The sequence below is a fragment of the Triplophysa rosa genome, unplaced genomic scaffold, assembly GCF_024868665.1.
Source record: "Triplophysa rosa unplaced genomic scaffold, Trosa_1v2 scaffold36_ERROPOS532353, whole genome shotgun sequence".
Classification (NCBI taxonomy): domain Eukaryota; kingdom Metazoa; phylum Chordata; class Actinopteri; order Cypriniformes; family Nemacheilidae; genus Triplophysa; species Triplophysa rosa.
In genome coordinates this window covers 1,617-110,054 of record NW_026634375.1, presented here as the reverse complement: position 1 = coordinate 110,054, position 108,438 = coordinate 1,617, and the positions used below count along the sequence as shown (strand labels likewise).

Here is a 108,438-nt window from a genome sequence, read left to right as displayed (position 1 = left end):
AGCTTTAAGTAATCTTTTCCCGTTTCTTGGATTTAATTCACGGATATTTCACACTTGGACATAAGGTAAGTTGTAAAGTTGCTTGTTAGTACAGCTGATACAGTTGCTAGCTAAATCAGACGTGCTTGAATTGTCAAACTCGTGTCTCGGTTTTTATCGTTTTATTTATTGGTACTGTAAAACGGGCATTTTGTTTTTCCTTGACGTTTTCTTGCTTTTGCTCGTATTACTTTTCTTGAGAGCTAATCGCCCTGTCAGTTTTCTATATGCTGTTAACGATCGAGTATTTATTACATTTAAGTTCGTCTAAAACCACCCGAACTCCAGATGAAACGAAACGGCGACTGGGATTTTTTAAGAATCCTTGGCTTAATGTATAACGTGTCAGAGGCACGTTGTGCTGTGACGTCATCAGCGTTGCCTTCAGTTCAACGCTGCTAGAGGCTGATCTGGGTTCAGTGTATGCAGGTGTTTGGTATGCACTGGATTTCAGAGTGAGAGGTCCTGTAAAATATGGCAGTTGCTTTATTGGCCCTTAAAAAGTTGAACAGGAAATTCCTATAAAGGCTGCTTTTATTAAACTGCAGGTTATACAATAATGAATTACCCTCATACCGGTTATGACCTCTTGTTAGAGGACTGTTGATATTTCTCAAAAATGAAAAGAAATGGCACTCGATGGAGCAGCCATTGATGAGGTCACAGCTGGCAGGTGTCCCTTGCCACGTTCACTGTGGATTCTGTGTCCGAATAATCACATATTTTTGAAATCACTGTGGAGTTCAATGTGTAAACGCAGCACATTTTTACATTTCAACTTTTTACTAACCATTTTACTCAACCTCCTTCAAATTCCTTCACACACGCTCACACATATAAACACAAACACAGATGGAAAAGTGTGCATTTCAGAAATTCCAGCAGCAGTTGTGATAGCTCTAACATTGTTTCTGGCAACAGAATGTTTGCGCATTGTACAGCCCCAATATGCAAACAGTTTTTTTGTATTCATGTTTTTATGAGGAATATTCTAGGGAAACCTCTCTTTTGGTGCTTTTGTAGTTTCTGGTCAAGTCCTTGATATATTTCTAAGTTGTTTTGCTCTACTTTTCTTCTTTGACCTCCAAGAATGTATCATGCTAATTCAAGGCCAGGTGGCTGGTTTCCTTTAAGCATGGCTGTTGCTGTCAGTGCCTAATGTCAGCACAAGCTGCTCGGGAGTCCAAACAGCTTGAGATGTCCTTCCTGCTTCTTGGCCTCCTTCAAAAATCAAACAAATGAGAAAAGTGTACTTTCTTTAAAAAGACTTTCACATATGTTGTGAATTACCCACCAATTGTGTTTTTCCCAGAGCTGAGCCTCTGAGCTGCAACTTGTGTGTTTGTAATTTATTGTTCAGGCACTATTGTATTAGACCTGGCTACTTTATAACCGTTTCATTGATTCACAGAGTGTAAGTATTATACAGGATGTACAGGCACCCAAAGAATATTGTTGGAGTAAAAGGGAATTTTTGGATGAATGCAGTTGTTCTGCTCGGCTGACGAAACATTATTTTATGATCTAGGTTGTCCTCTCACAATGAAGGATTGGCAAATTTCAAAAGTAAAGGAACAAAGTTAAGGCTTAAGCCGTTATTCTCAGTGGCACCAACCTGCGCTATGAAGCTGATTTGGTTCACTTATTGTTGCACTCTTTGATTTCAGGATGCGGTGTCACTTTCCTTACATGAAAAATGACTACTGTTAATATAACCCTCACATTTTTTATCTTTATCTTTTAGTGTCCAAGAAACACGGGAAACTGATCACGTTCCTGCGCACATTCATGAAGTCCAGGCCAACCAAGCAGAAGCTGAAGCAGAGAGGAATCCTCAGGGAGAGGGTGTTCGGTTGTGACCTGGGAGAGCATCTTCTCAACTCGGGCCATGATGGTGAGCTTGCCCCCTTCTGACCTTTCTCAGAAAAACTGTATCAGTTTGTCAATTAGTGCTGCAACGACGCGTCGACGTCGTCGATTACGACGACGACTACTAAAATACTAAAGTGCGTGAAATGCGTCGACGCTTCGTATTATTTACGTTTATCTGCTGTAATAGCAGTTTCTGTTCCCGGGCGTGTGTAAATTAATCAGCAGAACAAGAGAAAGTATAATTCACTCGACAAAAAGCGATCGAGAGCCTCGGACGCAGTAAGTTAGTGAATGGACGGAGGAATTCCCCCTAACGTTACCCCCGGAATGCGATCATCACAGCATGGACACGCAATCACAAACGGACGGAGAGGGGCACGTAGATGTAGACTTTCATAATAAATGACTATTTTGTAATTTACTTTTTTGTAATGTAAAACTACGCTTTACATGAATGATTTACATTAACGCTATTAAGTTCTAGTGTACTAGTGTAAGTTAGTGTATGTGAACCTTTGCAGATTGTGACCCTGCATAAATTACTCTTAAGCTTCAAAAAGGACTGACTATCATGAAACCACCAATGCACTTTTTATGTCATTCGATAGCTTTATGCGAGGAATAAACCAATACACTGCGTTCCAAATTATTATGCAAATTGGATTTAAGTGTCGTAATCATTTAATTTTATATTGTTCAATTAAACTTATGGATGGTATTGTGTCTCAGTGCTCTTTGGATCACTGAAATCAATCTCAGACACCTGTGATAAGTAGTTTGCCAGGTGTGCCCAATTAAAGGAAAACTACTTAAGAAGGACGTTCCACATTATTAAGCAGGCCACAGGTTTCAAGCAATATGGGAAAGAAAAAGGATCTGTCTGCTGCCGAAAAGCGTCAAATAGTGCAATGTCTTGGACAAGGTATGAAAACATTCGATATTTCACGAAAACTTAAGCGAGATCATCGTACTGTGAAGATATTTGTGGCTGATTCAGAGCACAGAAGGGTTCGTGCAGATAAAGGCAGAATGAGGAAGGTTTCTTCCAGACAAATTCATCGGATTAAGAGAGCAGCTGCAAAAATGCCATTGCAAAGCAGCAAACAGGTATTTGAAGCTGCTGGTGCCTCGGGAGTCCCGAAAACCTCAAGGTGTAGGATGCTCCAGATGCTTGCAGTTGTGCATAAACCTACTATTCGGCCACCCCTAACCAATGCTCACAAGCAGAAACGGTTGCAGTGGGCCCACACATACATGAAGACTAATTTTCAAACAGTCTTGTTTACTGATGAGTGCCGTGCAACCCTGGATGGTCCAGATGGATGGAGTAGTGGATGGTTGGTGGATGGCCACCATGTCCCAACAATGCTGCGACGTCAGCAAGGAGGTGGCGGAGTCATGTTTTGGGCTGGAATCATGGGGAGACAGCTGGTGGGCCCCTTTAGGGTCCCTGAAGGTGTGAAAATGAACTCTGCAAGGTATGTAGAGTTTCTGACTGACCACTTTCTTCCATGGTACAAAAAGAAGAACCATGCCTTCCGTAGCAAAATCATCTTCATGCATGACAATGCACCATCTCATGCTGCAAAGAATACCTCTGTGTCATTGGCTGCTATGGGCATAAAAGGAGAGAAACTCATGGTGTGGCCACCATCCTCCCCTGACCTCAACCCTATTGAGAACCTTTGGAGCATCCTCAAGCGAAAGATCTATGATGGTGGGAGGCAGTTAGCATCAAAACAGCAGCTCTGGGAGGCTATTCTGACATCCTGCAAAGAAATTCAATCAGAAACTATCCAAAAACTCACAAGTTCAATGGATGCAAGAATTGTGAAGGTGATATCAAAGAAGGGGTCCTATGTTAACATGTAACTTGCCCTGTTAGGATGTTTTTGATTGAAATAGCTTTTGATTTCAGTAAATATGACCTCCTAATGCTGCAAATTCAACAAATGACCATTTTCAGTTTTTTACAACCTATGAAATGTTTTCAAACTCTGTTGTGCATAATAATTTGGAACAGTGCATTTTGAGTTTTTCATTTTTTAAATAAATACTGTTGTCAGTGGGAGGTTTGTTCAATAAAATTCCAAATGTACCCTAACTGTTGATTACTTGAAAATTATACTGACTGTCATTTGCATCGACAAATTAGGAAAACCAGAGAAAGATATCATTTGCATAATAATTTGGAACGCAGTGTAAATAACACACACACACACACACAAATACAATAACACACACACACACACCATCACTGACCCCAGGATCAGAGATCAATAACAGAATAACACACACACACACACACACACACACACACACACACACACACACCATCACTGATCCCAGGATCAGAGATAAATAACAGAATAACACACACACACACATGAACACAATAACACACATTACAGTTACACACACACACACACACACACGCACACACATTAGTTACACACATGCACGCACGCACACACACACATTACAGTTACAAACACACACACACACACCATCACTGACCCCAGGATCAGAGATAAATAACACACACACACATCTCATCACAGTTCACCTTATGACACTCCACAGCGTCTCTCAGCTCCTGAACATGTTTCTCTCTCTGATGGATCTTCTGCTGAACTTTCTTCCGTGTTTCTCCTAACTGACTCTGAGAAATCAAACACATGACTCTCTACATAATAAAGATAATAGAGAAACATCATCATGGTCATGACTGGAGACCATGACAACAGACATTTATTTAAAAATAAAGTATAACCCAAATAGTAAAGAATTAATGTTCTGCTGGTTATTCTCAACAGTGATTCAACATTAAATCAATGAACTGCTGGGGCAGTTGTGGCCTAATGGTCAGAGAGTCGGACTCGTGACCAGAAGGTTGCCGGTTGGATTCCCAGGGCCGGCGGGTAACAACTGAGGTGCCCTTGAGCAAGGCACCTTACTCCTACTTGCTCCCCGGGCGCTGCAGTGATAGCTGCCCACTGCTCCGGGTGTACGTGTGTTCACCACTTGCTGTGCGTGTGTTCACTACTCTCTGGATGGGTTAAATGCAGAGGTCACATTTCATTGCCTTGTACTCGTACATGTGCAATGACAATAAAGTTTAATCTAATCTTTGCTAGGATTATAAACTTTAGAGCAGTTGAATTTGCATGTGAGTCTCCTCAGTTCCCCTTGAGAGTGGTTCAGTCCACATCACATCAGAAGCTGAAGTCTTATAACACCATCAGGTGGAGTGTGAGCTACAGCGCCACCTGTGCCTCAGTCTCGTGGATTTACAAGATGAGGACAGAAGGATCCATTAATGCTCTTGATTCCCTCTTCGGCGTTGCAGTGAAGAGCATCACAGAGCATTTCTTTAAAGTCCCAGTGAAATAAAAAGGACAATTCTTATTTGGTCATTTTCTTTTTTAAATTCATGTAATAATATTCAGTTAAAATCTGAAAATGCACTCCCGCCCTGCAATGACGATCCAGACGGCTTGGGCGGAGCATGCGTTAACTCCTCCCCTTCAACTGTCAGTCTGCTGCCAGCTTCATTTTAAAATCAATGCAACAGCTGTTTTTACACATCCAATCAAATCGCAGTGAACAACGCAAGCCACACCCACTAATTTTTTCCTTTGAAAATCCTTTTCACTCGGAAATGTGTCAGAATACGGAAGTAAAAAGAAAGAAAATGAAATTGAGCGAGGAATGATTGACTCCCTGTAGCTTCAGCTTCTGACGCAATGTCTTGTTCTGGTCTCAGAATAGTGACGGAAGACATTCTCACCTGTTTCTCTGTTCTCGCTGCAGCCGTTGATACAGTGTCATGATTTCTGTGTTCATCCACCAAACACAACACACAGATACATCTCTGATCAGTGCGACAGTAGATCTCCGTCACTTTATCATGTCGAGAGCAGATCATCTCCTGCAGTCGTCCAGCGCCCTCCATCAGCTTCCCTCTGAAGAGATTCTCGTGTTGCTGGAGATGAGTTTGACAGTAAGACTTGAGACACGTCAGACAGGATTTGATGGCTTTGTGTTTTCTTCCAGTACAGACGTCACACTCCACATCTCCAGCTCCAGCGTAACACACACCAGAAAGTCTCGTCTTCTTCAGCTTCTCCACCATCTCAGCAACCACCACATTCTTCCCTAGAACAGGCCGAGGGCTGAAGGTTTGTCTGCACTGAGGGCAGCTGTAGATTCCCGTCTGATCGTCCTGATCCCAGCAGTCTGTGATGCACCTCATACAGTAAGTGTGTCCACAGTGAAGCGTCACTGGATCCTTCAGTAGATCCAAACACACTGAACACATGAAGTGATCCTCTGAAATACCTTCTGCCATTTTACCACAAATACACACCACAGCTCAACAACACTTTCACTTTTCCTCCATCCACTTTCCTGCTTGTGTGTTTGAGAAAACAGGCGTGTCTGTGAATCTAATAAAAGAGTTCAGTGTGTGTCGGTGTCATATTGTGGCAATAAAACACTGCCGATGGCCAAAGCACTGATCCAGTGGACTCCAACAAACACATTTGTTGTTGGATCAGTGTGAATTAGCCTTTAGAAACAATAATAACAATACAAACACTATAGTACTGTATGCATATACTCTAATGAAATGTATTTAGTTATTAAATAAACGTTTTTCAGAAGGACTGAATACATGCTGCAAATGCTTTCAAATAAAGCTTGATCTTTAAAGGACCAGTCAGTGAAATTAAGCGGCATCTAGTGGTGAGATTGCAAATTGCAACCAACGGACGAAGTACACAACTTCACTACAAGTAAAAGTTGTAAAGACAGATTCTTACTTAAGTAAAAGTACAGAAGTACGTGCTTTTAAAAGTACTCAGGTATTAAAAGTAAATGTCCATTATGTCAGTGGTGCATTGTTTTATTGTCGTATACCTTATGCCTCTGAAGCACCCTACTGAATACACTGAGTAGCTCACAGTATCAGCGGTCTTAAAGGAAAAGTTCTGTCATTTTTATTCCTACTGTGGAAAGTCAATGGGGGGAAATTTTGAAGTGAGCAACTCCATTAAGAGCTTCATATGTTTAGTTTAGATATAATCCTGTATGATCATTTAGCCTAATTATCCTCATTAGCCCCCTAGGCCTATATGTATTTATAAGCAGTGTTCTTTTATTTTGTATATTCCCTTTACCAGTTTTACCAGTAAGTAGTAAGGTTCTTGTAAATAGTAAATGTGTTTGTTGGATTTATTACCATAATTTAACTACAAACATAAACTATAGCTAGTATAATGAAACTATGGTACATTTAGTTACTGTGGTTTTACTAAAAATAGCTTCATTTGAGTATTATATAGAGTACTAATATAGAGAAAATGGTACATTTGTGGTTTTACTGCAAATACCACCCCTGCTGAAAAAACGATGAATTGTGAATTTGATTGAATCTTTGTAGTGTGTTTGGGTTTTATTCCAATAGGATTTACCGTCCCACCAATAGAATCCATCACATACAAGTAGACAACAAGTATCCATACAATACAAGTCCCATTATAACCATTAAATCCATTACATTTTCTGTTGTATTTTGGGCAGGGTTCTATTGTTTTTATTTCAACAGGAATACTTCAACTATAGTTACTTCAGTAAAAACATCTTTCAATGTTTATCTAACAGTGTGTGCATAAAACAGTCTTTTAGGTTTGAATGTAGAACAAACTTGCTGTTACTCATCTCTTCTTCACCGGTTCCATAAACATTACGTCTCTGTCATCAACAGGTCACGCACTCCATGAGCAATGTGAGAAAGACCAGTAAAGATCAAATTCAATGAAACAAAACACCTCTCGAGTCCAGCGGTGTCGTCCCACAGCAGATGATGTCTGGTTTACTTTCTTAGAAACAAATGCACTAAGTCGCTTTGGAGAAAAGTAAAAAGTAAATGGTTTACACTGCAATGTTATTCCTTACACCCCAGGAGCTCAATGATACTACTACTGATTACCATTTTAGACTTTTGTCCAACGCCGTCGTTTCATCTCATTCCAATGCATTGTATTCTATGGTATATGAGTTTCCTAAGTAAAATACACCCTCAGATGTCGCGTTTCCAATGAAATTAGAAAACAATTTTGATACCCAAATCTAAACGCCTTAAGAACTTTAAACATGGTCGCGGTTCTCAGATGGGAGAAGGATTTTTGCTGTGGCAGATGCTTTACAGCTTCATTGACTTGTTAAATTAATACATATTTACATTCATGAATAATCATTTGAAGGATATTGTACCCTTATGAAAACATTTTTCGGAGGGGGGGGGTAAAAGTGTAGTAACCATGGCTTTACTACAGTAACTATCGTTTTTTTTAAACTGTAGTAAAACCATGCTTTTTTGTTTTAAACCATGGTTACTTTTGGTAAGGGTAGGTTTCAAACAGCAGAAATAGCATGTAATTCACCAACATCCCACAACAGCTGTGCAAGCATGAATCTGGCGTCTTCCATTCTTTCCAAGAACAATCACATTTCTGAGAGCACGTGAAGGCAACATTCATTCCTTGAAAACTAAATCAACAGGTGATGTGTTCGTTTCCAGAGGTTTTGGAGAACATAGACTGGACAGACATCAGAAGAAAGGGTCTCATCGTGTGATTGGGCGAAGATGTGAGTCTGCGAGTTGGTTGAACCTCCTGTCGTCTCTTATTCGTCCCGCTTTATAATTGTAAAACGCTCTTTCACATCATGACCAAAGTGAACTCTACAAAGTGACCAAGTGTAAAGAGACCAATAGTATGTTCAATCAAGCCTAAACATCAGTGTGCCGCTGTTAACGCGTCTGTGTGGCTTGGCCTTGCTATATGGAATAACCCTTCAAAGTTCTGTCAAAGTCTTTGTCATTCGTGACGGCACATCATATGTAAACGTCCTCATGCCGATTCATTACTAAACACATTGCAAAAACATGTTTCAGCGTCACGTGCAGCGCTGAAGCCACGCCAGAGAACTGAAGATATGATCAGTTTGAATAAAAACCCTCATGGGATCAAATGTAATTCAGTGACACTTGTGAATATTATAACATGAGCCAACTTCTGTCGTGCCAGGAAGATTCCACGCTCAATCAAAACTCAAATGTCTCGTTTATGTAAGGACAACTATTTAATATATATGTGGTTACGGTAGAAGTGAAAAACATCAGCTGTTCATCTTACATGACAGAGCACAGCTGAGGCAAATGAGAGACACGGATGAGACATTTATTCTGTTTGGACACAAATCAAGAATGATAAAGATGAAGACTTAAGGAAAACTGTCATCATCATCCTCCGCCATCTCTTTAGCAAACTCCAGATCCTGCTGTTCTCTCTCTCTTCTCTCCTGTCAACACATACAAATCTGTTTCATCTCCCGTCTGTCACACACACACGCACACGCACACGCAACACAAGGCTGTTACCTCAGCAGACTCCAGGTCTTTGTTGTAAGCTTTCGGTGGAAATCTCATCGCCTGCAACACACACACACACACACACACCACACACACACACACCACACACACACACACACACACACACACACACACACACACACACACACACACACACACACACACACACACACACACACACACACACACACACACACACACACACACATCAGCACTTATTGAGCCACATGAGCAGTCCGTATGACAAACGGTCAAATCTTTTGAGCTTCTTTCTACCTTGACAGACATGTTGTGTATATCCAGACAGAAGGAGATGCGTTGGTGAAAAGCGAGCTGAGGCTCACGGGTGCTGTAGATGTCCATGGTCTCTTTAGACTGAACGTAACCCTTCTCGTGGTTAATGCTGGCCTCAATCACACCATCACGAATCGCCTGCACACACAAACATCACCAACAGTTCTCACGAGCTGTGCAACTACACCACCGACTGCTCTACAGAAGTCCTCTAGAAAGCAGTTAACAATCACATGTAGCTCTGAAGCTTCAAGTGCTGCTGGGGCTTTAGAAGTTGATCTAAGCAATGCTTCAGAAAGCCAGCAAACGTGAATTCATTTAGAAAGTAGAAGAATAAAAGCAGTATAGTGGGTGTGTGTCTGACCTTGGCCACAATGAATTCGGCATCTTCAGGACTGTCCAGCTGAAGTTTTTGTGCAATGTCAGCCAGAGAAATGCGTGAATATGACAAACTGATCATCCTTACACCTGCACACAAACACAAACACACAACAGAAAATCAGAATGAGACCGTTTATTATATCATCATCACCCCAAAATATACACTATAACCATCCTCTCTCTAGACATGTGTGAAAGCCCTCACGTCAGATGACATTCACCAACACTCTGTTTACAGCGAACAGCCAATAAAACAACACGACTCTAATGTGAGCTGAGAGACATGTGATCTCACACCTGTTTTTATGACGTTGTGTCGCAGGCGGATGATCAGCGTGTACGTGCCGTCTGTCTGGAACTTCTCTCCAAACTGATCCAATACCTGGTTAAACGTAGCAAGATTTCCAGCTCTCACGGCTGATCAGGACAGAAAACACACACGAGATCAGTGCAAAAACATCACACGTGAGTTCAGTGCATGCAATATGACACGACACGTGTGCACTTGTGCTGAATACAGCTGTGTCGATACTGGACATCTCAACAATTCACTACTAGAGGTGCACAGATCTGCAGATGATCTTTTTAACGGTGCGTGCATGCGTGTGTGTGTGTGTGAGAGAGAGAGAGCACCTTGAGTGAGCAGAAAGTATGGCATGAGAGATCTCTTGAGAGACGGCTGACGAAACTGCAGACGGTCTGGAATCTCACCCAACAACAGCTCCACTACAATCAACAGCTTATGAACCTGACAGACACACACGATCAACCGTCACAACACAAACACAACCCATGCACGTGTGTGTGTGTGTGTGTGTGTGTAAGAGTGAGGCTACGTACGGTCTGTTTGAAGCCCACAGCGGTGTGTTGAGGAGCTTTTCTCAGAGCATTTGTCAGAGTCCTCCTCGCTTCTGAATACTCCAGCTGAATGGCTTTGATCCGACCTGAACCAATCAACAATGACATCACGCGCAAACCTTCCACGTGCTATCTCATTAGACATGCGAGATCATGACAAATATCATCACAGTATTGCCTGAAGCTGACGTGTCTTATGTTGTTCTCGAGTTATTTTAACACCAACTGACAATAAAATATGTCTTAAAGGCGGGGTGTCCGATTTCTCTTAGCCGTTGTTGATGTTCAAATCACCAAAACAGACACACCCCTACACCCATCTTTCGCTTTCGTCAGCGCTAGGCTCGGCTAATGTCCGTCCTGTGCACCTAACTGCTGATTGGCTACAAGGTTGTTTTGGTACTCGGCCCAACTCAGTTGTCTAAAGTGCAATTCGGAAATCGGTTACCCCGCCTTTAAGCCTTGAAGACATTAAGCCAACATTTCATGTCATTAAAAAAGAAATCATTCGTAAATTGTTTAATGTAAAACCAGAAGTGAAATCTACGTATATAGTCATATTTTAAAAAACAATCAACAAAAAATAAAGATGCAAATTCAAATCAAACCAGTCCACAGAAACATGAATCAAACGGAAGAAAGTGAAAGTAACTGACCAGTGTAGTAGAGATATCGAGCCCACTCGTTGTTATTGGCCAGTTCAGGGAACACAGACTTCGAGACGAGTTTCTCGGCCTGATCGTATAAATTAAACTGCAGATAGTTTCTCAGCAGCAGGTTGAGAAGCGTGGCCTGACCGTCGGCGTCGTGACGTAACGTTGCCGTCCTCAGACGCGTGTGCAGAAAACTGACATCAATCAAGAACACAAAATATGAGCATGAAAAATGTCACGAATTGAAATGTCACGGACTGAACGTCACTGACCTGCGTACAGCGTCCAGCTGGTTTAAGAACTCGTACACGCGGGAATGATAGTAATAACACTTAGCGGCCACCAAATCCAGAGCACGGCGGTTCTGAGGGCCGATCTTCTGCAGCAGGTCATCGGACACTTTCTGAGCCTGCGAGACACAAATCCGTTAGAAATGTTGCACAGACCCATCACCGCATGACATCAAAGCTCTCGTGACTAGGGATGGGCGATATGGCCCTAAAACTCTATCATGATAATTCCTGGTATTTGTTACGATAACGATAAAAATGACGATATATCCATAACGCCATCCACCGCTGTTTTTTGCGTCAAGTGATAGTAGCTGCATGTAGTCAAGACCCTCAGAAAAACAAATATTATCAAAAAGTAAAACTTACCCCAAATCAAACAGCTCCTAAAATATACCTACAGTATTTTTGTAAATATAAAATGTAATAGTGAGATTCGACTTCAAAAGGTTGTAGTAAAGAAAAGTTAAATGAACTAAAGCTCAATAAACACATCATGTCACACCTAAAACTGTATATATTCTATTGTTGGGCGGAAACGATCGATCGCATCACGCTGTCAATCACTCTCTCTTGAACTGTGTGAACCTTCTCTTCTCACAGCAACATTCACTGAATCTGTCTATGACTCGCGCTACAGAAAGAGCACAGAAACATGCAGATAAAAGAAATCTAATGAAATAATCCATGCTTTTATACGCTCATAAATGTATTTACAATAACGTCATACAAACTGGCATTTGTACTGTATGTAAACAGGCAGCAGCGCTGTGTCGCTATGAGAGCACATGTGGGTGTGAGCTGCGCACGGGACGCTCCGTTCATATAACAGGCAAGAAATCATATTAAACTATTTGCGCACGCGCGCATAACATCTAACGAATGTTTAAATAAATACTTTTAGCCAAACTAAATGTTGTGGTGTAACGTATTATGACTATCAACGAATACTTAACAAACGAATGAAATAAATCGAAAGTGAAACTAAACATTAACTCGGATGCATCTACAGTGCCAACCTAAACGAGATTTAGAGCTTTAGTGCAAACTCTTTCTCAGCTTCACGTCCGCCCTCCGCTATACCCGTTTTCGCTTCACATATGAGCTGTGAATGGGTCTCACAAAGAAATACGTCATCAACTAGAATTTATCCTTTATATCACGGGAAGACTAATTCCTATCGTGTGGGGAATTTCTACCGGTATATCGCAAACGATATAATATCGCCCATCCCTACACGTGACCCTCCCATGTCATCCGTCGATGAGGTGAAGACAGCTGAAGTTTGTGTCCGGGTGTGATTTCTCTGGGCTGACCTCAGCGTAACGCTTCAGGTTGGTGAGATAGACCACCAGCAGCAGCTGCAGATACGCCTCCACCTCTGGAATGAGCGGAGCCGCCGCAGCTTTACCCGTGCGAGGTCTGAACTGCACGTCTCCTTCGCTCTCCGCCGGCTGAAAGACACAAACATGGTCAGACAGCCATTCGTCACCAAACAAACCCTCCGGAATCCTGTCGGTTTGACTTCACTTCACCGTGAAAAGCCATGAAGGTTATGACTGAAGTACCTGCTCCAGAAAGCCGAGCAGGAACTCTTTTCCAGCCGCGTTGGATGTGAAGAATCCTGATATGGCCTTGTGCAGAACGTTAGGATTGAGCCGGCGGCTGGTGGACGGCAGAGCTCGCAGGGCGCGGAGAACAAATCGAGGTTCCTTCCCCAGAACGGCTTTCTCGATCTGCTTCACATGCTCCTTAATATCTGCAAGAACATCACAACAACATCATCACCATCTTCATCTTCATCTGCGAGAGCGCTGGACTCAACACTTTCCCACATTATACAGATGATCTGACGCTGGTCTCTGTAACACAGGCTTGATATTTTACACACCAGTGTTGTTCTGTAACACAAACATCTCATGATTTTACTTCTTCAATCGAAAAGGGCTGTCGCGATAAACCGACGGTAAGTGTCACGTGATTTATGCCCAGCTTTTGAGTGAAGTACGGGAAAATGCTGCTGCGTCCTAAAGCCAGAGGGCGCTCTCGTGCGGAAACTCCACATACGCACTGCAGAAGAAGACCATAACACGCTCTAGAATCTAGGAAATGCCTACGGACATCTTTTTATCACTGTTCCTCAAGCCTCATCAGGTATTTTTATGATAATAAAGTATATTTATAATGATCATGTTTGACGGTGTTGCTTTTTCAAATGCACATTATAAGCGACTCAAACTCGCGCTGCTTTTAGATCATCGAGCAGCATTTCTACTGATCCCAGAGCCGTGCTTCACTTATTAGCTACGCATTAAAACAAATATCGACACATTGCATATCGCAGCCAGCTCGAGTACAATAGGGTTTAGTGGTATCGCGATAAATGATCGTGCAGCCCCCGTTTCAATTTTCTCTTGATCTGTTGTGTTGATGACGACACAGTGAACTGAAACATACCTCTCTGATATTACAGGTCATTCATGCAGACAGACTTTCATTTCATTGCGTGACAGCTGACAGTGAATCTCACACTCTCTGACAACAACATCACACCGATCTTATGAGACTCGACTCACGTGAACCTGAACTTAGTTCATGACTCTACGAGCTCGAAATGCCATTTAATTTCGGCGTCACGGAAGAAACACACCTGCTCTCACACAGAGGACTTGTATTTTAGTGACAGTTTTACAATCATATCATCAGTTCCTCGTTAGCCGCCATTATCAGATTAAAGTCATAATGTTCTATGTGACAGATGATGTTCAGACCTTCTAGTGTTAGCTGATCTTGTTCTTTCGCGGTTTTATGCTCGTCCTCCTTCATCTCAACATCCTGCGGTTCCGCGCACGTCTTCTCTTTATCCGCACGCGCCTTCTCGCGCTTCTTCGCCGTTAATTCTTTCATGTTGGCGCTCAGAGGTTTAAACTCGATATCTTAAGGGCAAAACAACAAAGTCAGCGCATGAGACAAACACGGGTGAGATGCCTGAACTGTAAGATAAACACACAAGAAGATGACTGGCAAATCTCACGAGCCGCGGTGCTTTCTGGGACACACTTTTATTCTCTCGCGTGGACACGAGCGACCGCACGCACGCTACTGCCCTCTAACGACAACCCCGCTCATTGCGGTATATAGAATACCATGTGTATTTCTAAATTACGAAATTAAAGGGAGATTATCAGAAACAATGTCATGATAGCTCTGCTAGCGTTTTAAAGCTACCATCAATAAAAACGGGTCATGTTAAAACAATATTTGTTCTTGTAAAAAGTTTCAGTCGCCCTGAAACCACCATAAGAGACGATGATTCTGCCGGGTCAGCAGCTCGATCTCTCTGGTGCTCTTCATGAGAGCTGCTTGTGGATCAATCGAGACAAAGATGAAAATTCTGTCATCATCTATTCACTCTCAGGATGTTCCAAATCTGTTTAAATTTCTTTGTTTTGCTGAACACAAAGGAAGATATTTTGAATAATGTCAGTTAACAGATCTCATCCCCCATTCGCTCCCATAGTATTTATTTTCTCTACTATGGCAGTGAATGGGGGATGAGATCTGTTTGGTTACTGACATTCTTCCAAATATCTTCCTTTGTGTTCAGCAAAACAAATACATTTACACAGGTTTGGAACAACCAGAGAGCGAGTAAATGATGACAGAATTTTCATCTTTGGGTGAACTATCCCCTTTAAAGGTGTAGATTTTGATTAACACCCAGCAAACATTGGTCCGACGGAACCCGACAAACATTTGGACGTTTAATGATCGTTGAAAAGACGTCAGTCCGACACGTCCCGTCACGGTTGAAGAATAGTTCCAAAATGAAAGTTGAACGGACGTCTTTGACGTCACCTGACGTGATTACCACGTCTTTTCTGCTGTCCCTGGACGTCCAAATTTGTCATCTTCTGGACGTTTATTCGTGTAAGACAAGCAATTATGTCTTAAGGTTTATGTGTCTGAAATTGACAGTTTCTAAAAAGGTCCAAAATCGGTCCTGTCTGACCTGAACGTCTATACAACGTTTTAATCACGTGTACATAAACAATAACACATTATTTGTGGATTTAGGCTAAAAGAAGTGTTTTCATTTATCACAGCATATTTTATAGCGAACATCACATTTTTTAATTGTCTTCCAGCTAAACCAGCTACTATTCAAACAAGAAAACAAAAATAGTAGAATGTCACTAGCAATGGAGTTTTACTTTAATGTTAAGCAGCCATTAATCAAACATGAAAATAACAAAAGTACAGTATTATAGTAAACACATATGTAACTACTTTAGTCTTTACATTTTTTCAAAATGTTTACTCTCTTTTTCTTGGTCCCCGACCAAGGAACAACCCAAGGAACTGTTATGTCTGTTTCCTCACAGCACAGCGGCAGGAGACTGGTGGCCTCATCAGGACCCAGACACAGTGGAGAACTTGGCTCTAGTCGCAGTAGCAGCAGCATCCTTCACAGCATCTGACACTTTGTATTTCAGACAACATGCCAATGAAACACTGGAAAAATTCAAGATTATCAACCGTGTGTTTGGTCAAGTGGCTACAGTTCGACACATACCAGACAAGTTGGTGTGTTACGAAAGATCCAAGGGACTGCATCGTGTGGGAAAGATTCCAAGGGTTAAGTGCTCTACTGTTCATAATGAAGTTACAACTAATCAGACTACCCGACAGATGTGTCTGACCTGTCTGAGGATGACAGCGTTAATATATCCTTTAAAAGTGGACGTCAAGGAATGGAAAAGGCCTAATTTGACACAAACAATCATGGCGCTTGAGTTCTTATTTAGTGCTGAATGGATCAGGAGTCAGTGCTTAGCAGTTTGCTCCTCACTACACATACCAGAGGACAAGGAGCTGGAGTGTTACAAGAACATTACTGGCTGTGCGGTTACAGAGTATACCTATCATTACCTAGAGAGTGGACAGGACTGTGTTCCTTGGTACAGCTACACGGTGGAGCGATCATCATACCACATGAAATGATAACACGACAACAGAGGACACGAAGAGGACTGTTTGATTTCCTATCTAATAGCCCCGTGCCAAAGAATCATCACATCTGGACAGTGGCAGAGAAAGTTTCAGCTGCTTTTAGTCCTATGTTGGGAGTCAGTTCTTTGATGAATGAAGTCGAGATCACCAGATTTGAACTTACATCGTTTATGAATACCACGAACATTGTCATGAAAGGCATCAAGGAGGAGCTACGTGGACTACGATTGACTGTGTTGCAAAATCGCTTGGTCTTGGACCAATTGACAGCAGCAAAAGGAGGAGTTTGTGCTGTCATTGGAGAAACCTGTTGCACTTATATTCCAGAGAACGACGCCGATGGACATCTCATCGATGAAGGGATGAAAAACATTTCATTGATGGTTGAGACTTTGACCAAATCTGAGGTTACCTCAGATACTTTTAACTGGGACTGGATCAAGGGTGTGTTTACCAACATGAAAAATTTGATGTTAATTGCGGCTTGCATTATTGCATTTCTTTTATTGACATTATGCATTTGGCCATGTGTAATGAAGTCATGCTGTGTCACAACATAGCATGGATAATACTCACACATATGCTAATATTAAGGGTCAAGAATTACTGAAGCTTAGAGGGTTTAAAAAGACAGAAATACTCATGTTATGAAGTATTTACAGAATGGTGGAAGGATATTTTTCATACATTGCTTGCTAATAACCTAAGTATTATTATATTATTCACTGAATGCACATGCAATTTGAAATTTTTAAAACACTTTTGATCTATTGTTTGATATTACGTTTTATGTTAGTCTATTAACTCCCTATGGTTAAGGATAACACCTGATTGGAGTATGAGGCTTTTCAGCCTCAAAGGGGGGATTATATGGTGGTTTTTCTATTATAGTATTGAGTTTCTTATGTGAAATAGTACATTTAAGTTAGTTATAGATTTCATGCACATCTCTGATACAGCAAAGACTAGGAGTCTCGTAGCAAAGGCTATTTGCCCATGGGTCAAAGGTTATGAGTCCAGGATGAGCACCAAGCGGCACCATTAGACATCTGGTTAACGTTACAAACACACAGACACTTTGAAGAGACATACAGCAAAAACACTTTGCAGATATTAGTTAGTTCGAGCATACTTCAAGTAAATGTTTTACAACACAAAAGTAGACAGTAGTCTGTGCATTACTATATTTTATTGCACAGATGTTTTCAATATTAACTTGTTTTGAACAGTAACCTTTTTGGGTCACTCAGTATCCATTTAACCAAGAGTTCATGGTAATAAAAACTATGTTAAGCAAGGAAGGGTTTAGTAAATGACAATAATGATATACATTTGCCTGCTAGTATATTTTTCTTTTAAGAACTTCCTAAAAGGTCTGGCCACGGTTAAATCTTAGCATAGTAAACCTGACATATACCTGTAGCAGGTCACGACCTGAGTAAGATATAAGGGCAGCAACTCATAAGGAGGATGAGGTAATAAAAAGGTGATATCATGTGAAACCTGATTGGGTAGAAGGTGACGTCTGGCGACGCATGATTGGTTAACACTGTGAAAAACAACTTGAAGTTACTGTATAAAAGATGGAGTCAGATGTGTATTCATTAGACATCTTCAGATGAACTCTGTGTGTCTCACTTTGCTTGCTCGAGCAATAAAGATTGAAACTCTCGAAACCTGGCTCCCCGGTCTTCGTGAATTCTTTCTACATTGGATGATCGATTTTGCCACAACACCAACAGACCGCATAGGGGACGGAGAAAAAAATAACGGGGAAAAATGTTCAAAAGGGAAAAAACACCCACGGAATGAGGCACTTATCCACAAGAACCTACAACAGTGTCCAACCTGCGCGGGTCGAAAGACGGGAGATACCATCCACAGCCATTCGAACTCGGGAAGAGCAGAAACAGTCCTCAATAATCCACAGCGGTATATCCACAAAAATGGGAGAGATGCTCACTCAGTCAGGCTGTAAGAATCCATAGAATGAAGAACCCCTCGGTAGAGCAGAAGATCTCCCCGGTAGACCAAGCACTCGACTCGCCTGGAGTAACCCCTTGAAGAATCGCCACAGGACGAAGCCAGCAGGAATCGTCACCAAAACAGGAACAGAGATATCAGGACAGGGTGAGTATAGCACTGGAGCCTGGACAAGACAAGGTGATTCTAGACAAGACTGGAGCTAAGGTGCCAGAGAATAAACTCGTAACGGACTGACATCGGACAATGTAAAACACAGGGAATAAGAAGGGGAGAATTCAGAAAGGATGATGAGAGACCAGCCGGGAAAGAGGAAAGCCCAAAGGGGAACCAGGTAAATCGGAGAAATCTATAACGAGCTGAAGACAGGATAACAAGGGGGCGGGGCAGCACACGCGGACTCCGAGCACATGGCAAGCTGTCAAGTGCTCGACAAAACAAAGACAGAGGATAAAACAGACAAAAGTAAGCAGTGCTAGACCCGAGACCTGACAGATACAGTAACTGAAACCTAGATAAGGAAATATTCCTTTAGCTTTAATTGAGTCTAAATACAGTAGTTTTATTTGGTGCTCATGTGTATGTGAATAAGGAAATAGTCCATTCGCTCTGCTCTTTTCTTCTTTTAGATGTGCTGCCTGTGGCCCCAGAAGCATTCTTTTCTTTCAGGTTCCAGAAGCTATTGGTCCACATCAGCCTGTGTGCTGTCCTTTCAGTTTTGCCCATCGCCCTTGACCAGTCCTCTCTCTTCTGCCTGTTTGTGTACTGGTAAATAAAATATTAGTTCATATCTGCAATTGAAACCCATCTTCATTTTCAGACAGGTAGAATGTGCATTTGAAAAAATATATGAAATAGATTGAACATTGAACTATTTTAATTGTCATTTAAACATGTTCTGTCTCACAGTTTTCCTGCAATTTATTCACCTACAGCCTATGTATAGCCATAGACATAGATGTGATGCTATGCACAGTATTCAATGATATGATTGGATTCGTGGACAATGCTCATCCTGACACATACTGCTGTGGACACGTGGTGCCAACATATCCAGCTCCAACCCAACCTGACGTTATGCCATGCACCACTGGAGGCTCCTGAATCCAATCTACCCAGCTCCAGTGCTGAGGTCTGTATCCAGTTAACCTATAAAGCAGGGATAAGCAAAGTCGGTTCTGCAGTGCTGCTGCACAGAAGATTTGAGATCCGACCCCAATCAAACACACCTGAACAAGCTAATCTGTGTCTTCAGGATTACCAAACCCACAGGCAGGAGACTTCTTTCCAGGGTTGGAGCTAAAATCTGCAGGACAGCACCACTCCAGGACCGATGTTGCCTACCCCGCTATAAGGCATTAAATGGATTTAGCACCTCATTCAGAAACACTCAATCATTTTAAGTCTAGAATAAAATATCTCTTAAACCAAGCATATACCTAATTAACTGCCCAAATAAATTCATGCCACAATAATTCGCTTAATCTGAACGAAACGGGTTTAATTTACTGTTCCTCCTTTATATTAAGTTGTATGGCCTGTACACTAATACTAGTTTTTTGTCTCTCCATGTCTCATCCCTGGATTCACGGGGACTCCTGAGGCCACAGACCAGCTCAAACCCAGCCTGATGCATTACATGTTCTTCCATGCACCATCGAGGGGACCGGGGCCCGCAGGCCAGCTCCATTCCAGATTGATGCTCATCCCTGCACTGCCACAGACTGATCATGCCAACAGACCCTGCCACGTTTTTTTTAATATCTATGCTATATACTTATTTTAACTAGATTTGTGTGCTTTGCAACAATGCAAATTTTGAATTAAGTTAAATGTTGAAGTTAAAACTATAACAATGTCTGTAACAATATAGCACACAACATAAATTAATCTGTTTTACAATTACCAAACAACAAGTAAAATATATATAAAATACAAAATATAAAAAATACAATTATGAATATAACATATAATTGTAATATTATTATATAATTATATATAACATTATACAACTATATAATATTATATTATATGTAACAGTATTGTAAGTATGTCTGCTCTTTGAAAGTTCCACGTTGCATTTAAAAAATAAAAATACTGTAGAACCTGCTGTCATGGAATGAAGTAATGAAAGGAAATATGTGATAGTTTTTAAGGTCATCACTAATACATCAGCTTGGAATAGCAAACAACACCTGTCTCTAGAATCTTATTTAGGTAAGGGCAGGAAGAAATATGTATTGTTGTACAAATATAAAATATCTGTATTTAATACTTGTAATGTCAATGTATAATCTTTAAACAACCGCGTGGTTCTTCACCCGTTTGAAAAAAACGCTAATTTGGAGACGTTGACGTCACGTGGGTCACCCACACTGTAACGCCGGCTTCACACAGCACGCGTAAGTAGAGCGTGAGCAGCGCGTATTTTTTTCGGCGCACATGTTAACAGATGAGTATGGCAAGCCGATGGTGTCACAATTACGCCACACGGTGTCACGCGTTTTTTGACGGCGTTTTAAACAGTATTTGCGCTGCAAAATACGGCGTCGCGAATCCAAACGCCGTGGAAAAACCCGCGAAAAGTCGTCCACAACGCCGTATTCTAAGGCGCTTGAAAAGCGCCGCCTTTTGCGCTGCTGTCCTGCCATATGACAGTGTAAAAAACGCCGTTTTGGTTGCACAGAGCACGTCATTTACACCGTTTTGTCTGTTGTATAATGAGCCCCTCCCACTGATTTCCACAGCCAATAAGTTTGAACTGCTCTCACCCAATCACTGATGAGCTGAGCCAGACCAGGGGCATGTTCAAGCTCAAATCGGTGCGCAACGTTTTGCTACGGTTTCCGGGTTGAACGACACGTTTCCTGGAAACGGTTTGCAACGTGTGCAACAGGGTTTGAGATACGTTTTCTCTTGTTTGGTGGGCGTGTCAAGAATGTCGGCCCAATCAGCAGCAACATGTATATAACCCACGCGGTGTTAAAGAGACAGCTCGCACAATGCGACCAAGTAAAGTCGTTTAAATGTGTCCGCTGCAGCTCGGTATACGCAACAGTTGAAGATATTAGAAGAGATGTATTTTGCAGTATTAAACGTATTTATACCGATTTCATCAGGTTCCGAAAATTCTAGGGCTGCAACTAACGATTATTTTGATAATCGATTAGTTGGGCGATTATTTTTTCGATTAATCGATTAATCGGATAAAATGTAATTGCATCTTTTGCTTATAATAAGTAAATCAGATATGGGAAAAGTATACACAACTGAACTCATTAGCCTTCTCCCAAAATGTTGTGAATATCTCCATAATTAACACACCTGATGAGTTGATTCAGGTGTGTCATATTAGAAGCAACTGACAATAGTCTCTCCCAAACGTGGGAGCAAGGGGAGGGTCGGCCAAGGAAATCATTTCTTTGTGCCATGAAAAGTGAGATATTTGTCATTCAAATGTAGTGAAGTACAGTAAAAAGTAAACAGAAAAAGTAATACTTAAGTACAAATACTCAAAAAGTGTACTTAAGTACAGTACTCAAGTAAATGTACTTCGTTACCCACCTCTGAACTAAATAAACCACCAAATCAGGGTATTTAGCCTAATATGTACTTTGCAAAGTGCAAACGCCACAAATTGGGTTTTACTAATATAATCTTTAATTTTGTCATTTAAACACCTCTCCCCTTTAAACTTTAAAACTGCGCAGCTTGAAGAGATGCATGCAAAACACGTCTGACTTTAAAACTGCACAACTTGTGCCGCACGGAGAGACGCATCCACGGAGAGACACGTGTGACTTTAAAACTGCGCACCTCGCGCTGCACGGAGAGACGCATCCACGGAGAGACACGTGTGACTTTAAAACTGCGCAGCTCATGCTGCACGGAGAGACACATCTAAAATGGTAATTTTAAAAGGGAAGAAGACGCGCTTGATTTATAACTGCGTGACGTCAAGTGACGTCACAGACCAACTAATCGATAATGACATTCGTTGACAACGAATTTCATTATCGATTATTGTCGATTTTATCGATTAGTTGTTGCAGCCCTAGAAAATTCTTCAAAAAGAAGACAAAGAATGGCCTTCTCAGCTGCCATAGTTCAACTCTTGCGTCATCACAACAGGGTGTTCACCCGCACCACCGTTTCCGTTTAAACAACATTTTGCAACGTTTTGTCGGGGCTGAACGCAGCCCAGATCTAATTCACCACGGCCTTGGTATTAAATCCTTGCAGTGGCCATTGATATTACTATGTTTTGATTAGTGGAATGAAGATTTTTACGAAAATCCTTTTTTCAAGTGAATTTTATGTAAAAAAATACGGCATCTAATTCCAGCAAATTTGGCACACCAACTCAAAACCCCTATCTATAGGTAAAGTCTGTTTTTTATTTATGTTTATTTGATTTATTTGATTAACATCGAGAGTTAAGGCCTTAAGACCTGGACGGATCAAATATTTCCCCCGGCATTTCACCAAGCATTCACTTGAGACATAATTATGTTTGCGAGACACATACATTCTGATGTGCGCACTTTGGATGTTTCAGTCAGAGTAAGATCATTGTTGTGACTTAACATCTTTGAATAACCCTTAACATCAATCAAGTCCCGCACTTTATTTTCTCTAGTACATTATGTTAATTCCTTTAATGCAATAGTCAGACTCGCTTGATATGCAGATTTTGCAGTAATAATGAATGCACTTTATTTAGCCTACAATAAAGCTGCGCGTTAACATGTATGATATGCTTTTTAGTTATGTTTTTAAAAGTCTATTCTTTTTTTAAATGCGTCATGCAGAATCGTTCTCATCAGCAGGTGCATCATAAACATCGCCTACATGGTCTCAGTCTCTTCACGGAGGTAAATGGCAAGGCATTTGGCATAGACTTGGGCTGTGTTATATTTTAGTTAATACGATCATGCTTGTTACATTACAATCATTGCGCAACATTATCGCGTCTCCTTATAGTCAATCAATTTTTGTAATATGGAAACTAAAATCACATGGGCTACTGATAAGAGACATGCATAGACTAAAAGGCCCCTGTAAGTCGCTTTGGATAAAAGTGTCTGCTAAATGCGTAAATGTAAAATCTATTACTGTTCGTTCGTCCTGTTTATAGCACGAAAGTCCACTGATGTGTGAGCTCAGCAGCAAAAATCAAGTGCAGATACGGGTTATAAAAAGATCTCTCATTCCAGACTTTCTTTTCATACTGACCACGCATTAAGTACTGAAATATAAACATAAAAACTACCCAGCGATACAGATAAACAGAACAAGACCAACAATGTAAAAATTGCTGGTGGTTCTAGCGGGCCTCGAACCAGTCTATGATGCTGTAAACGATTGTGAGTCAACCAAGCTAACCAGCAGTCCACCACTCACAGTCCTCAGCCTCTGCTTAAAGGGAATGCAGTTTACTTTTGGTAACACTTTAGAATAATGGTCCATTGTTAACAAGTAACTATGCAGAAAGTAATAGGCAGTACTACATGAAATACAGTATATCTCTATGGATAGGCTATATATGTAGAATATATCCATTCATGTTTTGGTATTTGGCTTTTGGTATTTGTATTTATTCATGAATTAGTTTCCACAAACAACCTATTTTTTCACTTTATGTACGTTAATGTTGAGATTAGTAATTCATTGTTTTTTCTTTATTAATTGGTCATAGTTCGCAAGTAGTTGTCAATGATGGCATTTTTCTTTAGTAATTATCAAATACCAAATAAGGAACTACCTTTGTCCTAAATTAGCTATTACTTACTGCTTAGTTAATCTTGCTTCTATATTAGTTAATAGTATTAAGGTAAGTGTTAATGTAGTACTGCCTATTACTTTCTGCATAGTTACTTGTTAACAACGGACCATTATTCTAAAGTGTTACCTTACTTTTTACTCTGGCTGACCTCGCTTATACCAAGAATGATTTCTGGTGTTGGAAATTAACTAATACAATTTCATCCGATTGCTTTTTTGCTTTTCACGTAGGCAATACGCGCTATATGTAATAAGCAGGATACATTACAATGGGATTGGTTGGCCTTTATACAATTGTTGACCACGTTGTGTAACTTTACATTTCCAAAGAGAAGAAGTCGCTTCTTCGGAAAGCAAGCAATGATTTGTTTAATGTTAGCAAAGGCAACACTGCGCACATAATAAATCCTGTAAAATGATCAGTGGTAAATTGCTCTGGTCTGGCTCAGGTCATCAGTGATTGGGTGAGAACAGTTCAAATTTACTGGCTGCGGAAATCAGCGGGAGGGGCTCATTATACAACAGTAACAAAAACAAGCTTTATGAATAGTTTATGAGATATAGAGTGGCATCAGGTATAAAAAGTAAACTTTACTTACTTGTTGAGTGTGCTCTTGCGTCCCTCTCTGTTTTTGAACCGATGCAGGCACACTGCACAGTACTGTGCAGCGTCGAGCTTCTCGAGTCACTTCAGTAAGGAGCGTTTTGATTGGTGGATCAAAAGCTCAACGCGATTGGCTGAACAGGCCATCCTTAAAAAAAAGTTACGCTTGAATCTCACCGTGGCAGGACAGTCTCAAAAATACCACACACAAATTCAAAGCAATCCACACACGTGTGACGATTTGCAAATGCAGATTCACCAATCCATAAATACATGTAACAACATTCACAAATGTTTACTGGAAAGTAATTCAAGAACATGATTTATACATATTTGTGAAAACATTCTGAATTTATTTCTGCGAGATATATTTGTGTGAGCAGTTGGGGAAAATGTTTGTGAATTTATGAATTGTGTTTTGAATTTACGAATCTGATTTTGTGAATGTGAATTGTGCTGTGAATTTATGAATTGTGTTTTGTAAATGTATTATTATTGAGACTCATCTGTCTCCATAAAGAGCTGTATGTCTCATTTCTGTGCGCCTTCAGCGTTCTTAAGAGCATTTGCAGTACATTCATAGACGAAAGTGCCATTATGTACTGAACTTTGGAAACAAAACATATGTATAAAAGTGAAGGGAGCACTGTAATGCATTTTGCCGCCTTCTCCTGTGTCGTCGTTACAAGCGACAGGGTAAACAGCTGCAGGCTTGATGACGTAAACGACCCCTGGTTCGGACCCAAAAATAATAATATGAAACCAGTCCAGCGGGGGGCAGTGGGAGCAATCAAACTAGGGTTCGGACAAGGCAATCGTGAAACCAACCTGAGATACCACATGAGCGCGCATCAGTACAATGGGCGGAGCCGAGTGGAGCCACTAGGCTTGTTCGACTTGATGCGGCGCCTAAAGATCCGACAGGCGGATGACATCAAAGTACCATAAAAAAAAACATAAAATGTTTGCTTTCGAATCGCTCTCGCGGTACTTTGATGTCATCCGCCTGTCGGATCTTGCGGCGCCGAATCAAGTCGAACAAGCCTATTCTCTCCTAGCAACAGTCCAAGTGGCGGTAAAAAAATATTTAAACTTTACATATGTATGAAATATATGTTTTTTTGCGTATTTTCAGTTTCGTTTGGACATGCTCATATGTTGGTGTTTTGATATATTTTTAAATATATGATGTAAAAAATATTTTTATTTGTTACTGGAAAAAATCTGAGATTCGGCGGCACCCCTAGCCAGTTGTCTGCCGCGGCACCCACTTTGGGAACCGCTGGTGTAGCGTGATTATGGCGCTGATGCAGGGGGCGTGGTTGACAGCGGAGCCGTGACTGTCACAGCAACAAGCAGACGTCTTTCGAGGTTTCCTGTATTTATTATAACATTTATTAGGTTTTATTCTTAAAGTCCTTGTGAATTTACATTACAAATAAACAAATGGACTTCGGAAGATTGTGACGCACGGTTATCTGTGCCAAACCTTTTAAATGCCAGGGAACGAATTACAAAACTGTCGCCACGGATTTGCGTGTCAGTTTTTTTTCTCCAGCAGGTGACCAGACGGGCTCCGTACAGACAGGCTCCGCATTATTGTAATATGAACCATGGTTTTGGTTATTTATACCATGGTCTGTTTGAATACTGGTTGGCTGGAAGGTGTGCATTGAAGTCGTTAAATGCACGGGTAGTTCCTGTCAGTTTGGTCCATGTTTGAAATTAACTGACAAAAATAACTCCTTTTCACCTGTCTGATCAAAAATTACAATGTAAACATCAATAACAGCTTTAACTTGGCAAATGACCATGGTATAAACGAGATAATCCACAGCTAGCCGTTTGTGTGTGTGTGTGTGTGTGTGTGTACTTGTACATCTATATTTGTGAGGACCGGTTTGAGTTGTAGATCAGCGGTGTGAGGACAAGGAGAGTAAAGTGAGGACATTTTGGCCGGTCCTTACTTCCAGAGACCCCTTTAAAGGGCTGTTTGAGGGTGAAGACTTGCTTTTAGGGTTTAGGTTATAGGTTTAGGGTCAGGGTTAGGGTCAGGCATGTACTTCTGATGGTTATGGTAACGGACTAGAGATTGCATTGCGTCAATGTATGTCCTCATAAAGATAGCTGCTCAAACATGTGTGTGTGTGTGTGTGTGCGTGTGTGTGCGTGTGTGTGTGTGTGTGCGTGCGTGAGTGAGTGAGTGTGTGTGCGTGCGCGCGCGCACGCGCGTGTTATAACATCAGATAATATTCCTTACGAAAACTGACCATGGTTTTACTACAGTTAAAATGTAAAAACCATGGTTACTGTAGTAAAACCAATGCACCAAAAAAACATGGTTACTACACTTGTACCACAAAAAAACATGGTTAATTTTCGTAAGGGATCGAATGTTAACTTTCTGATTTTATCATTCATGAAAATATGATTGTTTCGAATCATTGTGCACTGCTGGTTTAATATTATAATATTGCAAGTTTATAATCTAAGATTAAAAATGTTATGCGTTTAGCAATAACAGAGAAATATTTTTATAGGCTATATGTTTCTCCACTCGGGCTGGTAGGTTGCAGTAATAATCGAAACGAAACAGGAAAGTAAATAAACAAGAAAGCAGGAAATACAGTGTGGAAATGAATAAATGGGGAAGTTTTCACCGAGTGACGACAGAAGGACAAGTGTCGTGTTTGGTTTTCCTGCAGTGATGAAACGGAGGAAGTTCCAGCGCGAGATCTTTATGAAACACGACAAATGTGTTTGAATGAATGTAACGCGGGTAAGAGTCACGGAAACGAAATGTTGGGCAGAACGTGCGTGAACAAATCCCTTGACACATGATTCATTCCGAGAGCGTTCCCCAAGTTTTGAAACTTTTCCTGGTTCGCCGTGGGCTACACGCATGCCCCTTCTAAACCAAGTCATGGATGTTTCCCCGGTTGATCAATCTCATTGTGTTTAAATAGAGCACACGAACACAACATTCATGACACTTCTAGCTACAACAAACACGATGAAGTCTCAGCGTCTCAGTAAGTGACTTTTCTTTATTTCGTTGCGCACTGATGTTTCTATTTGATGAGCTTTTCTATGGGACTGTTCATGAAATGCTTTCTATTTTTCGTCGTTGCTAAACGAAACGTTCATTTTATGCCACAGTTCTCGCGGTCCACTGCTGTCTCGCGCTCGTGTATGCCGCGCCGCTTCCAGAACGTGACGCGCTGACGCGTGCGGCGGAGCTCGGCGTGAGTTTGGCGAAGAAGATTCTGGACGACATTCCGCGCGTGCACGACGCATGCGTCAAAACAACGGTGAGTTTGTTTACTGTGTGACCACAGCGGTCGTGACACCGGAGTGAATGATTGATTCGAGTTTGAAGCTCGTGCTGTTAATAATGTCAAGTGTGTGGGTTGCTGGCAGGGTTTGACCCTTGAACTCTCCGCTGAAGCACATAACCTGGAGTATTTATTAAGCGAGATTGGGATTCCTGCAGCTCCGCTCCTCAAGACGATCTCAGAGGATCACAGTCTGGTAAATATCTGCAATGAAAGCCTTTAATAAAGCAAGCTGTCAGGCTGCCGAGGGTCTTGTGATGATGTTGTGATGTTGCGATCAGGCCGAGAGCTTGAGTCGGATGCTGGAGGGTTTAGATCTTCATCGGGACCTTCTGCAGAACCTCTCGGACGTCTTGAGCTCCACTGAAACACTCAAGCTTCTGTTAGCGGATATCAGAGATCTGTCCGCTCAGGTCCAACAGGTATCCATCTATCTTCTGTCTCCAATTCAACACCCATGGACCCAGAATGCATGCTGTCATATGAAGAATGCATTGATTGATTGACGAAGAGCACATAGTCAAGTTGTTTTGTGTCATCAGATCATATTTGCCGATCTCTTGTCAGTTCTATGATGTCAGTATTACACTCAGTGGTCAAGAATGTTTTAGATCTTTATTGATGTTTCTTACTGACCGGCCAAACTCATTCTCAAGACTTTTAATAACAACACAGTTCACGTTCATTGACATTGTGAAGTACTGTATGCGAGTTCCTCACAGCTTTTCTTTGCTCAGATGCAGCAGCTGGCTCAGATTCCCATGACGCCATCCCAGAGGAATATTCCCCACGTCTCTTCCCGTCTCAGCAGTGATTATAAAGTGCAGGTGGCGGCTCATCTGTCACTGCAGCAGCTGCGCAGGTTTACGCAGGACGTCTTCCGCTGTCTGCGTCACATCGCCGTCTCCTGAGCCAATCACACAAAATCACCCGGACAAGTGCGGCTCGACCTGATTTTGCCAAGCGGTTGATATTTTGGTGACCTAAGGACAACAATTTTATAAATAAAACCTAAACCTAAACCCACACCAAGGCCCAACCCCAACCATAACTGACCCCTGAAATCAGAGGGAAATGAGAAGTGAAAAACAACGGTCTAGAAGCACCTAATCCTGGTTGGAAGATTAAACTTCAAATGAACTGTAAACCTGTTTCTGAAACCTGATTGGTTGATTTAAATGTTGTCCCAGGGTCAACAGGATGTTGCCCTAACGACATCAACCACTTGGCAAAATCAGGAGAGCCGACAAGTGCGTGTCACATCCGTGTGTAACTGTGTTGTCCGTCACCTTTAACAGTGTAAGATCAAGCACGTCTCCTCATTGTCATTGTCAATGTAAATATTTATTTATTTATTTATTTAATTAATTTATGCGACAACAAAAGCTTAGTGTGTTAACGAAGATGTGGCTTTAAGAATGTCTTGATTGTGATGATGTGTCTTAAACACCATTGATTCTCAATACTGAAGAATACTGTCAAGTTAATAAACTGTGAAATGTCTCATTTCCGAAAACGGACGTCTCCTCTTTTTGTGCAAAAAATGTCTTTCATAGTCGTACTTGTTTGCTTTAGCTGTCCTCTTCATGAGCTGAAAAGCTGGCTGGAATCCGCTGTATAATCTCTTTCTATTTCACACATACAGAAAGCTGATAGATCGGATAGCCATACATACAGTAGATATACAGGGCTTGGGCAAAACACGATCAACATCCGCTGTTATAGAGGTTAATGTTGTCTGTGAAAGATGATTTCATCAGTTCTCAATCAGGTTCAATACCGCCATTAGCATACAGTTTAGATTGGTGGTGGTTCTGTTCTGGTCAAAATGTCCCTGCCCATCCGTGCAGCCAGCAGGCAACACAACAAACAGATGTTGGCTCTTCAACACATTTAAGTGTAACATTATGTAAAGTGATTGAGACTAATGAAACGCAATAACAGAAGTGGAGTCCTGATTGGAGCTGGGGATGGAGGGGAGGGTCATTTGCTCCTGAGCAACACCATGAGCTGCTGTTAGCCGAAGGAATTTTAAATGGAGGCTGTGATGGCGTCATATTTCTGTAGGTAGCTGAGGATCAGCTGATGCGGGATCGACTCACGTGACCTGCCAGATCTAACGCTCTACGCTGGATTGACATGTTTTAAACACTGCTAAACAACACAACCTAGACCAGGGGTTTTCAAACTTCATGATGCCAAGGCCCCCCAAATATGATGAACCTTTTGTGAGCGACCCCCTTTTCCAAAATACATATTAATCTGTAGTTTTTGTGTGTGTAAAGAAACATTTAAAATTTGTTAGATAAATAGCAAATAAGATATTATAAATACGACACATTGTTTCTTAACCTACATAGTCGGCAACAATTTCACTTCGAGTCCGAAAAAAGAAACTTTAGAAAGATACAAATATAAACAATTCTGCAAACTATGCATGGCAAGCAACAACAACAAAAAACAGATAAACACGGTGGACTTTTATCATTTTTGCTTCATCTTTTCTCCTAGACCCCTGCAACCTTCTGGCGGGCCCCGGACCCGTTTGAAAACCCCTGACTTAGACAATATATAGCAACAAAAGACAACCTCATTGGGTACTGCTGGCTTATTCTCAGACCATCCAAAACATCAAAACCCATCCGTTGGGGTTTTACCTGACGGCCCATTGTTGGGTCAAACATGTACATTATCAGAGTTAATTGAACCCAACAGTTGGGTTCATCCTTTTTTAACCCAACACTGGCTTGAAAGTAACCCAGCATTTTTACCAAAATCTTTTGTTGCAAAGTATCGTCTAGGTTGTGTTGCGTTTAGCAGTGATTAATAATGAAATGGGTGACTTGTCAGAGTTCTAAAGGGGATAAATTGTGGCAGGTCACTCAGCAGAAGCATCTGTGACATTAAAAGCCCCATTGTTTATTTCAAGAGCAACTCTCGGAAGAAACCGAAGATGTTCTCGTACAACATGCCAGTCTACTCAAATGTGGTTTGATCGGTTGTGATGAGGTTTGAAGATGCATTAAAGGCGGCAAGCAGTGATTTACCGATTTTCCAGGCGTTCATATTATTTTGTCCAAGCCTGTAAATCAGGTTTCTGTATGGGCTCATTTCGTACTCTGAATACACCATTTAATATAGAGGTTTACTTCTTTTTCCAGCCTCCATCTTTCGAAATGCATCTCAGGGAATATGAACATATAAAATTTGCTACATAACAGCACAAACAACATGACTTGACGTATATGATATTGTTCCAATTATTATCTGCAAAATCACAGCGCAGAGAAATCGCATCAAAACACCAGAAAGGTTTTCATGTCGTCATTTATTAGCTTTATAATGACTGCAAGAAACTCAAGCTGACGATAGTTCCCAAACTGCATCATGTGAACATCAGGTCCAAATATTCAATACAACGCAGCACTTTCACCATCACGCTCATATTTCACTCCATATGGGTTTCATTCATCAAACGTAAAGTTTTGTGGCATTCTTGAAGCATTAGCGCACTTTCAGTAAAGAAACGCAACAATCTGTCAGAGAAGCCTCACATTAATAATGACATAAAACCAGTTTCACTTTCATCAATTTCCTTTGCGATGAAAGGCAGCCAAAGTACCACAAATGCTAAGGAAACGTTAAATTTTATTTTTTTTCATATCAATGGAAAAATATAACCTCATACAAATGTCTGATTCTGTCCATTGTCATCGTTTAAAAGCTCAGTGAATGACTTGAATGAAATGCTGGCAAAACACACACACAACACACAAGCAAAGCACATCAATGTAAATGAAACAGTGACATGTTTATTTGGAAATTTGTGTGTTAATGAATGTATAAGCACATGTCCATCATCAGTACTCGCATGGATTTGGCACTCATTATCCTGCAAATCAAATGAAGGGGGAATAAAGTGAGACGTGTAAGTGCTTGCCGATCAGATTCCACCTCTCCAGTGGCTGTGTTCCTCTATTCCTTCCCTTTGCAGGTCAGGTGAAAGCCCGGTAGAGCCCATACTAACATACTAAAGAGAACTAGAACTTAAAAGAAAAACCGAAAACAAAAGTAAGAAAAGACTGCAGTGAAAAGCAAGATGAATGTCCATCATCTGGTTCACCCATCGCCTGCTCGCTCTCCCATGTTCATGTTTACAGAAGTGCAGTTCACGGAATTTGCAACAAGATTTCTAAGGTTTTATTTATTAGCGGTTGAAACATTAGAGGGGATATAGAGCCCCTCCGCTCATTCACACACACACTCCAGTCACGCCATTATAAACTCCAGCAGCAGCATCAGCATCATCTCTGCCCCGTGTTCTCATGTCTCAAGTGCATCGCGCCATAGGGAACAATCCACAGTCCTAACTTTGTTTTTAATAAGTGCCAAAAAAAGAGTGTCCACAGATGAGTAAAACAGTCCTGTCGTTCACTAACCAGGGACAGATATGAGCGTGCGCCTGCACTGAATGTTGTCTTCTACAGTTTATTGGTCAGGTCAGAGAGAGTCCACACATGAGGAGGGCTTGAATCGGTGAAGGTTTTGGGCCGCTGTGTTTTCTGCTGGAATTAAATTCTGAAGGTGGTGTGATGTCTCACGCTTTCTCTCTCACTCTCTCTCGCTCACATTCTCACTCATCTCAGCGCACACATCACTTCTGCTTTGACTTGTGTTCAAGACAGAAGAAACCTCAGTGGGTTGGATTTCCATTACTCTTTCCACAGCCAGTAATCTGGAACACACACACACAACAACAACAACAACAGAGAACACATTTAAAACAGCGGCATCCAAAGGTTAGCGCTCAAACCCGCACACTATATCTGTAGCATGCATACTGTAAACACATCGACCGAACTCTAACGATGAGAACGAACGTCAACTCATGGATCTGTCGTCACGCACCAAGCTTGGCTCTTTAACTTCCGCAGCTCCTTTGTGGCCCATGTGGCCAACGTCTTGGTCTTGCTGGTCTTGGACCTCCGGCCTTCTGTCAGCAGATCATTGATCTGAGGTCGAACCTCCACCAGCTTCATGACATCTTTGCCAAAGGTCGTACACAGATCACTGAAGAGAGATCACCAAATCAAACCCGTTCGTTAAGAAACACCTAAACAATGTGTTGCTGAACACTTACCACAGTTACACAATGTGTACAAATCTATAATGCAGTAATATTTTATACAAACAACAGTGTTTCCCATTACCTTAGGGGGGCACCCCGCCCCTCCAACGGCACCTCCCGCCCCCCTTGAAGGTCAAGTTAATTTCATTTTTTATGTAGCGTTAGATCACAAGAGAAGTCATTTAAGGTCACCTTTCCTATATATCATGTCTATACCTTGTTCTCCTACTAAAGATAAATAACAATGCTATTTACTTTGTTATTTACATGGCGGCATGTCATTTCTGTTTCTACGTGGTCGAGCCTTTATAATTCTCCTCTGCTCTCTGTATCGAGTTCCGACCCGAAGCCGCACGCACGCACGCGCTCACACGCGCACACACACACGTCTGGTTTACTATCTCCGTGGGGACAGTCCATAGGCGTAATGTTTTTATACTGTACAAACTGTATATTCTATCCCCTATCCCTAAACCTAAAGATCATAGAACACTTTTTGCATTTTTAGATTTGTAAAAAATATTGTTCTGTACAATTTATAAGCTTTTTTTGCCCCGCGGGGACCTCAATTTTGCTCCCTACAGTGACACGAGTCCCCATGTGTTGGTGTATTCAGGTTTAGGTCCCCACCAGGATATACAAACATGAACACACACGCACACACACAGACAGACACGTGCGCACACACACACAGGTAAGCACACTTTCACCAGCGGACAGAGAGCGCATGTGGGAAAATATGTCGCATCAACCACCTGAAAAGCAGATAAATCATTGCGTTTTTAAACGCTCCCAGGGTGGTGATAATGCGCATGCCCTGCCCCTGAGCAACAGTCCAGTTACCACCGGATGACAGGTTCTCACCCAGATTATCCTTCCTTCCATCCGGACCGCGAGACATAATGAACCATTAAAAACATCAGACTATTTCTGTGGTTTAAATTGAGCAGCGCGTCTACATAACTGAGATGTACACATCACGCTCACTCAGGGACATGTATGTTGATTATATTTTGCCGCTATATCCTCTAATATCTTTATTTAGCGTCAAACGCGCTTTGTTTGAACCCTTTCCGCTCCGCGAGCGCTGCTTCTCCCGCCAAAGACGCATCGCATATAAAGACCTGCAGACACCAAGAGCGGCTCAATAAATGGACACTTTTACTGTAACGCTTAAGTAAAGGAAAATGCAGCAGTAATAAAGTATTTTTAGCTGTCAGTCAGTTTCCTGTTTGCTATATAGGTTTGTGACAGATTATAAAACATAACGTCTTGTATCTACATACAGCATTTATGATATTAATAGCATAAATAATCAGCATGTTAAGAGCATTTCATTGTGAATCATGTTTTAATTGGAAAGAATATTTAGAATCAGTCCTAGTATGAATGGCATGGAAAGTATGGAAGTAAAATGGAGACAAATGTGTTTGAAGCAAAAGGACGTGCTGAATAGCACTAACTGAACAAAAATGCATTGTATTAACAGTGCTCGCATTTTAAGGTTCTGCAATTCAACATGGTTGCATATTTAAGATGTGATTTTTTCAAATGTAAAAATTTCACACACAGTTTCACAGTTTAAAAATTCAATAATCAAAATTCACCTTTTAAATTCACCTTTCATAAAAAAAATTCAACTTGTTATAAAATACAAGCTTAATATTCGACAGACAATTTCAGTCCATATAATTTCGGTTTAAATTCAAATCCACAAATTCAATGGTTCAAATTTGACTTCAAATTCAAAGTTTCACATCCGGGAATCCCAGGAGAAGCAATAGAGCGCCGATTCCGTCCATGCATGATCTCTACCTGCTGCCTGACCGCTTCACCAGCAGAAGGTGCAAGTCGCTTCTGACGAAGACCAAAGCAAGACATGCAGATACTTTTATATGTTTGCAGCACAGTCCACTCATCTGCTCGATTAAGTGAATTTATTTGATCTCATAGATCTCTTCTTATGCATCATCAAGAAAAAATGTATTGTTTCTTGTACTGGCAGCTTAGCTCACCACTATCAGCCCTGGAACGGACATGGAGCACGGGGACAATTCCAGGTGGCCTGGAATCAGTGGACTAGTCATACATTTATAATATTAATTTAATTATTTAAATATCCTACCCGATCTACTAGTACTGCCTATCTATACAGTAAGAGTTTATGTTTGTATTTGGCTTGCTATTTATACGCATTCATTACTTTTTACGTGCATATGATTACCCCTTGGTATGGTGTGGGTTAAGTCGGTATGTACATAAAAAGTGCACGCAAAACACATGCGTATCATATGCACGCAAAATATAATTTCTGTAGCTCGCCAAATGCAAACATAAAATCGTGCTTTTGATAAGCACGATCTTAAGTCATCAAATAATGGTTTGAGTTTCGAGGATGAGAAAATTGTATGTTACAGTGAATTACTGAATCATACTGTGTTTGAATAAAATAAGCTAATTGCATGAAGCTATTTGAATGACACATGCAATGGTATCTGATTAAATGTGCCAGAAAACAAGACAACAAGATTTTAAATCATTACATTAGTTACATAACACCATCACATTAAACTTAACATTTAAATTCAAATAAAACATTTTATTTCGGTTTAAAACTAAATAGGAAAAATAGCAATAATTATACATTTTAAACAGACAATAGTAGTAGGCTAACTGAAATAGTAATGAAAACAGATGTAAGAACAAGCCATGAACAATTTTTCATCAGAACGTAAAATAATCTACAATATAAATAACAGTCTTTTCTTAAAAACGTAATTGTAAAATATTTAGTAAATGTAGGATATAAATGTAACTTAAACAAAGGAATAACTACACCACTTAAAAGAGAAATATCAATGGAAATAATTATGCCTATACTTTTCATCTGAAATCTGAGAACGCAAACAAAATAAAGCCAATTGTAACCTATTGTATGAACGAATGAATAAAAAAACAAACTGAAATACTGCAACAATAAAGACACCTATACCTATTAGTTCTGGTATTATGTGAGAAATACGGCGGGACATGCTAAAATTATTATTGTGTCATTTTGTGCTTTTTGCATTCATATTTAGGGCTCTTCCGCATTTCTGTAGCCTACGGTTATTAAAAAGGTGTAGGCTATACTAATCATCTGGTCTGAAGATTAAGCAACATTAAGCGTTTTAGCACGGTACACCGGCCGTGATGGCGTGGTCCGTGGACGCTAAAGGGACAGAGTAGGCTAAAGGAACTTAGCAAATCTTGCAAGCTTATAACGTTTTTGTTTCACCATGCCACCATACATGTTGTGGATATTCAGCTAAATGTTTAGCATAAGTTTAAAGAGGGTACATTTGATCATTTAACTGAACTGTACACATGAGACACGTACATTACGTGCTTTCTCCAACGTGGTTTCAGTGTATTTCTGTCATTTAAAATGCATAAATTTAACAATATGTTGACTTATTATGTGAGCATATAGATTAAAAATGATTATACTAAATCGTAATTTCGTTTTGATATGTTATATTAGTATTGGGTAAGCTAATTAAAAATAAAGACTATAGCCTAATATAAAAGTATACGAAATACAATGCGCCAAACAGCAACATCTACAGATGGTTGTGTATATTGCCATGGAGCACTCATATTGTTTTCTGATCAGTAATTAAATATATTTTTCACTGCTCGGCCATGCAAACTGACTTGCGTTGAGGTGTATGTTAGAGAGGTCCTCGTGTGTCCCAGCGGCTTCGGGTCTAAAACATTGACAAAATATGCCTTGGGCACAGGTCGTGTCCGATATGGCATCGGGTCTCTGGTGATTTATAATGAATGTGCTTTTACCAATCGCCCCGAAAGACACAAATTAATTACATTTTATGGTTAGGTAAACAACAAATATTTGTTACGTCAAACTTTACAAGACATAATTAGGTTAATATACCGTGAGTGATTGACATTTTAGCATTTAATGAACAGACAGCAACTCAAGCAATTAGCGTGTAGTCATACTCGCATGTTCGTGTGTGGCACATTATTGGGAAACACACACAGCATGCAACAAGTGTTTTTATCTTTGCGCTTAAAAACCATCTTACAGCTGTATAGATCCATAACGCCGTGAGGCATCTTGCTTGGCTGCACAAGACGTTTCGGGTCTAGTCGGGTTCTAAAGAAAGTGCTGACTAATTGTATATGGTCTATTTTATCTGGCCTGCTCAAGAAGTTCGCTCGGCTAAAATGTCAGTTTTTCTGTCTCGTATTAACAAACGAACGTTTCCACAATTCCACAACATCCAGCATTTTCTGAGAGTCTCAAATTAAAACAAGATCATGCGAGGAAAATAAAAAGAATGTTTATTGAGATTGCAGCTACGTCACATAAACAGAAGCACATGGGAGAGTATGCGTTAAAATCAGAGCATTTGTCAATAAGCTCCTAGTTGAGATCTCAGTTATTTGACTGCTTCAAACACAATACATGTCTTGTAAATGCTGATGATGCATAGTATTTATGTGAACACGATGTGCTGAAGTAAAAAATAACTTAATTCCTTCGAGCCAGAGCAGGAAACCTAAAATTTCTGATGTTGATGATGCATAAGAAGAGATCTATGAGATCAAATAAATTCACTTAATTGAGCAGATGAGTGGACTGTGCTGCAAACATATAAAAGTATCTGCATGTCTTGCTTTGGTCTTCGTCAGAAGCGACTTGCACCTTCTGCTGGTGAAGCGGTCAGGCAGCAGGTAGAGATCATGCATGGACGGAATCGGCGCTCTATTGCTTCTCCTGGGATTCCCGGATGTGAAACTTTGAATTTGAAGTCGAATTTGAACCACTGAATTTGTGGAAGCGAATTTTTAAACCAAAATTATACGGACTGAAATTGTCTGTCGAATATTAAAGCTTGTATTTTATAACAAGTTGAATTTTTTTAATGAAATTTAAAAGGTGAATTTTGATTATTGAATTTTTAAACTGTGAAACTGTGTGTGAAATTTTTACATTTGAAAAAATCACATCTTAAATATGCAACCATGTTGAATTACAGAACCTTAAAATGCGAGCACTGTTAATACAATGCATTTTTGTTCAGTTAGTGCTATTCAGCACCTCTTTTTGCTTCAAACACATTTGTCTCTATTTTACTTCCATAGGAAAGGCTGTTAGTAACTTTGTAAGTACTCCTGCTCATGATACATTTATTTCAGTTTGTTGCCAGTAGTTTTTTTAAATATTAAAATAGACCACTGGGACTTCGCTTCAGCACCAGAGCCTACAACACATTCTCTCAGTTATCAGACCTTCTGTGTTTCATACAGACTGTGGCTATCAGAATATAAAGTAAATGGCCTGATAAAACATTGATTGATTGATTGATTGATTTAACATTATTTATTAAAAAAAGTATTGTCCGGACCTCCGCCGCAAAACAATATAGAGACCGCAGCTCCCCCAAAGCCTTAAACCTAGAGGAAACACTGAACAATATGCTGACATATGAGTGGACAGGAACAACTGCCTAATATACAGACTAGACATGTGCCGATATTCGGTAATGCGATTAATTGCGGTAATGAATTAGCACGATGTTGTTATCACGGGCACTTTCAAATACCGCGAAAACATATAGATTTTTTTAGAACGTGTATTTGTTTATTTTTCATCAACCGGATAAAAGTACACTGCGTGTATGCTGCGTAGGAATGCGCACTCTGGTCTAAACAATCCCGTTCCCCATGTGGAGATGCCTACACGTGTGTGTGTGTGTGCTGCTGAGCAAAAGACACCTGCGCACTCTGATGTAAACAGTACCACATGGAGAGGAAGCATGGCGGAAGGAGGAACGCTGCCGACGGTTTATCCCCCTTCTAAAAGGGTGAAGTCTGAGGTTTGGAAATATTTGGGGTTAAAAGTAAGCCGAGTAATGAAATTTGACAGTGTGGCAGAATAATTATTTTAATTATACGTTGATGGAACGCAATAAAGTCATACACTGTCACAAAGTGCGAGTGAATTTGCTGTTTATAAATGTTTAGCTTGCTATAATAGTTAACACACTGGCTTGGCTTGTTATTCAAACAATAATAATAATAATAATAATATGAAGTGTAGTACTAGCATTGTACAGACATAAGTATATTTAAAAGCAGTTAAGAAAAGTTGTTCTTTTGCAGTTTGCACTTTATTCTGTTTGAATAAACTCACTTTATACATCATTACTGTGTGTTGTTTTATTTATATTTAAATGTTTGAGGTTCTCTCTATTACTTAAAATAAAGTTGTTATCAAGAGGAAAACACTGAAGTTGGTTTATATTTCCAACCTGCATTTCTCATAGAATTGAATACTGCGATAATACCGTTTACCGCGATGATACCTTAATCAATTAATCGGAGCATGGAAATTTGATACCGGCACAAGCCTAATACAGACTCATCTTCATTAAATGGGCTTCTCTCTTCAAAACACTGTTTAATGACCCATTGAAAGACCTCGAGAGATGCCAACCTAGCCTTCGTCGACATGAATAAATCCTACATTGCCGTTTATATGAAGTAAGATCTTACCCAATGAGTCCTACAGCATTAGCAACAACTCCATCTGAATGATCATCATCCTCGGCGATGTGATGAATGAAGGACAAAATAAACTCCACACGAGGCTGCACCAGCATCACATCAGCTGCACACACACATAGGGTTTTTATTATTCAACGTTCAGTCAACGTTCAGCCATTTCAAGGTCAGACTATACTTACGGTGTACATTCTCCTGGTCTCCCTTCAAACCCTGAATGATGCCGGTGTACGCCTCCAGACAGCCTTCTCTCAGCTCATTCAGATAATCCACCATATCATAATCCATCTGCAACACACACCAGCACACCGTTGTACTCCACAAACAAATAAAACACCATCTGAACCTCCCAGCTTGTGGTGCAAAGCCAGTAAACTCAGAAACGGTCATCAGATCACAGTGGAAGTGACTGCTCTTACCTTGTCCACTTGTGCTTGTGAGGCCTGCTGTAAAGTGTCCAGCACAATATCCAGATACTTCTTGAATTCACCTCCAATGGCAAGAGCAATATCCCCAAAGACGGACAGAATCTGTGGTTTCACAGACCTGTGCACATTCTCATTCTACAAACACAGACAGTTTCAGAGACAATCCTTCTGTGTACAGCGTCAAGTGTCCAGTAAATACACTGAGGGATTTTGTAAGTTTGCCTACTTAACGTAAAAGTTATAGACGCTTCACTTTTTTGCAAGTTTATTTTAACTGAGAGAAACAGAATTTAAACCACAAAATCCAGAAAAACACATTATATAAAGGTTATAAATTGATTGGCACTTCATCGAGTAAAATAAGTATTTGATCCCCGAGCAAAACATAACTTTGTACTTGGTGGAGAAACCCTTGTTGGCAAGTACAGAGGTCACTCAGACATTTCTTATACTTGGTCAGCAGGTGCACATGTGTCAGGAGACATTTTGGTCCACTCCTCTGTCAATCTTTAAGGTTTCTTGGCTGTCGCTCAGCAAATTGGAGTTTTAGCCTCCTTCACAGATTTCCAATAGGACTAGGGTCTGGACACTTAATGTGCTTCTCCTTGAGCCACTTCTTGGTCGTCTTGGAGATATGTTTTGGGTCTTTGTCATGTTGAAGGCACGACCCATCTTCAGTGATCTAGTTAAGGGGAGGAGGTTTTACGGTACATGGCACCGTCCCTCAGCCCCTCCATGATGCGAGGTCATCCTGAACCCGTAGCAGAGAAAAAGCTCCAACGTTTCCAACACTGTGCTTCTCTGTAGGGATGGTGTTCTTGGGTTCAGTCAGCATTTCTCCCCCTCCAAATATAGTCAATTTTTGTCCCATCTGACCACAGCACTTTCTCTAAAGCCTTTTCTGAATCATTTTGATGTTCATTGGCAAACTTCCGATGAGCCAGACAGGCGTTCTTGAGCAGGAGGACCTTGCAGGTGTAGCAGAATTTCATTGGTGTTACCAATGATTTGCTTGCTAACTGTGGTCCCAAATGCCTTGAAATCATTAACACGCTTCTTCAGTACTCCATTGGGGAAGCTCCAGACAAAGGGCAATTGATGGTTATTTAGTATTTCTTTTATTACCAAATAATCATATCAACAGTTATCTCTTCCTCACCAAGCTTGTGTCTGGTGTTCTTGAAGCCCATTCCAGCTTTGTGCAGGCCTATAATCTTGTCCCGGACATCATTTGACAGCTTTGGTCTTGACCATGGTGGAGAGGTTGAAATAGAAGACACAGATTCTGTTGGCAGGCATCTTCTATATACTTATCACACGGCTCGTTGGAATGCTTGATTCTGATTGGCCAGTCACGACATTTGCAGGTTGGTTATTCCCAGATAACAACCTCTCAAAACTCACAACACACGGTAGCCCGGATGCAGCAATCATTTTGACAGGTTTTTTGACAAATGAAATATAAATATGTCTTTTAATAACATATATGACATCAGATTTACAAATGATTAAACCAAATTGCCTGTTCGTGACGTTTGAACGTCGTGTCTAACCTTAAAACCGAAAGTAAACGGATTTACGCGGAAGGTCTGCATTCGGTAAAAATGAGCTCATAAAATATTTCAAATTCACATTTTATGTCCAGTTTGTTTCTCATGTGGCAAGTAGGCGTGTAATAAGCGGGATAATATTCTCGCAGCCGGCTGTTATCTCAGAAATAAGACCCTTCGGTGTGACACAAGACCCCCCGCTTCTTATTTCTGCCATAACAACCGCCTGCCTGTACATCATCCCTCACATAAGCTGACATAAGGAGTGCTTTCACAAAGTGACAGGACTAATCTGTGTTCCATATAAGCACATACCAATCTGTGGGAGAAAGAATTCTTGCTGGATGGTATGGGATCAAATACTTATTTTACTCACTGAAATGCAAATCAATTTATAACCTTTATATGTTTTTCTTTGCAGATTTTATTGTTGATATTCTGTCTCTATCCGTTACAATAAAACAACCATTACAACTATAGACTGATCATTTCTTTGTCAGTGTGTATCCTGTGTGTATTCTGAGAAATGACACCGATGAGTTACATGAAGTATGTACTGTATGTGACGTGACGTGAGACTTACACCGAGGTTCTCCAGCAGTAACTGCATGATTTCATCACAGTAAGGCAGAATATTGGCCATCAGAGCTCGACACAGATCACACACCAACCCCACCGCAGCCAGACACACCTGAAGACACAACACCTTCTTTCGCATCACTTCACAAAAACTACAAATATTCTGTGTAGAGCTGTAGGGTCCTGCAAAATCCAGCGAGGCCACGAGCAGCCGCGAGGCGGCGACACGCTGGGTGAAGTAGACTCAGCTTTCTCTATGACGATCTAAAATCCCGATCTGCACGAGCTCAGAGCAGCGGGAGGAACAATCGTCAACACGGCACAATGTCGCACAACACTTACCTGATATTCAGCGTAATTCTTTAGACCAATAACCAAGAAGGGCTTGAAGGCATCCATGTATTTCAAGAAGTCACTGCCCAACACTGAAAACACAGAAAAATAGAGCGTTGAGCATCTGCTAACATGCAGCCCTCACTCGCTCGCTCACTCACTCACCCTCCACCAGAGTACTGACGGCCATGAGCGCGTCCTCCTGAACGCCACCCGAGCCAGCCGTGCTCTGAAACATGCGCAGCAGAGACGCCATCACCACATCAGAGATCTGCAGCGCGTCCTGATGCTGAACCTTCCTCAGCACGTTCTGTTAAAGCACACAACAGGTCCAGAGTTCAGTACAGACACACAGATCACACGAGCGAGCGCTGATGCGAGAGAGACGCTGAGAACATGCTGACCTGCAGGGTGGCACACAGCAGAGACTGCAGATCATTGAACTGGATTCTGTCCGATGTGCTCTGGATGTGAGACTAGAGACAAAAGACAGACATCTTCTCAAACACGTCCATCCAAACACCCAGCTGAAGACGCCTGAAGAAGAAAGCGTTTCCTCACCTCCATCTGCAGGACCTGCTGCAATCGCTCCATGATCACTAGAGTGGTCTTCTGTACGGCCGGGTAACAATCCTTCGCGCTGTTCTTCACTATCTCCATCAGAGCTTCATACGCCGCGCTGCGCAAGTTATTCTGATGGCCATCCGGCCTGAAAACAAACAAACAAACAAACCCAACACTAATAAAACAAACCGTCAAACAGAAGAGGGCCTGAAATGCTGTAGTTTTGACACGCAAACATTTTTGCCACGTAGGAAAATTGATCGACTTTCTTCCACAGAACACAAAAGATGATATTTTGAAGAATGTGGGTAACCAAACAGCACTGGACCCCCTTCACTTATATTGTACGAACACAAAACCACTGCAAGTGAATGGGGACCTTTAACAACATTCTTCAAATATCTTTTGTGTTCTGCATCCTAAAGGTTTAGAAATGACGAGTAAATGATGAAAGAATTTTCATTTTTGGGTGAACTATTCAACTACATTTTAAAGTTTGAAAGTGGGATATCAGAATAATCAAACTAAAGCACGATAAAACTTAAAGCTGAAATAAAAGATCAGTTTTTGAGTTGTCAAAAACAGATATATTTTTTAATAATTTTATTATTCATGTTTATGAACAAAAAAATGTGCATTAAATTGTCACTTAATGCACATGAACTCTTTTTACGAGTACTTGCTAGGCTTGTTGTGATAGTCTGTGTCACCGGTGATACCCGGTGTCCACCCACCAACCGATTACATCACCACCGCACCGACCCCCACCGTCATTTTTATTTTTATAACAATAAATTGTTTTGTTAAAGAGTAAATTATAGATGCATGTCTGGACGCCTCCGCTGCATTCAGCAAAGATCAACAGCAGGTTGATTTTATTTTATTCATCATGTGAGGAGAGTGAAGTGAACTGATAAGACGATGACAGAGGCTTTCTGTCAAAGAACATGTAGTAGAATATGAGCACTGTCATCAAGAGCTGGTAAAGTTTTCGTTTTGGTCTAATTTTCAAAAGCGGGTGCCTTGCCATTTATTTAACATAAATGTTTTTCATTTCGTATTCCCTTTCTTATTTGTTTGTTTGTTGCACAGTGTGTGTCGTGATTACTCATTTTGTTAAAGGTGCCAAAGAATTGATTGAAACAATATGTTAAATTGTTCTCTGATACCTACATTGAAGGTATGTGGCTTTATTAAGTGCCAAAATGATCCAGAAACGGTTTTACATGTCCGTTTACAACCCCAGGATTTCTCCCTAGAATGAAAAGGTCTGTTATGACCTTATTTGGAAGGGTCATGAATTTTAATGTTGAGCTCTCCTCTGATTGGCTGTTTCTCTGCGCCGGTTCATGCCACTAGCTCACATAGCAAACGGATCGCTACTGTCAGACGTGAAATGGAAGAAGTGGATAAAAGTCAGAATTGCCCCCTTCTTAAATGGTAAAGGTCCGAAAAGCTGTCCCTTTCACTTTTGTTATGTGATTCTCGCTGCTCTGTGCTTCAAATTGCATTGTAAACATATATAAACAAGGCTTAAGGGGCATATAAACCCGCACGATACAGATCAGACGCGTCAGACTTTATAATTGTGCAGCTCGCGCTGTTTAAAGACGACGCTCCGCTTGCGCAGACCCGCCTGACTTTACAACTGTATAAAGAAGACGTTAAGGTTTTCTATATTCATTTCTTATTTTTTTGCACAGTGTGTGCTGTGGTTATTTGTTTGTACGGTCTGTGTTTAATATAACAAATAGCAAATGTCATTGTAATTTTTTGTAGTTTTGCGTGTTTTTATTAAGAAAGACATTGAACCCACTGTTAATTCAAACCATTGCCGTTCCAGAATTGCCGCTAATTCAACCCTGAAAGTAAAATGCGTTATGCGCACAGCCGTATCTTCGACCACCCCACACCAAAGCAACGGTGTTTTTACGCTTCTATTAACCGGTGGGAAAATTAAATCACGGCCACATCTCTAGTACATGCTAGTGAGAGACCTGCAACAACACTTAACGTCCTCATGAATACCTGTCTGTGGTCTCCAGAAGTTTCTGGACGATCAGCTCAAAAGATGAGGACAGACAATAGGTGCTGGGTTCCTCCTGATCATCAGCGGCGTCCGTGGCCTCATACGCCGCTTCAGCCAGACTGGAGAAAGCCTGAAAAGAAACGTTCGTTTTGACTACAAAGAAGTGCAAAGGCGAGAAACTTGTGACCGCAGTAACGAATCAGACGATGAAATCAGTGTCATCATTACCCAGCAGACATTGGAGGCCACGCGAGGCTCGGCCCCAAGACCCTCGATCAAGCACTGGAGCAGAGGGGCCAGATACACCTCATTGATGGCCGCCTCGGGCAGAAGATCACAGATGCGTCCTAACGTCCAGGCCGTCGTGTCCCTCACCACCACACTGGGGTCCTTCATCAGCTCGATGAGGGTGGGCATGGCCTATCACACACCCACACACAGTCATTTCATCTGAACATCGCAGCACACACACACATACTCTGGTATTTCTTCTGAAGATGAGGGTCACCTGAACGACGAGCGGCTTGAGCTGGTTGAGTTCAGGTCCCTCCAAGATGGAGCCAAACGCCATGACGGAGGCGTCCCGGTAGCGCCAGTCGGGATGTTTGATGTGTTCCTTGATAAAGGGCAGGACGTGCGGGACGACATCGTCCTCGCAGCACGTGGCCAACAGCATGAGACACACACCCGCAGCCTTACACGGGTTCCAGTCGTCATCATCGTCGTTCTCATCCTACAAGGAAACACATCAAATTGTCCAAAACGATCCGTGTTCAAACCTCCTGCTGCCATGGAGAGGACCACACACGCACATGTTGTGTAGTACCTGTTTGGTGAGCGTTTGTGTGAGGATGGGCACCAGGTACTGTAGAGCTCCTTTAGCATAAAACTTGCTGGTGTGCTCTGGAGGACGTCCCTGTTCAGATGCCTACAGACACAAACACGTCAACTGTCATGACTCTTCATTGACAAGAACACACGTCGTTCATTCAGTGAGCGTGTCGAGCATCACCTCTGTGGCTTCGATGGCCAGATCCATCTCCTCGTCACAGACGTTGGACCAGAACTCAATTCCCTGTAAGGCCACTTCATCAATGTCACTCTTCATGGCCTCTATTGTGATCTGAAGAGAACGAGCGCGCAAGGTAAGTTCATGACACTCACACATCACATCACATCAGTGCTGAATGAAAACACTCACAGCAAACAGCGCAGGGCCCATGTACGTCTCCATGTACTGATAATATAAAGACATGATCTTCACCAGGTTCTGTAGCGCAGCCACCCTCACCTACAGATCACAAAACAGCAACACTTCATCCACACACATACACATGGGTCAACACGGCTTGCTGTCCACTTCACATAATGTGATGACGGTGAACAGAGCTGATGAAACTCACCCTGTTGTCTGGACACTGAGTGGCTTCACAAACCACCTGCATGATGAAGTGTCTTTCTGTCTAGAGAGAAACACAGGACGACACTTCAATAACCAATCACATGAAGACAAACGGATCAGACTGAACACTGATTTTGTTATTAATCAAGAGAGAGAGAAGATGCTCTGTGCCAAACCAAACGCTCCCAAAGCACCACAGCATTACTGGATTCAATGAGCAGGACATAATTGGGCTTTCGCACCGCAGGAACAATTTCATAGTTCCGGGTCGATTTGTCAGAATTGCCCACTTTTCCGGCCGGAATTTTAATTTGGGAGAACCTTTCTAGGAGGAACACTTTAGCACTTCTCCGAGACAGGATAGGAAGGACCTGTGACGCAAGCAAACGCTGATCGGCCGAACACCGCACCGATCACAGGTTCCTCCATCATTCTGCTGTTAAATGCCATTGCTGTCGACCTGCTTACGTCACTAAATAGTTCCTTTTGCTGGTGCGAATGCGACTGGGGAAATGGCCTGAGGGAAAACTTCCTTCGCATAGGACAGCCCTCTTCACTCGTTTCAGAACTTTGTTCCTGAACTCATCCAGTAAGAAAGCGCCTAATGACACTCTGGGAACAGTCTGACAGGTGTGTAAAATGTATACAGATTTATTTCTAAACACTATTAACAACCATTTCCAATGAAAAACAAAGAAAGACATTGATGAAAAACGTGGGTCCAGCAGCTAGAGTGCAGTTTGATAAAACTGAGAATTCCAAGTAAAGAAACCCTGAGATTTGACATCATAAGAGTAGTCCACACCTTCTGAAGCCAAATGACAGGTAGTTTGTTAGAAAACCCCTCACCGAAACAATCATATTAGCACTAAAATCAGATGAAGTCACATCAAAAACTTCAAATCGCAATATCATATGACAACTAGTTACCAAGACATGGAAGAACCAATCTCGAGGGTTCTTCCTGCGTGCATTGTTGTCTGTAACTGCAGTTGTGGCATTAAACCACTACGGTTTCATTATCAGCACACGTGTCATTTTTTGTAATTTCTTGTTAGGAGCTATATTATTTTATTTAGCTTCTGTTGCACGTTTATTTTCTAAAGGTTTCTAAAATGAACGTGACACGCCATCACAGCTTTGCAGATAGTGATTTAGTTTGGCGGTGCTTCAGCCCTTTCATAGCTGCTTCACATCTGGTCTCTGAGTTTTAAAGTCCCGCCCACAACTGTGCCATTACACACCCACTGGCCAAAGATTTAACACACCCCAAACCCCGCCCCCAGAATCTCCTGACTAGCACAGCTGGGCTATCATAAGCGAGGATGTGGCAGTACCTCTTTATCAAAGTTAGCTTTGGTGAACTCCAGCGAGTTGAGCAGTGCATTAGTGGCGGCGAGTTTGACGTTGTTGCTGGGCTCCTCCTTCCTCATGCCCTGTATGATGGCCGTCAAGATCTGGTTGGCATTGTCCTGCAGATGCTCTGGATCCTGACAAACAGATTCAGAAAAGGTTTCATGTGAACAAGAGGTCTTACGGAGTAACAGGGCAGGGGTCTCATTTATAAAACTGTGCGTAGGAGTGTACGTGTGCCCAAAAGCCAAAACTAGCGTACGCCAAAACATCTTCAGATTTATAAAACCGTGCGTACGCACACCTGTAAGCAATACTCGCTTTATAAATTACAGATCACCTGCAAGTGTTCATACGTGAATCCCGCCCTGTACACGCCCATTTTTCCCATAAATAGTCAATGCAAAGCACCTCATGAATGCCGATTCATATGAATAAGCCTGGCATCCAATCCGCTTGTTAAGCCTGACGTCACGCACCATAATGGACGTATACTGTATCCGGGTCCAACCGCTATCAGATGCCATAGGAAAATATAACAAAAAATGATGCAAAACTGCCGAAAACCCCCGATCCCATCCTTTATCGCCGTAACCAAATCACAAATGGCCACACATGACATTCACAAATAATAACAATTATTAACAGTTATAACAAAGCAGAAGGTCTCTGCAGCATTTAGACGGATCATTAACGCCTCATTCATTAGTGGTGTCCTTCACCTGAGATCACATTTGAAGACATAATTGTTAAAGACGATGTTTCTTCATTCCGGTTTTGTTATGAACATAATTAGGACTGATAACGAGGACATTAAGAGAAGGGATTGTGCGAGAGCTTAATGGCTGTTTTCCAGACTTTGACATTCGATGATTATGTGCAGTATTGAAGGAATAGCTATTTATTTACACTGTGTTCTGCAGTTATGGTATTTCCTGTAATCCATGCAGTCGGATCATCTCCTCCTCATGCGCTCATAGTGCGATGGTGAGACAGCGTGATAAAAATATTTAGATTGAATTTTTATTTAAGATTTAAGTTGGATTTCCAAGAAGATGCATGAAACAATTATCACTCTATACAAGCGCAAATAACTCTGCAGATTTAATCTTCGTGATCATGTGGATCTTTAAATGTGTGTGAGGCATTAATGCTCATAATCGTTTTTATCACACTTACTTTCTGCAATCAAACTTGAGTTCGCTAACTCACCATCGGAGTCGCCAAACTGCCGTCTCCAAAATTTCCGTACGCATGGACCAGAGTTTGCGTGCAGGTGCAAGTTTGTTTTTATAAATCCCTTCTTTTGCGTGGGAAGTGGCGTACGCCTCTTTCAAGGCATGTTTTGTGCGTACGCAACGGTTATAAATGAGGCCCCAGATGTGCGAGACGAGGACTTACGATGTCCTGGCAGATATAGCCAATGGCCTCCAGCGTGGACTCTTTCATGTGCTCTGTGCTGCTGGGGTCCGTCACATTGGCCACTAGCTGAGGGATGAGCTCTGGCCACTGATTCACCGGGATCTCAGCACACGCGATACCAGCCACACACTGAGACGCCGAGCTCGGCCTGTACGTCTCTGTGCCGAGGGTCTGCAGGACCTGTACAGCAGAATATAGTCTCATTACAAATGTACTCGCTCAGCTTTTGAACGGACACGGATCAATCCATTTGATCCAACAATATACACATCAAATGAATAACTTTGATCATTTATAATACCGTTGTTCTCCATTTGAATCTGTTATGAAAGCAAAGGCAAAGTTTCAGTAGCGATTACTCCAGTCAGCGCCACATGATCCTTCAGATGGCATTCTAATACACCTCAATGTGTTACAAAGAATTGGACTTTCCATAAATATTTTATACAGCTGCATCGTATTTAAAGCAGTAAATGAAACATTGGCGTTTGATGTCTTTATAGTTATTTATGCATCTATTCATATACAGTTTTACGGCTCAGGCAACACTGTTTATAAAGTGTTATGTTTTGCTACACTAATCATTTTAAAACGGATGCGTTAATTAATGGGTTATACTGTTCATAACCATAATCAGGATGGGCAGAATCTAACACTGGCTGAGCTCTAGTAAAGAGATCATGGCCCTTATTTAGGTCCTGCGCGATAATCAATCATCATTTTTACTAGAACGACATTTAAATTCCATGCTTACATAATTCTTGATCTCTCTGCGAGCGCTAGAATCGATGGCCAGCCATCTCTGCTGGTACCGTGTCTTGACGTCTGGATCTTTTGATGTCAGAGAGTTCTTCACCTGCAGACCGGCAGCCACACGAGCCACCTGTGTGTTCCCGGGATTGGCCAACACCTTGGACAGCTCCACCAGGAATGTCGGCTGTCGGAAACCAAGAACACTGACGTGAGACAAAGCACGACTATATACCAAGCATCTCACGCCACAACCAAAGGAAAATCACTCGACCGGCATTTCAATCGGACACTGCCTGGGCTGGCCTCGCCTCGCACGCGTGTACTGCATAAACTTGCATACTGAAAGCAGTGTTCTTCACAGGTATCCTTATGCAAAACAGCTGTTGGTTAGCTAGGCAGTGAGCTCGTAAAGCAAGTTGTCATTGGATTCAGAAACAGCCATTGTTTTCTCGATCTGCCTTTTAAAAGCATTTATTATGAAAAAGAAAAAGAAAGAAAGACCAGTTTGTGATATGAACATGGTGATAGAGGCATTCAACACGCCGTCTCGCCATCAAACATGACAACCAATGAGATCTACAGTTATATCGGAACGTAGCACTTGTTTACATCTGACGAGCTCACACATATGAAGAGTTTTCAGAAGTCATTTATTAACCCATTGGATTTGACTTCAATGAGAAATGTTTGGACATTGGTGCATACAATAAAATGAAAACACTTTGATATCAATAATATGACGCGTGTTCAGCTTTAGAAATGAAGTCATCTTCGGGAAGGTGAGGAAACGATGAGAGCCGTTTTTCATATTTCTTTCAGATGATATGAAGTATGACGGCGTGACTGTGATGCCGTGTGCGCTGTTGGCAGACAGCAGTGGATGAAGTTCTGATCTCACCAGGTTCTCAATGGCCGCCTGCTCCAGAAACTTCTGCGCCGCCTCCAGTTCATGGCGATCTAAAACCACAAATCGTCATCATTACAAACATCGCATTTTTACTCTCCCGCCAAATACACAACACATTCACCTCATCACATGCATCTGGGTGCGCGTTTAAAATCACCACGTTGCAGTTCACGCGCACAAATCACGCCACCTTATAAACACACTCGCGATCATCTCATGTGCACGCTCAACATGTGCAGTTATAAAACGGAAGTTTGGTGGATTGAAGTCATAATGTGCCGATGAACACGACCGTGAGGCAAAGAAATGCTAATCATGCTAACGGCTAGTCACTTCCTGACTGACTTGCTAACCGGCTAACTTCTGCAGCACTAAAGTGCGATGTCGCGTGAACATCAAACTATGTTGGTGTATATGTCAAAACACGGCTGGTCGACAGTTATAACTGATTCGTCTACAAGTATGTTGGAAGTAAACTGCTGTGTGAATGGAATAAGCGACAGTAACTTAACGTACAGGCCGGCAAACACACACTCTCTCTCTCTCCCTCCCTCTCTCTCTCGCGCGCGCACACACACACACACACACACACACACACACACACAACACACCAAACAGACACATGCGACATGACAGTGTTTGTGTGCTCGCGCTTAGTGCTAATGAAGAGCATCAGGTGTATGAAAGCGTGTGTTAGCGTGTTTTACTAGCTGTATTCACGCAACATTTGTATGTGTGTGTGTGTGTATGAGAGACGCGCGTGGCCTTGGCTTTATTAGCCGCCCGCTAACACACAGAAGCCCACGAGCGAACGCGCGCGCACGCACAGAGGCGTACGTTACATACATACAAACAAACAGAAAGCAGTTCGTCCGCCGGAACAATTAGTCACACGTAAGAATAAATGACACACTCGTGAAAAGAAGTGTCGTGTACCTGGGGACACGGTTTTCTCGAGGATTGTGATGAGCTCCATTCTGACGCGCGCAAACGCGACGAGATTTCTGCAGTGACGCGGACGGGAAGGCAGGGGTGAAGAGAGTTAGCCGTTCACAGTCAAACACACGTCCACGCGCGATAATGAAGACTATCGTGACAAATTCTCGCTATCTACACGCGCGGTTAAGCGCTTCTTCTCGTATGCCGACGTCGCGAGGAAAAGGCCGCGCGGAACTCCCGCCCGCGGAATGATATCACGGACTGACGTCAGGAAACCCCACCCATCCCCTCGAGCGTGCATCGTCACAGACTTAACGTGGAACTGCGCAGACGGGTCGGTGTATGACATCAAAGTATCGCGAGAACCATTCGAGAGCTCTGAACTTGAGCACATCGAGGTCAGAGAGTTCTGTATGAAGGTATTTTGGGTGCACATTTGAATTTTCGTAAGGGATTGTCAATGTAGCTGACCAGCACACGTATTTAAACTAAACCAATGTATTCTATGGAGATTAGTGATTTTAGGGCACTAAAGCAGCTCGGGATGATTCTTTTCCATCACTTGCGCTTCAAAACTAGCTGGTCTGACCTCTGCAAGTGCACAAATCACTTTTGCTCCACACATCACACAGATGTGAGAGAGTGTGTGAACTTGTGTCCGAGACTCGCAGCAGCAGATTCAAGCACTTGTAGTTGTGTTCTGGTGTTTGTGTTAGAAAGATGTCCAAGAATAAAACCTTTCATTTGTGAGAAAATATTTGACGAGCATTCATCTCTCACTGCATGAATTCCCATAAACTGGTCTGTGAACGCTTGCTTTTGGTGCAGGTGTGTGAATGTGTCTTGCGCCATATTTACTGCACGAGTATCTCAGTTTGTGATTTGTACAACTGGATTTGTGCACTCGCACTGAAGGATTCAAGAAGGCCTAACTGTTGTGTTGTGTTTGCGGGAGAGAAAATAACATCTACAAGTTTGCAACTTCAAATGTGCTGAAACACATGTGTGGCCGACCTCTACAACTATAAGTTCCACTCTCACAGAGGCGCTCCGTTGTTTTGCATCATAGTTCTGCTCTTCGAAGTGAGTAGGGCATAGGCAGGGTTGCACATAAGTGGTGCGCAGGTGCGCATGCGCGACCAAAATTAAAAATGCGCTCTGTAAATGAGTTTAGACCGCTCATTTGCGTACTGACATGGTTGAAACCTTTTGATGCACAATCACTGTTTTAGACCGACTAAATGTAATACTATAGAGCCAGAAATATGACAAAACAATCTGAATTTGAATTTCGTAAATCTGAATTATTGACAAGTGTTTTTTAACAAAACTGAATATTATATGGGAGTTAAAATAGTTTTGAATTAGATTTTGATTTCGAATTTGAAGTTTTTTTACTTGAATATTGAACATTTGAAATTTAACACAATTGCTTTTTTTAAGGCAGAGTTTTATAGGCATGCATTTTCAAACAACATATTTTTTGCTCTGAATTCTTAGATTGCAAATATCCAGTTTTTTTTTAATACAGCCTCACGTTTTCAAGATGAAGAAGAAATTCGGAACATCAAATTCAATTTTCTAAAATTCAAAACGCAGAAATTCAGATCGTACAGACAGTAGGTCAGAGGTCGTCCACAGGGAAGAGTAGAAGATCTCGGAAAAGTCAAACGGAGCGCTTTGGCCACAATGGCCAGTTATTTGTTCTTATTATCCAATCAAACTCAAACATGCTGTTTTGGAGAGTGGAACTTCTTACATTGCAATAAAAAGGATTTACATTTTTCAAATTGCGACCACGCCCACAAGACTACACGGGTTGATCGTTTGTTGTTGCTGCAGCATAGCCAAGCTCATACCGCTGCAATCTTAGGCAGCTGCCCGGGATGTGTGCGCTCACTGCCTGCGTTTTTGCCTGCTGTGCCTCCACTGTTTGCGCTCACTCCCAGCGTTTGCTGTTGGTGCTTTTACCCACAGTGTGCTTAGTGCACGCTCGCTGCTAGCTGCCCCACTATGTGCTCTGGCTTTGAGCGTTTGTGGGTGCATATACATTTAATATATTAGACATGTATACAATTTTTATAAAGAACGTTTGTGGGTCCTGCAAAGTCAATGACTTACGTGGCACGCTGCAATAAAAGTTATGTATAACATTTAATGCTACAATAGAGAGAAAATGAATACACTATGTAAGCTACAGACTGAAATAATAACTTTTGTAATAAAAAAATTGTGTGTAATAGTATTGAAATGCTGTAACTTTGATCCAGGACACATTTAACGACCAGCTGAAACAATCTGGACACAACACACGTAAAGATGTTTTCTTATGACCAGAGCCGATTCCAGTCTTTGTCAGTCAGAGAGGAGCACACACCTAACCGCTGTGCCAGACCACTACACCACACATTCAACGACTGGACGTTCTGCTGAACCAACAAATCTATCGATCTATGTTATATTCCCGTTTTGTCAGTAAAGCAACCATGATGTTCGTGTTTTTGTATGGTTATGCACTTTCTGTTTCATGCAGATTAAACATTTTGATAATGATAACAAGAGAGCATTTATTCCTCAGGATATAATGTAAGTTTGTTGTGGATATAGTTCACTATAAATAATATGTTGAGTAATATATGACTGAAAACGCCATACCTTAATATCGAGGTGCATTTTGCTGCGTTCGTTTTGCAGGCTACTGTATAGTAGATAGAAAATGTGTTTATTTTTATTTCATTTAGACTGTATTCACTAAAAGGCATAAACTGATAGCTTTTTTATTTTGCGTTGACAATAGGCTATATTTATGGAGGTGTGTTCGTTTGCTAAATGAAAATCTTTTTGTTTTAATTGTACCTCATTGCTACTTGTACTTCATATTAATAAATGAATAAAAGTACTTTAAAACTGCAGTCTTTGTCATTTAAAAAATGTACATAGAAATAACACAACAATAGCTTTTATATTTTTCTCCTCATTTCTCTATCTCATAGTTTGTCTGTGTTCAGTCTTTAGCTGTGAACACATATCTGCCCAATATGAACAACTACTGAGCACAGCTGGGGCATTGTCAGCCATTATGATCAAATTCCATTCATAATATAGTGAAAATAAGATTTGATTAAACATGATTAATGTTTACGACTGGCATGTTGGCTGCACTGACAAAAAAATCATTTAGCCAAAGAATAGACAAGAGTACTATTACACACTATTTTTATTAAAGTTTTTATTTCAGTCTAAATGCAGTCTGTAGCTTACATAGTTTATTCATTTTCTCTCTATTGTAGCATTAAATGTTTTACATAACTTTTATTGCAGCGTGCCACGTATGTCATTGACTTTGCAGGACCCACAAACCCACATGTCTAATATATTAAATGTATATGCACCCACAAACGCTCGAAGCCAGCGCGCATAGTGGGGCAGCTAGCAGCGAGCGTGCACTAAGCACACAGTGGGTAAAAGCACCAACAGCAAACGCTGGGAGTGAGCGCAAACAGTGGAGGCACAGCAGGCAAAAACGCAGGCAGTGAGCGCACACATCCCGGGCAGCTGCCTAAGATTGCAGCGGTATGAGCTTGGCTATGCTGCAGCAACAACAAACGATCAACCCGTGTAGTCTTGTGGGCGTGGTCGCAATTTGAAAAATGTAAATCCTTTTTATTGCAATGTAAGAAGTTCCACTCTCCAAAACAGCATGTTTGGAGTTTGATTGGATAATAAGAACAAATAACTGGCCATTGTGGCCAAAGCGCTCCGTTTGACTTTTCCGAGATCTTCTACTCTTCCCTGTGGACGACCTCTGACCTACTGTCTGTACGATCTGAATTTCTGCGTTTTGAATTTTAGAAAATTGAATTTGATGTTCCGAATTTCTTCTTCATCTTGAAAACGTGAGGCTGTATTAAAAAAAACTGGATATTTGCAATCTAAGAATTCAGAGCAAAAAATATGTTGTTTGAAAATGCATGCCTATAAAACTCTGCCTTAAAAAAAATCAATTGTGTTAAATTTCAAATGTTCAATATTCAAGTAAAAAAACTTCAAATTCGAAATCAAAATCTAATTCAAAACTATTTTAACTCCCATATAATATTCAGTTTTGTTTAAAAACACTTGTCAATAATTCAGATTTACGAAATTCAAATTCAGATTGTTTTGTCATATTTCTGGCTCCATATTATACTGGATAAGATTTCCGTTTGTACTGAATGCTGCTAAAACTACTGATATCTCGTTTGTTCCCGGTGATAAACGGGACCTGGGTGTAAATGATGAAAAACGGAGTATTGGTGCTCCGCCTTTGTTGGTTCTGCTTTCGTGACTAGAGAAGCACGCGGGCGGCGCGCGCAGCCTCTGTGAATGACTGGACCTGCGCTGCGCTGCGCGTCTCCCAAAACACCGCTTCTCTTAAACTTTTTTTTAAACTTGACACTTGCACGCATCTTGTGTTTCTCTGCTATACTCGATCCCAGCTCCGCACCGCAAGTCTCCATGTGCGTTCGCAAGGGCACTTCCCAGCAACCTGCCAAAAACCAAAAAGGTTGTCGTTTTAGGTTTCAAAATTGGTGTAGAATATTAATATTTACTAATGTAAAAAGAAAAACAAGAAGAAATACATTATCATTGTGTTTTAAGTGTAATACAAATATAGTATTATCCCACTTTATTATTTTGTTTATTGTTCATTAAAAAGTAACTACTTTTATTTTTAATAGGTACATATAATTTGTCACACTATGTGCAATGTGAGCACCAAACCGAATCTCCAGGTGCTCTCTTGAGAACCAGATAGAAAAACTTATGTGCACCCCTGGGCATAGGGATAAACTAATGGTGCCGTTTAGCGTGTTGACAAGAATGTTTATATGCTGTCCTACTTGTAAGTCGCTTTGGATAAAAGCGTCTGCCAAATAAAGAAATGTAAATGTAATGTTCATTTCGGATTAGAATTCTCTCCCCCCCAGTGACTGTGTCTCATGATGTTTTTTCTTTTGGCCTGGCGCATGTTGGTGATTTCTAGATGACAGAGGCAGATATTATTGTGTGTCAGTTTCTTGCATGGATCATTTCTGCCTCTGTCATGATGCACAACTTGGTTCAAATTCTGATGATTACGATATCATTCATTTGTCTCGATGGTTTTGTAATTCCGAGATTACTCGTTTTCTTATGACTGCACATAAACAAATATAGTTATGTGAGCTTATCTTGCAGCTACTTTTGAGTTGTATATTTTATAATATTTGTCAGGAAGCTTAGCTTTTAAAGTTCAATAGTGAATATATTGTATTTTGCACAAAATATCCATCACACAACAAGTAACACACAAAATCCACGTCGCAATTTTTTCTCAATACAAAGTCCTTGATGTAGCGACACTTTGGTCAACTCATAATTGTATAAGTCAGATAAAACATTTTATTGATTTGAAACACAATCCGCTGTTGTCGTTTACACTAATCTTAAAATGCAGGCATTCAAGTCAATATTTTATTTAACATAATTCATATTGCAGTCATTGTGAACAGCCGGGATTTTAATATACACAACAGAACTGTAACAATTTACGCAACCATTCCATTCCATCCCTGCGCCCCCCCTCCCTCTTCATGAAAATCCACTCCCAACCACGAAAACTTGAATAAAACATATAACTCTCTCCCAATCCCACAACAGCCCGTTTGCATACGATGGTAACCGAGTGCAGTCCGTAAGTTTGTCAGGCCTTCAATCAGTCAGCGTTTTCTCCATTGGTCAAATGTGATACTCTACACGACTTGTTGTTGTTTTGCAAAAACCCAAACGAGTGACTATTTAACGCAGCTGAATATGTGCGATGCAAGGCGGGTTCCCCCGTCACTGTAGCCCAAACAACATCAGTCCTCATGCCTTCATAATGGAATACAAGAGAAGTGTAAATGATTTCAACATGTCTCTCTCGCTTGGTTCACGTCTGTGAGTGGGTGGGGGCGTTAAGTTAGCGTATGAAGCGCGGCCAAAAAAAGAAAAAGTGGGTACCAGCATAGTGGCAAATACGACCGAATTCTCTGAGCAACAATCACTGACCAGCCTTTCAAAGCCCATTCCTTTAGAACCCACCCGCGCTGAGCCTGTCCCGTGAGAAACCCCTGACCCCCCTCCCCCCCGCTTCTCCTCCGTCAGTGTGTCAGTCAGTATTTCTCAGCGCATGTAAACGATAAATGCATTCTGGGATGTAAGGGCCAGTGGACTCGAGACTATTTCAGACAGCGTTCAAAGTAGGTGGCACCCACGTAGCCTCCTCTCAGAGATCTCTGAACGTTCTGCTCGAAAAGCCTCCGGTTCGTCTGTAGGACCTCTGCTGCCTCTTTGTTCAATGGATCTTCAGGATTCGGCTCCTAAAATTGGGACACAAATTTGAACCATGAATACCAAGACATTTGCTTAGCAACCCCTGGCTGATTGGCTGAAGGCTTGGAGCTGACATTTCATTCTTTAGGCCGTCAGCGCTGCGCTCCCACTTTGAGTGACTGCAATTCAATACACAGTTGTTGTGAGTGATCACCTTAACTCCTATGATGTCACATTTCTTTCATCCTGATGGGCTCAATAAATAGTCTGACGAGTATGTAAATCAATCGTACGCTGTGACCTAGGTGAGGTATCGGAACAAACGTCTTAAGAAGGTTCCACACTGCCCGCAAATATTTGGTGCGAATGTTCGTTACAAAAACAACAGTTTCTTATGAAGACCTTCACATTGGTCGCACAAATGCAATTGTTTTTTTTCGTCCAGTGCGAAGACACGGGCCATGCGGTGGCGCCAAGCAGCAAAAACGGACTGCAAACTCTCTCGGATGAGGACACCGGCTCGAAACAGGGGGACGTATTATTATACTACTAATGTGTACATACTTACCTTTATTACTTGTATTTTTTCTTGATTATTGTTTTAGAAGATAATTGTCACACTGTTTGAGGTTGGTGTTTATCATATTTGCATACGGTATACACCATAGCGTAATGTAGTTAACGCCATAGTTCCCTAAGGACAATATGATTTTAGCGGAGGTACGTCATCGCTCTTTGTCGTTTCACTAGGTACGCCCACTTCCTGTCGATCATGTTTAGAATGAGATCACGTCGCTCTGTCGTTGGCGGTGTAAACGGGGAATTAAGGCCTGGGTAAAGTTAACTTTCCGTCCGTCCGTCTCAGTCTGACACGCACGAGCTCGACACATGCGAGGGGTGGGAGCTGCTGTTTCAGACATTGAGCCGGTTCCTTTTTGCCTCCATATTTATGCAATTACAATCCATTTGTGATTATCAAGCTCTTTTTATCTGTATTTAGTAAACAGATTTAAGTAAGCCTTGGCCAATGATGTTAGCAGTTTATTTTGGTATCTCAGCACTTGAATTGTGCCAATAAAAGTGAAGGAAGCAAATATAACGCGTATGAAGGCTTTCTTGAGGGCCGTTCACATTTTAACGATAACTATAACTATATTTGCGTCCACACCAGCGGATGAAAAAGATAACGTCATGTTTATTTGAAGCTTGCGCGCTGTAGTGTTCCCAGTCACTAAAATGAATGCAGACGACCTACTGCTGACGCTTACGTTTTCATTCCCGAACAGCTTTTCTCCAAAGTATGACAGTAAAAGCTGGAGGCTCCTTCTGAAGGTGCGATCGTGTCCGGGATGTAAAGCATGTATTTTGCCAGCTTGCTCAAGTGTTACGTATATAAGATCCCGCCGTAAATACGCCGCTTTCCGACTGCTACAGTCTTTAGTCCGGCATTGTGATCAATAGCCAAACATAATTCGCCAGAAACTGTTTGACGGGATGTTTTATCCTTCATCAGCTGGAATTGTTCTGAAAGTGATCCCAACGATTGAATTCTCTTTCAAACGTAGCTTTTTAGAGTTACAGTTATCGTCATCACGTGAACGGCCCTTTACACTAGCATTAAAGAAACAATTCAAGCTATCCTCTCGTCCTGATGTGAGGGAGGAGCATGCAAAAAACCTTTCTGAGCAAATGTATAAAAATGCCCCTCAATACAAGCAGAGAATGTGCACTTTAACCAAGAATCCAAACTTGACACTTACGAGGAACAGATACTGTAGTCCATATATGATGGAGTTAATCGTCAACACTGGCTTCCAGTCTTCTCTGAAACATAACAACAACTCATTTTAATGTGATGATGACTGAAATCTATTCATCTTACAGAGGACCAGATGATCATTTATTTTAGGATTACACCCTGATTATTCATGACACGATTGAACACTTTCTACCATATATATATATATATTGGTCAAATCACATGCAAATACACACCGTACTTTGTATATATATATATCTATACAGTTTGAGAAAATGGGTCTTGTAAGAAATATATTTTCTATACTTATATTGGCAACTTGCATAAACTTTGAATAAAAGAGGAGTGAAGTACAAGTTAATATTGTGATTCACATCAGAGCAGATTGATCCGGTTCATGTCTTGACTCTTTAATGAAGAATTTGAATAAATTCCTTAAAAACGTATGTAAAAATGTAAAATCTCTGAGGGCACTGTTGCCAGTTTTAAAGCAGGTTAAAACTTTTACCTTAAAATATTTAGACAGACATTTCCTTCAAGGTCAATGTTGGGGTGATAAACCATTGTTTCACATTTGACTTTTGGAGGGTCGTGAGGGTATCCCTGTCCTACCTGTAAAAGAAAAAAAACATTGAATTCTATATTTTTTGGTGAGAAAACTAAAAGCAACTGACAAGGAATTTGCAACAAGCAGAATTTGGGTGTAAATCAGGCTCCGTTAGACGACTGTCTTCTGTCTACAACGTGTTGTACTGTAAATATAGCATCAGTGCTAGTTGTGTAATGCTCTCCCAAAACTCCCCACTTTTTGTCATGGTAAAAAAAACAGCATGCAGATAAATAAATAACTATACATATACATTGTAAATGCAACAACATTGTGAAACGGGAGTGAAGTCACAGGTCAGCTGAAGTCAGAAGACTGAAGACACAGCTCATTAATACTTTGTACTGTGTCCTGTCAGATTTGAGGAAATGCACTAACTAAAGCCGAGCTGACACTACGGGACTGTGAGACAACTTGAATTGCTATGGCGCTTACACTACACAACAAAGTTCCTTCTCATCTGTCGTCGTCTTGTCATAGCTGCGCGCATACTACACAACGCATCGCAAAACATTCGGTGAAGAGGCGGTCCCGACCATCAGGGAAAATACGTTTAATTTCATCTTCTTTCCTCTGTTTACATCATCTGCACTGTGATTGGCTGGATTAGTTCCACGTGGTCGTTCAATCGCGCACACAACGAGATCACTAGGCGATAATATCAAACAGGTTTGAAAGTATCGTAGGGTCTGGGATAGCTCGAGACAGGTCCAGATCACGTTGCACACCTGCTTATACTGAACGAGCTTCGGCGACCGAAACGAGCACCGATTTGGTCGCGATCTGAAGGTTTTGTCGCAGACCTTGGAAATCTGTCCGCGACAGCAAAATCCAGCCAAAAGTCACGTGGTGTGAGCTTGCCATTAGATGGCATAGATTTGTGCCATCAATTATTGAATTTGTTCTATTAAAAACTCAAGTCAGGGGAGAAATGTGTGCAGGCCATTTGCAGACAAGGCAAGTTAGGCAAACAATATCTATTAAAAACAGAAGACAAAAATCTTGAATTAATCTATGAAATATAGGGATGTAACGATTCACCGTGAGCCGGTTGAAAATCGGTTATAATGAGTGACGATTCAAATCGGTTGAGGTGTGAACTGAATCGCAATACATTTTTTGAACAGCAGGGGCCGCTATTTTCACTGCAAACCTAAACGTGGATGCTGATATTTCTTAAATGCAAAAAAATCCAAGAAAAGCTCAGACAGTATTAGTTTGTTTATATTAAAGAGACTTTTTCTATTATTAATTTGTTATAAAATTGCAGTTTAGTTTTGTTATTTTAAATAAAATATTATTTTATTATACAAAGAAACGTGAAGCATTTAAGAAATAATGCAAGGGAAGTTGTTCATTTCTAATTTGTTTCAACTCATTTTGTAAAAATAAATCGTGAGTAAATCGTGAATAAATCGTGAATAAATCGCATCGTGAGATCAGAATCGTGACTCGCATCGCATCGTGAGCTGAGTGAATCGTTACATCCCTAATGAAATAACAGTCAGCCAAAGGCGTTAAAAGAAGAGGACCTCAAGCTCTTTGTGCCAGCAGAAACACCTCAGCATTCAACAATGTCAAGTGTTTACCTTAAAACTGAAGACAAACTTTCCTCCTTTGTAGAATCCCTGCAAAATAAACAGAGAAGAGCACGAGTGCATCTAAATGTATGTATATCGGATACTGATGTTTCCAGCATTTGTCAAGTAAGCTCTGGATTTAGAAACACAACAGAGATTTCCTTGAAGCACATTTAACACAGAACACTCACAAATCTGAGACGAGTAAAAAAACAAGAAAACAAAATTCTTCTGCAACATGATATTTTCCAACCAATCATCATTTTAATTTGAAACAATAGAAACTTCTCAGTGTTACAGTTTCACAACTGAAAGTTGAAATGCTGTTTTATTTCTATTGGCAGCTATAGTTACACACTTTCCAGGTCTCTTAAAATATAGCTTATTTCTGTGTACTCAAAACACTCAATGTGCTTTAGAAAAAACATTGTTGTTTACATTCCAATCATGAAGACAAATGAAATGATAAATGATGGACACTTTAGTTTTGACTTGAAAATAAGCAAATGCTGCAGATCTCCGGATTAATTATAACAAACTCCTCATCCAATCACTGCAAAGATTCACTTAAAATGTTTGTCTGTGGGATGTGCAAGTGACGTGCACGGCCACACAACTTACAGAAGGTCAAATAAAGCCCAATAAAATGTCAGTTTAAACACAGCAGAAGCATCTGAGCATCACTCATTCTTGTGAAGAAGAGCGAGCGAGTGAGAGTCAAACCTCATCTGGTGATATGATGAGTTTGAAGTTGAGCAGGTCGTCCTGGTCCGGGAAAACAATCTCACATGTCTTTGGAAGATTCAGCTCATTGATGTCTGACACACAAACGGAGAGAAACATTAACACCATTGAAGAAAAACTTTGGCTCTGCGAATCGAACTCTTGACGGGTTTATTCAGAGTACCTTTGGCAAATCACACACTCTGATGAGAATTTTCCTCACCACCAATAAATGTAAAGGTGTTTCTCATCAGATCTTTGCCGTGTTGTGCGAGATGGAGGTGAAGGAGGCAACACTGTCAGGAAGGGCTGCTTTGTTGAACAGTGTGAATGTCCAAAACACTGTTAGACTTTAACAGCCTGATCAAGCAGATGAGCTTCACTCTTCACACCGACAAGACGAGCCAGCAGGTGTTTGTCAGACAGACCACACCGAACTATGAGGACATGCCTGCGTTTCAATGTGATGTGCTCGCAAAAAAAAGGACGTTTTTTGCCTTACAATTTATAAACTAGTGTGCACCGACACGTGGCCAAAATGAAGCATTCAAATCACACAGCTTCTCATTCTGCCCTAACGGATCAACATCTCTATGGCATCATTCTGCACTTGAGCTTCTCCGTTCTCACAAAGAGAGAGAGAGAGAGCCAGGGTATTATTTACTACACCAGCTGAAGAGAGGATTCGAGGGTCACTTTCCATGTTCAATAAAAGGGTGTGCTAAATGAATCAATGTAAAGCACAGATTCACATGTTCTCTAGTATGAATGAACTGGATTGTGTTTGTTGGTTTGTAGTGCAGTCGGCTTCTATCTTGTCGTCTAGCTTAGAAACATGAACATCGACTGTGAACTCGTTTGTTTAGAGGTCTGTTTGGCTTGTTCCCGAATGTAGATTCAGGTGTGACTTTGGATTTCGTACGGAAACACACACTTATTAAACGGATTCATTCAATGCTGTTTGTTTGTGTACGTACTGTAAAGTGAACACAAACATTGAGTGGGTAGGCCTCAATATTTTGAGTGAAATTACTCACTACTGACATTCACATTGCTAGCTTTTATCTCCGAGAAACCTCGTAAGAGTGAAAACGTATGACTTTAGATGTCTAGAGGATGAAAGCATGTTCAAACCAGCTTGTCAGAATGAGATCAGATAGTGTCATGTAAACATTAGCTCGCAGGCTAACAGTGCAGCCTCAACTCTCTTCCTTCACTTCACATCGCCTCCGCGAGAACACGGACAAAACTCAAAACAGCGTTCACGTCGCGCTGAATGTGTCTGTAACGTTAAGTGAAAGAAATGACTGTTTCGTGGTGTTTACGTGTTGTTTTACTGTCGTACCCTTCTGTATCCGCAGCTGGGCCGCGCTCGCTTTCTTTCCGCCGACTCCCGCTCGCGTTCCCCCGGCAGACTCCTCGTCCTTCTTCTGTTGCTTCAGCGAGAAAAGCTTGATCATCTTCACTCACTTCTGTGCTCAGAAAACAAGCTCAAAATCAACCGAACCCGAACCCTCAGATATCGCGTGTTGTGTGTGTGTTGCTGTGTGCGTTTCACAGCAGCTGTAGAGAGAGAGAGAGAGAGAGAGAGAGAGAAAGAGAGAGAGAGAGAGAGAGAGAGAGCGCTGGTGCTGGTGTGTGTGTGTGTGTGTTAGCTGCTAATGTTAGCGGAACATTATAGAGCACTGTGTTCTCACTCGCTTCTCACTTTATTCGCTGAAGAACATGCACAATAAACACACAATAGAGTTGTGCCTCTGCTCTCTGGATTTAGACGCTATTCTCGGACTATACCACCCTATTCTGAGTCAATCTGACTCTTTTCTTACTTCTTTCTGCCTCAGTTGCATTAATTTACCTCGCTGAACTTTACGATATTTCTCCATCTGGGGGACTTTTATACAAGTTGTGCGGCAATCATTTTTAAAATTACTGTAATGAACACACAGAAACATATATCTGTTTATTTAAAATAGTATGTTATGTTACATTATGCGATTTTACGTTACTATACACTTTATGTTATCAGCATTTATTTATAATGTTATTTGGGTTTTGGGGTAGGGCACAGGTGGACATCATTTCCCGTGATGCATTTCACCCATGACGAACACAGCGGGTGGAGCGTCCCTATTTTTCACTCTCCATTTTTTATATTTACCATATTTATTTATTTATTTGATTTTCCAGCAGCAGTATGAAGCGCGTTGGCGTCGGGATTATTTAGCATCAGTATTGTGTGATCACTGGAACCTTACGCGTTATTTTACATGACACACACACACACACCTACAGCAGAGCAACACAATAGGAAAGACGAACAAAAGCCACGTTTATCCGTCTCTGCTGTTTTCTCTCATTCCAGGCGATCATTGGGAAATAACAGGCGAACGCAACAATGTGCGTTTAAATGACAGAGGAGTGTTTGATACGCATGTGAAGATTTGATATCATCTTTTAGGATTGAATCGCCTATGAGAGCAGCACATTGAGAGCAGAGGGCTGGACCTCAGATTGTCAGAGATCAAAACTTATCTGATCTCGCAAGATTGTTATTGATCGTCGATGATAAATGTTGGTACGGTGATAATGGATGGTGTGGTGTGTTAGTGAATGGCGTTTGGAGGAGTCACTCGTGTAACGTTAAGCGCGTGAAAAAAGACTGGTAGCAGGAAAGACGAGCCCAGAAACAAGGAAGCGATCTTTCTCTATCTTCCTTTATCTATCTCTCTCTCTCTCTCTCTCTCTCTCTCTCTCTCTCTGTTATTGTGTTTTCATAAGAAAACATCCTTCTAATGCTCGATCAAGGAGTATGCGACTCCACACAAGGTGAGTTGAACTCTCTCTCTCTCTCTCTCGCTCGTGCGCGGTTAGCTGCTGATGCTGTAACGTGATGTTTTTATGTGTGTAATGTTGTGTGCTGTGTTTTACATATGAACATTATTGGGTGTAATACCGCAGCTTTATAAAGGTGCTCGGTAAAGCCCACGGCAGTGCTTAAGTTTACAAACACATCAGACTGATGTGAAGCTGCTCTGCAGCGCTGGATCGCATCAGAATGGACCTGCTAACCCATGCTAGCCTTCTGGATTCATCATTACTGTTATTATAGAGAGTAAACTGAACACTACATTTATGTGTGTGTGTGTGTGTGTGAAGGAGAGATTTGCTTCACTTGAGGTGAATCACGTGTGGCATTGGATGTTTATTAGTTTCTGAGGTGTTTTTCTGTGAGGTGTAAAGCTGTGTGTTATTATAAACGTGCTGGTTAGCTGCTCGTGTTAGCTCGTGTGTGTTAGATGTGATCATAACAGTCCTCACAATCACTTCACACTGTCACAGTAAATCTCATTTTTTAGTGTTTCACTCTAACGTACATCATCCTGTAGTAGAATTTCAGGCCTACACAAAGAATTTATAATCATGATCCACGGTAACCATGGTTTCCACCAAAATGCTTTAGTTACTACAGTTACTCTAATAAAACATGGAAATTAAAGAGAAAAAAAGAGAAGGTGACATCTGTACTGCAGGAACTGTGTTTTAATGGAGATTACTGTGTTTATAGAGAGCTGTCAGTCTGCGTTGCGACGTAATATGTAAAGTTATTTGACAGGATGATTGACAACACTGTAAATATATAAATGACAACAAGAGTTTGATTCCTACCAGCCAAACACATGAACAGATAACCAACTGTGTTACTGAATATTACATTGACTTATTTATTTAGCAGACGCTTTTATCCAGAGCCACTTACAGTACATATGAAAGAGAGAATTAACATTTTGTCATAAATCAGCAAATATGTTCAAATTGAAATCTAGTCTCCTTGGTATTATTACCAATATATTGTAGCATCCGTTTGTATTTTCTTAACCCCCTGTTGATAGCGTCCAGACATCAGAAAAAGATCAGTCTGTAGACACGTTTTCTGTTTGACGTAAGGGATGTGACGAGAACAGACACATGTTTTTGAGAGATCAGGATTTCTGTGAATTAACAAGCACAAACCAGAAGAAAACGGAGAAAGGGATGGATCTTCATACACCGTCAAACGGTTATATTATCTATTTTTATGCACCTGTTTATAAGGGAAATGGACCGTTATGGATTAAGCAGCACTTACCTGGAAACCATGCTTTGAAAACAACAACAAAAAGGCTTTACAAACTGTAATGCAGACTACACGTGGCTAAACCTCTAAACGTTGACATCTGACTCATCGGTAGAGTGTAAACCCTAATGCTAGTCAGGTCGACATTTGCATAGGATTGGCCACGCGTTTATATTGACAGGCAGCACTTGACATGAAGATATCGTTTTCTGGTACCTTTCAGAAGGTTAATGAGTGTTTTCTGCTGTTCACACCACACGCAGGTTTTCTCTTCGGTCTGTGACTATCCTGTTGGAACAGACCTGTGACCCAGCAGACCGTTTAGTGTTTAATGAAACCATTCATTCAGTAGTCAAGAGTCCAGTGCTTGCTTCCAAGTCTCTAGTTTGACTGATAAACCCATGATCTAACCAGTTACACCGTTACACTCGAAACCATTAAAAGGACTTTGATGAGGATGCCGTTGATGTCTCTTCAGTTCTTTCTTTGGTGTATGGACGGCTAACGTGTGTGTGTGTGCGTGTGTCAGTTGAATGCAGAGGGGATGTCTGGCAGTAAGGCGCTGGGAGGGGCGCGGCGGCGACGGACACGTTGCCGGCGCTGTCAAGCCTGCATGCGGACCGAGTGCGGCGAGTGCCACTTCTGCAAAGACATGAAGAAGTTTGGTGGACCGGGCCGGATGAAGCAGTCGTGTCTGCTCAGGCAGTGCACTGCGGTAAATACAGCCGTACACACCTCACTCGTACATGACAAGAAACCCTCAAAGTTCTTTCCCCTGCACGGGCTAGACGCGAGTAACAAGTGTCTGTCACGATGTCGTCCTCCTCCAGCCGGTGTTGCCTCACACAGCCGTGTGTTTTGCGTGCGGTGAAGCGGGGAAGGAGGACACGGTGGAGTCGGAGGAGGAGAAGTTCAGTCTGTCTCTGATGGAGTGCACCATCTGTAATGAGATCATTCACCCCAGCTGTCTGAAGGTCTGTGTGTGTGTGTGTGTGTGTGTGTGCGAGAACATCGCTGATCTGAGCTCTTTATTCTCTCACACCTGAAATGACCAAACTGTCTCCTGCAGATGGGTAAATCTGAAGGCATTATTAATGATGAGATCCCAAACTGCTGGGAGTGTCCAAAGTGCCACAAGGAAGGAAAGACCAGTAAGGTAAGAACAGTTTGAGATGATCCTCGTGAGTTTGCCGTAGATGAAATAAAAGGTTGAAGTGCCTTTCAAGAGTGTGTTTATGTTCAAGGATCAGGGAGACGGTTTAGGAAAGAGACGAATGGACAACGGAGAGGTGAGTCGCTGGAAACTGACCGACGATCCGCCACCGAGTAAAAAGAAGCCGCCGTCTCTGGAAGACACGGCCCGTCAGGATGGACATAAGCGCAAGAAAGAGAAAGATCTGCCTCAGGAGAGCGCTTCCAAAAAGAAGGTCAGTCCTGTAGAGCTTCTGGATATTCTGTTTGGAATGTGGAATCGCCGGTAACGTGTGCCGTTTTTTTTTGGTGCTGTGTAATGTTAGTAGCGAAAATAAAATAATGAAGGTGCTAAATGAATGATGGTTTAAGGCAGGCTCAGCTTTTAGTCATTATTTAGAAAGCAAGCAGTTACACAAGCTGTCAAATACTTGGACGGAACGAAAAGACACAAGTTATGGCTATAATGCACACATTCACATTTGATCTAACGGCGAGAGCCTATCGAGCATTCATGTTGAATAAAAACTATTGTCTATAGACACCAGATCACTGGAAGGGATGCTTGCCAAATGTGTTCTGATTGTGCCCATAAGGTGGCACTCCAACAAAAAATCTCATTGATATCTTTTTCTTCATCTTCAAAAATAGGTTTCCCTTTCTGCAGAAGAAAAAAATGCGAACACTACGATAAGGTTGTGTTTGTTAACATTAGTGAATGCCATAGCTAACATGAATTAAGAACCTCTACAGCATTTATTCACCAGTCACTCCTGGTCAGAAAGATCCGGATGTGATGGATGTGAAACCTTGTTTTAAATAGAAGCATGTTTTCTTATGTACATCATTTCGCAGACGTAAAAAATGAGGAACGATCACGACAGCAAAAGAACAAAAAGTACAAGTTCATTTAAAAACAGCCTCTTCAATTTGAATGTAATCATTTCTAATAATCCAATAATTTCACTTTAAACAAACATGAAAAGACTGTGAAGATGTTTGGTCTCAAATGAACATTCTATTGAGCTTTACATGCATGAATTACAATTTTCAGAAGTTGCATGTAAAAGTGTGTGATTTGAAAATTAATTATGTACTCGTTATTATTACTTCTATATGACAACAATATATGCAATATACAACTACTATATTTCTCTAAATGTTACTTAAGTAGAGGTAATAGAATAGAAATTTGCTAAATTTTAAAATAAATCAAATGAATTCCAGCTGCCAGTGAATCTAAAAAATGATTGGGTGGGTTATCATTATGAAGTGTGACGTGTCACTACAATCTCTCTGATCAAATGACGTAAGAAAAAAATAAGATTTTTGTTTGGTACTAATCTAAAGATGAAAACAAGCACTTATCTTTAAGTGGGAAATAACTGAGTTAAATTAAAAACATGAAGTCAATTTTTTTTTAAAGATCCTCGACATAATCCTGTCAAAACCTTCAGATCTTTTGGAATGTACAGTCATGACAAAAGTAATGGAACAGGAAGTTAGGTTTCTATATGGAATGTTTTTGTGTTTGTTGATGCTGTTTTTTCTGGGCACAGAGTCAAAAAACTAAAATGAAAATTGGCGGAATACTTTTGTAAATTAACTTCAATGAGATCTTATTGAAAGCACAGACCTCTGTCTTTACGCACGTTGTCTGTGTTTTTGCTTTTGTCGAACAGGTCAAGGGCGCCCGTGATAAGCACCTGAAAAAGGTATGATTGTTATATTCTCTAGACGTATTGTTTAAAATGACCATTGACTCTCACAACATCACTTCTCTTTCTCGGCAGAAAATGAAACCCAACTCCTCCGACTCTTCTGAAGCGAACGGGCCGAACTCGTCTTCAGCTGGTGGCCACAGTTCTTCTGGAGGGTCCGCTGCAGCGCAGGCCTCATCTTTAACTCCCAGCCTGGACCAGCGCTCTCATCACCGTGAGAAACTGGAACGCTTCAAACGCATGTGTCAGCTTTTTGAGCGAGTGCCAGACTCTAGCTCTTCCTCATCGTCCAGTTCTGAAAGTGACTCCGAATCGGTCTCTGAATCACCGTCTCCCGCTGCCGCCTCCGAACCGTCCTCTCCGGCCCCCACATACGGCAACAGCAGCGCCCGCGAACGCAGTCGGCGTCTGGCAGAACTGGGCTTCAGTGCCAGCGAGGACTCTGAAGGTGAGAGTTTCGTAGCAGAAAAGGAGCAAGACAACACGGATGAGCCCCAGCCACAGCGGCGTCGGGGAGAGGCGGCCCACAGGGTGCGTAAAGTGGTTATGGACACGGAAGCTGACGATGAGGAAGGCTCAGAGGACCGCGCTCGCAAAACCGCCACGCTGGCCCCATCGTCGCCACTGTCAACGACCCAAGCACCGCCAACCGGACACGGGCTTACGTCGGAGGGTGTCTCCTCATCCAGACGCACTAATGGACAGGAGGCACGCAACGGCCGCACGCGGGCGGGCGGTCGAGAAACTCAAGAGAAGGAGAATTCCAATAGCGGTAGCGTCGCTAATCACCGGCACGGAGCCGCAAAGTCTGTCCGTGGCAGCAAGATTCGCAGCGGAAGCCGGCAAGGCCAGAACATTCCCTCAAATAAGAGTGCGGGTACGACAGCGGTGGCTTCCGGGACTGCGAATGGCAGCAGTGCCACATCTAACCTGTCGAACCCCGTCAGTGGCTCGCTGCCGGTGCACCGCTCTCAGCAGTCCCGCTTGGGGCCCACGCGCTCTCAGCTGGTGAAGCGTAGTCCGGCCGCTGTGCCCTCGCCTCCGAGGCCTGTACAGATGGAGCGGCACTTGGTCCGTCCGCCACCTGCCTGCCCTGAGCCGCACTGCTTGCTGTTGGACGGCGGCGCTTCGCACGTGCTGCCGAGGGAGGTGTGGCTTCGTGTCTTCCAACACCTCAATCAACGGCAGCTGTGTGTCTGCATGCGGGTCTGCCGCACCTGGAGCCGCTGGTGAGATAGCATGCCATCTAAAACATGATGATGCACACAATGATGGCTGGGCGATCTTACTATTATATCACTACTGTAGAACAGTGGTTCTCAACCTTTTCATGGTTGCGCCCCCCAGTAAACCCATTTAAAGATCTGGCGCTGCCCCCCACTGTACATTCAAGATAATGTGTCAAATATGTTAGATATAGTTTATATAAAGAATTTTTGCAAAATATGAAAATACCTGTATATGACAGATTGATCTGAAGAGATCAGATTATAAATGTAACAACCCTGCTGATAAAAACAAAAGAAACCATCACAGAAATTCTAGTTAAATACCATTATAAAACATTATAATTTATACGTTTATAATACAGACGCGGTGTGGTGTCATTTGCCAGTCAAAAATAGCGCGTTACATCTTTAAAAACTGTCAGCAGGTTCAAACAGTCGTCCAAGTTCAGAAATATAGGAACGCCACTTCCTTCACGCGCACTCTGTCTGAACTCAACGGGAGAGAGAGAGACTCGCGCTTAATTTCAAATTACAGTCTGAAAGACAAACATGCTTATAATAATAATAGTCTATCTGTTTCTTAAGATGATGTTATTGCTGTTGCTTCCTCGGTGGACGTTTGCCTACTTTGTAGATATGAAGCTTTTGCGTGCAGCCTGAAATTGCACTGCACAGGACCTTCAATGAGTCTGAGCAGCCGCTCGCAGCCGCAGCTTCAGAGGGAACATTGCCCTCCGTCAATTAGGTCCAAAATTATTTTCAGTATTTCTGAATTTACCATTTATAGGTACGTGTTTAACTAAAATCATCGTTTCTGTTTCATTTTGGGAACTACTGGCAACATTTCTCCCAAATTCCAAATGAAAGTGTTGCTTTTTAGTTGCAAAACATTTATACTGGGCAAGCTGGTCAAAACCATAAAAAAATGCAGTGTTTACAGATCTTTAATATTGCAAAGAAAACAAGTGCATATACATGTTTAAACAACACAATACGAATGCTTTTACATGCATTTCACAATCTGTTCAAATATGTGATGAAATAACATTTTTTGCAGCTTTCATGTGTGTTTGCATTCACGCAGCCTTTCTCAGTACTGTTGGGTGACTTCATGTCCTTTCTGAGATTTGTTTCCAGGGCTGTACCTTACCTTTTTTTGCACATTGCACTGGTGCTACAGAGGTTTAAAGTGTTGTAGCACAGGCCAAACAGTTGTAGCAGTAGCACAAGTATAAAACGTCTTGTTTTCATCGTTAAAAAATAAGCAAGTGCAGTTCATCACATGAATAGGCTTACTGACAAATGATATTCATGTTACATACAGATGGATAAATTAGGTCCATATAATTTTTAGTTTAGCGAACTTTGTTTTATTTTTTTTACTATACAACAGTTGTGTATTTGTCCACAAAAATGACTGTAGTATACTATAGAATTTACAATAGTAAACTGCAGTAAAATTCCTAGATACCGGACTTTTATGTTGGTGGGTCGACGCGAGGACGCTGGAGTTTCAGAGTGTGTTTGACGATAGCTTTACTCAAACAGTAAAATGCTCATGATACAAACTCTCAGAGCAACTTTGAAGATGAAGTTCATGTGTTCATGTACTCATACAGTGCAGACGCAGACAAATCCATGACTGTCATGCGTGTAGCACGTTAAACTGCAGCTCAGACATGCAGAACAGCCAGATGACAGATTCCGCGTCGACGAGTCCGCATCTAGTTATATGGACTCAATACAGCTGGAAAACTATAAAATAGACTAAAGCTCAGTAAAATAGCGGTACACACTGGCCGAACTGTATCGCACGCGCGCTACACTGGTTAATTTATTCTGGGCACATGTGTGTTGCACTGTACAGCCCTGGTTTCTGTTGAAATTCAACACACACTGGTCCACTGTTTGTATAACATCCATCTCCCAAATGCAGTGAACAAACAAACACAGCTGAACTTGCGTCAGCCGAGTGAAGCAGCATTGATGTGCGTGCTGCTCTTTCTCATGCTGGCTGGTGACACGTGGGCCTGCTCTTTCTCTCACGCTAGCGTGTGGGCGTCCTCTTTCGTTCTTTGGATGACGTGTGGGCGTGTTTTTCAAGGAGAGTTGTCCAATAAGGGACTAAGAACCCTTGTTACGAAACGGGAATCCATGTTGGAAAAAACTTTCATCAACCTGTACAAACCCTGGTGGAGTGAATCCAGCACAGAAATACAACGTCATACGTTCAACTTGACAAGTTCACCATGTTAAACAGGAGAAGCCGGCACGTTTAACAGTGTAAAGAAGTCAGAATGCATGATATAGCATGTTACCCCACCTTTAAAAGGCGTGACGGTTTGGAGTTAGTAACGGAGGTTTGTTTAACTATTATGCTGGGCTGGAATTTGTGGCGAAAGAAAGTAGTTTCCCAGTTCCTTTAAAAACCGGAGGGTTTCTCATATAGAGACATATTGCTGCACTCCTATATTCCTAGAGCGATATTGCATTATAAGCACAAATGCAGTTCCTCTGTTCATCTTTTTGTGGGAATACAGAACTCGTAAGATCACAGCACACTTTGTTTGAAACTTTTAAGATAATACATGTACTACCGTTCTCTGTTTGTCTCAGAAGTATTTTATAGGGCTGCATCAATAAATCTTATTCACTGGAAAAGACAGAAAAACATAAATTGTTACACATCAATGATCCAAGTGTTATCTCTTACACACACACAGTAAGAGACTAAATCAGCATCTTGTGTTGTAGGTTGTGTTTTGTGAATGACCCAAAATCATCATCTCTGCACACTATGATACACTTGTATGTCAATAAACTTTGATAAACGCTGCATTGATTTGCGCTGACATATATCGCTTTGATTCACTATTTTATACAGATGTGTTTTACAACCAAACATTATTTTAAATAGTTGAAGCATCAATGTTGTGAGTAGTCACACATACCAAACTCTAAAGCTGATAGAATTTGTTGCTATTCAGAACAAAAGCTAGTTTAAAATATGCATTTTGGTTTTCCAGAATATTTCGTTTTGGCCAAGAGTACTGTGGTCCTGTGTAGATGTATTCAACTGAACTTAACAAAATATCAGAGCCAAGTTCTTTAGATGTATTGAATGTGTATTCTTTCTTCCATGTTCTCATGCTGTCGTTAAAGGGTATAGTGTGTGATATGCATTGTCTGTAACATAAACGATGAAACGTTTTTAATTGTAATATTACATAAAATGTTTTTAAATGTAAAGTGAACTGTAACAGAAGATTGAATTGTGCCTGTTTTACAGGTGCTGTGACAAGAAGTTATGGACACAGATTGATTTGAGTCGACAGCGCTCCATAACTCCCATAATGCTGAGTGGTATTATCCGTCGACAGCCGGTGTCACTGAACCTTGGTTACACTAATATCTCTAAAAAGCAGCTGATGTGGCTGATAAACCGTTTACAAGGTAAATCCCACCTGCGGATGTCATGACAGCTCAAAGTGACACACTTCTGTATTGGTTGATGAAGAGAGTTGTGTTTCCGTCCTCAGGTCTGCTGGAGTTGAATGTGTCGGGCTGTCCGTGGTCATCAGTTTCAGCGCTCTGTCAGTCTGTGTGTCCGTGTCTCTGGCTCCTGGATCTCAGCCGGGTGGAGGATCTCAAAGACTCGCATCTTAAAGAACTGCTGGCTCCGCCCTCTAATGACACACGCTCAGGTCTTTGCTCTCACTTTCACACTTTTATAAAGTTTATCCATGCTTCTGTGTAGGGTGTGGTTTCATGCGTGCGTGTGTGTGGTATGGATTTGTGTGTGTGATGTAGATTCGTGCGTGTGCGCGGTGTGGATGATTCGTGCGTCTGTTCACGACTTTTTAGTGAAGCGGATGCGCAAAGGGGTATTATAGCGAGTTAAAGCGTGCGGCAAAGTGCAGACGAAGTCCGTCTGTGCCAGGGCCTTCCTACAGGCGACATAGGCGCTTGCCTAGGGCGCCATCTAGTGAGGGGCGCCAAATATGCGGCGAGAAAAAAATATATAATTAAAATTATAATGTCTATTTATTTTTTTCAACAGTTGTTGCCATCCCTCTATCTACAACAATACTTTGACATAAAAATAAATTAAACTTCTTTGGACATGAGGGCTGGACTGGGAAGAAAAATCGGCCCTGGTATTTTTAGGTCCGCATTGGCCCTCCATGTGTGTGCTTATATGTGTGTGTGTGTGTGTGTAATCCTTCGCTCTTTGATTCAAGATCATGTTTTTTTGTGCAGTTTGAAAACATCAGTTATGGGGTTTACTGCATCTCCTCGTGTGATTGGCTGATATTTTTTAGCATTTGTTGTTATCATGAGCTGTGGTTTGTCACATTACCTTTGACGTCTACAACATCTGTTTGGTGTCTTGCAGGATTTTATTATACTGGGACGATGCAGTAAGTTGGAAATGGGGATCTCATAAGGTCTGCGTGTACACGATCATCAGGTGCACGTGTGTGTAATCCTGTAGATTTCTAGCACTCCACAGTGGAGTGAAGAGAGTTTAGAGGTGAATTCTCTCTTGTCGTCTGTTGTTTGAAGGGTTTAGATCTCGACCCAGATAGCAAAGCGTTCAGTACTCTTGTCTTTCAGCGTTTCTCCATGTCTCATGATGAAAGGAGATACAGGTGAGCTCATGTACATGACGTAGAGTTCAGTATGCAGTAAACTGCTGGAGGTTCAGTTGTATATTGTTGTGTGTAGGGATGCAACGACTATAGATTTTGTTGGTACGATTATAGTCTGAGGAATAATCACGGTTGCACGATTATGACGATTATTATGCATACATTAATTTCTACATTTTTAGTGGCCCTGACAAAAATTGTACTTGCCCGCCAGAAAAAGTAATAAATAAATAATAATGTCTAGTTATTAGTTTGTTTTTTTACCTATGCAATCTTAATAAATAAGTTCATAATACCATAAAACGGTAATATTAATAGTCAATCATTTAGTAATAAAATTAGAACAAATGTTCAAATTATGAGCAATAGCACAAATAAATGTAATAAAGCAAACACACAAATAAAATTAACAGTGGTTTTTAGCTGTTTCAGGGTGGTCTAACTGTGGTTATTAGGACAGAAACTGAATAAAGGAGTCAAATGTAAAATAACACTTCATAGTCTTCACAGTATTAATGAAATATAGATCAAACCATATTAAAGTTGATCAGTCAGGAGCAGTGAGTCTGTTTTGTCTTCGGTTTTTGTTGTTTGATGAGCATTAAAACAGATATATTTATTATGCTGCTGTCCCTTTAAGAGCTAGCGCGCACGGATCACATGCTTTTTATTTCCCACCACTGTTTTCCTTTACAGCAAACTATTATGGATTTATCAACGTGATATAGAGCCCATACTCTAAATAATAACAACAAATAAGTTCAATTGGTTCAACTTGCCTCAGAAGTAGACTTTGAATTTGAGCTTGCGCATACAGAATGTCCTCATCCTGTGAGCCGTCCTTGACGCGACGCTTCTCGTCCGGTGTGCGACTCCGTTAACTTACATGGCGCTTTGTTTGTTTACGTTGCACTGAAAGCTCAACTGTCACCGCTACAGCCTTGATGGTGAATGTACATGTAAGATTGGAGTTAATCTAGTGTGTGTCGTGGCTCTGATAAGCACGGCTCTTTAAGCTGGTGTAACTTTGTTTTCATTTTGTGCAAGTTGCAACAGTTCCGTTTTGTGCAACAGAAACATGCGGTGTAACGAAGCCTTTACGATTAATTAACCGTGAGGTTTTTAAGCGCAGTTAATAGTGAACCTCGGCATCCCTAGTTGTGTGTTGTGTTGACCTGTAGCAGGTGTTTGTGTTCTTCTGTGGGAATGTAAGCGCTGTATAGAGCCAGAGTTTTGTGTGTCTGTAGTGACATGCTAAAGATTGGAAAGATTGATGTTGATCAGGTCCTTCTTTATCACTCTCTGTGTCAAAGATTTTGTTGTGATGGTGGAGCCAAGTTTTTTAACCCCTTAGCGCTCCACTGTCCCGCCCATGGTACACATACCACTCAAAATGAGAGCTTAGGAAGGAAAAGGGGTTTAACGTTTCATTACGAAGTATGGATCTGTGTGGTGGGACATGTTTGAGATGAACCGACTGTAAGTGTTGTTCACAGCTCATGGAGAAAACCGAGGTGGACGTTTCCAGAATGTGACGGAGCTGCGGCTGGCTGGTTTGGAAGTGACGGACACTGTGTCCCGGCTCTTAGTGCGATATCTGCCTCATCTGACCAAACTGGACCTGAGTCATTGCTGCCACATCACAGATCAGACCATCTACACACTGACATCACCAATGTCACCGCTCAGAGAGAGTCTGACACACGTCAACCTGGCAGGTACACAACAAACCACTGCACTTCATCAGTCAGTAGGGCTCTTCACACTTGTGATGTGGTTAACCCAGGTTATTCTAAACCCTGGGTAGACACAGAATCCTGGGTTATCTGGTTCACGTTTCACACTGCTTATAATTAACCAGGGGTGAAGAGAGAACCCTGGCTCTTCGTAACCTGATGTTTCACACTGTGCATCACTAAACCCTGGGTTAACATTCTTATTTGCACATCAGTGGTGTCAACAGTCATGATTGGATAAATACTGCAGCGTCAAACTGACTGAATACAAATTGTGCGTGGTCTCTTTAAATAAGTGAATTGTTCCACAGCTGAGAAAAGGAGGAGGCTGTTTTAAAGGAGTAGTTCACTATACAATTTAAATTTCATGATATTTCACTCACCCACGTCATACAAGCCGTCCGTGTGTTTAATTCTACTGTGGAAAACAAATTGAGGCTTTCGACGAAAGCTTTCCAGGGTTCTTCTCCATGTGATGCACTTCAACGGGGGGCTGTTGGTTAAGGTCTAAATTTCCGTTTCATCGCAGCAGCCGATGAACAAGGGTTTTGTCTAGTAAAACGAATCTAAAAATTGATATACTTTTTAAACATGAATATATACGGCTTGCTCTGCCTGGCAGGTCCTCCATGTAGCGTACGACTTCACGTACTCTGTAATCACGTTAGAAAGGTGAAGTTCTGTCCCAAAAGCTCTTGGATGTTGAATGACACGTTATATACGTGGCTTAATGGTTAGAGTTGGACTCGTGACCAGAAGGTTGCTGGTTGGATTCCCAGGGCTGGCGGGTAACGACTGAGGAGCCCTTGAGCAAGGCACCTTACCCCTACTTGCTCCCTGGGCGCTGCAGTGATAGCTGCCCACTGCTCCGGGTGTACGTGTGTTCACCACTTGCTGTGCGTGTGTTCACTACTCTCTGGATGGGTTAAATGCAGAGGTCACATGACTAATAGGTCACTTTCACTTTTTCACTTATATGTCTTTGTGCAAGATTATTGTTTAAAATGGTCAGTTCGTGTGCGTATCAGGGATGTTAAAATCCTGTGTGACCTTTCCAACGTGATTGCGTAGTACGAAAGTCATGGACTGCATCGCTGAGGCAGTGCAAGCCATATATTCATGTTTAAAAAGTATATCATTTTTTAGTTTTCTTGGAAAATGACCAATCGTTTGGCTAAACGCGGCTGGTGTCGTGTAGAGCTGTTTGAATATGATATCTGGACCTTAACCAAGAGCCCCCCGTTGAAGTGCATTATATGGAGAAGAACCCTGGAAAGCTTTCCTCAATTTGAAGAAACAAACACACGGACACGTGGGTGAGTGAATTAGCTTGACATTTTCATTTGAAATTGAACTACTCCTTTAAGCCTCCTGGGACGTTACTTCCTCAAATAAAAAATTGAAACGATTGTTCTTTGACCGTACACAGCTTGGGGTATCGCAAAATGCGGAGCAGCGTTTTATAACCCCGGGTAAAGTGGAGGGACAAAAGCAGGGTTTTCCAAAAGTTTCACATTCTCAGGTCCCCAAAATGCAGTTGTTCTGTAAATGACCAGCCAAAACAAAGTGTTGTGTTTTTAGTTGAAGACGGTGTTGTGTAAACTATAGCACTATATTTCTTTGAAGAGAACCACATTATATCCAAATATACACAGAACGAACATCATCACAAGACTAGATGTAGATGTCTTTCAGGCAGTGTGTGAGACTGATGTTCATCGAGTGTGTTTGTGTGTTTCAGGGTGTGTAAAGGTGACGGATCAGTGTTTGTCTCTGTTGCGTCGCTGCGTGTCGCTGCAGAGCGTTGACTTGCGTTCATGCGGCACGCTCGCCCCGGACATCTGCCAACTGCACTGCTTCCCCTCTCCTGAAGACAGACTGCTGCTGAAGAACAGCTAAAGACACACTACACAACACACACACACACACACACACACACACACACACTGACGCTCTTACTCCCTGGATCGGACAAATCAAATCCATGTACATATATAACTGTGTGTGTGTGTGTGTGTATGTACATTTGTAGTTTGCTGTAAATTATTTACCTGTGTACACAGATCCCGCCCCCTCATCCTGGAGTCCCGCCCCCTCTCCTCTGCCGAATGTTGAATTTGTCCGTGCGTGTGTGAATGTGACGGAGGTGACGCCGCGGTGTCGTTCCCGTGCGACAGCTGTCACTCTCTTTAGCTCTGCTGTTAACATGTAAACAGCGCTGACTCAGCGTTAGGTGACGGATGTCTTCTGTCCTTGGGTCATTTCTGTCTCCGGGTCAGGACGCTCGCTGTGTCCACGTGCCATTCACCGTCTACTCTCTGCTTTCTATTCCTCTTGTGTTGCTATAAGCTGAAAGTCTGAGGGCTTGTCTTTGATTTACTGTCTCCATTAAAGCTGCTGCTGACCCGCCGGGCGTCACTCGTGCAGACTGCCGGTGTTTTCAAAGCATGGTTCAGTATTATCACAAAACCCAAAGCAAGCACGGATTGAAGCGGACTTTATCGTCCTCTTCCGTGGCATCACGTGCTCGCTGACATCGCCGTCTGTTTCTTCCTAAAGCAGCTTGTGTTTAATCTCCTGCAGCTTCCAGAATGCGATGCATGTCGACATCTTGCACTGACTGTTTTCCTTGCACACTTTAATTCAGTATTGGGTCCAGTACATCACAGCTGAACGTGTTGGACGGCAGTACGGGAAGAAATGACAGAATTCCATTGCGCTGTTGTAACTCCACAGACGGCATCCTCCCTTAAAAGTGATCTCGACTCTTACAAAAGCCCACCACCACGACGGCGACGATGTAGTTGCAACCGTGAAACCTGAAGTGTTGTTGACACCATATTGATACAAAGGATCCTTATCGTGATGTTTTATTTCATGTACATTTTAGGGATCATGTTCAGTGCCGTTTAACTTGAGTTACGTCCATCTGAAATGACCTGTGCGTAGATGACGCTTACATATCAAACACTGACGGTTTGAAAGGAATCTATATGAAGCAGTCAGATGAAGTTTTAATTACAGTTCCTATTTCATCTCGATGTGTTTCGTGCCGGTTCAAAAGGCCACGTTACAGAAATGCCATGTCTGAACTGAATCCAGTATTGGGTTTGGATCCATATTACTATATCTTGCCAAAATGTCCTTTTTTCTTTTGTTTGGTTTTTCATATTTCTTCCATTGCATTGATCTAAGTGATTAAAGATAGATAAAACAATGAGAAAAAGAGAAACTCAAGGCAGCTACTATAAGAGTGACTACTGTAAAATGTCTAACTAAATAAAGACAGTGGGGTTGTTTTTATTTTCTCTCCTGTCATGTTTCTCGTGATGCCACCATGCAGATTTCAATGTTATTTTTTAAAGACGTGTTTAAAGGACCAATCTGTAGTTTTTTGGAGGATCTATGGACAGAAATGCAATATCGTATACATCCTCAGAGGTGTATAAAGACTTGCTAAATGAAGCGTTATGTTTTATGAGCTATTTCTATCTACACACACCTCTTACATGGAATTCATGATGTTGTTTCTACAGTAGCCCTAAACGGACAAACTGCTCTACAGAACGTGTTTCCTAAATATCTAATCTTCTTAAGCAAAGAAGTGAAAACGTGATGCCATCATAGTCCTGTGTCAGCCCCCTATTGCTTTGAAAGGGAGGGGTGGAGTGAGCCATTGGTTGCAATTCACAACCTCACCACTAGACGGACCTTTAAGTGGTCGAGGCTGCAGGAATATTTCAGCAGTTTTTAAGTTTAACACGAGCGTTAGAAAAGTACTTGGTGCTCTCACCGAAGGTACTGAAGTAAGCAGCGCTTATCACTCAGAAAGTTTGATATAAAGACACAAGTGCATCTGGAGATGACAAATATATATATATATATAAATGAGTGTAATACACATTCATCACGATAACATCATTCATGTTATTGGCTGTTTACTAGGGATGCAACAATACAGCTCATTCACGGTTCAATACGAACCTCAGTGTATGGCCCACCGTTTTCGGTTCGGATGGCTTTGGCACATTAAAGTGTTTTTTGATTGTTTTATGCTTATGTGACAGGAACAGTAAAAACTTAAGAAGAAAAAACCTCTGAAAATTCTCTTTATTTTACTTGACTTATTTTATTATCTTTAAGCAAAAAACATCTTGTACAAATTCCTGGTGTATTGAATAAATGTAAAGATTTACACTGGCAGCTCAATCTTTTGTCCCGCTTGCTTGTTGGAGCAGGAGACCAGGCGTCAGCGATGCGGTGTACATCGTTAATGCTTATTTTGGGCAGATCTTGAAGACATCTTGTGAACACTGACATTCTGTGCGGTGCGAGAGCAAACCGGAAACTGACATGCCGACTTCTGGCGACAGCGGAAGTTCGTCGATACGCTACGCTTGTGCACAGGGCGTATTGATTCCGAGTCTGATGGAATTTGTTGAGTGTTTGTGCAGTCAAAGTTACTTCTTCATAAGACGGGTTTGTTTCCATGACGACACTCTAGTCCTTAAACCGACAGTGTGTGACATTTGGCTTCACTACTTTAACTTTACTTGCATTGGGTCACTCCATTTGTGTTGACAAATGAAGGCTGGTTTTTAACCCTTCGGTGGAATTTGAAACAAAGTCCTGAATATACATTAATATTACACCAATGATGTGGTGGACACACGACATGAAATATAACTCGTGATTACATGAATGTGAAGGAATTGCAAAAGACTCTTATTTAATCTTTCAGTCAATGGTAGTTATTTAGTATTTTTGCTTTATGTAATAATATTGTAACCCGATTTGATCATTTGCTTAAAATGATGTACGGGAATATTCTGGATTTAAAAGCTGTGGTGAGGTTAAACAAAGATCTTCGTGTTTGCAGCTGAAGTTCAAATTCTCAAAATGATTTTCATTCTTTTAATGTTTGTTACATGGAGTTGATATAATAGGAACCATGTTTAAAAAGTGAGAATGGCTGTGACAGAGTCTGAACGTTCTTCTTTATTCTTTGGGTGAAAGTGATCATTGTTTCCCTCTTTGAGATGAGGAGAGCTGGTCATTCGGGGACACTGACAGCCACGGACATCAGCACCAGCGGTAGGTCTTTATCACTGGTGCCAAACAGCGGGAACATTTTCTCGGAGAACTCCACTGTGGTAAATGAATACAGCTCTGAACCCGTCTTGGCGTTATAGAAGATGAGCTGCCCCTCCTCACAGTCCAGATAAACACCGACCCGCCGCAGACGACCGCTGACTTTAATCTTAACAGGAGGAGGAGCTGTGAGAGCTCTCAAATGATTCCCGCTCCACCAGATGGTGTAGTAACCGCTGTCAGGACTCATGTCAAACAGACCTTTCCTCTGAGACGATTCCCGCACCGCTCCTAACTTCCAGTCCTTATTCTCACCAACATTCACCTGGAAGTCAGAAAGAAACGTCTCAAACCTTTCATTTATCGGCAACAGCTCACTCTTCACAGGGCTCTGTTGTTCACAAAAGTAGAATACTGTTGTTGGAGCAGAACATAGAAGATATCAAATCAGATGTTTAACCTCCCAGTAGTGTCGTCCTGACTCGAAGCCTTCTTTCGCAAGCACACAGGACCAGACGTCGAAGCGCTGGACGCTGTTTCTGTAGAACTGCAGCTTCTCGCCTCTCTTCAGCTGTTTTCTGTCGTCTGACAGGATGAGGAACGGGTAAGCCGTCACTGGATTCAGTGATATGTCCTCTGAAATGAAGGAATTGTCAAGTTGCTGTACTTGAAACGCAGCAATGTCTACGTTACGTGTACACTTGAATGAAGTATTCTGTTTACCACATCATAACCCTGTAACCAATCACGTTCACAGATTTTGGCCATAGATATAGAATCAACGGTCTGAGTCGGGACTAATATGCATATTCATGAATCTGCATATACTAAACGAAGCAAGAGTGTAGAGTTACATTCAAGTCATTTTAGGAAAAAATATACATATAACATATTATACACATGCTAGTGTAATGCTTAAAGATGAGTTTCAAGTGATGAAATGATCGAATGCAGTGGGACTTGGGAGGTGGGAGGGTGCTTGAGCCCCTTTGCCCAAAGTGCCCATTTTGATGCATGGGCGGAACGTGATCAGAAAGTCTTGAGCACCTGCCCATCCAAAGGTCTCAGCACGGCACTGAAGTCAGTGTTTCTTATGGTGTGCATTAATGTCTTATTAAAACTGGTTATGAACGCTGAATATGAGAGTGGAACTCTCCTGAACTGTTGAGCGGCTAAAGCAGGAAAACTAGCGTCTTCAGTGTTAAATATAACGACACAAACACAACCCCTGTTAAGAAATATGAGCATCAAACATAGAATGAGTGTATTTTGAAAATAAAACTACAAATTTTACTATTTGAATAATAGATTAAGAAATAAAATGCAAATACATTTAAATATTTGTTCATTCAAAATGTGTTTTAATGTTATTCAAATATTCATATTATGCGCTGGTTTTTCTTAGCATTGTGAATATTTTGGGACTTTTTTTAGAAAACAAAAAAGTTGTATCTACAAATTCAAATAGAACGCAAAACTGTTGAAGCTCAATCTCTCGAAACGGCTCAGTTAAAACCTTGCAAATTCCAGAGCAAATCTTTCTTTTTATACTTGTTTCGTTCCTTTTTGGTATTAAGGTTTGTGCTCAGTCTAACAAAAAAATATGTTCTAAGAGCATTCGAATTATTTCTGAATGCTTTGAAATATTCAACAAATAATATTTTGAAATACGTTTTGAACTTTTTAGACTGTTTTAGCTAGGACATATATTATGTTGTTTTAACATTACTTCACGGATGTGTTTGATAACTTATATGATAAGAAGAATCAATAATACTCACCAAGGAAGCCTTTAATCTTTTTGTGACCTAGAAGACACACATGTACACATGTACGTAAGTAACCGTTCGTCTCCACATGACACACGAGTAGTGCAGAAAACACCGATCAACTCTGAGCACGGTGAGAGAAAGGTCCAGCTCTAACTGCTGCTGTTGGTTATTAGGGATCCAGAACACAATACCGTAGAGAAGATTCATGTAAAGCACAAGTTGAGAACTCGGATAACAGACAGCAAGTCATGTCGTTTCTATTCAACATGAGCAGACGTGAAAATAAAGCTGTAATGAATCGCTCTTGATATGAATAATGGGTCCCGATCAAAGACAGAATAACATCGTCATCGTCAGAAAATACACTGACTGACACAAGAAGAAGAACATGTCTGCTGCTGCTGTGCGCTTTCCATACCTGTCTTGATCTTCCGCAGATCTATAAAACATTCAAGAGTAGAAGAAAAGAAGATGAATATTTCTCCAAAGATAAGGATACAGATAGATTATGTTTGTTTGTTTACCTTTTAATGACCAGTGGTCTTTCCTCCTGATGAATTGAAGACTTGTCAAACTTTCGCTCTCTGCCACACCCGACACTGTCACACACACACACACACACACACACACACACACACACACACACACACACACACACACACACACACACACACACACACACACACACACACACANACACACACACACACACACACACACACACACACACACACACACACACACACACACACACACACACACACACACACACACACACACACACACACGTGACAGAAACAGATTTCTCTTAGACGTCAGTGAGATTAAAAGGAGAAAAAAAGGAAACTTTTGCTGCAGAAAACGAGTCAGAAATGTGTGTGTCATGAGAGTTTGAGAAGAGATGTCAACAACGTGTCAAACTGAGCGCCGATTGGTCTCGTCTGCGATCAAAAGTCAGTATGACTGAAGATCTCAATATCAACTCAAACATTTCTCCTCACATTGACTCAAATCCAGATGATTTCAGCGCTGCAATCACCTCCAGACTCTTTCCATTTCTCCTGAGAGAAACATCCGAGACGGAGTTGACAGATAAGAATATCTCACCCGAGTGTCTGTAATGGACTTCACCGTAGCGGATGTCGTCCAGTCGCTCGCACATCTCTCCTAAAGCTCTCTTCACATCTCCGAGAGAGAAGTGTAACGTCAGATCCTCCTCCAGCTCATCATGTGTGTCTGTGTCCTGAACGGGACGGTTCATCTCCTCAAAACTCTGACGACAAACAAACAAAGACAGGAGTTGTTTAGAAGACAAGACTGACTTGAGATATACAGTAGGATTTGGTCTCAGTTTTTGGTCATCTGGTCCGAGGCTGTGTGGTAATCAAACACACCCGAAGCTAAAACATCCAGGGCTTCATTCAGGTCCAGCGACGGCTCTGATGGAGAACAAAGGTCTTACGTTTTCACATTTGTTTTGTGTGACCTCTGACCCCAAACACTATCCTGTTACTTATTTAACCTGAAAACAACATGTTTCATTTGGTCACTTTGAATAAAACTTCCGTTTTTAAAAAAAAAGCCTTTAGTCTGAAAATACATGCGGTCATTTCAGGCATTCTCACTTGATAGAGAAATCAGTAACATTCTTCAGTAAAAATGCTCAGAGAACCGTTGGAAGAATCAGAGGATTTGTGAATGAGAATGAGAGAAATATACCTTGAGAAAGCTGATGTGATCTTCAGAAACGGCCTGAGCCTCCAGTCCGTCTTTCCGCTCTCGCAGTTGAGTTAACTTGGATTCCAGCTGAGAGACGATTCTCTGTCCTCGTCCAATCACAGCCTCCTGTTTCTCCTGGATACCGGCCAGCAGCTCGCTCCGGATGCGATCCACAGACTGTGTGATGTCAGACAGAAGCTGATCCACTTCAGACAGCTCTGAGTGAGCACAACTCTATCACACACACACACACACACTTCCATTAGAACAGGCTTCAGCACAAACAGTCACACTCGCTAAACTGATAACAAACATACGGTACGATGACATGAAGAGTCAATGCTAGGTTTCACTGGATCTCCTAAACCAGTTCACAGATGAACCCATCCTCATCTGTGGAGTGAACTGTGTGACTCTTTCTGTTCTGTTAACCTCATGTTGCTCGATCCGACTGCTTCCCTCGTTTCCCTCGTCTGTAAGTGGCTTTGGATAAAAGCGTCCGCTAAATGACTCGATGTATTCTGCAGAATAAATACCTGCAGGGTTTGCAGTTTACTCTTCAGCTCATTTACGTCCACACTTCTTCTTTCAATACACATCTGAACGTCCAGCTCGGTTTTTCCCAGAAGTCTCTAGGAGATGAGATGAGAAAACAAGGGAGGATTTGGATCCATGAGGCTCTTTGTGGTCTTAAACTTTCACTTGAGTTTTTTTGCAAAATGTTTCGCAAATAACCACGAATTGTACAGAATATAAGAAATCTTTCAGATACTTTTGTGCGATTTAAGGTTTCGTACTGTGTTTTATGAGGGAAAAAGGGTTATTTTATCAAATAGAAATGAGTCGTGTTTAAAACTTTTGAAAGGAAATATTTCTCGGATGTATAATTGTGTGTGCATCACGTAAAGTCAAGTAAACATAGAAGTGTATATAGAAGAGGATGTGAGTCTAGTAGAAATCAATCAGAAGACTTTAAGGTAAAACACAAATACGACGAACACGATGACAAAACACTAAACTGTAAAACCAGGGCACAATAATATGAAGGAATTTTCTTTTTTGACAGTTGTTTTAAGTGTATTTCACATTTTGCGCTGCATTAAATGACATTGTAGCATTAGCGGAAATGTCGGTAAATTAAAGGAAGATGTACTGGACGTTTGTTTAATTTCCCAGTGTTCTGATTGGTGTCGGTGTGTACGAGAGAGGAGATCTGACCTGTTTGTAAGCTCTCTCTGTCTGCACGGAGACTGTGGCGTGTGTGCGATGCTCCTCTAACACACAGATGGCACAAATACACTTCTCATCTGTCCGACAGTAAACCTCCAGAAGTCGTCCGTGTTGAGGGCAGGTTCGACCCCGCAGGGCCTCGTGAGGGTCCAGCAGCCGATGGGATGAGTAGAAGGACGTCTGGCGATGTGGCAGCACGTGAATCTCGCAGTACGACGCAGTACACGTCAGACATGAACTGACGGCTTTCTGTTTCTTGCCGCTGCAGATGTCACAGAATATTTGCTCGTGCGCATCGGTCGGTGAAACTCCAGCTGAAATGGATTTCTGTCGCGGTTTTGGTTTGGGCGGCTCCCCGTAGCGCTTCTCTTTGTATTTCTGCGCGATGTGAGCAAACACACGGTTGATGCTGAGTTCAGGTCTTTCGCCGAACGGACGTTTACACAGCGGACAGGTGCAGACTGAACTGGAAGCCCAATAACCACCAATGCAACTCTGACAGAAGTTATGACCGCATGGTGTGGACACGGGCTCGATGAAGATCTCCAGACAGATGGAGCAGGTCAGCTCCTGTTCAGAGAACAACTCCACATCAAACTCTGCCATCCTGAAACACAAACAATATACAACGATTCTTTTACCGTAATAGAAACCGAACCACTGACGGAAAAAAACTGAGGCTGCTTCAATCTGTTGGAACTTTAAAGAACAAAAGCAAAAAGAACACAAAAAGCCCACATATTGGTGTCATTTAATTATTATACAACAGTTCTTTCTGGTTCTCGAATCTGATTGGCTGATAGGATATTCCACCAGTATCACCACGGAAACCGCTTCACAGTCTGTATCACACTAACACTAAACTAACTCGGACTTATGAAAGTGAAACTGAAAGTAACACACACACATTAGCAGTGTCTCTTAGAGCATTTCACAGCACTCAGGACTCGACAGACGCGCTTCACAGTAAAGAAGCGCATGTTTACATTAAAAAGCCATGGAACGTGTCGCAGTACATTGGGATGAACACATTCTAGGTGAGTTGCCTTTTGCAGTCTCTCTCTTTATTCGCACGCACGGCCTGCCTCATTATTCCTCACGAATAACTTCCCTGAAGCAGCACGGCGCATATTTTAAAAGACGTGACGGTTTGGAATTAGTACCGGAGGTTGGTTTTACCGTATGCTTGGCTGGGAGAAAGTAGTTCCCAATTTTAAAGACACTCCGATGTTGTTTCTGATTTATTAAGCTCTGGCCAGTTGGTAATACCTAGAATTTCAAAATCTCGTGCAGGTGGTAGATCTTTTTCCTATGTAGCGCTTAAACTTTGGAACAAACTTCCGAGTGCTGTGCAGGAGGCAGTCGCACTCAGTTTAAGTCAGTCTGCATCTAGATTAAAGACGCATGTCTTCAGCCGTGCATACACAACACGTCTATAATACAAATCTCCTAAGGCGTTGTTAGGCTGCATTAATGAGAACCAGGAACACTTCCTATAACAACTTGAGCGCTTTTCCACCATCGCGCCGAACCTTTCTAATCTCGGCCTGAAAAGGTTACAGTTATGTTTCCACGTGAACCTGGTTCCACACGCCATGATTACAAACTTTTCTCTGCTCGGAATGAACCGTGCTGAATCGTGAATGCATGCAGAAAGAAGAATTCGAAGAAAAAGAACAGTTTGTCTATTCTCATTGCTCCCAGGTGTGAGCAAGATGCAGTCTGCACCCAGACCAGATGCTGGAGCTAAAGAGGGAGGTCCTCACTACAAAACTGTAACTACAATAGCTATTAGAATATTAAGATCATCTTAAATCTATTGTCCACCTTTCCACTTGATTTCCCTTTATTTAGCCTAGTTGTAGAGATGCAGCAGTAGTGCCAGAGGAGAACTGGTTCCCCGGGTGTAGTCTCTCGAGGTTTTTTGTTCTCCACTGGAGTTTTGGGTTCCTAAGTCAAACCAGTGAAAACTCTTTCATGCTGATGTGAGACGGTCATTTCATCAGACACGCGTCTGATTATATATGTAGAAAGGAAGGCAAATGTGTTTCTCAGAGTAGGGCATGTGCACAAACACTGTGTAAAATGCAGAAAGTCGAGTCTTTGTAGTGAGTTGCACAATTCCAGAAGACACACACACCTTACAGTACATGTGTTAAGATGCGTTATGATCTTTGTGCTGTGTCTGTACTTCATCCACAACGAACGAACGAACAAATGAAAATGAAACGCTTAATGTGTACACCAGCAGTGACATCACAATTCTTTGATCATTTACACTAAATTACAGTCTATTCTGTACAGTTTCTATGGAATGCTTCATTAAAAAGAATGACAAACTTCACATTTTCATTTGCTTAATATGAAACATCAAGAGTTTCCCAAGCTGTTTTGTCTCTGGTAGAGACTGAAAACCACCTCATCCTATAAAAACTAACAAACACACATACGCGTTATGATAAAGGATTAGAATCTCAGGACAGTACATCATTTGAGTTTTTTAACCACTGAAATGGAGCTGTAAATCTAGCCTGACTGTGTGTCACTGTCACAACATGAAAACCCCAGAAATCTCTGCTGAAGTATCTCAAACACAACATTCCCATTCATAATAACATCTGCTACATCTCACCTACCTCACTCTCGTGTTCTTTTGTTGAGTTTGAATGCATGTCTCGTCAGTGTAAACATGTCATTGTGTTGTGTGACACACACGCAGAGGGTTTGGTCAGGGCCGGTAATGCAGTCAGGTGAGTCTGACAGGCTGTGCCAGTGTGTGTTTGCTCAGGAGATACACACGACATATCACACAACAACACAAGTGTGTTAGACGGGGGAAATTTCACCTCTTATTACAGTTTATTACAGGCTTCTTGAAACGATTCCTCATTTTCTCCAAACTCTTAACACAAATCCCTAACTTCTGTTTTTAATACTTTTAATAAAACTTCCTATTTTCAGGTCAAAATGAAGCTCTCTTCTCAAAACCATTCAGGTTTTTGGTTGGTGTTTCGTTCTGAGAATGTGTTTAAAGTTGCGAGAAAACGGTGAATTGTGTGTTAGCAATCGAGAAAAACTGTAATGCTTTCATCATAGAATGACAAGCGTCGAGTTAAGATGAGAGTAAAAACACGTTCAGAACGAACGCACACAGCGTGTACCTACACAACATCAAGAATCACATCACACAAACTCTATGGACACATTATATTCTAGATGTTCAATTTGTTGTGTATAATATCATATGAGTATCAATGAATGAAACATGAGAGTGACTGAAGAACAATACAGTCATGGAATCCGTTCATCTAGACCAGTGCTTCTCGGACCACAGATTTTGTAGTATTTTATGAAACCTCAAAGTTTATCATAGATCTATGCAATCAAACATCAGGAAAGAATGACCACCAACTCAACCGATTGATGTTCCAGCATTGTATAACTGAATAGGTTTTGATTTGGGGGCTGCAAAGCAATGCACTCTATACACCAAGCAGGCCTCACAATGAAAACGTTAGAGAACCACGGATCTAGACTAACAAAAATACATGAGTGGAAAATGTCCTCACACTAATTTATTATTACTCTTTATGGTTGTGTTCGGACCCATTTGATACGGTTTTCACAGCTGGTTTCTTCTTACATTTCAATTTACACTGATTATTGATAACAGTTTGCATAATTCAATTCAGCACTGTGATAATACTGTACACCACAATGGGGATTACAGGCCTTTGAGTGTAAACGTCATGTTAAAATGCATTTCAACTGCACTGACTGGAAGCACGCTGTTGATCTCTGAATGATGACTGCAGTCATGCTATGGACGCTGGTACTGTAACGGTCACGCTTCACTGGGTAAAATACAACAAAAAACACCAGTGAACATTAGCTGGTGTAGCACAGTAAGCAAATGTGGCGAACTTGTGTAAAAATCAAGAAGTTTAGAGTGTGACCGAAACGGCAGAAGAATGACCACTGCAGAAAGAGATCAGAGACGTATCGTTTATTCAAACAAGCGCTTCAGACAAGAGAGAGATCACACACGCACGCACACGCGTGTACGAGTGGGGAACATGTCCAGCAGTAAGTGCAGAGAGTCTCAACCCGTGTGTTGGGAGAGTTCATTCATAGATCCAGTGTTGTGCGCAGCTCTTGTACGACACCAGCTCCTCAGCGGTGAACCACAGACCGATCTCTTTATTGGCACTGTCCACAGAGTCACTGCCATGAATGATGTTCCTAAACCACACAACAAAACAACATCTCAACTGATGCATTACACATGAGCGTCAGACCCTTTACCATCCTCACAAAACACCACTGGAGTAGTGTTACACAACACACTTACCTGCCCACTTCAATACAGAAATCTCCTCTGATGGTGCCGGGTTTGGAGTCGGCAGGGTTGGTCTCTCCCAGCATCACTCTTCCAGTCTTGACAACATTCAGACCCTCCCATACCTAAACGCAGCAAACATTTCCAGCATCAGAAACATTTTCAGATACACAGTGTGGCATATGAGCCCGACATACGGAGTCCTTTAACGCAAACGACAGATATACATAATAAGATCGCACAAGAAGACATTTCATATTATTAGACAAAAAATGTTGTCTTGTGCATTCAAGAGAAACTTTGAAAACAGTCATCCACTGAAAGTCACGACGGTGGTCAACACTCACCATTGCAACAACAGGCCCAGAGTTCATGTACTTGACAAGTCCAGCGTAAAACGGCCGGTCTTTAAGATCAATGTAATGCTGTTTCAGCAAGTCTTCAGAAGCCTGACATATAATCACACACACACACAGATCTGAATCTCAAGCGTTTGCTGCAGATGTTTCTATATGACGTCATGAGCACACATTCACGCATCCCGTGATTTTCTCAGGAGACTGGAAACAAACAGTTATACACATAATAAACAGATGATCCATAACTCTACGTCTGCTGACAAACCTGCTGAAACTTCATAGCCACCAGTCTGAAGCCCTTCTGTTCGAAGCGTTTGATGATCTCTCCGATCAGACCTCTCTGAACACCATCAGGTTTGATGGCGATAAAGGTGCGCTCGCTTTTTGCAGCCATAGCACTGAAAGAGAGAAGACATGATGCTCATTCACTGAACCACCGCATATTCAGATTCCGGGTTTACACGCATAGAATGACGACATATAATCAGTGCATTCAAAAGAAAAGGACACATTTGCTACTTTAGAAGCATTCTGCCACAGAAGAACCACTTTTTCCATCTATTGCATGGCTGTGAAGAACCTTCTGAAGCACCTTTCATTAAAGTGGCAGTTCAACATTTACAGAATGTAAAATTATACACCTGAACTAATTCTGTATGTATGAATATATAACCGAATTCAACTTTTTATTGAGGTGTTATGATAAGAGCAACAGATGAACAGGACTGTAAAATATCCGAGTCGTGTAGTCTGAGCATCACATTAGCCTTATAAAACAGTATTAAACACCCACGTTCTGTTGAAAAGTATGATTAGGCATATAGCGTTGACTATGTAGGGCATAACCTCGAGTCTAAAAGTAAAACGGTCACTTTGATCAAGTGGAGATATGATGGCTTTAAAAAAAAAAGTATTTTTGTAATTCTGTGCATGCGTTTCAAAAAAGCAGCTGCTGCGTTCAGAACAGCTGAGGAGGAAGCGGCCATATTCCAGCGCACGCGCACAACACTGCTCACAAAGCAACAGATTTTATTTATGATGAACACGTCTATTATCTTCACCTCGCACTTGCCAAAATCACAGCGTTCTAATATGCCGTTAATCTTCATGTCGCTGGTCGAGATAGAGAGAGGGAGGCGCGCGAGACAACAATCGAGGCCTGACGCGCGTGCAGCGACGGACAAAAAATCATTTCCACAAATGAAGACTGTTCGTCAATTGATAAAGTTTCGCAACAATCTCCAACATGCTGAACAGAAACGCGACGCAGCACATACAAGACAGAAACAGCACGCGCACCTTACGGGTGAGATGAGATGATGTGAGACTTGTGTGAGCTGTCGCACAGACGGACAGAAGAAGACGGAAGAACGTGTGCTGTGCGTTTATAAAGACTGGGCCGGTGGGCGGGGCTGAACTGGGCCAACGCTGACTGGATCCTACACACTGCGCGCGCAGTCAACGTAGAGCGCTCTGAAGGGTGCACAGCATTAAAGAGACAGTTCTCTCATAACTCATTCATCCTGATGCCATCCCAGTTGGGCATTTTTAGAGTTCTTCCTGCTCTGATAGGGACGAACAACAAAACCATGCTGAGAAAATAAGAAACAAGTGAAACGAGATTGTAATTCAAAACCTATTGAGATAACAGAGCTCTGATTTAATATTTCAACTGAGATTACTTAAACAATATATGGAATTCAGATGATGGGTATTTAGGCAGCTTTCTGTTGGGTATGCTCGTGTTCAGTACAGGTGTTAAAGGAACAGGGTTGGCCAATGAGTGCGCACACGGCAAAGAAGACAGATGTCGACGTGCAGGTAAAGTAGAGAATGAAATGAAGTGAAGTGAAGGGTGTATGGCACAAACCAACCACGGAAGGAAGAACAGAAAAAGCAATAGTTGACCTTCAAAATATAAGATGTCATCATTACTCACCCTCTTGTCATCTCAAACCTGTACAAACATTTCCCAAAGCGATATTTCACAGTGTTAGCTGCACTTATAACCAGCAGGTGGCGGTAATGCGCCGCAAAGCTGTATTCTCACCCATTCACACGTGTGTCGAGAGCGTGCAGGTCACGAGCGGAAGTGTCGTTCGCATGCGAGGCAGATGAACTGAAAACAGTCCTCGTGTCTTGTATAAAAACTGAATGTCTCGAGCTCATGATGGACTCGTCTGTGTCTTTAGTTAAGAAACAGAGACGGAACGCGAAGCGGCGTTTGAGCGAAGAGTCGGACCCCGCCGCGCGCGTCGCGGAGGAGCGCAGTAAACAGCAGAAACACGCGGCGCTGTGCGCGACGCTCGGCGAGGACGACGCGTCCGTCAAACTGCTGGAGGAGCTCGTGTTCGGGGCGGACGAGCGACTCACTGAACGACTCACTCAGGTTCATATGATATTAACCGCGGTTTTATTATAGTGCACTAACCATATTACGGTTACAGCAAATAGCTGGAAACACGTCTGTAGTTTTACTACAGTAAACTGTCCTAGACACTATGATGTTTTGAACCGTACCATAATATTTAAGGAATGGTGTTGTTAATGTCTGTGAACAGGAGAGTGACGCGCTACTGAAAGATGACGTCTGCAGCTCTTCTTCAGAGGATGATGAGGACATTCATCAGCATCCTGCAAAGAACAAACCTGTATGGGAGGATGAGGAGGATGCCGTGGAAGAAGAGTAAGACAACCTCAGCTTTCACGGTTTTCGTATAGTTGACATTTAAAGAAAGTGGTTCATGTGTAGAGAAAAGCACGCGTGTTGACCCGTGATCTCACAGCCTTCATGACATCGTGTTCGAATGACATCTGCAGATACGTTTGTGATGTAATCTTTCTCATTTTCTGTCGGTCAGTGTGGACGTGACGCATCGATATCGTGTGGACTACAAAAAGAGCAAAACGGAAACTAAGATGAGCAAACAGAAGCTACAGCGACACCTAAAGGAACAGTAAGGCGTAGAGAAAGAAAGAAAGATCGAAATAAATCAAGATGGAATCGAGACACTAACTTGTTTTATAGGTTTCAGAAAGCGATGGGTGGAACACCGAGCTGGGCGGAGGTGACTGTCAAAACGGCCAAGAGAAAAGGTAATCAAGACCTTCAGATCTGTGAATGTAACTGTGGTCTGTTATCATGCTACGATCACAGCGGTGCTGTTATACGTTCATGAGGTTATTTCTCCTGTAAAGCAGAAGATGAGTTCGATGGCGATGATGAATTGATGCAGCGGACCGGAAACTTCATCGGCTCATCTGACAGTCTTCCTAAAGGAATTATTAAGGTGTCTGCTTCAAATGTGCTCACTTCACACTTCGAGATGTTCAGAAATGTTGTTTTTCTCTACTGTAGATTGAAATAATGTGAACGTGAGTGCTAGGTGTAGTAACCGTGTCATCTGTTTTTCTCGCTGTTTCCAGATCAAAAAGTGCTTGAATGCCAATAATGAACGTCCAGGTGACGATCGACTGACCTCAGTACAGTTTCACTCGTCCGCTCAGATTGTGATGACGGCCGGTCTGGATTGTTCGGTATCGCTCTTTCAGGTAACCCACAGCCCTCTGTCCATTAAAACTGAAACCACTGAATCACAATGTCAACATCAGGACACCTCTCATGACAAACTCAAACTGTAATAAAGGAGTAAAGATCATGATTTATGCACTCTGTGGAACAGGTTGATGGCAAGACGAATCCGAAGATCCAGAGCATTCATCTGGAGAATTTTCCGGTGAATAAAGCTTCATTTAGCGCTGATGGAGAGCGTATTGTAGCCACAGGATTGAGAAACAAACTCTTCTACATGTATGACATGATGGAGGGCAAAATCCTGCCTGTGACTACTGTACGAGGTACAACACATCACCGTTGCTTTAATATTTAACAACCGTGTGTTTGTGTGCGTTTTGGCATAATACTGTATGTTAGGGCTGCACGATCATTTATCGCGATACCACTAAACCCTATTGTACTCGAGCTGGCTGCGATATGCAATGTGTCGATATTTGTTTTAATGCGTAGCTTGTCCGTGAAGCACGGCTCTGGGATCAGTAGAAATGCTGCTCGATGATCTAAAAGCAGCGCGAGTTTGAGTCGCTTATAATGTGCATTTGAAAAAGCAACACCGTCAAACATGATCATTATAAATGTACTTTATTATCATGAAAATACCTGATGAGGCTTCAGTAACCGTGATAAAAAGATGTCCGTAGGCATTTCCTAGATTCTAGAGCGTGTTATGGTCTTCTTCTGCAGTGCGTATGTGGAGTTTCCGCACGAGAGCGCCCTCTGGCTTTAGGATGCAGCAGCATTTTCCCGTACTTCGCTCAAAAGCTGGGAATAAATCACGTGATATTTATTGTCGCTTCATCGTGACAGCCCTAGTGTATGTACATGTCAGCTAGTCACAAAGAACACGTTTGAGCTGATATGAAGGGAATGACTGTAGGATTTTTGTTGAGTTCTTGTAGAGTTGTACAGAAGGCTCATTAAACTCTTTTCTTCTCGGTTAGGTTTGAATGAACAGAGGGTGAAAGACTTTGAGTTATCTCCAGATGGAAAGTGTCTTCTCCTCTCGGGATCATCAGGTTATCTTCATCTCATGACCATGAAGGTACGACACACACGCTCATGTCAAGAGCACGTGTAGAAATGATGATCAATGAGTGAAGCCCTTCAGCGTTCACTACAGAGAAAACCACACGTCACATAGAACACAAGCGAGACGAGAATACAGTGTCAGCAGTAACTAACGTACGTTTCCATCAGCAGTCGCAGCAGTGAAGATGAATTTGTTGTTTTGATCAATGTGGAAAGAAAGAGATCAAGATTTTTTGATTTACATGCAGAAACTAACCTGACAGTGACCAGCAACCTGCTCAAACTCCTGAATAACACCTAGTAACCAGCTAGAATACCCTAGCAACAACACTTGAAACAAGATGAAACAAACTTCAGACTTTCAGGCCAGACTTGAGAAAAATAAGAAAAGATCAGATTTCGTGTCAATTAAACTCACACACAGTGATTGACAGGACACAAGTTTATTGAACGTGTGTTTCTTCAGCTGTTTGAATGAATGGATGTTCAGTTAGTTTAGCTGTTTCCTTGATTTCAATCTCATGAAGTGCATGTTTTAACAAATTAAGTGTTGTCTCTGTTAGTTTGGTTGAGTGAAATGTGTTGTGTGTTTCAGACTCGAGAAGTGATTGGCAGTATGAAGATGAATGGGAATGTGTGTTCAGCAGGTTTCACTGCAGACAGCAGTAAGATCTTCAGCAGCTCGGGTCAGTTTTACAATATTCACAGTCAGTATAAACCCTACACATTAAAAGAGATTTCAATGGCTAAACTCTAGCACTGGATGTGGTCTTGATGTTGTGTAATTGTGTCACAGTGGATGGTGATGTGTTTATCTGGGATGTGAGGAGCAGTAAATGTTTAAAGAAGTTTACAGATGATGGATGTGTAGGAGCCACATCATTGGCTCTGTCACCAGATGACATGTATCTGGCCTGCGGGTGAGGAAACATAAATACACTCACAAAATCACTCCGACTGATTGTTTCTCCCATTTACATGGGTCAAATAGTGACAGTAATGAATAAATAATCATCTGCTTTGTTTGCTGTCAGCATTATGATCTGATTTGCCTTATCAGTGGCTTGCAAAAGTATTCATCCCCCTTCATTTTATTCACATTTTGTTATGCTGCTGCCTTATCTTAAACTACTTTAAATGATTATTTTTTTACATTAATCTACACTCCATGCACAATAATGACTAAACAAAAAACTGATTTTTTTGTCAGCTTTGCAAATTTATTAAAAATAAAAAACATAAATAAGTACATTGCATAAGTATTCATACCCTTTTCTGGGACACTTGAAATTTAGCTCGGAAGCATTAGTTTTGCTTGTTGATGTTTCTACACTTCGAGTGGAGTTAACCTGTGCCAAATTCAATTGATTAAGTATGATTTGGAGCGGCACATACCTCTCTATAAAGGGTGCAACAGCTGAAAATGCATTTCAAAGTAAAAACCAAGACATGAGGTCAAAAGAACTGCCAGTAGAGCTCTGAGACAGGATTGTATCAAGGCACAGATCTGGGGAAGACTTCTGAAAACAATCTGCTGTATTGAAGGTTCACAGAAGCATGTAGCCTCCATTTATCCTCAGTGAAAGAGGTTTGGAACCACCAGATCTCTTACTTGAGCTGACCTCCTGTCCAAACTGAGCCATCGATGAGGAAGGGTCTTGGTTAGAGCGGTGACCAAGAAGCTGATGATTACTCTGGTTGAGCTCCATGATCATATATGGAGATGGGAGAAACTTACAGAAGGACAAACATCACTGCAACACTCCACCAATCTGGGCTTTATGGCTTAGTGGCCAGACTCGAGCCTTTGCTCAGTGAAGACACATGGAAACTTGAAATATGCAAAAACGTACTTCAACGAATCTTTCAAACTGTCAGAAACAGGAGATTCTGGTCTGATGAATCTCAGATTCATGCATCATGTCTGGAGAAAACCAAGCACTGCTCAACACCTGTACAATACTGTCTTAACAGTAAAGTGTAGTGGAAACAGCATCATGATGTGGGGTGTTTTTCAGCTTCAGGGACTGTACACAAAATACAGAGATAATGATCATGAAAACCTAGCCCAGAACATTCAGAACCTCGGACAGGGCAGAAGGTTCATTCTCCAACATGACAATGATCCTAAGCACACAACTTAAACAATGCAAGAGTGGCTTATGGACAACTCTGTCTATGTCCTTGAGTGGCCCAGCTAGTGCTTGAACCCAACTGAACATCCCTGTAGAAACCTGAACATGTCTGTCTACTGATGATCTCCATCCAACCTGACAGAGTTTGAGAGGATCTGAGGAGAAGAATGACAGAAAATTGCCAAATGCAGATGTGTAAAGCTTTTCACATCATACCCAAAAAGATTTGAGTCTGTAAAGGCGCTATAACCATTTTCTGAGTTGAGGGTATGAATACTTATGCAATGTACTTATTTTTGTTTTTTATTTTTAATAAATTTGCAAAGCTGTCAAAAATCAGTTTTTTGTTTTGTCATTATTGTGCATGGAGTGTAGATTAATGTAAAAAATCATTTAAAGTAGTTTAAGATAAGGCAGCAGCATAACAAAATGTGAATAAAATGAAGGGGGATGAATACTTTTGCAAGCCACTGTAGATATTGACTCTTTGAAGTAGTTCACCAAAACATGTAGTAAGTTCAGATGAACACAAATGAAGAAAACCTCTGTAGGTGTGTACAGTATCAGCGAGGAGCGCCATCATGATATACAGCCTTGATTCAAAAAATGTAGTCCTTCATATAATTGAGGATCTAACACAATAAAGGTGTAAGTGAATGTGTCGTGAACATGATCGACCGGTTCAGAAGACGTCATAAGAATCAAAGCATCTATGCCGATAATAATTCAGTAAGAACTTAAAACATTGACGTAAGGTTTTTCAGATTGTGAGATGCAGTAAAAGATGTCGCTTTACTGCGAAGACGCTCTTACATTAGCAGTGCTTTATATTCATAACTGCATAAGTGACTTTTTTCTGCACAGGCTGTGTTGAAGATTGTTTGTCAATGTTTTATTTGTAGGTCTCAGTCTGGTGTGGTGAACGTGTACTCTCAGAAGGATTGTCTGCAGAATACTGAGCCCAAACCTCTGAAGGCCATCATGAATCTGGTGACAGCTGCCACGTCTCTGTGCTTCAATAACACCTCTGAGATTCTGGCCATTGGATCCAGAGCGGATGATGAGGCCAATCGATTGGTGCGTCACACAATTAACCCCAAATCCCTGTCACACTCTCAACCTCCAAACCCTGAACAATCTTTAGTCTTTCATACTTTTTTGCCCACATCACCTATACAAGTCACACCACACCTCAGATCACCCATAGAAGTCACAGCACACCTCAGATCACCCATAGAAGTCACAGCACACCTCAGATCACCCATAGAAGTCACACCTCAGATCACCTAAAGAAGGTCACTTCATAGCACACCTCAGATCGCCTATAAATTTCATGCGATGACCAATAGAAGTCACAACACACCTCAAGGTCACCTATAGTGACATCACACCTCAGGTCACCTATAAGAAGTCACAGCACGCATCAGGTCACCTATAGAAGTCACAGCACGCATCAGGTCACCTATAGGGACAGCACACCTCAGGTCACCTATAGAAGTCACAACACACCTCAGGCCACCTATAGAAGTCACAGCACACCTCAGGTCACCTATAGAAGTCACAACACACCTCAGGTCACCTATAGAAGTCACAGCACACCTCAGGTCACCTATAGAAGTCACCGCTAGGGTTGGGAATCGTTTCAATTTTATCGATTCCAATTCCGATTCTGCTTATCGATTTCGATTCTTATCGATTCCCAGTTTCGATTTCACAGTTGAAGTAAAACATTTAGATATCAACCTGTGTGGTCATTTAGCCTGCATATTGACTTGTTTGCTAAATATATTTATATATTTTTGAGCACCGTTTTGTGTATATTTACACATAGAAACACACCTTTTCTGATTTATTACAATTTGTATTATCATAGTTGAACTACATCATGGTTAAACTGCAGTTACTATAATGCAACTATGGTTAATTTGTGATTCCTGTGCTTTAATGCAAATTCTATAGCTAAACTATGCTTACTATAGTAAAAAATATCGATAATTTTCATAAGGGTTTTTATTGAGATATCAGCAGATCATGCAACACATGTACTTTTCTGAAAATATGCACACAGAAATTGATAAGAGGAATTCAAATTTTAATCTCAAGTATCCGATTCCTATTCCTTTCGATTCCGATCCGATTCCTAGCCTTTCGATTCCGATTCCAAATTGGAATTGATTTTCGATTCCCAACCCTAGTCACAGCACACCTCAGGTCACCTATAGAAGTCACAGCACACCTCCGGTCACCTATAGAAGTCACACCACACCTCGGGTCACCTATAGAAGTCACAGCAAACCTCGGGTCACCTATAGAAGTCACAGCACACCTCAGGTCATCTATAGAAGTCACAGCACACCTCAGGTCACCTATAGAAGTCTCAGGTCACCTATAGAAGTGACAGCACGCCTCAGGTCATCTATAGAAGTCTCAGGTCACCTATAGAAGTGACAGCACGCCTCAGGTCATCTATAGAAGTCAGAGCACACCTCAGGTCATCTATAGAAGTCACAGCACACCTCAGGTCATCTATAGAAGTCACAACACACCTCAGGTCATCTATAGAAGTCACACCTCAGGTCATCTATAGAAGTCAAAGCACACCTCAGATCACCTATAGAAGTCAAAGCACACCTCAGATCACCTATAGAAGTCATAGGTCCTGTCTTGTTAATAAGCTGCATGATTTTAAGTCATAACTTAACTCATCACGTGCTATGTTTTATACTGAAGTTTGATAATTAACTGTAGTGACGGTTTATTTCTGATACATCATTAATAATAATTAGAGATAAAACATTGTCATCTAATAATGGTGTAAATGCACAAATGTTTGTGTGATGTCTGAGGTTATTTTCTTTAGATTATTCTGTAATATCAAAATCAATACTAATATCACATGAAATCATTGTCGATGTGTTGAGATGCTGAGAGTTTAAGGCGTATGGGGCTTGGTGAGAGTCCTGTCATTTGTCCCTTTAGGTTCACATTCCCAGTTTCACAGTGTTCTCTAACTTTCCACTTATGAGGAAAAAGACGATCTTTCAAACCCGCTGTGTGGATTTCTCTCCGAGGAGCGGCTTCTACACTGTGGCCAATAATAAAGGCCATGCGCTCCTGTTCAGGTGAAAAATCATTTTATGCTTTTATCATTGATTTGTAGTTCCGTTTTGTTGTATACAAATCACGTTGATGTCATTGTAAGCATTTAAATTCTATTTCTTTTTTGTCCAGACTTCTGCATTATAAAAGTTTCTGAGTTTGCTCTGTGAGTGACATCTGTCGTCACGTCTGATCGGCTGTCAGCATCAATATGACTTTCATCTTCACTTCAGTGTTTCATTGGTCTTATACAAACTGTTAATAACAAGATTACTACCCAGATTTTGTTCTCAATAATTCATCTTATTGGTTTTTATGTACTGTATTTAACATAAAACCATCAAACTCAACTTTTGTACTTTGTTCATCTGAAGCAGTTTCTGGAAGTTTGTTGTGTATTGTAATACCATGTGCTCTCCTCTTTGTTGGGCGTAATTATATCTCTTTATTACAGTATGCTGCTTTACAGTGATGGGTTGTGTTTCTGTAGTGAAGGACTACATGGGAATTACTATCACAAACTCAAAATGGATGTTTTGCATCATTTGTGTCAATCACACAGAGAAACCACAGGGAGCTTTTATTATGTCCAGAACGGAAAAAGTGACTTCTAAAGAGATCAACACTGTAGCTGTGTCTGAACCCTGCAATGACGCTGTTGTTGGCTTTGCTACAGTATGTTTCGTTCAGTTATATCCAGGTGTTCACACTCACACAAAGAAACAATAACTTGTGCTTTACAAAGTAGAGAATCAGCTCATGTTCCATCAACAGCACGTGTAAGTTTGTCTTCACTTTCACAGAGTGGAGCATTACCTGACTGGACTCCTGGTGAGCGCAGACGCAGGTTTAAAGCTGCTCTTGTGTTTTAGATGATGTAGATTGGGTGAAGTAGTTAAAGTTTTTCATTTCAGTAGAAAAATCACTTCTCTTCATAACATGTTGTGGTTTTCTGTTTATACCTCTCTTGTAACTATATGGACTTTACTCCATCTCGTTCATTCTGCTCCTCACTTCCTGTCCTCCATCTGAATTTCACACGTCATCAGAACCACATGACTGCAAACAAGCGATGCAAAATTGTACTAAATGAATACAACTAAATTGAATATAATCTTCCTGGAGAACTGAACACATGCTCGTCACCCATGAAAACCGCACAAGTCATGTGTTTCCTCAGACATCCATTGGTTCCGTAATCACCACCTTCAAGATGTGCTCAAGAAACAGCTCTGGAAGACAAAGAGATTGATGATCATTGATGTGCTCTACAAGCACTCCACCGGTAACATCACGGGCCAATACGATCACACGCTGTCTGACATCACTTACACTGATGATGCATGTTCTCTATTTCATCTTATCAGACACGGTGTGAATATCACTTCAGAAGACAAGTGTGCATGAGCTATATCTGTCAGGGCTGTGTGTGTTCTCGCTCTGCTGACAAACATGAACAAGAACTGATGGCTGTTTCTGTTGAAGAGTCTCCCCTTAAAGTGACAGTTCACCCAAAAATAACAATTCTGTCTTCTATCATTTATTCACCCTCACGTTGTTCTAAACCTGTTTGAATGACTTTGTTCTGATGAACACAGAGAAAGATATTTGGAAGAATGTTAGCAATTTTCAGTTCTTATGATGTATTTGTGTTTGTTCTGCTGAACACAAAATGAGATCTTTTGAAGAATTTAGGAAAACAAACAGTTCTGGGGCACTTTTGACTACCATTTCATCTGTTCTACTATGGTAGTCAATGATGTCCCACAACTAAAAAAACTAACATTCTACCAACTATCGTTCTCTGTGTTCAACCAAACAAATGATACGGCTGAAAAGACATGAGGGTGAGTAAATGATTTTTCATTTTTGGGTGAACTGGCCCTTTAACAAAGTCATCATCATGTTTTACTGACTGATCTTTATGTTCACTGTGGAGAGTTTATAAAGTTTCATCATCAGTGGATCACAAGCCTTCAAAAAGTGTCACCAAAGGATTTTTAAGGAGGCCTGGGGGCATTCCCAAATAAAGCCACATCAGAAAAGATAAGCAAGCCTTAATTCTCTAGCGGCTAACAAGCCAATGGATCAAATCTGTGCCACATAAATGAGATGTGAAAAACAGGATGTCAACAGAGCGTCACGATATAAACTCACACATTACTTATGATCCCAGTGATGAGCTTTAATCTCCACAGGAACAATAATGTATAATGAATAATCATATAAAGTCAAACACATCTGAGGATGAAACACATGATTGATCAACTTTACACTTAAAGTCAGCCATAAAACTTCTTATAAGGTGAAAAGAATCATCCAAAAAGAGTCAATCTCTGACAGCTTTGTCTTCCTGCCTGAAGTGAGAAATGAGGATTTCTTGTGAAGTTATTTTGACGCGGGCTTCACCTCCAGTACAGGAGTTACACCTGCATATAAGCTTGTGTGTTTCTCAAATATGAATACAGTAAAACAAACTCAAATACGGTCAAATAAAACATCTGAAGGCCTTTAGAAAGAATGCTTTATTCATAATGTCAAAAGATCACATCTACATAAAGTATTAGTGTGAAGGAAGATCTTTAAAGAGAAATATGCAAAAGCATTATGAAAGAGTTATACCACCATGATTCTCAGCTATAAATAATAAAGAAGATCAAGTTGAATGTAAAACAGTGACCTGATAACAGACCTTTTGTTCCACCGCTGTCTCAAACTCACTGACGGAGATGATGTCATTTCTATAACAACTAAACAAACTGTGAGTTCATCTCATGTTGTTTATGTGATGATAGTATCGGCTTTATCTTATATTGTCAAGAACAAATACAACAATACTGGAAGAAGAACGTAATGACCATTAACCCTGTATGTGATCAGTTTAATGATTTTACATTAGAATTGTTATTACACCTCATATAGGCAGATTGTTCTCATGTTAATATCTGACATGTTCTCTGTGAGGTGTAGTTCCCTTTCTGTTGGTCTCTCGACATTGTGTCGAGCCGACAGATGGGGTTCGCTCTTGAGAACCTATCATCTTCTGACTAATTTTGAAAAGGCCAATGAAATTGGCGAATGAAATTTGCATGCCGGACTCCGCCCCGGATATCCGGGTATAAAAGGAAGACGGCGTGCTCATTCATTCACCTTTGTTCTGAGGAGCCCGAGAGCATACCTCGACTGCTGCAGTGGACAGCACGTGTTGTGGCAAGAGGACACAACGTCTCGTTCCCTCCATCAGGGAACTGAGCTTACATCCGTAACCAAGACGTTCCCTTTCTGTCGGTCTCTCGACGTTGTGTCGAACCGACAGAAGGGGTTCCTCTGGAAAACGCCATGGCGCTGTGCTGCGTCACAATCTCTAGCGAAGCGACGCTGACTGGCCTGGGTGTGTCAGACGTGAGCGCTAGCGAGAAATTGTAACCTACCAGTGGAGGTAGGGGTCCCAGAGCTTTGGAAAGGTGGGAAGCCCCTGCCACCGGCTGTCACAGGCGGAGGCCTTGTTTCTCTAACGACGAGAATCATTACTCTTGTCCACTTATTATGCAATATTTGATGCATTGGGTCAAAGATAGTTGTGGCCTAATGGTTAGAGAGCCAGATTTAAAGGGGTGATATTGCACGGCTTAAATGAATATTATTGTTTGTTTTAGATGTGATGTAATGTGTATACACCATTTAAAGTTTAAAAAACGCTGTATTCTCCACACACCGTGCATGTTTGTATCTCCTCTTTGCTCCGCCTCTCTGAAACGCGCTGATGTTTAACAAAGCTCATGGCTCTGAAAAGAGAGGTGTGCTGTGATTGGCCAGTTCACCAGTGCGTAGTGATTGGTGGAATACTGCAAGCGTGTGAGGGAAATGTAACGCCTCTTACTATATTGGGAACATCAGGTTCCTCTTCAATTCTCCTGACAGGTGATCAAATGTCATCGGTACTTCCTTATATCAATTCGAGCCCGAATCTGATCCGGAAAAGGAAGGTGATCAAGCCGATACATCAACTTTGCCAGCGCGACTTGAGCAGGATGTAAAGGATTGATAAGGTTTTATTAAAAAAATATGATGTTAAATAGTTTAAAACTATAGCTAACTGTTTTACCTTTTATATACGACGTTATAAAGACTATAAACAAACAAGCATATACATCATACAGAGTTTGTGTGAGATAGAAACAAGCTCGCATTACAGCAGGGAATGGTAACACAATTAATAACACGCTACACCTCTCGTCGCGACTCAACAAAGACAATAAACCCCATTATAAACACGACATTTGTTGCCTCTAGTTGGAACATAATTACTGATTATTAGGACTTATGTTGTCTTTTCGCTACGTGCTTGTCTGCATTTACGGATCACACAAAGAAACAACATGCGCTACAAACACACAACAGACTCATTCCGTTTTAGTCGTCTCATCTTTTGGCAGGGCAAACAAAGACTCTTTCTTTTCGCAAAGAAACACACATCGTCTCCGCGACATGGCTGCGCTGGCGACGATACAATGAGATTTACAAGTACGCCCACCTCACTTGCGTTTAGATTTGGGCGGTCTTAAGTCAAATCATGTTACGAAGTGACGTAGATTTGTGGGGGTGTGGTTACACGAGGTGTTTCAAGCAGGTCTGGGTGAGCATTCGCTTTTAGATAGAAATGCATCTTTTGTTCCCACACTTTCATTTTAGCAATTTTACGTGTCTAATACATGCATGGGCAACTTATAACACACCAAAGACACAGAAAAACACATACTTCGGCCATATGACCCCTTTAAAACTCAAAGGTTGCAAGTTTGATTCCCAGGCTGGCAGGTTTCCAAGGCTTTATTAGGTGACCCCCAATGGAATCACCATGGCATACTGTTCACATATTTAAATTCTTATTATAATTTTAAACCCATTTACATGAAAAAATACATAAAAATCTTAGACTTAGACTGTATTCCTTAAAAATTTCTTTCTGATCCTCAGCCTCCTCCTACAGTTTAGTATTGAAAGGCCTTTTTCCAAATTACAATTTGACTTTCAGGATCGGCTGTTTCCACCTTTTTTAACAATTGGAAAGCCACAGCCTTTTCACTAACAAAGTCAAACCAAAAAATTAAAATGGATATATTTGAAATACATTAATTTAAAAGGCATATATTACATGACTTTTACCATGGTACCGTGGCTGGAAGGTGTGCATTAAAACCCTTAATCTCAAAGGTAGTTCCAGTAAATTTGTTTACATTTGAAATTTAACTGACAAAATCACTGTCATTTTCACATGTTTTAACAAAATTTTCACTGTAAACATCAATAAAAGATTTAACTTGGCAAATGACCATGGTAGAAGCGGGATAATCTACAGCTAGCCGTGTGTTAAAATCCTTTAAAATAACGTTAGCGATTCCACTTCGCGTCGGGTGGTTCTTGGCCTCCACGTCGTGCATTAAAACCCTTTAACGCACGGCTTTCTGTGGATTATCCTTTACATATTGGACCTGTAACTGTGTGCCTAACGTTTCATTCTATACTCCCGTCCAAACCTTCATCCTCTAATGCAATGCAAATTAATCATCATGGTTAGTGTGTACTGAAGTGTTAAACAAGTTTTTTTGAAGATTATGACAGATTATAGATATTATAGATTATAATCTAGAATTAAAAGAGTCTCCATTAATATGACTACATCAGTAACTGTTGCAAATAAAGATGATACAATGCAAAGTCAGTTTTCACAAAACCAAATAAAGGTAGTTCCCTTTCTGTCGGTCTCTCGACGTTGTGTCGAACCGACAGAATGGGGTTTGTCTTGAGAACCTATCATCTTCTGAGTATTTAGAAAAGGCCAATGAAAATTGGCGAATGAAATTTGCATGCCGGGCTCCTCCCCGGATGTCCGGGTATAAGAGGGAAGCCGGCGTGCTCATTCATTCACCTTT

General features: G+C 41.4%; 9 protein-coding genes, 1 long non-coding RNA gene and 1 other non-coding gene across 15 annotated transcripts; 4 read left to right on the top strand and 7 right to left on the bottom strand.

The window, feature by feature from the left end:
* Window positions 1-4,435: 4,435 nt before the first annotated feature.
* Window positions 4,436-6,510, bottom strand: LOC130550618 (E3 ubiquitin/ISG15 ligase TRIM25-like). The gene is made up of 2 exons (XM_057328117.1): window positions 5,702-6,510; window positions 4,436-4,573 (listed from the first exon to the last, which is right to left on the bottom strand). Exons 1-2 carry the CDS (start codon window positions 6,260-6,262, stop codon window positions 4,436-4,438), a joined length of 699 nt encoding a protein of 232 aa, XP_057184100.1. The 5' UTR covers window positions 6,263-6,510.
* A 2,525-nt stretch (window positions 6,511-9,035) lies between these two features.
* psmd3 (proteasome 26S subunit, non-ATPase 3) lies at window positions 9,036-14,893 on the bottom strand. Its single transcript, XM_057328116.1, has 12 exons — window positions 14,594-14,893; window positions 13,391-13,581; window positions 13,139-13,276; window positions 11,805-11,941; window positions 11,536-11,726; window positions 10,862-10,965; window positions 10,655-10,769; window positions 10,319-10,438; window positions 10,005-10,108; window positions 9,623-9,778; window positions 9,356-9,406; window positions 9,036-9,276 (listed from the first exon to the last, which is right to left on the bottom strand). The coding sequence occupies exons 1-12, from the start codon at window positions 14,727-14,729 to the stop codon at window positions 9,199-9,201; spliced, it is 1,521 nt and encodes a 506-aa protein (XP_057184099.1). The 5' UTR covers window positions 14,730-14,893; the 3' UTR covers window positions 9,036-9,198.
* On the top strand, window positions 13,624-19,742 carry LOC130550617 (uncharacterized). The gene is made up of 3 exons (XR_008962456.1): window positions 13,624-13,976; window positions 16,208-19,283; window positions 19,448-19,742. It is a non-coding gene; the product is annotated as an uncharacterized LOC130550617 (long non-coding RNA).
* Window positions 19,743-27,892: 8,150 nt separating this feature from the next.
* Window positions 27,893-30,071, top strand: csf3b (colony stimulating factor 3 (granulocyte) b). The gene is made up of 5 exons (XM_057328109.1): window positions 27,893-28,238; window positions 28,366-28,517; window positions 28,627-28,737; window positions 28,823-28,963; window positions 29,279-30,071. The coding sequence occupies exons 1-5, from the start codon at window positions 28,193-28,195 to the stop codon at window positions 29,450-29,452; spliced, it is 624 nt and encodes a 207-aa protein (XP_057184092.1). The 5' UTR covers window positions 27,893-28,192; the 3' UTR covers window positions 29,453-30,071.
* A 1,785-nt stretch (window positions 30,072-31,856) lies between these two features.
* kpnb1 (karyopherin (importin) beta 1) lies at window positions 31,857-52,772 on the bottom strand. The gene is made up of 22 exons (XM_057328108.1): window positions 52,502-52,772; window positions 51,557-51,615; window positions 50,660-50,842; window positions 49,885-50,085; window positions 48,468-48,620; window positions 47,132-47,191; window positions 46,930-47,019; window positions 46,741-46,851; window positions 46,555-46,656; window positions 46,237-46,461; window positions 45,957-46,148; window positions 45,728-45,858; window positions 43,697-43,844; window positions 43,540-43,611; window positions 43,301-43,445; window positions 43,145-43,227; window positions 42,807-42,914; window positions 40,665-40,808; window positions 40,428-40,533; window positions 40,237-40,351; window positions 33,450-33,611; window positions 31,857-33,276 (listed from the first exon to the last, which is right to left on the bottom strand). Coding segments are annotated over exons 1-22 (2,631 nt in total). The 5' UTR covers window positions 52,542-52,772; the 3' UTR covers window positions 31,857-33,275.
* Window positions 42,974-43,116, bottom strand: LOC130550619 (small nucleolar RNA SNORA79). The gene has a single exon (XR_008962457.1). It is a non-coding gene; the product is annotated as a small nucleolar RNA SNORA79 (small nucleolar RNA).
* Window positions 52,773-57,844: 5,072 nt separating the features above from the next.
* Window positions 57,845-65,357, bottom strand: ube2m (ubiquitin conjugating enzyme E2 M). Its single transcript, XM_057328114.1, has 6 exons — window positions 64,855-65,357; window positions 63,510-63,604; window positions 62,796-62,834; window positions 61,108-61,211; window positions 60,601-60,664; window positions 57,845-58,887 (listed from the first exon to the last, which is right to left on the bottom strand). Exons 1-6 carry the CDS (start codon window positions 64,967-64,969, stop codon window positions 58,747-58,749), a joined length of 558 nt encoding a protein of 185 aa, XP_057184097.1. The 5' UTR covers window positions 64,970-65,357; the 3' UTR covers window positions 57,845-58,746.
* A 265-nt stretch (window positions 65,358-65,622) lies between these two features.
* Window positions 65,623-81,456, top strand: zgc:158376 (uncharacterized protein LOC100101643 homolog). 2 transcript variants are annotated; one of them, XM_057328104.1, is made up of 11 exons: window positions 65,623-66,338; window positions 68,156-68,341; window positions 68,457-68,600; window positions 68,696-68,782; window positions 68,871-69,053; window positions 70,500-70,532; window positions 70,611-71,767; window positions 75,057-75,220; window positions 75,307-75,471; window positions 77,916-78,137; window positions 79,897-81,456. In XM_057328104.1, the coding sequence occupies exons 2-11, from the start codon at window positions 68,171-68,173 to the stop codon at window positions 80,052-80,054; spliced, it is 2,484 nt and encodes an 827-aa protein (XP_057184087.1). In that variant the 5' UTR covers window positions 65,623-66,338; window positions 68,156-68,170; the 3' UTR covers window positions 80,055-81,456. The 2 variants fall into 2 exon arrangements, with proteins under 2 accessions (XP_057184087.1, XP_057184088.1); XM_057328105.1 differs by lacking the exon at window positions 65,623-66,338 and having other exon boundaries at window positions 66,356-68,341.
* A 797-nt stretch (window positions 81,457-82,253) lies between these two features.
* LOC130550609 (E3 ubiquitin-protein ligase TRIM39-like) lies at window positions 82,254-90,706 on the bottom strand. Of its 2 annotated transcripts, none has more exons than XM_057328107.1 (10): window positions 90,600-90,621; window positions 87,956-88,574; window positions 87,274-87,369; window positions 86,738-86,971; window positions 86,126-86,291; window positions 85,543-85,617; window positions 85,437-85,457; window positions 85,028-85,054; window positions 83,707-83,882; window positions 82,254-83,571 (listed from the first exon to the last, which is right to left on the bottom strand). In XM_057328107.1, exons 2-10 carry the CDS (start codon window positions 88,571-88,573, stop codon window positions 83,209-83,211), a joined length of 1,776 nt encoding a protein of 591 aa, XP_057184090.1. In that variant the 5' UTR covers window position 88,574; window positions 90,600-90,621; the 3' UTR covers window positions 82,254-83,208. The 2 variants fall into 2 exon arrangements, with proteins under 2 accessions (XP_057184090.1, XP_057184089.1); XM_057328106.1 differs by having other exon boundaries at window positions 82,255-83,571; window positions 90,604-90,706.
* Window positions 90,707-91,958: 1,252 nt separating this feature from the next.
* LOC130550614 (nucleoside diphosphate kinase A 1) lies at window positions 91,959-94,085 on the bottom strand. Of its 2 annotated transcripts, none has more exons than XM_057328112.1 (5): window positions 93,965-94,085; window positions 92,931-93,063; window positions 92,654-92,755; window positions 92,319-92,431; window positions 91,959-92,209 (listed from the first exon to the last, which is right to left on the bottom strand). In XM_057328112.1, the coding sequence occupies exons 2-5, from the start codon at window positions 93,057-93,059 to the stop codon at window positions 92,092-92,094; spliced, it is 462 nt and encodes a 153-aa protein (XP_057184095.1). In that variant the 5' UTR covers window positions 93,060-93,063; window positions 93,965-94,085; the 3' UTR covers window positions 91,959-92,091. The 2 variants fall into 2 exon arrangements, with proteins under 2 accessions (XP_057184095.1, XP_057184096.1); XM_057328113.1 differs by having other exon boundaries at window positions 93,970-93,993.
* A 619-nt stretch (window positions 94,086-94,704) lies between these two features.
* On the top strand, window positions 94,705-102,973 carry utp18 (UTP18 small subunit processome component). 2 transcript variants are annotated; one of them, XM_057328110.1, is made up of 13 exons: window positions 94,705-95,054; window positions 95,227-95,351; window positions 95,527-95,622; window positions 95,694-95,761; window positions 95,864-95,955; window positions 96,092-96,217; window positions 96,349-96,523; window positions 97,184-97,284; window positions 97,867-97,957; window positions 98,068-98,191; window positions 100,309-100,483; window positions 102,386-102,528; window positions 102,638-102,973. In XM_057328110.1, the coding sequence occupies exons 1-13, from the start codon at window positions 94,833-94,835 to the stop codon at window positions 102,660-102,662; spliced, it is 1,563 nt and encodes a 520-aa protein (XP_057184093.1). In that variant the 5' UTR covers window positions 94,705-94,832; the 3' UTR covers window positions 102,663-102,973. The 2 variants fall into 2 exon arrangements, with proteins under 2 accessions (XP_057184093.1, XP_057184094.1); XM_057328111.1 differs by having other exon boundaries at window positions 94,707-95,054; window positions 95,867-95,955.
* Window positions 102,974-108,438: the final 5,465 nt, after the last annotated feature.

Excerpts from the sequence above, each read along its gene's own strand:
- psmd3 (XM_057328116.1), bottom strand. The coding sequence starts at position 14,729 with ATGAAAGAATTAACGGCGAAGAAGCGCGAGAAGGCGCGTGCGGATAAA. Across the intron at positions 11,727-11,804 it reads CAGCTGGACGCTGTACGCAG|TTTTCTGCACACGCGTCTGA; the intron begins GTCAGTGACGTT and ends GATTGATGTCAG. Across the intron at positions 10,770-10,861 it reads CTGTGGGCTTCAAACAGACC|GTTCATAAGCTGTTGATTGT; the intron begins GTACGTAGCCTC and ends TGTGTCTGTCAG.
- kpnb1 (XM_057328108.1), bottom strand. The coding sequence starts at position 52,541 with ATGGAGCTCATCACAATCCTCGAGAAAACCGTGTCCCCAG. Across the intron at positions 50,086-50,659 it reads GCAGAGAGATCAAGAATTAT|GTCCTGCAGACCCTCGGCAC; the intron begins GTAAGCATGGAA and ends TCTGCTGTACAG. Across the intron at positions 48,621-49,884 it reads GCTATATCTGCCAGGACATC|GATCCAGAGCATCTGCAGGA; the intron begins GTAAGTCCTCGT and ends TCTGTTTGTCAG.
- LOC130550618 (XM_057328117.1), bottom strand. The coding sequence starts at position 6,262 with ATGGCAGAAGGTATTTCAGAGGATCACTTCATGTGTTCAGTGTGTTTG. Across the intron at positions 4,574-5,701 it reads CAGCGAGAACAGAGAAACAG|AGTCAGTTAGGAGAAACACG; the intron begins GTGAGAATGTCT and ends TTGATTTCTCAG.
- LOC130550609 (XM_057328106.1), bottom strand. The coding sequence starts at position 88,573 with ATGGCAGAGTTTGATGTGGAGTTGTTCTCTGAACAGGAGCTGACCTGC. Across the intron at positions 85,618-86,125 it reads AGTCCATTACAGACACTCGG|TGTCGGGTGTGGCAGAGAGC; the intron begins GTGAGATATTCT and ends TGTGTGTGACAG. Across the intron at positions 83,883-85,027 it reads AAAGATTAAAGGCTTCCTTG|AGGACATATCACTGAATCCA; the intron begins GTGAGTATTATT and ends CCTTCATTTCAG.
- zgc:158376 (XM_057328104.1), top strand. The coding sequence starts at position 68,171 with ATGTCTGGCAGTAAGGCGCTGGGAGGGGCGCGGCGGCGACGGACACGT. Across the intron at positions 68,783-68,870 it reads AGGAAGGAAAGACCAGTAAG|GATCAGGGAGACGGTTTAGG; the intron begins GTAAGAACAGTT and ends TTTATGTTCAAG. Across the intron at positions 70,533-70,610 it reads GTGATAAGCACCTGAAAAAG|AAAATGAAACCCAACTCCTC; the intron begins GTATGATTGTTA and ends CTTTCTCGGCAG.
- utp18 (XM_057328110.1), top strand. The coding sequence starts at position 94,833 with ATGATGGACTCGTCTGTGTCTTTAGTTAAGAAACAGAGACGGAACGCG. Across the intron at positions 96,218-96,348 it reads GTTCGGTATCGCTCTTTCAG|GTTGATGGCAAGACGAATCC; the intron begins GTAACCCACAGC and ends TCTGTGGAACAG. Across the intron at positions 102,529-102,637 it reads GGCCATGCGCTCCTGTTCAG|ACTTCTGCATTATAAAAGTT; the intron begins GTGAAAAATCAT and ends TTTTTTGTCCAG.
- LOC130550614 (XM_057328112.1), bottom strand. The coding sequence starts at position 93,059 with ATGGCTGCAAAAAGCGAGCGCACCTTTATCGCCATCAAACCTGATGGT. Across the intron at positions 92,756-92,930 it reads TGGCTATGAAGTTTCAGCAG|GCTTCTGAAGACTTGCTGAA; the intron begins GTTTGTCAGCAG and ends ATTATATGTCAG. Across the intron at positions 92,432-92,653 it reads CTGGGCCTGTTGTTGCAATG|GTATGGGAGGGTCTGAATGT; the intron begins GTGAGTGTTGAC and ends TGCTGCGTTTAG.
- ube2m (XM_057328114.1), bottom strand. The coding sequence starts at position 64,969 with ATGATCAAGCTTTTCTCGCTGAAGCAACAGAAGAAGGACGAGGAGTCT. Across the intron at positions 60,665-61,107 it reads GTCTGTCTAAATATTTTAAG|AGAAGACTGGAAGCCAGTGT; the intron begins GTAAAAGTTTTA and ends GTTATGTTTCAG. Across the intron at positions 58,888-60,600 it reads GACTACAGTATCTGTTCCTC|GAGCCGAATCCTGAAGATCC; the intron begins GTAAGTGTCAAG and ends TCCCAATTTTAG.
- csf3b (XM_057328109.1), top strand. The coding sequence starts at position 28,193 with ATGACACTTCTAGCTACAACAAACACGATGAAGTCTCAGCGTCTCA. Across the intron at positions 28,239-28,365 it reads GATGAAGTCTCAGCGTCTCA|TTCTCGCGGTCCACTGCTGT; the intron begins GTAAGTGACTTT and ends TTTATGCCACAG. Across the intron at positions 28,518-28,626 it reads ACGCATGCGTCAAAACAACG|GGTTTGACCCTTGAACTCTC; the intron begins GTGAGTTTGTTT and ends GGTTGCTGGCAG.